The 124,252-nt window shown below is 40.3% G+C and overlaps 7 protein-coding genes across 11 annotated transcripts; 2 read left to right on the forward strand and 5 right to left on the reverse strand.

The window, feature by feature from the left end:
- Window positions 1–4,071: 4,071 nt before the first annotated feature.
- Window positions 4,072–26,132, reverse strand: LOC115789053 (AP2-associated protein kinase 1-like). 2 transcript variants are annotated; one of them, XM_030742228.1, is made up of 21 exons: window positions 25,668–26,132; window positions 25,114–25,323; window positions 23,702–23,820; window positions 22,375–22,483; window positions 22,098–22,240; window positions 20,895–21,016; window positions 20,500–20,581; window positions 18,377–18,509; window positions 18,169–18,272; window positions 17,740–17,822; window positions 17,436–17,596; window positions 16,865–16,986; window positions 16,364–16,720; window positions 15,918–16,063; window positions 15,641–15,816; window positions 15,473–15,562; window positions 14,572–14,667; window positions 12,729–12,836; window positions 11,934–12,104; window positions 10,746–10,853; window positions 4,072–5,636 (listed from the first exon to the last, which is right to left on the reverse strand). In XM_030742228.1, the coding sequence occupies exons 2-21, from the start codon at window positions 25,274–25,276 to the stop codon at window positions 4,957–4,959; spliced, it is 3,273 nt and encodes a 1,090-aa protein (XP_030598088.1). In that variant the 5' UTR covers window positions 25,277–25,323; window positions 25,668–26,132; the 3' UTR covers window positions 4,072–4,956. The 2 variants fall into 2 exon arrangements, with proteins under 2 accessions (XP_030598088.1, XP_030598089.1); XM_030742229.1 differs by lacking the exons at window positions 4,072–5,636; window positions 25,668–26,132 and adding an exon at window positions 7,425–10,417 and having other exon boundaries at window positions 25,114–25,633.
- Window positions 26,133–26,626: 494 nt separating this feature from the next.
- anxa4 (annexin A4) lies at window positions 26,627–36,617 on the forward strand. Its single transcript, XM_030742237.1, has 13 exons — window positions 26,627–26,763; window positions 27,874–27,919; window positions 28,351–28,438; window positions 29,130–29,224; window positions 30,040–30,153; window positions 30,495–30,585; window positions 31,331–31,410; window positions 32,204–32,260; window positions 32,496–32,589; window positions 32,770–32,865; window positions 33,341–33,399; window positions 36,057–36,179; window positions 36,407–36,617. Exons 2-13 carry the CDS (start codon window positions 27,911–27,913, stop codon window positions 36,461–36,463), a joined length of 963 nt encoding a protein of 320 aa, XP_030598097.1. The 5' UTR covers window positions 26,627–26,763; window positions 27,874–27,910; the 3' UTR covers window positions 36,464–36,617.
- A 12,576-nt stretch (window positions 36,618–49,193) lies between these two features.
- LOC115789665 (prolactin-releasing peptide receptor-like) lies at window positions 49,194–54,124 on the forward strand. The gene is made up of 3 exons (XM_030743172.1): window positions 49,194–49,256; window positions 52,227–52,706; window positions 53,446–54,124. The coding sequence occupies exons 2-3, from the start codon at window positions 52,258–52,260 to the stop codon at window positions 54,077–54,079; spliced, it is 1,083 nt and encodes a 360-aa protein (XP_030599032.1). The 5' UTR covers window positions 49,194–49,256; window positions 52,227–52,257; the 3' UTR covers window positions 54,080–54,124.
- A 10,067-nt stretch (window positions 54,125–64,191) lies between these two features.
- brf2 (BRF2 general transcription factor IIIB subunit) lies at window positions 64,192–69,011 on the reverse strand. Its single transcript, XM_030742917.1, has 4 exons — window positions 68,864–69,011; window positions 66,277–66,336; window positions 65,838–66,159; window positions 64,192–65,275 (listed from the first exon to the last, which is right to left on the reverse strand). The coding sequence occupies exons 1-4, from the start codon at window positions 69,009–69,011 to the stop codon at window positions 64,441–64,443; spliced, it is 1,365 nt and encodes a 454-aa protein (XP_030598777.1). The 3' UTR covers window positions 64,192–64,440.
- Window positions 69,012–74,562: 5,551 nt separating this feature from the next.
- Window positions 74,563–89,686, reverse strand: rab11fip1b (RAB11 family interacting protein 1 (class I) b). The gene is made up of 6 exons (XM_030742217.1): window positions 89,180–89,686; window positions 79,832–80,262; window positions 77,704–79,756; window positions 75,962–76,837; window positions 75,498–75,612; window positions 74,563–75,353 (listed from the first exon to the last, which is right to left on the reverse strand). Exons 1-6 carry the CDS (start codon window positions 89,521–89,523, stop codon window positions 75,147–75,149), a joined length of 4,026 nt encoding a protein of 1,341 aa, XP_030598077.1. The 5' UTR covers window positions 89,524–89,686; the 3' UTR covers window positions 74,563–75,146.
- A 2,068-nt stretch (window positions 89,687–91,754) lies between these two features.
- On the reverse strand, window positions 91,755–99,042 carry LOC115789732 (glycerol-3-phosphate acyltransferase 4). Its single transcript, XM_075074410.1, is given in 15 exon segments — window positions 91,755–91,863; window positions 92,129–92,206; window positions 92,329–92,459; window positions 92,543–92,570; window positions 92,620–92,691; window positions 94,043–94,158; window positions 94,264–94,357; window positions 94,563–94,631; window positions 94,769–94,828; window positions 94,907–94,969; window positions 94,971–95,040; window positions 95,043–95,191; window positions 95,315–95,385; window positions 98,029–98,194; window positions 99,005–99,042. Coding segments are annotated over 15 exon segments (1,314 nt in total).
- A 2,596-nt stretch (window positions 99,043–101,638) lies between these two features.
- cabp1b (calcium binding protein 1b) lies at window positions 101,639–119,188 on the reverse strand. 4 transcript variants are annotated; one of them, XM_030742221.1, is made up of 8 exons: window positions 118,215–119,188; window positions 109,377–109,544; window positions 108,468–108,498; window positions 108,220–108,363; window positions 107,172–107,281; window positions 106,969–107,043; window positions 106,750–106,822; window positions 101,639–103,682 (listed from the first exon to the last, which is right to left on the reverse strand). In XM_030742221.1, the coding sequence occupies exons 1-8, from the start codon at window positions 118,908–118,910 to the stop codon at window positions 103,657–103,659; spliced, it is 1,323 nt and encodes a 440-aa protein (XP_030598081.1). In that variant the 5' UTR covers window positions 118,911–119,188; the 3' UTR covers window positions 101,639–103,656. The 4 variants fall into 4 exon arrangements, with proteins under 4 accessions (XP_030598081.1, XP_030598084.1, XP_030598083.1 ...); XM_030742224.1 differs by having other exon boundaries at window positions 109,373–109,544; window positions 118,215–118,266; XM_030742223.1 differs by lacking the exon at window positions 118,215–119,188 and adding an exon at window positions 112,131–112,669 and having other exon boundaries at window positions 109,373–109,544.
- Window positions 119,189–124,252: the final 5,064 nt, after the last annotated feature.

The raw sequence follows: 124,252 nt of genomic DNA on the forward strand, positions 1-124,252 counted from the left end.
CAGCTTTCCAAGTCTGTAATGAATGTAAAGTTTTAACAGTAAAGGCAATATTTCAGTACATTTTGGGAGGATGAGAAATTTTAATTAAAGAATGCATATTGGGATCATATCGGGAAAATGAAGCCATTATGAACAGATCCAGACTGGATGAGCTGCAAAATAACTGGAGCCTGAACTGGATCTGGGCCTTATCGCGTCTGAATTCCTGATCCTGATTCATTTGGATCCTCCTGCTGCACGGGTGGACTCGGACACGGTTTGCGGATCCGTTATAGAGCCTATGATCACCGATTTTGGTGAGTGTCAGTGGAAAATATGTGGATATTCATACTTCAGACACACACACACACACACACACACACACACACACACACACATATATATATATATATATATATAAAATCATGAGCACTTTATCAGTTACACTTTGCTATTACTAGGTTGGACCCCCTTTTGCCTTCAGAACTGCTTTAATTCTTCATGGCACAGATTCACTAATGTGCTGGAAACATTCCTCAGAGATTTTGATAGTATCATAAAGTTGCTGCAGATTTGTCAGCTCCCATTCAACCATATCCCAAAGGTGCTCTATTAGATTGATATCTGGTGGCTATGGAAGCCATCAATGAACTCATTGTCATGTTTAAAAAAACCAGTTTGAGGTGATTGGAGCTTTGTGACATGCTGTGTTATCCTGTTGGAATCAGCCACCAGAAGGTGTGTACACTGTGGTCATAAAGGGATGCACACGTCAGCAACAACACATGTAGCCTCACGATGCCTAGTTTGTACTAAGAAGCCCAAATACCATCATACCACCACCACCAGTCTGAACTGCTGATAAAAGGCAGGATGAATCCATTCGAATATCAAAACTCATCAGACCACACAAAATTTTTCCAGCCTTCTATATTTTGGTGAGCCTGGGTTAACTGTAGCCTCAGTTTCCTGTTCTTAGCTGAAAGTAATGGCACTCAGTGTGTTCTTCTGCTGCTGTAGCTCATCTGTTTCAAGATTCAACATGCTGTGTGTTCAGAGATGTTCTTCTGATTGTAATGAGTGGCTGTTTGTGTTACAGCGGCAGAGAAATGCTGCTCACTGGATGTTTTCTCTTTTTCTGACCCTTCTCTGTAATCCTTTGAGATGGTTGTGTGGGAAAATCCCAGCAGATCAGCAGTTTGTGAAACTCTCAGAGCAGCCCGTCTGGCCCCAACAACCACAGAGTCACTTAAATCACCTTTCTTCCCCATTTTGATGCTCAGTTTGCACTTCGGCAGGTCATCTTTACCACATCTTTACATTAAGTTGCTGCCATGTGATTGGCTGATTTTTGCAGTAATCACCTCATAAAATTGCCTGTGAGTGTATATTGTTTATTAAAGTTTTTGTAATAGATTTATCAATATTACATTTATAGTGATTTTATTTTTTTTTTTGGGGGGGGGGGGGGGACCTTGGCTCTCCCCAACAAAAGAAATACGAAAACGTTATTATGTAACAATCCAGAGCAGCTGAGCCTCATTAAACTCAGAACTCCTAAAATAAACCCTAATGTAACTTTTCCATGTGTTTTTGTTCAGTTTCTTCACCATTAGGAAAAGCTTTTGCAGACACACGCAGGCGGACTTGCAGTCCTGCGAGCAGTGAGCTCATGGAGGCGTATCAAAGAAAACTTCCAGAAGCAGAGGCAGGCAGCAAACTGCAGAAGTGAAAGCAAAAATCCAACAATGATGACATGGAGATGTGAAAGAGCTGTTTATGCAACTTGCTGCTGGCACAGAGCCCATCGGAAAGCAAGGAAAAGACTGAGGTTGACCTTCTTTTAGCAGTTTGCAGCTATGTAGGGCAGAGTGTTTGTCTTTTTAATATATGCTATCAATTCAAAGACAGTGCAAACCTTGTGCCAGGAGCGTTTGTGTAGTTCTTTCTCCCCCAAACCTTCAGAAATAGTCAAAGAAAATGCAAAACTATGCTTTTGCAAAGGTTGGCTAATGGCACTGTTTACTTTGGCTGCACAAACAATAGCAATGACTGACTTCAAGCAGCTAATCACCTCCACAGTTATGCAGATTTATGAGCAGCAGGGCAGCTTGTACACAGCCCTGAGCTAATTTATAATAAAACACTCCTCAGCTATATAAATCTTTAGAGGTTTAAATGATAAAAACAATAAAACCTCTTGACTTAGCTGACTTTCCACATTTTCCATGAGCTCTTCTTCTTCCCAAGGTCAGGAAAATAAATTCAAGTTTAAGCTCATATGACACAAGTGGCTAATTTTTCACACACACACACCCCACGCTCCCTCTCTATCTATATGCACATAAACATTTCAGCAGGAGCTCACATATCGTCACCTCTCTTCAAATAATGGCCAAAGTCATTTTCAGAAAAGCCAAAAAAAACTGAACCAAACATTGAAAATATGATGATCTAGGCAAACATAAAAATGACTTAGGCCATTATTTTACAAGGGTGACGATGTGCTGGTTTATCAGCAACACAACCGGACATCAAAAATGTGCTTTAAACACCAGATTGGATTTCATTTATAGGGATTTTGGATTGGCCTTTTATACATTTTCTCCTTCTACTACACTTTGTTTAATCTTCACAATCTGGATGATACAGTCAGACCAAAAACCTTTTAAGGGAAAACAATACTTTGGGCTCAAATTATTCTCCGAGCTGTATTTTATAAAGACAAGCAGAACGTGGAGAAAGAACATCCTGCTGCAGAAAGGCAAGAAATTTTAACTCAACACAGCAAAAACCTGAGTCCCAAAGGCACAAAACTCCCATGTCAGCTCCTTAAATAAACCGTGGCAATAAACCGTTGAACAATTGTTGCCATCGTGTCTCATCTCGGGTAAGGTCATGGGTGTCTGGATGTTCTTCTGTGAAAAAGAAGCCATTAAGCTCAAAAGCACAAAACTGGTTTACCTTGATATGTGCATAACTGCGCATTCATAACATAATTCTCACCGTTGTTTGAAGAAGAAATAAAGACAGCAGCTGCCAAAGTTTCTGAATCTTAAAGCAGCAGAAAAAAGAAAAAATCTCCATTATGTCCATAAGTCATTTATTTTCACTGGTAACCGTTCCTAATGTCCAGTATTAATAGTCAGATAATACAGATTAAAAAATACTGTGCATGAACAAAATACTATTACAGCAAAGGCAGTACGGTTTACAAAAAGTTTATTTTTGTCAAAGAATAAAGCAAAACTGGAAACAAAATCTTCTAAAACATAAAAGAACCTCACTTGAATCGCAGCTTGGTAGAAATGAAGTTGGTTTTCTAAAAGCGTGCTCAAACCCAGTGAATCCCCTCATAAGACAACAGCGATTTTAACTGATATGTCACTCCTTTAAAGACCACTACAAAGGGGTTGTAACACTATAATGGCAGCAGTCTGTGGGAACCAACTGTGAACAGCAGCCACAACTTGTGAGCAGTCATTAAGGGGTTAAACTGAACTCAAAGTCTTTGCAGTTCTGAATATCATACTGAATAATGTACAGCTGCGGGTTTAGTGAATGCGCAGTGCTTTAACTCTGCTAATGTGAAAGCAGCAACTGTAAAAGATGTTTCATTTCTTTAGTTTGTAGCAAAGGATTTGGTATGTCTTGCAACACTCATTCAATTTGTTGAACCAATTGGGAAAATTAAAGGCACATTTTGTAATCTAAAAAAGAAAAAAAGGACACACACATCCAAAATGGAAATGAAGGCTGGGTGCTGGGCCAAAAAATATATAGAGGCTTTTTGGATCTTTACCCTGAACACATTATCTCCTCATGGCCTTAACGAGGAATTTGATTTGAGACCTTTTTTATAATCTCCATTTTTGCCATTCCTATACTTTGTCTATTGCCTATTTATATATTTTTTGACTGTGGTAGTTTGTACTTTTTTGATTGTATACATTTTAATCTTTTTTTTATATTTACAAATCTTTTCAGAATTGCAGGACATATAGCACTTTTTAATATTTGCAGTATTTTATATATATATATATATATATATATATATATATATATATATATATATATACACACACACTTGCATATGCATATTTTTATATGAATGATTAGTTGGACTGTTTAAATACTTATTGTATATTTGAAATATTTATTGTGTTTTTGTAATATATCTGCATATTTATATATTTTCTTTCCCGTTGATGGTTGATTGTATACACGTTTGTCTTTTACCTTCCTCTTTTCTGATTGGTAGGCAGCATCCATCACATGACGTATTATTGTGTATACATACAATTAGTCCTGCATTATTTTGTTAAGTCTGAAGAAGGGCAATCTGTGGCCCGAAACATCACTTGCTGTCAAGATTTGCTTAGATTAAACATTATTTAGGAGCTTTGCCGGTGTGCGGACCCTTTTCTCTTTACTACATTCTGTAATCTAAACATGAAATAAGGAGTAATCAGGAATAACATTAATGACGTGGTTCATTCCTTACATCCAATCACAGCCAAACTGACAAGTAAAACTGCAATCAACTACTTTACACCTAAGTTATTGGTTATGCTCATGCTTTTCATTCCTTATTTAAAAACTGCTAATTACATGGTCATAAACCTACACACGCGGACTTCAATAAAAACCTTTGAAATGAACTTTTGTCAGAGACAAATCAATGAATGAGGACCATTTTAGCCAAAGTTCGGACTATGTGTAAAGTGCTGATATGACTGCTCTCAGACTGAAAACTGATGTCACGGCTGAGGTAGAACATCAAGATGTAACATGATCAGAACTGGTTAAAGGACTAATTCCATTATTTTAAATATGCACAAATAATGTCAAAAAGTAAAACTCCACCAGAGATTTAAGTAATACTGCCATTGCACTATACTTTGGCTTTGTTACTTCATTAGCTCCAAATTGGCCTTTTTGTTTGTTTGTTTGTTTTTGGAGATGATTATGTAATCGTCAGGGTTTCCCCTGAGAGCATCTAGGCTGAAACGGTGCAGCAGTAAACGGGTCATCCAGAGCTCTTCCCCCGATGGTCCAGGAATGCAGGGGGCCCACAGCTACTGAGCCCACGGCGGCCTGCTGACCGATCCTGGAGACGACCCGGTGCACGGCCACTGGCTGCTGGAGCAAAGGCGTCTCTGGAGCCGTTCGTCTAGTTAGAGGCTGAAAAGTGTGAGAAGATGACACTCTGACCGAATGTTTGCTGACTTGGATCTGCTGTGCACCAGACTTAACTAAGTGAGTGTTGATGGGAACTTCTGTGGTGGTTTCCTGCCTCCTTCCAAACGGTGCCTGGAGGAAAACATCAGATACCTCAGCAGGTTTACGAGACGCCACCTTGGTTTCTTTTACTGGGGATTTAAAAGGGGCCAGCTGGAAGACATCAGAGGCAAACGGGCTGTTTGGAGGCTGGAATTGGGATTCTTGGTCTACTGGTATGAAATGAAGGCTGGTGCGAGGCGTTTGTCTGGTATGGTGTTGACTGCGCCATTCATCTGTCAGCAACATGTGTTTATCATAGCCACATGAAGCAATCCTCTGCTGGATCCTCGGCCTTTGTTTCTCCTCTGCGAGCTGCACAGGAGCTGCTGTCCAAGCGGCTCGCAGCTCATTGTCGCTCAGCTCCCTCTGCAGGTCTGCATGAGGAAGAGATGTGAGAAACATCACCTAGGGAGATCTCTGCTCAAGAGCTTTTCAACAAAGTATTTCTTTTCTTAACCTGTGATATTAAACAGAAAGGGATGCTTAATTTTAATACAATCGAGTGGACTAATCCCTGTGACAAAAATCATAATAAAGTGACAATAGTGTGACATAGATTGCTCAAAAAATTAAGGGAACATTTGATCATCAGCATAATACAAAGTCATTTAAACTTCAGTGCAAACGTCTCACAACTGATTTTTCTTCAGTTTTGCTTTTTGTTAGTGTCCTTGTCACTGCCGGTAGCATGAGATGGTACCATGTAGTCCAGCTCCTCCAGGATGACACATCCACACGTATCATCACAAGAAGGTTTGCTGTGTCTCCCAGCACAGTCTCAAAAGTGTGGAAGAGATATTAGATATTGGCCAGACTCCATGAGCATGAGGGTCCGACATCCTACAGTATGTAAGCATAGCGTAGGTAGTGTGTATAGTGATCACACACTAGATCGGTGCAGCTTCCTTACTGGACAGGTCGAGATCCCCGAAGTTTAACTGACTTCCTGTTACACTGTGATGATTGAATGCTCCCTTAATATTTCTGAGCAGAGTAAGTGCTCTTTAAATGGTACGGCTCACAGTATTTTCATCCACGGGTTCAACAGATTTAAAAAACAAACAAAAACAAAGAAACCCTTCTACATAAACCAACATGCCCAAGATACATTACTACTCCAAAAGCCTGGCATCACCTTTTTTTTTGTTTTTAAACAAAAAGCACATTTTTATCTAAAAATAGAACATGAAACCCATTAGTAATTTTATTTTAAATGAATATACTTTGTGTCAGCCGAATCATGTTAAAAGTCTAAATCTTGTTAGTACAGTGAGAAAAAGGAAAATGTGCTGGAGCTTCAGCCTTTTGTAGTGCTTAAAAAAAAAACAAAAAAAAAAAAAAAGGGTTGTGTTAACCCATTAACTATAGCGCGTGCACTGAGTGGGAAATTTTACAGATGGAAAAACTAAATGCAAGAATGGCATAAATAAATTGCCTTGACACCTGTGTAAAAACAAAAAAAACAAACAAAAAAAAAAACATAAAATATGTAAAAAAAAAAAAAAAACAAAAAAAAAAAACAAACAAAAAAAAAAACAAAGACCAAGAATGAAACTGAGCATGAAGCTGATGTTTAGTCTTACCTGGGGAGAGTTAAGGTGTTTCCCGAGCAGATTCTTATTAGTCCTTAACACATTTAAACCTATTCTCCTACATAATAACAACATTACATTATTTAGAGTCACATACAAAATGCTATTTTAAGCCTTTACTTCATGTAGATACCTTTGTGTGTGTGATGAGAAACAGTAAGTTTAGCAGGAAATGGAAAGATCAGGATATATATACACACACACACACACACACACACACACACACACACACACACACACACACACACACACAAGATTTTTTTAAACCATGTAGACAAGTAACTTAGAATCAATACTCAAGAAGCTGACATTCACATTTGTACTTTATTTGCCATCCCTTTATAATTCTTTAGTTATCTCACAAAAATAGAAGGAGCACACGATATCACAGCTCTGACGAGGGATTGGGCCATAATGACAGGAGGAGTCTCAAAACACTCAGTAATATCAGAATGGAAGGTGGCCATTTTTGGAAAAACAAGAGAAAAAAAGAAAAGAAAAAAATGAGGGGCTTCTGTTTCACATCGAGGACTCGTCTCGCTTGGCTTTCTTTTTTTTTGGGGGGGGGGGGGGGGGGGGGGTCTTCCCACTGATTACAGCGGCACACTGGCGGCTACAGGGAGAAAGCTCGGGAGTTGCATAGGTTCAAACAGTGACTGCAAAAGATTGACTGCTCAGTGGAAGGATCATAAAGAAGATGGCTAAAAACACAAGCTGACCTGCAGTCATCACACCTGCTTTAAAACAGCTTCCTCTGTCATTTTTTTTCCTGCAGATTTATGAGGACCAAAAATTTGACGTCCCCAAAATACTTCCAATTTCGAGGGCGGACAAATACACTGAGATAACACGGAGGCCAATATAGTAAGTATGCTGTTAACAATGTTTGCGTGAATAGGTTACTGAGTGCTTTTGGCACTGTTCTGTCCAGAACTTCAGTCATTCCCAGTGTAATGGGCATTTTATCCCACATTACACACACTGAATCTTTTCACTAGACCTTGCACAAACATATTGGGACATTTAGTGTGTGCTTTCAAAATAACTTAACATGCTCAAGATGTATAGGAAGCAAAACATCTGATTCATCTGATCCTACGGAAACATCAATATTGCTGACTATAGAGCTGATCCTTTCGAATCCATCACAGCAATGCTGTCTGATAATTAAACCACTGCTACAGCAGGAGTGCAGTATGTTCACTGCAAGACTGGCAGAGTAGACCTTTCCACACTTCACAGAGCCCCTCACATGTTACACATCTGTAATTCACTAACTGTAATACGAAGAGCAGACCTCTGGAGGACAGCGAGACAGGGAGCAGTAAGCCAATACTGTACACTTCCAGCTCTCGGAGAGAGAGTGATGTAGCTCTGACTACCTGAGAGAATTTAGAAGGATGGGGGGGCTGTGCTTTCAGAGGAGACTTTAATGGCGACGTGATCGCCGTCGTATTTGCAGCAAACAACAACACAAATAGGCTACTGGAAAACACAGCCAACAATTCGGACTCCACGCACACACACACATACTTATCATAACACTGTATAGCAACACACATGAACATAACATTCAACAACACTGCCATGCTTTTTGATATGAATCCTGTGACCACTAAAACCGGCAAAGCAAAAAAAAAAAAAAGAAAAAAAAGAAAAAATTTCAAAAGCACAACTTCGAATGAAGCGGATCAACTCCCACTCTGCAGAAGACGGTTCGGAATAAAAATATAATCCTTCATTGGTTCATGTAAACAAACAGAACACAGGCTCACTTTCATTTCACGAAGATAGAATAAGACAGAGGATTCAGCCTGACCTTTCAGACTGAACAGACTAGGGTTATCATCTATACATTTTAATGTACTCACAATTATTAAGTAGATAGAACCAAGAGAAAAAAAAAGAAAAAAAAAAGAAGAAAAAAACTTCTTAACACAATTCCACAAAGAGGAATGAAATATTTATATATTCTTCAATATTAATGAATGATTATGGTGTTAAGAATCATAGATATATTTTATTATAGACTAATATTTATTTCTTACATTCATTCTCTAACACTCTATTATATTAACATGTATTAACAGGGAGAGAGATTTCACAAGTAAAGCAATATGTTTTCCACAAGTAAAGCTTTCTGACAATGACTTCATATAATATACGGTCTGGATAGGAGCCTGCAGGGGTTGCAGATATCTATTTACATTAAATTAGAAGTAAACAAATGACAGGAATGCAGAAGGGATTGCACGATGTGGAATGAATATGTTAATGTGAAAATAATTTGTGAAATAATGGATTAGACTGTTTCCGTTAGTGCCGAGATATTATATGAATAGTCATGTATGCTCTGCCTATATATATAATTGCTACTTTATTTCCTATTACTGCTGATTATTCAAATTATTGTCATGCATTACTATTGATATGGCACGCTGCTATTAACACAGTAAATCACCCTGATTTCTCATTTTAATTCCAGCCCCATCTATTGCTTGCCTTGAGGAAGAAAGTTTAAAAAAAAAAGAAAAAAAAAAAAAGAAGCAGCTCAAAACAACAGCACTAGAGAACGGGTGCTGGCTCTCACCGAATGGTTGGACATACTGTATTTTGCAAGAAATTTAGTTTTGCGGTTATGCAATTTTGCTTTCAGAAATCCAGCAGTTTGCTTCCCAGATTATTTTATGGCACTTCACTGAGGTTATGGCTGTTTTGCTTCCAGATTGTTTAATGTTTCTCAGTCTGATCTTATAGCAGCTTCACATTTTTAAAGATATTCCTTCCCATAGCCCTGCCAGAGGTAATGTTTCTGCAACTGTGCAAATCAGGCTACATGACTACGTTTCAAAGAAGTTTGGCTTTTATAGGAATAAACCTCATTTGAATAAATGGTCATTTTATTTTTCTGCATGTTTTTTTTTTCTTTAAAATGTGCAAATAAATCTGGGGAGGAGAATTTAAAAAGGCAAACAACGACAAATTCACTTGTGCACGATAATAACTACAACCACTTAGAACTATGCCTATTATACATTACAACAATGATCTTCTATAGTTTGCTATAAGGAATAATGCAGTATTGTTCAGACAAACTGGACAGCTGTATTATATCCTGATTGACAGAAAGATGGAATGGCTAACCTTTAGAAAGGATGATAACAGTTTTGTGTGTTGGCCACTCTTTCAGAATGGACAATACATGATGCAAGGAGACTATAACAAAGATACAACATGAGTGTGAAGGTGAGAGATGAGAAGTGAAGATACGCCAGATGATGCAATCGATATGGTGGAAAGGGTGGGAATGAAAAAGCACTGAAAAGTGAATTCTACTACAGCAACTACAATGCCAATGACAGCCAGGGGGTGCAAGAAGCTAGCTATGACAACAGTGTTGATTGTTGTTATGCTATGCCAGTCTATAATCCAGTGTTACAGCTTCTATGGGGGGGGCAGCGCCTACAAGTCGATGAGCTGGTCCACCAGCAGCAGGGAGCGGGCCAAGCTGGGCAGGCTGGATTCAGAGCCACCACTGTTACTGCGCGAGTGGCCTCCTGAAACTGGCCGGAGAGACAAAAGGGGGAGGAGGCAAGGGGATGAGACGGATACAGGCAAACACAGGGGAGGAGAAGCACAGGAGCGGGAGTCATAAAGAGCGATCAAAGCAATCAAAGAGGGGGAGAGAGGTCAAGAAAGAGAAAAGAGAGAGAGAGAGGGCAGAATTTACCCATTTCCTTCTACTGGTTTTCAAGCATTACTTAACTATGACTAAGTATGTAGAGTAGTACAGCTAATTTATCTGCTTCTCAGTAAATATGAATGCGATTCGTTTTTTCTGGCACCATTTTTCCCATCCTATGCTTCCTAGAGGAGAGTGTTAAGACATACCTTGGGAATTCTTTCGGCCTGTGACGGGAATAGGATCAAACTCATCCTCTGTACCAGCCTCTGCACTGGGTTGCTGGGACTCAAAGTCTGAGATCAGGAGAGACGAGTCTGCAGAAAACAGAAGCCCAATAATCCCCCAAAAAAACCCTTTGAAGTGAAACTATAGGTAGCTGTAAGGAAGATCATTTTATAAAGGCTTTATAGAGTAAATGCTTTTTCCACAAAAACAGTGATAATACAAGCTATGTTTTATCATTCCTCACAATGATAAAAATGTTCTTAAAAAAAAAAAAAAAAAAAACAGCAATTACTACAAAAACGCATCTGCTGCTCTCCTGTGGCACAAACCCTGTTTGATAAGATATTATGAAGAGAGGCCTGCAGTTTTGTTTTGATGCAGCTGGTGCAAAGTCAGGCTGTGATTTGGAGCTGGCACCGACAACAGCAGTCAAAGGCTTTTGTTCACCAGCTGAGGACCAAAAATCTAAACCACAGCTGTGCAGCTCTTACTTTGGGACACAGGCTACAGTTCCACAGACGAATTACTTTGTAATTTTTTTCCCAAACCTTTATAAAATGACAGTCAAGATGATTCTGGATTAAAATGGATTTGTTAAGTGATGGAAATGCTTCTGATGCCACCCAGTGGTGAAAATTTCTTTCTTCAAAATGATGAATCAGAACACAACAGCCTGCTCGAAAAGCCAACATCCAGACTCTGAATAACATCCACATTAGCTTTCCAGCTAAAGCGTCATTGTTAACCAACTAGCAAAAAGAAGACCAAACAGATACCTTAATGGTAACTGCAAAGCTTGCAGGCTAGATGACATGGCTACAACACTAAACCACACCTGAACGTCTCACTTTCATTGCTTAGATGCTGCTATCTTCAAAACTGCTGCTGAGAGCAGAAGCTGGTTTCCGCTCCAGCAGCGTTCAACGGCAGAGCTCAGTCTGCTGCCCTCTGCCAGTCAAAGTGAGAAAACAGCAAAACTGAGATGAAAAACAACAATGGTGGTGGTATGTCTCTAAGGAAAACACTACCACCCAAAATACAGAAAAGTCTCTGTCAAAGATCACGACAGGTCGGTCATAGATTTCTGTCAATCATAATGCTACTTTAAATTCAGCACTGGCAGAGTGCAGGAGGTCGCTGCCTTCCTTTGCGACATACGTAAAAGCTACCTGCTTTAGGCTGTGTGGAGTCTCCAGACAACAGACTGAAGTCATCCAGAGCAGAGGCAGCAGAGGTGGGGGCAGAAGATACGGAGGAAGTTGCACTGCTCGTTGCCGGAGGGGCAGACGGACCAGAGATCAGAGAGCAGCCGAGGAGAGAGTCGTCTGCTGTGAGAGGGTCTGGAACGATTCAGGACAAGTGGGCAAGGGAAAAGGTAACGTTTTGTTACTGTTTAATTACACCGACAACTATGCAGATATTTACATGGGCTTTATGAGTGAGGTTCCTTCTACAACTTTCAAACTTAAAAGATCCTATTCACTCTGAGGAGCGAAGTGTAAGGTTCAACACAAACACAAATGAGCTTCTCTCTTCTTATTTATAGGGCGTTTAAAATAATGGAGTAAATGGTACAGCTGGTTACAATTTTTATACATTTCTTCAGTTTTGTCTGTCTTTGCTAAAAAAAACAAAAAGAAAAACCTGCTGTGTGACATGTGACTAGTTGTGAAAACATGTTGTGTTAACACAACAGTGAAATATTGGCATTTTCTAAGCTACAACTGCAGGAAAGCAGTAAACTATTCAGCAGCATATGTGACATACCTGGACAGAAAGTGCAAAGTGTTTTTTAGTAATTTTTGCTAACAGGGTGAGCGGCTGATGAACCTCCAACAGTGTTACACCAGAATATCTGAAAAGCCTTCATTGCTTGTTTTTAACCTTTCCTGAAAATCTTCTATGTATTTAATACATTTCTAAAGTAAGAACCTGAACACACACACACACACACACACACACACCTTTTGCAGACTCTTCCACGGACCCACCAAAAGGATCGGATAACGACAGGAGGTCAGGAAGCATAAGGGAAGATGTGTCTGGAGATTTGAGTCCTTCAATCAGCTTCTCTAAAGCCCGATGGAAAGATGAGATGAAGAGAAAGGAGACATGTCTGAGCAAAGGGCAAAAACATTAACAACAACAAATATGGAAAAAATTAAGAGACCACTGCAAAAGTATTGGTTTCTCTGATTTTACTATTTATAGGTACTGTATGTGCTTGACTAAAATGAAAATAATCTACTGAACATTTCTTCCAGATACAAATACTGCCATTTACAGCATTCATTTGCAGAACATAACAAATATGCCGTATCTTCAGACCTCAAATAATGCAAAGAAAACAGGTTCATACTAATGTTATAGCTTAGGAAGAGTTCAGAAATCAACATTTGGTGGAATAATCCTGATTTTCAATCACAGCTTTCATGTGTCTTGGCATGCTCTCCACCAGTCTTTCACATTGCTGTTGGGTGACTTTTTGGCACTCCTGACACAAAAATTCAAGCAGCTCAGCTATGTTTGATAAATTATGTCCATCCATCATCCTTTTGATCACATTCCAGAGGTTTTTAATGGGGTTCAGGTCTGGAGATTGAGCTGGCCAGGACAGGGCCTTGATTTGGTGGTCCTTAATCCACACCTTGATTGGCCTAGCTGTGTGGCACAGAGCATTGTCCTACTGGAAAAACCAATCCTCACAGCTGGGAAACATTGCCAGAGCAGAAGGGAGCAAGTTTTCTTCCAGCATAACCTTGAACGTAGCTTGATTCATGCGTCCTTCGCAAAGACAAATCTGCCCAATTCCAGCCTTGCTGGAACACCCCCACAGCCGAACCTCCACTGTAGTGTCTCCACAGTAAGTGTGAGACACTGCAGCTTGTAGGCCTCTCCAGATCTTTGTCTAATCATTAGATGACCAGGTGTTAGGCAAAGCTGAAAACTGGACTCATCAGAGTAGATGACCTTACTCCAGTCCTTTATGGTCCTTATGGTCTTCTGCTTCTCATTGATGAAAGACTTTTTTCTAGCCATACATGACTTGAGCCCTGCCCCTAGGAGCCTGTTTCATACCATTCTCACCACGCACATCACCCCAGCTGCCATTTGACATTCTTTTTTGTAGGTCACTAGATGTTATCCTACGGTTGTTGAGTGACATTTGAATGAGTCGACGGTCATCCCGGTCAGTGCAGAGTCGTTTTCACTCTCCACTCTGTAGCTTTGTTGTCCCTAATGTCTCCTTCTTGACCTTGTTCTTATAAACCACCGTATTAGGGATTTTAAGGATGGAAGCAATCTGACACTCACTGTGATCTAATAAATTTGTTAAGCACTGCATTTGGATAAAATAACCAAAAGAAAAAAAATGTGTTGTGTGGCATCACAGTGACTTTGACCACTAAATTCTAATCAGTTATCCACAGGCCCCAGTGGGTGTTTGTCCATCTAAACCATTCTCCTGAATCCAGGATCAGGAGAATGGTTAGATTTTACCAGACTACCTGAGAATATAATGCCTCAGGGAAGAACTACTGCTGGCATGAATTTTATGAAGAGTTTATAGAGGCTTAGTTGAAAACGACCAGGTAAGGTCTGAGGCTGGTCTGATTTTCTTTAATACTGCGGAGAATGTGCTCTCATAGAACCTCAGTTTATTCATTGTATTATTCATCTGGATAATTTATTACTTTAAATAAATCAACAAATTTAGACATCTTGTAATGTATTACACGTGATGCAATAATAGAATTGAGTTCACAGTTACGTAAACAGTATACTAATCCAAAGACAGGTATTTACCTGGTGCATCTGACAGCTCGAGGGTATGGAAAGGATCTGGGACAGCCAGCAGTGAGGCCCCTGATTCCACATCAAGAATGGCGGTTGGTCTTTCAACTAGGAAGCAGAGGAGGTGTCATAAAGGAAACATGTATAATCTATAATCTATAAGGTTGGAAATTAGGTTAAAAATACAGACACAATGACCACACTTTAAAATTAAAGCTAATAACTCTACCAAACCTTACTAAGTGCAATACCTGGTTAAGAGACTCACATTTAAAAGCAATCAAATTCTCTCCAGAATTAAAAGTGTATTTTAGACATTTAGAAAATTATCCCATAATGAAGCACATATTAGGTCTCAAAACAAAGGTACTGTGTGGCAGTTCAGGTCTGAAAATAAGGTGTTTGGGTGATTCAGGTTGGAGTTCACTAGTCAATGAGATGCTTTTGTTAGTTTTGTTGTTTAATGAAGGACACACGGAAATCATGTTAGTTGCTGGTTAAATTATTTCACAGCCTATTCTCTTTGATAAACACCAACTGACTAATTATTTATCTAATCTGTGATCTTTTATTTGCATCACAGTTTGCAGTTGCCACAAATAAAGACTAAGCAGAATAACATGTATACATTTCAGTTTGCGTAACTGTAACTGCATGGCTTCATTTGGCAGCTCAGCAGGTTTTTATATAAAACTCTTACCAGTTTACGGCACATTACAGTACTCCCCTGTTGTTTTCCAGTGTTAATTAAAGCTTTCAGATTATTGGATTAGGCGCATTAAGAGGTTTACTTTCACAGTTTCTCCTTCAGATTTTACAGTACAATGAAGAATGAAAACAGGGAGAAGACCTAGTACTGTATATAGAAGAAAAACTCAATCTGTGGAATATCTAAGGGTAAAATGTAACATACCAGTTTCTTGGGGGATACTATCAACAGCTGAGGCCTGAAGGCCTGGTATCAACTCTTCTGAAGTGGTTGTCTCAGTATCTGAGGACAGGTCTGGTAAAAGAAGACTGTCATTTATTGTTTATCATAAAATAAAAATTCTGCACTCAAATATAAGCGCTCAGATGTTACCGTTAGCCTTTTTGCCATCATTTTTGAACTCCTCAGCAGTGAGGTTGGAGAAGTTGTCATCATCAAAGGGGTTCCACGCTGGCTGTGTGGGAGTGTTTGTAGCAGTGCCAGAAGCAGGAACAGTTTTACTTTGTTCCTGTACTGCATCACTAAGACTTGGCTGAGATGCAAGTGATCTAAAAGTAAATATCAACAACAACAGCAAAATATAAATGAAGCAAGCAAGAGAAGAGTTACACCTGTTGTTAAGGATTATTCAAGAAAACCTGCCACTTACTGATTGAGAGCTGCTTCTTCATTAGCTCCCTGTGGCTGCTGTAAGGAGTCACTCACTAGAACTGCAGAAACAGCGCTCACTGTGGCATCACTTGGTGTGCGTTGGTGGCATTGTTCTTCAGTTGTCTTTGGAGTAGTGGGTGGAGTCTGAGCAAAAGAGGCAAAGACTTAAAAGGAAGCCAAAATATTAAAAATCAACAACTATTTAACATAGAAAGACTCACGGCTAATTGTGTTCGCAAGAGAGGAAGAAAAGAATATAAACAGCAGCATATTTATTCACGTTTTTTAAATACTTTCAAATGTCTTTGGTTAATGAGACGGAAAAACACTCTATACTAGGGCATGCCACGTGTAGATTATGGACAAAAGGATAAAGTTGACAGCTCTACAGTGCTGGTATTCAGACATTGTTTGAAGCTGGATGTTTGGCAGGAAGCCACTTACTGTCTCAGCTGGTTTTTGGCTGCTCTCAGTGGAGCTGGGCTGAGCCGGGGCGGCTGACGGTTGAGTTATCTGCTCCTGCTGAGATACCGCCGGCTGACTGGATGCCGGTTTGCTGGGAGAAGGCTGAGCTTCTGCCTGTGGAGCCAGGCTGGCCTGCTTACGACGAGCTGGGCGCTGAGGTGGGGCTGGGCTGGATGGGGTCTGTGCGGCCTGTTGTGAGGTTGTGCTCACAACAGAAGGGGGAGTAGTCTGTTGCTGGACTGTTGGCTGTGCTTGTGGTTGGACGTCAGCTTTGCTCACCGGTGATACCACTGCTGCTGGTGCTGCTGTCTCTGCTGCTGCAGCTGGCTGCACAGCCTAACATGCAAAGAAAAAAAAAATGATATATGCAAAGCTTATAAAAATGTTCCCCCCCTCCTCCTTAAACCAACAGGAAACCCCTCATATATACATTAACTTAGAATCTCATTTGCTAAACAAAAGACACGGCGATCAGTGTACCTGCTTCTGTGGAGGTGCAGCCTGATGTGAATTAGTCTGTGACTGAATGAGTGACAGAGCTGAAGCCTGTGCCTTCTGTGACTGAAGAGCTGCAGCTGGCTGAGAAAGATCTAAACTGACTCCTGCAGAAAAAACAGAAAGGAACACATTACTTTACAATCAGTGGAGACAATTTAATCTTAATACTTGCACAGATGCTCAAAAGTTTTAATATGAAGAAACCCAAATAGGTTTACTTGAATTAAAAAAAATGATATAATGCTCACCAAAATGCATTAAAGTTGATAATACAGTCTGTTAAATACAAAGTGATTCATAACATACACAATAACCTACATCACCTGAAGCTCCGTTTTAAGTGAAACAGGAGTAGAGAAAATTGTTTCATAATCATTTTGGGGCTGTGGTAAGATTAATTTGCATAAGTCTTCACCTGTCTATTTGAGCTGTTCCTGTTGAGAATTGAGGCATTCAATGTGTGCACAAAGGATTAGAGGCTCATCCTTATTCAAAAGATTGGTTTCTTTTTCTTGTGACAGACAGGAGAATAAGGACAGAGTGCCATACATACCCACAGGCTGTGCTGGACCACCAGGGAGATTAGCCCGCTTGCGAGGGGTCAGAGCAGCAGGCTGGATGGGTAGGATGCCAGCAGCAGGCTGGGTGTGCACTGCTTTAGGCCTCTGGCGAGGGGTGATGGAGGTTTCAGTCGTGGGAATTGGATCTGTCAGTCTGGCAACAAAGAAAGGATGTTGGCCTTCTTGTTAATCGTGGCAAACAGTGGTAACATAATTATTTAATGAGTATCAGTCCCTAATTACTTCCACAATGTTTCTACAACTTTAATAGTAACAGTGAAAGCAGATCATGCTTGCCTGGGCTTAGCCTGGCTCTTCTTTGCTGCCGCAGCCTCGCTGGCTTTGACTGGCTCAGGAAGTTTGGAAGGAATCGGAGAATTCTTGTTTATGAAAAAAAAAAAAAAAAAAAAAAAAAGGAAAAGGAAAAGCTTTACAAAGAAATCTGCACAGCGAATATCAATACGTCACAGACAAAACTTGAAAAAGATTTTTTTTTTTTAAACTAAAATATCATCAGGGCAAACAAGTATTTTGTACTGTATGAAAATAATGAATCATTTTGTGCTACATGAAAATAATGAATCTGAGCTTATCTTCCTCCCACAGTGTGACAACTGCCCTGGATCGAGAAGTAGGTCAGGCAGAGAACCCATAGCAGAGACCTGATGAGACCAAGTCAAGCAAATCCAAATATTTTGACTGCTTCTGGTGCAGAGAGGGACTGACCTTCACATTTTGAACAGGGCAGGTCCGCTGAGCTAGTTTAAATGCAAAATAGGACACCTGGTAGATATCCGGTCTTTTGTCTGGATCTGGCTCAAGCATGTACCCTGAAACACACCATGTATACAAAAATGAAAGTCTGAAAAAGACGGACACCAGTCAGTAAGTAGATATGAAATTTATGCTGTTGAAATATATAAGAGGTACTAACGAATGAGGCAGTGAAGATCATAAGAGTAACGGGAATTATCTGGAATAGTGAAACTGCCATCACAGATGGCCACCTGGCTTTCACCAAAGGGCAAAGTGAAGAAGCACAGCTTGTACAGCAAACAGCCCAGTGCCTGGAGAAGACAACCACATGCATACCCGAGAGGAGAGGAGAGGAGAGGAGAGGAGAGGAGAGGAGAGGAGAGGAGAGGAGAGGAGAGGAGAGGAGAGGAGAGGAGAGGAGAGGAGAGGAGAGGAGAGGAGAGGAGAGGAGAGGAGAGGAGAGGAAGAGGGAGAGGAAGAGGGAGAGGAAGATAATTAATCAAAAACAGTGACAGAAAGTATTTCCCATCTAAACACCAGTTGAGATAAGGTTACAAAAGTGAGTATTAACATCACAGCTATTTCACAAGCCTAAAGAGTTTATATTTTTCTCTTAAAGACCTGTTTGATTAATCTTGGGCCACAATGTTAAACTTACGGTACTTTGCAAAAGTCTTGAGCAACTCGTCTCATTTCTTCACATTTTGCTTGGAAAAACTGGGAACTAGGTGTAGCTTTTACTGAACCGTGCAAGCATACATAGAAATACAGTATATAAGGCAAAATCAGAGTTTGTACAATTCTAAGTTTGAACATCAATATTTGTTGTGACCACCTTTATTGTTGAAGATAGCCTGAACTCTCTGAGGCCACTTTCTTCTGATTTCTTTAAGTAGTCTTCAGGAATAGTTCTCCAGGCTTCTTGGAGGACATTCAAAGCTCTTCTTGGGATGTTGGCTGCCTTTTGTTCTGTTCTCTGTCAACATGATCCCACACTGCTTTAATAATGTTGAGGTCCAGGCTCTGGGGAGGCCAATCCATGACTGATAGTGTTCCATTGTGTGTTTTTCTACCCAGGTATGCTTTTACTGCACTGACATTGTGTCTGGGATCACTGTCATTCTTGAAAAGCACTGCAATTAGACACATTCCAGATGGTATTGCATGGTGGATCAAAATCTAATGGTATCGGATTTATTGGCAGTATAGAGACAGGAAATGGGGGAAAGATATGGGGGAAGACACGCGGGCATATCGGTGACAAGCCGGGACTCGAACTTGTGCTGCCTGCACTGCAAAGCGGCATATACACCACCTGCTCCACCCCTGAGCCACCTGGGGACCATGGTATCTTTCTGCATTCATAATTCCATCCATTTTGACAAGATCGCAACACCACTGGCTGAAATGCAGCTCCAAACCATGACAGAGTCTCCACTGCGTTTTACAGATGACTAAATACACTGTTGTCTCCTGACCTCCTCCATATATACTGATGATGTAATTTGGGACACCACAGCCTTTCCTCCCTGTTTCCTTCCTGAATAAGGGTTTATTGAAAGCCACCCTTCCACTGAGACCATTTCTGATGAGGTTTCAGTGAGCTCAAGTGAAGGGACAGATGCATCTCTCAGGTCCTGTGTCAGGTCTCTTTTGGATTTTTTTTCATATTTCTGAATGCCTGCCACTTCTTCATCTGTCCTCCACTTGTCTCATTTCCTCAAATGTTTTAAGGATGCACTGTAAGTCACAGCTCTTTGGGAATCACCTTGTTGTTGCAAAAATGCTATTTTATGCCTTTCAAACTGTGCTATCTTCGGTATATTTAGAACAAATTATGTGTTGCTAGCAATAGGCTGCTAGTAACAAAGACACAATTTTATATTGGTTCTCTGCTAATTTGTCTGTTGTGTGTAAACACAACACTGGGTGCCATTTTTGTGCTTGAATGATTCATAGATCAGTGTTAAGCGGCTTAACAAACAAACAAACAAACAAACATTCCTCTGAAAATGGTCAGGTACAAGGACTGGACTAAAAATTAAGCCAATGTCCAAAGAAAAACTTTAAAAGACCTTCAGAAAGAGTGGAGAACCATTTAAGAAATTACACGAAAGTCTGGCTCCTTGGGCACAAAATATAAAGAAATGAGGGGTGACTTTAGACTTTTGCACAGTATTGTGGTTTAAGCCAAACTTTAAGTCTAAGTTAGGATATTTTTTTCCAGGTACATGCTGCATGTGTTAACTCTTCACGACAACCGCATCATGATTATCAGAGCGGTCTGTCATCTTAACTCACCCAGATGTCTGCCTTTGTAGTGATAATCTTATTGTTGTAGAGGTTCACCATTTCAGGAGCACGATATGATAAAGTGGTGTACCTGAAAGAAGGGAACAGAAACAAATTAGTTAGTGACAGGTTTTAAGTGAGGTGTTGAAAAAAAAAAAAAATGCATAGTACAGTATGCTTATAAATGCACATTAATGAGCTGCTTTTATGTATCACAAATTAAACCTAAAAATAATTTTCCAGTTCCATATAAGGGTGAAAAATTGAGAAAATACAATAATAAAGAAAAAAAACAAAAAACAATCAAGCTACTAAAAAATTGAAAAACTGCAGTCACTTTCTGTGCCACATTACCTAAAAGAAGTGCTAATGAATGAAAGTTGCAGATGAAAAGAGACACAAACTTTTTGATCTCTTCCTCCACGGCGGCCACTCCTTCGGTCTGCGGGCTCTGGAACTTGTCAGTGGCGCTACCAAAGTCACACAGCACATAATGACCCTTGTCGTGCAGGAGGATGTTCTCCACCTGTAGACACACAAGCGATGACTCACACAGTGACATGCAGAGCTGCTTCCTTTGAGGGCAATAGAGGGTTTTATCATGAAAGGAATAATTTTGGCAGTAAGTGATAAGCCGCTCTCCAACACAAATAATGGCCTCTCTTTCTTGCAAGATGTGCGCTTGAAATAATAACAAAGGTGCGCTTCATCTATAATCTATATCTTCCCATTATGACTTGCAGATTTAAGACACGTTCAAAACTTGCATGTTTCTCTCAATATACTCGATATACTATGTTTTTGAGGTTTTATAAAAAAACAAAAAAAAAAAAACTGCACTGCACTAAAGTCATGTTTCCATATAATTACTGAGTGACAGTAACCCAAGATTAATGAGACAACTATGCAGCAGCTGAGTGACTGTAAGTTATTTTAAGTATTTTGACAAGTACCCTTTTTTTCTCTTTGCCTATTAATCTAACATATAATAAGACTCAGCTTCAGCTCACACAAACATATCAATCGACTCTTCAAAAGACACCACAGCATGGTGATTACAAATGGAACAAAATCTTGATAGTTCAATATATTAATGTCATGTCCTCTTGCAATGTAAATTGCACATACGCTGCCAAATATTGATATTTTTATGAAAACAAGTCACTGCTCTGATTTTCTTTTAGAATTAGAAGAATATGATTTAGGCTATTTTGACTTATTAATGCTGGATATTTCCACAGTTTTCCTCTCTGACATCTTGACAGTATAGTCTTATCAGCTCATGAGTCTCACCCTTAATGTTGATGTACAGTAGGTGCTGTCCAGCTTGAGGCAGAGGTTACATCATGACTTCAAAATGTTGAGGCAGAGCCCCTGAGCCCACCTCTAATTTTTAAAGACTCAAAAAAGTACCTTGCTACACAATAAAACTTTATGCAAACATCCTCTAACCCAGCACAAACCAGGGGCAGTACAAAAGCACAATCACAATCATCTCGATTTTATGCTATAATAATGCTCTCCGTATGTGATAGAACATTAAACAAAACACAGAAAAGGATAATTGCTGCAGTTTTAGAGTGAGCAGAAGAGGCAAAATGTGTCACCTTTAGGTCTCTGTGGATGATAGGTGTCTTGCGTTGGTGCAGACGAGAAACGGCATCACAGGTGTCACAAAAGATCTGGAGCACCTCCGATTCAGTGAAACCAGTCTGCAGCCTCTGATTCATCAAATTGACCACCTGACCTCCTGTAAAATACCACCCAATTATACGTCACATTGAACAATAGTGAAAATTAAACTGGAAGTCCAACAGATTTAAATTATTTTATTAATCAAAACATGAGGTTGCAACCACCTTACATTTCCCTTTCAGCACTCACCCTTGCAGTAGTCCATTAGTATGAGCACCTCCCATACATCCCTCGACCCCATAGCTGTGATACTGGAGTCCAGATAACCAACAATATTCTTGTGACCAACAAGGTCTTTCTGCAAGAACACAAACACAAACAAAATCCTTAATAAAGGACTGTGGGCAAATGATAGACCCAAAAGTATGTCTTCCTTGTTAACTGACATTTTTTTTTTGTTTTCCAAAAAGGTGGGTCAGAGACAAAGTATTTCCATTTCCTGCTGTAAAAGGAGGCTCATTCATTCAATCTGGTCAGCATTTTGAGATGCAGTTTGAGGTCTTCACCTACAGGGGGAGCGGCAATGGAGAACTGAAATCTGGAATCTATTATGTAATGAAAAAATGTCAAGTACTACAGCCCAGGTGAAGCACCGTCTGCTTGTGTATGAGTGAGTGTGTGTGTGTCTCAGTGAGTGTGCAAGAGGCAAAGTGACAAAGACTGAAGAGGTGAAGAAAACACTGTATGCTGAGGAACTACCATCTTCACTTCAAATACTAGAGTCAGTTAATTGGTTTCACAAGCAAAACAAGGCCAGCAATGGAGGTAGTTCTTTGAAATGTTTGTTTAATGATACAATTTGTCACTTTTTAAATAATCTGAATGTCTACTGCTGCGGCTTTATCCCTTCCTTCCTTCCTTCTTTTTGGCGTGTTGCCTTGCACAGAAAACTGTACAGATTCAGACATCAAAGAAGGCATCGAAAATGCTGTCAAACTTTCCAAGACCACTGACAGACTATTCATATTTAGTGGTAGGCTACCATGGCATTAATGTCTGTTTATACACTAAATAAACCTCTGTTCCCTAAAGAAGTCAGAAATCTTTACTTTACAGTAATGTGATCTTTCTGTATAATACATTTGTAGCAGGAAAATGCAGATCAGTGTTATTTCATGCCATCAGAGATGTGTCAAAAGTCCACAGGGAAACAACTACAATTTGGATATAAAAGTTTTTTTCTTTCTTTTTTTAAATCACCAACAAAAAATACTTAAAAAAAAAAAAAAAAACTCACTAAGAAATAAACAGCCCCTAAATTTGTGTTCATTTTTACCAAACCATGCAGGGCAAAACAAAAACAGCACACAAAGTACCAGGATGGCAAAAGTGGTTGAAGAATCCAAACAAGCCTGCTGCGGGGAGCACATTGCTCTTAGTTATTCTGGACAGAATGAGGCATTTGTGGATTTCTTCTCAAAGACTTTTGTTTTGTACTTGCCTTATGCGGTTTTACCCAACATAACAAACCATGACAGCTTAGAGTGAGAGCCTGCAGAAAAATGTTTAAACTCACCATTATTTGAATCTCACGCTTGCAGACCTGAAGATCGTGCTCATTGTTGACGTACATCCTCTTCAGAGCACAGCGTACCCCTTGGTTTGTCCTCACGAGGAACACAATTGCAAAACCACCTGCATGATGCAGAGAAATGATAAATTAAAAATGTACATTCAAATTAAAATCACCACAACACTCTTACAAGGCTTCTCAGGACATCATAGTTTTGAAAATTTAGCAGACATGCTAATTTTCATGCCTCATTTCTTCAGCAACTGTTGGGCTTTCTATCCATGTATATTCTTTCATCAGTAACCACAATCAGCACCAAATGGTACCCGCCTTATAGCACAATATCTATTAGTCATGTCATTGCTGCAGGGTTTACATAGAGGCCTACATTGAGGCCTAACCATCTGGTATGGCTCAGACCACAAATTTGCTTTGCAGAGTTTTAGCTGTGGAGTCATCAGTTTCAGGCAGACATCACAGCTTACACTGCATCCTCCGCCTGTCATGTGTAATGGCAGCATGGCACTTGACATCTGCAAGAGATGCCTATGAACGTCAGTGTGAGTTAAGGGTTTACATCCATGTCTGGTGTGTCTATTTGACTACAGTAAATGCTGATGTCCCGATGAGCTGTCCTGCAGTCTATTCTTGTATTATACACAGACTGGACACTCACTGCGTACTGCACCTGGCAGCCTGACAAAACTGATTAAAAGCATAGATGCTGTACAGTATTTGATTCAGAAAGCTCCTGATAGAACAAAAGGGTGTCTAAGTTAGGCAAGAGTCTGTAAGAATACATTACTGGAAGCATTACCAGACACACACTGAATGTGCATGCGATGTTCAGACAAGCTGAATAACTTGCCACTGAACACTAGAAAAGCACACTCAGATTAAATATATTGGTTTAACATGATTAGTAGAACTACTTTTCAGTGGTCAAGTTTCAGGCTTTTACTACAGAACCCATTATGTTATCCTGACGTTCCACAGTCCTATAGTTTGCCTACTGTTGTTACAAAAACCCTGAATACAGAATCTACTGGATACTAAACGTTCTTTCATTTCAAAGACATCACGCATCTGCCGGGCTTCAGGTACATCTCCACCCCCTTGAATCACTCATCTGAATCATAAGAGCTAAAAGCAAATGGTGTGTGTGTGTTAGTCAGTGTACAGTTGGGAGAAAGCAGCCAGCCTCTGTTTTGCATATATGTACACAAGATACATAGATGCAAAGTCGCCATCATCCCTGTGGGAATCATATAAGGTTGCATCTCTGTTCTGTCATGTGACTCATACTCTGGGCTCAAGCATGCAGGTCACATATCACACTCTGACATGCATGGAAGGAGAGAGAGAGCGGGCAAACAAACAAATGGCATCATCTGGTCTGTGCAACCCCTTCTCACCTTCAGCAATTATCTCCTCAACAGTGACTTGGTGTCGCCCGACAGTAAAAGCTCGTCCAATGAAATTACCGCCTGCGTGGCTGGACCCGGAGCTGCTCCCTCCTCCTCCAGAACCAGGCCCGGAGCTGACCAACTCCCGACGGGAATCAAAGAACTTCCTCATGTTGTCAAAATGACGGGTATATGCGGCTTCAGATGAGCTGTCGTTTCCTGTATGCAAAATTATTGCAGTGATTTATAATGCAGCTCTGACTGTAAACCTAACGAGTCTATATGGAGCCTGTAGTGATGCCTTTATGATAATATTGCGATAACTCAGGTTTCTGGGGGCATTTGCTTGCCAAAACAAGCCAGTTAGTGATAGCTAGAGCCGTTGCGACTAAGAGTTATGTAAGTGAATTACACCACCCAGGAGGATAAAGCATCTCCGGAGAAAGTATTTCTTTAGCTATCAATCCAGCTGTTCATGGTCGGCTGCTGCTGACGGTGATAATATTAGGTCCTTCTCCATCTCGTCCAGCCATTACTAGGCTAGCTTAGTGCTAGCTACTTACGCGCTATGACATTTCGTGTACGTTAAGGTTATCCAGGTTATCCTCTGGAGAAGATAATGTCTTCGAGTGCGATGTAGCCGACGTGTAACTTGTCTGACAGCGTTGCCAGCAAAGATATTTCCATCCTCAGCGAAGTGGAGCGACTGTTTGTTGCCACATAGCTAGCTGCCCGTGTCGCTATTTAATTGCTTCCATTTACTATTTAAAAAAAAAAAAAAAAAAAAACTATGATTTTAGTTAAGCTAACGCATTAGCGGGATGAAGCCTTTCATTAACACAGACAAGCGTCGAGTCGACAATAGACTGAAGCCTCCGTCTGTCGCAAGTATAGCTGCGAATATGTAGTCACAGATTCTGACATCTACCAAAACAGGACACAGAGGTTTCAGCCCAGCGGTATAATCTCTGCTACCACAGCAATCTTTGGCTTCCACCGTTATCGCAACATCCTAGCTGTTGCTGTTGACGAGCGGACGGAATTATGGGTGTTGTAGTTCGTAGCGCAGCTGCAGCCACCCCCTCTCGCGTATGTGGTTATATGGCGCGTTCACGCCACGTCGCACAGCCCGAGTATTCACTTTATGTACTATGTGTTCCGTGTCGTGCAATGCAGTTAATTTAAAAATAAGTAAGGAAAAGATAAATATACACTTATAGGTTACATTTTTTTTATGTTGTGTATACTAAATTACATACAACATTCTGGATTATTTTATTTATTATTTTTTTGCCAGGGAGATCTCAGAATTTGGGGTTATTACCTCAAATTTTTGAGTTAAGTATATAAAAATTTCGATTAAGCCACAATTTTTATTTTAAAAACACCTGTGGCGAAACCAAGCATCCATAGAATTTATAAATGTGGAAGAGGAACTCAACAAAAATCATCAGTGTTTTCGGCCCCTATCAATAATAAATGCCTTTTTTTTAATGTTGGGCCGCTGTTCGTGTGCGCGCTCAGGACGGCCTTGTAAAATTTGCGTCAGTGGGAGGCGCAAGAGAACAGTTGGTAGTTATTAAGCTGCAGAGCTCGGTGGGCTGTGACGCTTTACCTTTGAGTCAGACTCCAGGTTGAGTATATTTGTCTCCGGGACAGGTAAGATATATTCTAGTACCAGTTTAATTCGCTGCTTTGCGGTGTGACTTCGGCAGCTTGGCGATTTGGCGGCAGCTCCTCTATCTGTATTCAGTGTGCTGGGTGTGCCCACTAACTTCAAGACAAGTAACTGTTAAGTCTTCTGCTTCCTGACTTTTTATCGATGTGACTTTCCGTAGATCTATACGGCATCGATTAATACGTTTAGGTTTCAACAATATCTTTTGGAACTATAGGGCTGTTTTTTTTGTTTGTTTGGGGGTTTTTTTTTGTTTTGTTTTGTTTTTAGCTTCAGCTTTCAGTTTTATTGATTTTCCCGGTGAAATCGCCAATAATCCAGTTGCTCTCTTTCAAAGAATCAAAACTGCAAGGATAAGCATGAGCCGCCCAAACAGGTTTACTAACAGGAAAACTGTCGGATTTATCCACCCCAGCCTCACAAATGTTTAGTGTGCATATTTGCATAAGTATTTGAATAGTGTTGGTACGGCGTTAGGTGATATGTGAAGAGGTTTTCTTGAAAAATTAGGATCCTTCTAGTAGGTTGCACTATTGTCTTGATCTCCAAGTCCGAACACCGAATAAAGTATATGTTGAAACTACATGCTCCGTGTTTACATTGCACACCGCTGAGGTGTGGTCATAGCCCTAAGTGCAGAGTTTAGGCTCCCATGTTTGAATATCAAATGTCTCCACAGTCAAATTCAGGGAGAGGACTCATGTTGTGTATAATTTATAATAAAAACGTCTAATGTGTTGGATCATAAGTGGATAGAAGTGGACAGGGTAAGTTGATCTCCATAGGAATGAAGCCAGGGAGTGTAATAGCTCTTCCCCTTAGTGGAGTAATTACAGGTGTTTCCAAACACAAGCTTAATCAGATGAGCTTCCAGGGAAGCCAGCACAAATGTGGGACACAAGAGAACCCGTGGCAAAGTGTCATGTGTTGGAAACCCCCTCTGAAATAATGAACTGCATACAATATTGATCAGATGTTAATAAGTGTCGTATTCAAACCTGAAACAGTTTACTGCCCCTGAAGTTTCTTTGTTTTTTTCAGGTTTATAAAGTGTTCCTTGTGTATTTGACACCTAATCTGTTCTTTTGTAGCTTTCAGGACTTCCAGTTTGAAAACCTACGCTCTACAATGGCAGCAGTAAGTCTCTCTCTCGGCTGCTCTCAGTCATGTGCTCACTGTTAATTTGCATCACAGAAATGGCATGTAATTCTAATAAAAGGGTAAATGTTTTAATGTCCTATTACTTTAGCAACCTGTGATTAAAGTTGTTTCATAGAACTTTATTTTAATGTTTCTGTATGCAGTGCGACTAACAGTTGTTTAGCTTGCAACAAGTTGTCGTTTAATCCGTTGATTGAAGCCAGAATGACTGATCCTGCACAAGTGACTAAAGCTTAAGACTCTCCTAACTAATTCAAAAATGAGTCAAACTCTTCACATGTATACACAGCAGGGAAAAATTATTGGAGGAATAGAGCAAAATGACTGAGTTGGACTTTAAGTTTGTGTCTGCTTGTTTGATTTCTGTTTTATAGATAAATAATTGTAATTTTGTCATTCATGATCAGATTGGAAATCGTGGAACTGTGACTGAAGCTGCTAATTTCAATCCCGACGCAGATGCCCAGAACCTTAGAGAAGCCATGAAAGGAGCTGGTGAGTGATCCAGCTTCACTGTCATCCACTAACCATCAGCTAAAGATATATTTGACACTGTCATTATCCTTAGCCCTCAGTGGGGGGAGAAAAAGTTCCTCTCCTGTCTCTCCCTTCCTCTGAAGGAAAGTTTGAAAACTAATTTCAGCTTTGCTCAGTGCTCACGTTGTCATGGCAGCTTTAGTTTTTCCTTTCATAGTCCATTCGTTTGGTAATCTTTTACTGTGGCTCATCTTTACCCCTTGTGTTATGAAACATTGCTGATAATGCAGGCAGTAGTTGTAGACTACCCTTGTCGTGGATCATGCTGTTTTAAGGCCAAGTTGACAGGTAATGCATGTGGGTACTACAGTATGTAGGTACCCTCTAACATTAAGCATTTGAGAGTGTTAACCAATTCAGCAAATTCATGGAGAGGAATGTTGATTGGCTAGTTTAATAATCTTCTCCTGACTCTAGTTTGAGCTCCATTGCAAACAGATGGTTTCTGTGCTGATGGGAACAAACAACCTTGTGTTAGGATAATCTCCAGGGCTGCAGCATTGACTCCTGATTCTATGGCCTAGATTTAATGACCAAATCTTTGCTTTTTAAATGCATTTCTAACATTAGAAATAAAGATGTTCCTTTTTATTTCACGACTGACAGCAGTTAAGGTTATATGACTTGAGTTTTATGACATTTCTTTCAGGCACTAATGAGGCAACAATCACTGACATCCTAGCCTGCCGTACTAATGCCCAGAGGCAGCGCATCAAAGTGGCCTACAAACAAACTGTGGGGAAGGTGAGGTTTGACTGAGGCAGCAAACACAATCCGTTTATGAATGAAAATGTAACTTTTCACTATAAATAAAGTCAATATAACTGATGGCTAGACTACCAGAAGAGTTTGAGCAGCAGTCTTTACGCACACTGTTGGCAATAGCAGTGGACATATTGCCTCTTACTCCACTGTATACTCTCACTCTCTTCATTTTAGGCAGGGTAAGGTGATAAGGTACAAGTTAACCATTAACTGAAAAGCAGAAATGAATAACACCTGTAAATAAAGACTAATACAGAGAGGGGCTTGTGATGCTTTGGAAGAGGAAGGTCTGAGTCAATAAGAAAAACACCAACTGAACCCACAGAGGTGTGTTACCCACTGTCCTTGTGTTTGTTTCCCGATTATGTGGATCCATATATTAACGAAATGGGAAGCCTAGGATCTTGATTGTATTGACATAGCAAGATAATCATTATCTCACTGCACAGTATCTGGTAAGAGATCAATAAAACTAACTGAAAGTTCATTCGGGGAGATACAGGAACAGCAGAGCTTGTGAGTGGAGTTGTTGCAGTTAGAAAAAGTGAGTCATGTTGCACACACGAACGCCCACACACGGGGGAACTGTGTGGAACAGCTCCTCCTTTCACAAAAACCCTTTCCAGGAACCACACCCTCTAGTGGAGACCCAAGTGCTGCTGGAGTGTGTGAAGTCATGGATCCATGTTACATGACTTTAATGTTGTAGAGAATTCACATTTGTAACAGAAGCACTGCCTAACGAGTTTACTGAAGTACTAAGAAAACTTGCATCTGTTCCCGTCCTCTTTCAGGACCTGGCTGACGACCTGTCCTCAGAGCTGAGTGGCAACTTCAGAAGTGTTGTTCTGGGTCTGCTGATGCCGGCACCTGTGTACGATGCCTACGAGCTGAGGACTGCAATGAAGGTGAGTGAAACGGTTCTCAATAATGGCATTGTGTATTTTCTTATTGCCCCCCAAAGTCAATAAATATTTCATAATCTAGTAAAGGACACACCTCTGTTGCTGTTATTTACATACTGTAATTTAGTTTTGAGTTAATCCTGCATACAGTGTCAACCCTCTGCTGTTGCATTGTTTATAACAGTGTGGAGTGGGTTGGGGAAAATTTCAAAGATATTTTTTTTGGGCTGGGAACCTCAGGAAGCAGGACTATCTGACAATAACAAATATAATGAATGCTGCCAGCCTTTTCCTTTTATTCCCTTGAGTCAATATTTGGTTTATGACATAGTGATTCATGACAGGGGGCTGGAACTGAAGAGGCCTGTCTCATTGATATCCTCGCCTCAAGGTCAAACGGTGAAATAAACACCATCAATGAGGTCTACAAGAAAGGTAACAGGGTCACTATTATCTCCATACATTTGGTGTCAATGGTTTGTGTATCATATATGATATCATGTAGCAATGACAAAGCCTGTGTGCTTTGTTAGAAGGTGCATCGACCTCCTTTATTAGAAAACAGTGGATGCTGTAAATTATTCATAAAAGCCACTGCTGCTCTCTGTGTGGCAGTTTATTGTTGCTCAATTGTTCCTCTGTGGCTGAAATGAGAGTAGTTGGAAAGTATTTATAAAGAGGTTTTTCCGTAGCTTTGTCTCAAGTGATTATAAAAAAAAATTGCTAGCACTTTGTTGTGTTGCTCATGTGTTTATTGCGCATTGTGGAGCCTCATAATAGGTAAATCTAGATAAAAACACAGTGAATATCCACTGAACTGTATACAGTTTTTTAACAGTTGGCTTCAGAATCTGGTTATTTGGTTGATTCTCATAGAAATCTGGATTGTAGTTCCTTTTTAAACCTGCAATAAACAATATGTTTGATATTAATATTAAGTAACATGGTGTAGAAATTTGAGAATCTACTTTTTGGAATTTACTGTACGGCTAATATTTAAGTGAGAAGCTCTCATTAGCAAAAGTGCTTAAAGTAAGCAAAGGCATTTAATGAAAGACCTGTGAACTAGTTGAACAAGGAGCATCCTAACCGTGTCTTTCTCATGAATCTGTAACAACCAGTTACAGCCAGTACATATTATAAACATACACCACATTATACGTATTTTGTTTTATTGCAGAATATGGGAAGAAACTGGAAGATGCTGTGATGGGGGACACATCTGGAATGTTTCAAAGGGTTTTGGTCTCTTTACTTACGGTGAGCAAACATCGTCCCATGACCTGTTTTTTTTTTTTTTTTTTTTTTTTGTGTGTGATGCAGAGTGTGAAACACCGGCTAAAAGTGCAGGCTGAGAATACCAGCTGTGTGTAACAGCAGCCAAGCAATGACACAATCGAGAACAACTGAACTTTCTAATATTTCCATTGCTTATCTTAACTTTGTTGTCATCAAATATTTCTCAAAACTCAAAACAACACACTATTTTGCCCTACGTCCTCATGCAGCAAACCTCCCTGTAGGTGCGACCTGGTGACTTTTCCATTTGTAGCCTGTGGCAATAACTCAGTGTGCATTGTGATTGATTGAGCTTGTATCAGAAGTTTAATCCTTTACAAACCTGCTACAAGTGACTTTATTTGACATCTTTAAGTAAAAGATTTGTAGAAAATAAACAAAGATAGATAAATTAAATCATTTTTTTTCCAGTCTAGAATTTTTGAAGTGTTAGGAAACATAAAACACTAAATAAAATGAAAATTTTGAACTTTAGCCTGGTTTATACATGCTGCATCACAAATATTACACTGTCAAGTAGAACACAGCTTTGTAGATTATTAATATTAACTTCCTGGGATTTGCTAGCAGGGTCAGTCTCACTTGTAAAATGCCAGTTGGACCTTTTTTCAATTCTAATTTCTTCAGGGAAGAGGAAGAATGAGTCACTTCTGCCTAATAAAACCAGCAGTTATTTTTTTTTTCCTTTGCTGGTTTGCTTTTGTTTAATCTTGCTCCCATTTTGCCCTGAGCTGACATGTCTTCTGCTTTGCAGGCTGGGCGGGACGAGAGCGACAAAGTGGACGAGGCCCAAGCTGTTAAAGATGCCAAGGTAAAGGTTCACGTCATGAGACAAAATTGTGCATTTAAATGCCCGGTTACACAGGCTCAGAAACTGGTTGGCAACCACTAAAAGACTGGAAGGTGGTTGGCATTCGGGAATACACATTTTCTCCCTGCAGCCAGTGGTTACCAGGGGGTAACTGATCGGTGTCTAGGCCTGTGTGACTGGAGTTTAACTTGTTCCAATGCAACTTACATTTTAAAAAATATATATGTGATTGTAGGAAATCTATGAGGCTGGTGAGGCTCGATGGGGCACAGATGAGGTTAAATTCCTCACAGTGCTTTGTGTGAGGAACCAAAAACATCTGCTGCGAGGTACTGTTATGAAATAAGTCATGTGAATATACATTATGTTGTCTTACTTCCTTAAATTGGTCTCTGAAGGGATTTCAGTGACCTTTTATGGCAAATTTATGAGCACACAATCTTTTAATTAGTGACTCATCAGATCACTATGGTCAACTACCATATGAATCATATTACTTGTCCCTGCAGTGTTTGAGGAGTATCAGAAGATTTCTGGAAGAGACATTGAGGAGAGCATCAAGAGGGAGATGTCTGGCTGCCTGGAAGATGTCTTTCTGGCTATAGGTGCGTCTCTTCAGTTGCATGATCCTGTAGATGAAGTTATATACCTTTTTTTTTTTTTTTTTTTTTTTTTTTTTTTTTTTTAATAAAGATTCATCCTAACACTTGGGTTCAAATTAGCATAGAAACCTGAAATTTTATAGTAAAAACAAAAGCAACTTTGTGATATTTGCTTCTGGTCTGTGTGAAATTTAGTGCAGAAACACACACTCTGCAGTGATACTCTGGCACTAAAGATTTCAAAATCCCCAAAATGAGGAACTGAAGATCGACTGAAGGCCCACAGCAGCCACAGCAGACGTGTAGCAAATGTTGTGACGCTGCTTTTCTGGTTTTATTGACACTTGTTTGTAGATGTTTATGATTTAACTCTTCTTTTGTGAAATGGGGCTGAACGATTAACAAAAGCAATTGTTTTTTTTTCTGCATCATACAAGATTTGCATCTCATGCGCTGGGATTTGTTTTCTGCTTTGCAGTGAAATGCGTGAGGAGCAAGCCGATGTTTTTTGCAGAGCGATTATACAAATCAATGAAGGTAAATATTTCATGCAGCGGAATATGTAGCTACTTTTCTTTCTGACTTCCAGGTCTGCTGTAGAACCACAAAGATAAAAAAAAAAAAAGACTTCTATTACAATACTATGCAAAAGTCCAAAGTCACGTCTCATTTCTTTACATTTTGCTAGGAAAATGGGTGCAGGAGTTTATTGAAACATGTACAAATATACATGGAAACTCAGTATATAAATCAAAACAGAGTTTTTACAATTCTAATGAGCCTGAAAGTCAATATTTACTATGACCACCTTTATTCTTCAACACAGCCTGTACTCTCAGAGGCAGCTGTCTTCTAATTTCTTTAGTCTTCATTTCTCCAGGCTACTTGAAGGACATTCAAAACTCTTCTTTGGATGTTGGCTGCCTGTTTGTTCTGCTTTCTGCTTCATTAATGTTGAGATGTTGAAATTGGACCTCAACATTAATGGCTTCTTGACAGATATTGAGACCGTTTCTGATGAGGGTTCAGCAAACAATAGATCGATCAGCTGGATAGCCAGGTGCATCTCACACTAATATTGCGTTGGACCGCCGTTACCTTTGCATGCATTCGCTGTGGCATTGTTTCGATAAGCTTCTGCAATGTCACAAGATTCATTTCCATCTAGTGTTGCATTAATTTTTCACCAAGATCTTGCAGTGATGGTGGCAGATTCTGACCACTGCGCAAAGCCTTCTCCAACACATCTCAATGGGGTTCAGGTCTGAACTCTGTGGTGGCCAATCCATGTGTGAAAATTATGTCTCATGCTTCCAGAACCACTCTTTCACAGTTCGAGCCCAATGAATCCTGGCATTGTCATCTTGGAATATGCCCGTGCCACCAGGGAAGAAAAAATCCATTGATGGAATAACCTGGTCATTCAGTATATTCAGGTAGTCAGCTGACCTCATTCTTTGAGCACATAATGCTGCTGAACCTAGACCTGACCAACTGCAGCAACCCCAGATCATAGCACTGCCCCCACAGGCTTGTACAGTAGGCACTAGGCATGATGGGTGCATCACTTCACCTGCCTCTCTTCTTACCCCATCACTCAGAAACAGGGTAAATCTGGACTCATCAGACCACATGACCTTCTTCCATTGCTCCAGAGTCCAATCTTTATGCTCCCTAGCAAATTGAAGCCTTTTTTTCCAGTTAGCCTCACTGATTAGTAGTTTTCTTAAGGCTACACAGCTGTTCAGGCCCAATCCCTTGAGTTCCCTTCGGATTGTGTGTGGAAATGCTCTCACTTTCACTATGAAACATAGCCCTGAGTGCTACTGTTTTTCTTTGATTTATTTCACCAAACATTTAAGTGATTGCCGATCACTTAAATGTTTGAAACGATCATTCAGGATTTTTTTCCGGCCACATTTCTTCCTCGAAGACGATGGGTCCGCACTATCCTTCCAGTTTTTAATAATGCGTTGGACAGTTCTTAACCCAATTTTAGTAGTTTCTGCAATCTCCTTAGAAGTTTTCTCTGCTTGATGCATGCCAATGATTTGACCCTTCTCAAACAGATTGTCGTCTTTTCCATGACCACGCGATGTGTCTTTCGGCGTGATTGTTTAATAAATGAGAACCAACTCATTGCACCAGTTGGGGTTAAATAACGTGTTGCCAGCTGAAAGATAATCGCCCATGCAGTAATTATCCAATAGGAAGCTCGTGCCTATTTGCTTAGTTAAATCCAGGTGGCGACTTTTTTTGGCCAGGCAGCGTATAACATTCATTTACTCTGATGAACTCTGACACCGATGAATGCATTGGGGGCAACTTGAGGTTGACATGTATAGCATGAAGCCACCGACTTTTCAGTTGGTAGACGATCCACTCTACCTCCTGTTTTGCAGCCACCTGAAGGACCAGATTCATCTCACAGGTCATGTGTCAGGTTTTTGTTGAATTTTTTCTTGCCTATTTCTGAAGGACATAACTTTCAGATACGGTTTGTCTGCTGTAGATAATTTCCTAGGCCTGCCACTTCTTCTTCTGTCCTCCACTTGTCCAGTTTCCACCAGATTTTTAAAGGTATACTGCACGTTATACTGTGATATGCCATGCTTTCAGCTAATAGCTCCTTGGGGGTCAACTTGTTGGTGCAAAACTGCTATTTTATACCTGTCAAGCTCTGTTATCCTTGGTATTTTTTATTTTTTTTTTATAGATTCAAATAGAGAAATTGGGTTTTGGGAACAGTTTTTGTGCTAGTAACAAAGTGCCAAAAGATACAATTTAAAATAGGTTTTATTTGACAAGTTATGTGTTATCTATTGACTCAAGACAGGTCCCTTTTTATACTTGAATGATTCACAGGTCAGTGTTAAATGGTTTAACAAAGGTAATTCTCTGAAAATGGTCATGTCCACAGGAAAACATTGAAAGACCTTCAGAAAGCCTGGGGAACTATTGCTTAAGACCACTTTAAAGAATTACAATAAAGTCTGGCTCCTTGGAAGCAAAATGTAAAGAAATGAGGGTGGACTTTTCCACAGCATTGTTGGTCTTCATGCCTTTAATTGATTATGAATACACAGTTGTAGCCATGTTGATCATAAGGAAAGCAGTTTGATGCTGTCATGCTCTTTGTTTAGGTGAAGTATGGTGCAGTACAAATTACAAATAAAGTTTTTGTTTCTTTCCAGGGGCTAGGCACTACAGACAGTGTCCTTATCAGGATAATGGTTGCCAGGGCTGAGATTGATATGTTGGACATTAAAGCACAGTTCCAGAAGATGTATGGAAAGAGTCTCTACTCCTTCATCAAGGTGAGGCATTAAAGACCAGGGGCGGGAACGTACTGTCGTCAGCAGAAGCTTTGCAATACATCAGCTGCAATATAATATATGCAGTTCTAAATTTATGTGATGTCCTTGTGGTGCTTTACAGTGTTGCAAGATATTTTTTGGTTTTTCAGAAGTCTTGAATATGAATAAAAGTATATATTTTTTGTCAGTTTGGCTTCAGTCTCACAGAGCTTTTATGCCTCTTGCAGGGAGACACATCTGGTGACTACCGCAAAATCCTGCTCATGCTCTGTGGAGGCGAGTAAACAAAATCTCAGTACCACATTCAGCCATGGTTTTACTCTGCAAACTACATTATTGGCCTTTTTTTTTTTTTTTTTCTTTTTTTTTTGGTAGTACAATTTCTTCTTCAATGCTTTGTACGTTTCATTGTGCCTTGTTTTACACATTGTAATAACAATTAAACCAAAGATCAGTGACCTGTACAGAGCTCTGTGTTTTCTGTTGCTGATCCTTTGTTAGACAGTGAAATTTATATGCTTCTCGCATCTTTAAAACAAAAAAAGATGGATGTCACTGGCATCTAGCTCTTGTTACAGTGCAGAATTTTCGTCATCTTCTAGTCAATGAAGTCCATTTGTTTAATTGGGAGCAGTTCCTCATTTGTTAAGTCAGTCCTTTATCATTTGACTCAATTACTTAATGGGATGCTAGCTTGAATTGGGAGGCAGTAAAGCATGCTCTAATCAATATAAATAGAATGTCATGCAAACTATAAACTTAGAGCTTCATCTCTGAACAATACACCCAGGTAATGCTGTAATGTGCAGTGATCAAGGTGAACACTAGGTGGAACCAACTCTCAAAAAAATGTGTCTGTAGCAGCTATAAAGGCTAGAAGTGAAGCCAATGATGAGGTCCTTTAAAGTGACATTCTCTGCAACAGTCAGCCATGTTTGTGCAAACAGAAGTTTGATTGTACAGACATAGGGGAAAAGCTCCTTTGCTTACTTCATTTATGACATCACGGTCTCTTCACTGCAGCATGATGTTCATTTTTCTTACATTTTGGTCACATTTACAATGATCGGTGTACAGTACAAGCTTTTTTTTTTTTTTTTTAAATGGTGAACAGCAAAATGCAACAGTCCACTAACTAAAGTGCAGCATCGCAGTGGTTACATCCATATTTTCTGTAGTGTTTATATGAACCCCGGACAATCTGGTGTCTACATCTGACTCCTTGTTATTGAATCTGGCCTGTTGTTTAACATAAAACCAATTAAGAAAGGAAAGGAAGAAGAAATAATACTAAACAGTGAACAGCTCAGTTGTTCATCAGTTTCTTTCCTGTGTCAATTTCTGTCTTTCTCTGAGGGTCTGCCATCCTTTGTGAAATCTTCAGTTGGTAATTTCTGAGTTTTCAAAGGCTTTCAAGGCCCCAAAGGGCTGAGGATTTGTTTAGTGATACATTATTATTCAAGGTTTCTGCCATTTTATTGCACCCGCTTTTGTCACAGTTGTATAAATTTTTTAAAACATTTCAAATTTTGAATGTCATTCTCTGTCTCATCACATATATTGTTATGGCACAAAAAGCTTTCAAAGAAATCCTTTTCTTTTATTATGTTCAGTTAAATCCTTTTTACAAGCACCTTCCCTTATTAGAATTGGCAGGTAAGTTCCATTCCCAGGACATAAAGAGGATCTGGGATTTCACCGTGCACTGTAAAATATGAGCTAATCAATATAAACATTATAAAAGAGCATTTAAAAAGAATGATTCAACAAGGCATATGTAACTATTGTTTTAAAAAAATAAGACAAGGTGACAAAGTGGATACAGCAAATACAAGCGACAACACTTAGGTCACACATGGAGGTCATTTATTTATATTGACTTTGACATGTTAATGATTAACCCTTAATAATCTTGAATAGGTGAATGAACACATCACCGCAGATCTACCAGGCAGTGCAAGAGAAATAAGAGCACAAAACATCCAGCAAACAACACGTGCTAATGCTTACTGTACACTCAGCTCTCTGTTAATATAAGTGGGCGGTAAGCTGAGACAGAAGGTCACTATCAAGTAAAAAGGTATGCAGCTTTGGCTTCAGGACTAATGTGGCTTTAATGTTACTGAAATATGGAAATGTGTATTAGGAGAAGGTGTTAAAACCAAATAGCTCACATCAACTGATCCAAGACGTGGTGGCAACTGAAAATGAATGCATGTGCCCGCTTCTTAAAAAGCTGAAATGGCATCATAAACCACATTTATCCAAATTCAGTTCCAGATTTGCTTTATTTGTGATTTAAGTTAAAGACTGCAATGAGGAATAAGACAGCACTGGTGTAAAAATGACACCTCTCAGTTCATTGATTTTAGGCTGCTGCAACACTTAACTAACTTAAAGCTTAACGTACCAACATGCCATTGCGATCAATAGCAGGCTGAATGAAAGAGGTGAATGAGTAAACAAATATGCATCATATTCTGCTTGGACATTTGAGATGATGAGAAATTTGAAAGTCTTGTCGCATCTGTCAGAACATAAGAGGAAAAAGAAATTAAGATAGCATGTCATCAGGTAAGGGGGCGGCATGGTGCAGTGGTTAGCACAGTCACCTCACAGCAAGAAGGCTCTGAGTTTGAATCCAGCCTAGGGGCTTTCTGTGTGTTTTCTCTGTGTCTGTGTGAGCTCTCTTTGGGTACTCTGGCTTCTCCCAAAGTCATGCATGTTAGGTTAATTGGCTATAGGTGTACACCGCCTCTCACCCCATGACAGGTGACCCATGACCCCAAACTGGATAAGTGGAAGAAATATGAAAAGCTGTACAATATCACCCGGGACCTGATAAGTTTACCAAAGAAGCCGATTCTCCCGAATGCCACATTATACAGTTCATTGTGATTTCACCCTGCAGTGGTTACAATATACTGCCAAAAAATATCTGCTCATCTCCCTTCACACACGTATCAACTAGAGTGGCATCTCATTCTTAATCCATAGGGTTTAATACTGTATTTGACCACTGAGGTTGCACAACTTGTTGCCTTTGAAATAGCCAAGCAAAAATCCACTGACCCTCACCAAGTGAATTTGAGTTTAATATGTACTTACATCAGCCTTTGTTGTACAAAGATAAAATAGACGTGGCTGCAAAAACTCTGGTTTCACTTCAAGTGCAGGTCACTAATGTGCTGCAGAGCGTAGTGAGGATCAGACACCTGAGCCGCCTAATGTTGGCAGAGAGAGCACTGCAAATATATTGGAATATATAATTTATTTTTGTTAAACTTTCAAGTAGGTTAGGTACCCCAAGGCCACATTAGACAGCCACTTCTGCCTCTAAGCAGAACAAGCTGTGACATTGTGACCCACGTGTATGCTCAGTGACACATACTCTGTCAGGTTGTTGTCCTTTAAATTTTTTTTTGTGTAAAATTGTAGATGTTTAAGGTTTTATTTATTATTTATTACATGCATTTGCCTTATGAGGGAAATGGAAACAAGCTCTAAAGACAGTACCTGCATACAGTTTATGTTTCACAGTTTATTCACAAAACCAAAAAAAAACAGTTTCAGACATGATTTCATATAAATGAGTCATTTGTCAAATGGGACTTCCCAAAAGCTATCCGGAGCTTATAAATGGGGGCCCAAACATTGGATAATATACACAAAATACACATATAATTCCCAATATACATCATCATGCTAACGAAAGATAATATCCTAACAACATGATGTTAGGATATTCTCAAATATAAATACAGCAACACTGTTGACTGATATGATACAAAGTTTGCATATTTAGCAAACAGCTGCCAGTTTACACTTCTTGCAGAGCAATATTATGCAATATTATGCTGGAAATACTTTATATGTTGTTTGGCGCTGATGTGCAGTTGCAGGATTTTCACACATAGCCATCTGCTGGGACAAATAAATGACACTAAATACTTTTCCATCAGCGCGCAGTGCAAAGACAGTTCTCTGTTTCTGTTCGAGAGCTGCATCTGTGAATTATTCTTGAATCTCTTGTTGTAGCTACTGATGTTAATAAATCCAACTTTGTGCCATGGTGCTGTGCTAGTGCCAGCTTTTTGGTGCGTTGTTGAGTCAAAAGCTGATCAATTGCCAAAAAGTGATTTTTGATGTTTTGATGTTTTTTATTTTTTATGTTTAATGTCTTTGCTTATATTTGTAAGTAGACTGTACTTAACAGGATTTATGAAAGGGTTATATATAAAATATAGAAATGACCTATTCTGCAAGTATCTTTATGACTGTGTCATTGCATCTACATTATAATCAATCCAGTTCTTTTTTAGCCACTTTAAATATCTTTAAAGAACTGTGATGTTGCATTTGTTGCTTAAGAGATATAATTGACATATGTTTGACATAAATACCAGAAATCACTTTTTGGAAGATGATCACTTTTTGGCACAACATCGGCACGGATGTCTTTTTGGTGGAAATGTGTGGAACCAGTTTTATTTTTAGTGTTTAGGTTTAGTGCGTCAGTGGAAAAGAGGTGTTGTATAAGAGCAGTGATGGTGAACTAAAACAGCATGTCAATGGAAAAGTAAACAAGAACTAAACTGAAAGATTTCCGCCTGAGGGGAAATGCTCCATAGGTTCATCATCCTGAGTCATTCTGATTATTCAAGGGTAAAAAAGTATATAATTAATGTATAAAAATGAATTTTTGTGCCATTAAGGACCACGGCTTATTTTTGACTTCAAAGTTAAAGATCACAGCTGAAGTCTGAACCAATTAATTCTGGAATCTTCTTCTTATTAATAAATCTAAACAGATATTCTTCCCTCATTTTAGCCTTTCTCCAAAGGGATGCCTTAATAACCTTATATTAATAATAATAAAGACATTTTAACTTTTACAGTAACATGAGAGCTCGGCATATGGGCCCATTAATGGCTCTCATAGAGTTTCTCTAAAACAAGAATAAATGGTATTATGCGATCCAGAATTTGCTCTGTAACCATGATCATTATTCATTGCTTTCCCGCTCAGTATTGATCCATTAGTTCAGTCTCATCTAGTGGGATTAAAGTAATTTATTATCAGTCCTTAGTGTAAAGTCCTGAGTATATATATATACTTAGTCTGACCATTTTCATGCTCTTTTACTTTGGGATTTTTTTGGTGATTCAGCTTAGCTCAACAGAACATTTGTTTCCACATCAGGGAGAAACACATTACACAAATGTGTTTGCATACACAAACATCTTGTGCAAATGAAAACAAATGCCAGAAGAACAGGCGATGTGCAAATGCCTGTAGCGGCTCATAATTTAGCTCCTAATTCACACAAGCAAACAAACAAAATGCGTATCATGTTTGACCGCTGCCAGATTAGAAAAAAAATTTGCATAATGCAGATCAGTGACAGGAAGTGGCAGGCAGGTGGAGGGGAGTTCTCTGTGCAAAGAACGCTCAGATGACACATGGGATTTTAAAATGCAGTGAAATAATAGATACCGACTCGCTCACTGACAGCCATTACTGTTTAAACTGTCTTGTTGAAAGTTTGCTTTGAAGTTTTCTCTCTTTCTATGTAAATGAGCTCATGTCAGTGAATCAAATCTGGTGCTCATTTGGAAAATAATCACTTCACATTATCTTCAGCTTCATTATAGATTGAAAAGTGTAAATTGCTAAAAATGTTTCAATTCACATTCACATCTCAGAGGCTGGATGGTAATTTAGTGATCATTCGTCCCAGCTGCCAGCAAATTTAGTTTGCAGGTAGGCCAGTTTGAAGGCTACAGTATAGAAACACACACACACACACACACACATACCCATATAGAATAGATTCTGGTAAAATCACCTAAGCTGTTGTGGTTGAATACAATGAAACCCAGTGTCTTATTTGCACATGTAGCTGCAAGTTCAATGAGCTGCAATTCAACAAACATTAGCTTTTTGCAGACAAAAAGAATATAAAAGAGATTTGTTTGAAATCCCACAAATCCAAACAGATTTTTAAAAACAGCACCAAGGATCAGACGCATGAAATCCATCACTGTGACATACACTCCCATGGACATAGATTTACACATACACGCGACGTACTAATCTAAAGTCTGTACATACCTGTAGCTTTATTCAAAATGTATGGGACACGGGGATGTTGTCTCGGAGCAAAACACATTTTCTCATCTCCTTCTTTTAACTTTTTCTTTAACCTTTTCTCGTGGCCTTAAACACACACACACACACACACACACACGCACACACGCACACACGCACACACGCACACACGCACACACACACACACACACACACACACACACACACACACACACACACACATTTATATGTATTTATTTAACTGGAACGTAAGTAAATGGTAAATGTAAAAAGATCCATTCTGCTTGGAAAAAAGTTCCCAGGGTGTGTGGCTTGGAGTTGGATTCTTATTTTTGTGATTTTGAATCTTTGTTCTTGTGAAATTGATTCCTGGTTTCGATTCATTTTGTTATTCTAGCCTCGTCAGCGTCTCCCTGTTAGCGCTCCCTCTATCTCATTCATGTGCTCGTGCCCTCTGAGCTTCAGTATCAGTTATCTTTTGTTTACTTACTGTTTTATTTTGAAAATTAGTTTTATTTTTGTGTTTGTCCTGATTATTGTCACCTTTTGTTAATTACTTTCACCTGTGTTTTTGTTCCCCTTTTATTTGTAATTTCTAATTACTTCCAGAGGTATACATACACCATAGTCCTGTGTTAAATTTGAGTTCTGCTTTGCTTTTTGGTCAGCAACAATACTCAAGTAGGCTGTGGTGTTTAAATGATGAAAAGCCTTAAAACAAAGGGATTTCCAGCTAATAAACATTCGGATCCATGAACCAGGTTTGTCCACAGCAAACTCTCTCTCCAAAGAGGCATCAGGTATTTCTGCACATAAGGGAAAACAGATAAAATCCCAAAGCCAAAAAAAAAAACAAGCAAACATGATTCAAAAAGAGATGATTTCATTAATGGTACTAGTTCAACAATCAAGCAAAGACTGAAGATCAGTCCTCTGTTTCAGAAGCAGCTGCCAAATGGGATGGCACACAGGTGTGCTCATCACTTCCAGGTGTGCAGTTTGGAGAATGGGAAGCCAAAGGAAAGCCGCCCACTGAAACACAAAAGTGGGGTTGACTGCACAAACATACATACACCACAGCCATACTGAGAGAAAGAGTAACCAAGAGAAGAGAGACAGAAAGATGAACTAGCCCAGGAAGACAGGCAGATGCCAGCAAATGCCTGTGCTACAATCTAAGGGTCCAAATGAATAAGCTTGCCATGCCACACATGATAAGAATGGAATGGAGTTTAGACATAGTCTATATAAATGCTGCAACAACTGTAGTGAGCAGTGGCAACAACCTCTGGCAGCTCCAAACAGCTGCATTAGGTTGTGGCATCACCCCAAACAACAGCACCCGCTTCCTCAAATCACTGGCTTCTGAAGGGGGCTTCAAGAGGTGCCACAGCTAGCTGCTGCTGCCATGATTTAAGCCCCTGCTATGATTATTCCACATTCACCAGCTGTCATTTGGTGATAGGCAAAAAATGGGTTTTTAGAGTTTTTTTTTTTTTTTAATTTAATAGAACAGCTGCCTTCTATTGCCAAAAAAAAGGTATAAGGTTGGTGAGAGGGATGAAAAATCACTTTGAGTGAACATTTTCTCATTCAAGAAGGCATGTGCTCCAGTGCTAAAATGAAATTATTGATCATGGCTGCTTTAAGTCACAAGCTGAAGCTGAGGTTCCCTGAAGAGATCATTATGGCTATTTTGTCAAAGCTATGAGAGCTCCTTCAAGAGCCACAGATGCTGTGTAGTACTTGAATGTTTAAGATGAGTGCATTGCCCCTTTGACATTGAACAGATTCTGCAGAAAGTCAGAAAAAAAGAAAACAAAAACAAACTCTTGTTGTTTTTGAAGATGTGGAGATAAGAATCCTTTAAATCAAGAAAGAAAAAGTTAAAGTTTATTACACCAGAATTCCACTAGTTCACACTCGTTTACATCAGGGTGTGTGACAGAATGAGTTTTATCCTCATGGAGTGAAGAAAGAGCCTGTGGGTCTTATGAGTCAGATGACGGTGCTTTGAGACCCCATCAAAGCTCCCTCAGTAGAGGACTTGGTGAAAAGTTTGGGCCCTTTAAGTGTCCATTAGCAGTTCTTTATAGCCACTGTTATGGTTAATTATTAGGATGCTATCAGCTTGAGTGGCACGACAATTATACAGTGCATGGAAAAAGAGGCTGTGGTTGTAGAAACTACCTGAGTGGTCCTCAAAATCAGAGTATCTCAATTTTGTTACTACAGGTAGTTTTAGAGAATTGTAGTGTTACTGCAGCACATCCACGTCACAACAGAACAGGTCAAGAGTACTCTGATAATTCACCTTTTTTTAAGATCAATGATGATGACCTCAACAATCATATGAGTCACTACACAGCCTGTGTGAGTTGGGTGTTAACAAAGCTCTCAGTTTGCCTCCTGAGATTTTTACACTTCTTCTCAATTCTCTGGAAGTACAGTGTGTGCACCCCTCATATTAAGATTCTGGATTCCTTTTAAACACATGTCTGTATTTCACTCGTTACAGTACCACTTAGTAGGCACATACTTTGTAAAAGATGCAGCTATGCTCAGAATATAACAGTCTGGGGACTCATCAGCTGTCTGCTGACTTCTACTCACCAGCCACTTTATTAAATACACCTTGGCAGTACTGGGTTGGGCTCCTGTTTTCCTTCAGACCTGCATCAGTTCTTCATGGTACAGATTCAACAACAGTCACATTCCTGTTTTTAGCTGACAGGTGGGGTCTTCTGCTCCTGTAGTCCATCTGATTCAAGGTTCGATACATTGTGCATTTAGAGATGCTCTTCTGCATACCTTGGTTGTAGCTAGAGTGGTTATTTGAGTTACTGTTGCCTTCTTATCAGCTTAAAGCAGTCTGGCCGTTCTTTTCTCATCTCTGGCATCAACAAGCCATTTTCTCCCAGAGAGGTACCGCTCACTGAATATATTCTCTTTTTCAGGCCATTCTCTGTAAGCCCTAGAGGTGATTGTGTGGGAAAATTCCAGAAGATCAGCAGTTTCTGAAATACTCAGACCAGCAGATCTGCCATGAGCAACGATGCTGCATTCAAAGTCACTTAAATCATCTTTCTTCCCCATTCTGATGCTCAGTTTGAACATCATCAGGCAGTCTTGACAATGCCTACATTGAAAAATGCATTGAGTTGCTGCCATGTGACTAGCTGATTAGATATTTGAATTAATGAGCAGTTGAACAGGTATACCTAATGAAGTGGCTGTTGATGTAAATTGATATTAATAAATGCAGATCCCTGTATCAATAGAGTTCATGAATCCAATAATGGTTCAATCTTTTTACCCATTAAGCAAGAAAACCTACAGCTACAAATTTTGGTAAAACTACAATACTAAATTATCAATGCTTTTAAATTCTTAATAAACATGTAATAATTCATTTTTGGCCACTTTGGTGCAAGAAGACAAGCTGTAACCTCACTATACCCACTTGAATTTGAGATAAATACATTGGCATTTATTTCCTTCTGTGTTTCCGGCTGCCAAAAACATCAAAGTTGTGTCAATGCTACTTTCAGTCTCTAACTCCTGAGAGAAATGTCTTGTTCTCTAGGTGCTTGATCTTCACAGTGTCCGTGTGTTTAGAAGAGCAGAGGCTGTAAATAATGCAGTATCACTGGTGGGAGACCATTACAATAAAGTTGTGTGGCAGACATCTGAACAATGAGCTGACAATGAGGGAGCAGCAGACTCAGATAATTGTGGTCTGTAGATTTGCCACTGCCAGCACTGAGCTGGTGTCTTACTATATAAATATATTGATCATAGCTGCTTCAATAAAAATTTGGATTCAGGGCTCAAGTAAGGGCTCAAATGTTCCATTGGAGTTTTGTTCAGATAAAAAAAAAAACAAAGGTAATTGTGTGGTTGGGCTGACTGCAGCAAAAGAGACTTTTCAAACCTCAGAAACTCCAAAGTGGAGCTTTTAATGGTCTATCACCAATTAATCCAATAGTCAGAACTTATGAAGCCTTAATTAACTGTCACTTATCTATCAGCCATAGCAGCGTTTGAACACAGAGTTCCTGTTGGAACATCTGTCTGCAGACTTGAACTCAAATTTAATGAGCTGCGCATTAGATTAGTTACGCTCTCTAAACATGTAATTTCCTTCCTGCTAAAGAGACAAGAGCTCTTCTACCAAGTTAAGATGATTACATGAAAACACCGAAGGTCATTTAATTACTGTTCATCTCTTATGTGAAAACCCTTTGAGACAAAATTTGAGCATTTTTTAATATTTGAATATTGTTTATAAAGAAGCCTTGTAGGGGCCCCTAACACCAGATGGTTTCATCGATTCACTCGGGATTCGTTTGCATCAACCTCGCAGCAGCACATTTTTGCATCATTAAGTAGGCACTTTCATTTTTTCTTTCAAAAAAATAATACTTCCATTTATACAGATAACATCTGATTTGCATATTTTCTGAACTTTGCAGCCACAGGCTCTTTTAGCTGTCATCATTACACCACCAAATAAACAAATTACTTCCTACACAGCCAGTCCTCTAAATCTACAAAAGTGATGCGACAGGATAGACTTCCTCTGGCATCTCGGGGATGAAACTGAATCGGGTTCTTTTTGGCTTCCTGTTTTCTGGTCTACCAATTAAAAACAATGTTCCCAATTCTGTCATTATGTGTATATTCAGTGTAACGTGCAGCTTGTGAGCTAATTGTGTTTTCAGTCTTTTATGAGAGAAAGCACAATAGATACATTGTATTTTCCACTCCCTGTAGTGAAATTATTGTCTAGCTACCCAGAGAGAAAGCTTTGTTTTTGACTTTTACAATGATTTGTATTTTTTCATCTGTGGCTTCCGCTTAAATTTTGGGCAACTTTCCGGCTCATACCCACAGTTGCAAAACTAAAATAACAGCCTTGTTTTCCCATGAAAATTCAATAACAATTTATGGAAAGAAAATTGAGGAAGTGCAGAGGCATAACTACTGCCGGATGTACAGCATTCAGTTTTCTACATTGAAAAGGTCAGGGTTTTTTTTTATTATTTTTATTTAAAGAAGTTATATATAACCTACGTCTGCCATTTGCAACCACAGCACACTCAACTGTGAATCATAGTGCGCCTTAAAAACCTTTTATCAGGGGAGGCTCTGCAGACTTCGTTCTGTAAGCAAGCCCTTGTTCAGGCGTTTACCAGCACATGCTCATTCTCCAAATGGAAACATTTGAAAATGTATTTTTCTTTAAGAGCAGGAAGCTCTGTTTACTGCGTCATTGTTCGCAATGTCATCTTTAGTTGTGAGCACATTGTTGATCATGTAAACTTATAACAGTGGGGCAAAAATGGATCTAAAAATGGGCAGCAGTTTCAGTCATCATAAATCCCTTAATCGAAGATGAACAACCACTCAGATTTTTTCTTTTAGTTTTTGCCAATTCCGGCCATTATTGCACGATTACACATCCAATTAATTCAGTTGTGTTTCTTTTTTGCCTGCCATCTGCATCCACTCATTCGAGGTTTCTCATTTTCAGTGGAACCGTTCATTACCTCAGAATAATACAGAGCTTTTCTTTTGGTTCTATTAATGTAGTCTATGAGATTTCTTAGAAAGATTTCCTAGAAGATTCAGCAGTACTGGGGAATAGTGGGTGTGTTGGTGGGAGGTGGTTGGGTAACAAGCAGCCATGCATCAGGTGGGATAGGCTCTTTTTGTCTTGCTCAACCAAGGATTCAACACAACCCTCCTAGATACACATACGCAGTAAACGTATCATTGGCTAGATGATCTGCTGTAGCTGAGTAGCTGATAATTTGTTCCTGGATGTTTCCCCCAGAGAGACTAACCAGTTTATGGCTGAACCTGCTTTTAGTGGAATTGTGGGCAGCAGTATTGAAATGTGATTGCTTAGTTAGGGTAAGTGTGCCACACTATGCTACATCCTCTGGCTGCCCTCTCTTTTCCTAACTTGACTTTTAGCAGGTCCAGAGGATATGCTTGTTTTTTTCTATCCAGCCATCCATTTTCTTCTGCTTATCCAGTTCAGGGTAGTGATGGGACTGGAGCTTATCCTAGCTGTCACAGGGCAAGAGGTGAGATACGCCCTGGACAGGTGCTGGTGCCAGCCCTTGTGCGGGAGATCTTCACTGTAGTGTTTACTTGATTTCAGTATAGTGGTAACCCATCTGGTGGGCCACATTATCATGATATAAGCCATCATCATTCCTCTGTTTCACCCTTAACTGTTCAATCCTACAGTTCATGGCTCTTGATTGATTTTTTTTTACCGTAAGATATTTATTGACTTTAGCTTTTTGGAATCATTTGACCTCCATGTTTTGGTTTGATTTGCTTGATACTTGCAAGGAGAAAATCTGAATAGGAAGGAACAGGACGTTTATCTGTAGCAGCTGTCACGTGTGGCCATTCTCTACCTAAGTGGGCTTTGGGAAGCCTCTCTCTCTCTCTCTCTCTCTCCAGCAGGCTTGCAAGAAATCTCTCTTCAGTATCCATTTTCTGATCCTTTTGACTATAACAACACTTTGATAGTGTGTTAAGTCAGAATGCTGTAGACAAACAATTAAGCAAACAAGCAATTAAACTACTGTCAGAGAGAGTCCTGCACATGCCTGTAAACACAGCTCTAATCATCCTAACTGTCACCATTCCCAGATCTCTCCGTCAGACGACTGACTAATATGTTGAAGATCAAACATCTTTGGCAAGTCCAACCTAGACATTATTCTTCTTGGAACTCTTCTATCTTATTGGCACGTCTGGCTCCCACTCTCTCTCCCCCGTCCTCTCCTCCTGTCTCTCTCTCTCTCTCTCTCTCGCTCTTTCTCTCTGTATAAAACTGCATCCAGCCTGAGCTCACTCACTGTGGAGAAGCACACAGGGAAGGTCTGCTCTTCACACCCTGCGCACACAACTCATTTTTGCACTGAGAAACACCAACACAGGTAGGTTACCAGCTGATTGTTTTTAATGTGTTTCCATGTTTATTTATTTTTGCATGCGTCCACTTCCAGTGGTAGTTGTAACATTTTTCTTTTTTCAAGTGCAAAAGAAAATATCTGAATGGAACAGAAAAGAACTGCGTTTCCTGTTTTTCAAGGTTTTCCAGTTATATGTAACACAAGCCTCACAGGTGTGGGCTAAAATTTTGTAGTTTGAGAATTATTATTATTATTTTGGCAACTACATGCTTATCTGTTGCCCTCCCTTGTTTTCAATGAATGCATATTGAGATAAAAATTGGTATGAGCTAACAGCTTTGCATTCCAGACCTTTGTTATATAAGGCTTCTTGGCATTTGATCCAAGGGCCTATAGCTAGATTTCTAACATAAAATCAGATTGCAAATAACTTTTGATCTAGATATTTGTAGCTTTCTGTGTTATATAATATAGCGTGCCAAGAGGAAAAGTTCAGATTTGTGATCATGTATATTGCAAACAGTGAAATTTGTATGTTAAATAAAGTACAAGTAAACAGAAGGAGCTTGTCGGGTGTACAAACCTGTATCTGGGACTGACATAAGAGAAACATGCGGCTGCAGGACAGCTGGCAGGTTTATCTAAAAATCTTACACAATGAAAAGCATGAGCATAGCAACAGGACACAAGGTGGTGGTCAACCTGCATTAGCGAAGCCTCTCATCGGCAGAAATTCAGCAGCAGGCAGATGTTTCTAGATATCCGGACTCTTCTGCAGATGCACAACATAACAGACTTTGGACAGGAAACACAAAGGACACTGAGTGCACCAGATAAAACAGACATCAAGCCTCACTCGGAGAAGAATTTGGAAGAAGTCTAGCAGCACCAGCAGCTGAAAATTGCCAGAAACCAGTGAAACCCGGATGTACCTCTATACAATCTGGAGAATTCTGTCAAAAGGGCTCTTCCTGAAAGACAGAAACTCATTTGCCAGACCTGTAAAGAAAGCCAAGAACCACACCTGAACCCAGCAACTAAGGCAGCCTGCAGCAGGTTCTGGGTTTCTACAAAGTCAAGTTGTTAGTATGGGGTTGAATATAGAGACAAAGACACTAAGCATTCATCCACATGAAAGCTATAGAAAGTTCTCTGAAATGCTTCTAACAACCTCGCCAAATACTTTGACAATACCTTAGGTGATAACAACATTAATCTGTTTTTAATTCTCTTTAGTGTTCTTTGTACAGTGTTCATTGATAAATATCAATGAAATGAAGGAAATCCTCATTTTATACCCTTTTTTACCCTAAAGCACCCAGAATCTTTCACACAGTATTGCATTATTTTTTTCCTCATTTAATTCAGATTATTACTTCATTTGGTTTGAGCCCCATATGTGCAGAAAGTAATTACGGAAGCAAAGTGCATTTCATTTGTACAGATCTGATCTGTTTAACCACATTTAAAGCACTGGGGTCAGTCTTTTAGACGAGTCAACATCCATTTGGTAAATCTGCACCAAAAGAAAATATTCTCTACAAGTGTGAAAGGCCTATCTTACACATGGAATGCATCATTTGTTTATTTGCTGTGTTTAAGAAATTTAAAGGACACACTTGTATTCAAGAGCCAGCAAGCAAAAGAGGAAATCTGATCAGCTTTTATTTTTTTCCATACTCTTCATGAGCGTTACGAGTAGCTGTCAGCATCAACCCTTTGCATGAATGGTAGAATTCATTTCCAATGAGAAAAAGGACCTTAACAATGTTTAATTTAGTCTTCAAGTTATACTGTGTACTACTACACTAAACAGCAGCGTATGTGTCAACTGCAAAAGAACAGAATAAGGAGAGAAAGACCGAGACAGAAAGTCACAGTCTGTGCTGAAGCTGCAAATCATGAAATCTGGCGAGGTGAATAGGACACAAAGATTGCACATGAAATTATGTGCAATAGTAAACCTTTCCAATTCGGACTGAGTGCCTCTTACACTTCATTTAAAAACACTACAAGCGACAGCTTTAGAGAGGGGTTCCTGTTTCACCATCTATTTGCATGGTACTACGAAAATTACACCAGACATTGCGTCAGCAAGCTGACTTCAAAAATAAGGCTGTGAAGTTATTTTGCACTGAAGATTTATTATTTCGAAATTCATAAATGTCCACCCAGGTGGTCTACGTAATGGTTGGCATGTTGTCCTTCATTTCGTTTGCATCCAGTCTGGTGGAGCTGTCAATTTCAAGAACGGGTTTAATAGCATCAGTGCCTTCTAACTCACAGATTTAAAGCTTTTTTTTTTTTTTTTTATATTAATTATTTTGACTAAAAAATTTTTTAATTATTTTCATTCTCTCGTGAGTTTTTTATCCAGAGAGCCCAGAGATTTTGAGTCCCAGAGCTGTTTAAAGCAGTCAAAAACATTGTCCAATAAAATGGTTTAATTCCAAATGAAATTTTATGTGAAAATTTCTCCTTCTTTTAAATTTCTCTGCAATTCTTACTCTGTTAACTGACACACAACGATAATCAGAACGGGAAACAACATTTTAATCTATCAGAAAAATGCATAAAAATGAAGCATCTTAGTCATGTTGAATTATTCTGTTGACGCTGAAAAGTGGTATAAACAGTCAGCTGGTTAATAATCATGCTGACAAGGTGCACTATGTCCTCTAAAATGAGATACAATCACATGATTTGACATTTTCAATCTGCAGACTTAAGTAGAGGATGCATGATGTGTTGTTCATGTTCAAATGCATTTGTAACTATTATAATAATGTCTTCTTCTCTCCATCACCAACACTTTCTGTGTTTTGGTAAAACATTAGCTTTTCCAAATTGCTGTTCCATTTTGCAAATGTCACAAATGGCTTGCATGTGAATGTTGTTAAATTTTGGACATATTCTTGGACTGAGTGTATTTTACCTTTGGTAGAGGTAATAATGTGTTGTTTCACTGTTTTTTGGATCTTTCTTTTTGTACAGAGCAGTTACTGGCAGACTGCTCCCTGCTCCCATGGAGGGTAATCACAGTGGCTTGACTGGAAGCACACAACCATCTTTGCCAGAAAAACAGACTGATGGACACATTTATGAAGTTGCAGTACAAAGCAACTCTACCAACCACAGCTCCCAGTTTGCAGATGTGGCCTTGCTGCAGACTTTCAAGCCCCTCATCATCCCCTTTTACGTTCTCGTGGTGGTGGTGGGTGTTTTCGGGAATTACCTCCTTCTTTATGTCATCTGCCGAACCCGCAAGATGCACAACGTCACCAACTTTTTCATTGGAAATCTGGCCTTCTCTGACATGCTCATGTGTGTGACTTGTGTCCCCTTCACTCTCGCGTACGCATTCAACCCTCACGGTTGGATTTTTGGCCGCACCATGTGTTACCTGGTGTTCCTCATCCAACCTGTCACAGTGTACGTTTCAGTCTTCACACTCACTGCTATTGCTGTTGACAGGTGAGTGGACCTCTTGGCACTGCACATGTTCCTCAGAATTTTCTCTCTTTCACATACACACACGCACGACAAACAAATTATTGAGTGCTTCCTTTAGCCAGTTAATAAATTCATGACCCATTAGAACTGAGTGCATAGATTAATGCAGTGACTCAATTATATGAGTCCCACAACCAGAGAAAATTATTCAGCTTTGTAGGGTGTCCACCCTGAGACAAACCTGAGACGTGGCCCCCAACAGACCATCATTTTAACACGTCTACTTACTGGACCAAAAAAAAAAAAAATTAATCTTCAGTAAAGTTTCCAACTGTACTTTGCAGTCAATCTGCTGAAACGTCTCCTCCTCCTAAGGGGAGGATATTAATATCAATTGAAAATGCACTTTACTTTCAATGAGAATATAATGCTGCTGTCATTTTGTGATGCACACCCGAGTTCGGTCTTAAAGTTTAAAATATAAATAATTCACTCTTTTTCCTCTCGCACTGTGCAGATCACAATGTCTGCTCTGTCTTTTCTAACAAATTCGATTGGCCTTTAGTAAAGCACGCTGAATGCAAAGTGACTGGTTATGAGAAAATTATTCAATTTAACATTTATAGTCTACATTATGTAACACCACGAGCAAGGAACTTCTATTATAATTGTACGAGTTTGTGATTGCTTTAATAGTTACCCATTAATTAAGCATGAGCTCTTATCCTTATTATAAAGTATTGCTTCTTCTTTATTGCAGATATTATGCCACAGTTCACCCCCTGAAGAAGAGGACCTCTGTGGCGACCTGTGCCTCTGTCCTCACTGGCATCTGGCTGCTGTCTTGTGGCTTGGTAGCTCCAGCAGTGACCCACACCTACCATGTTGAATTCAAAGAGGAAGGCTTCACTATCTGTGAGGAGTTCTGGTTGGGTCAGGAGAAAGAAAGACGTGCTTATGCATACAGCACCCTGCTCGTCACTTATATCCTCCCACTGTCGGCTGTTTTTGTCTCTTATCTCTGCATCACTGTCAAACTGAGGAACTGTGTTGCTCCAGGCCACAGGACGCAGGACCAGGCGGGGGCCCAGCAGGCTCGCAAAAGGAAGATTTTTCGCTTGGTCGCACTGCTGGTGTCTGCCTTTGCGGTGTGTTGGCTTCCTATTCACGTGTTCAACGTGCTGAGAGACATTGACATCCACCTCATTAACAAGCGCTACTTTTTGCTCATCCAGCTTCTGTGCCACCTGTGTGCCATGAGCTCCTCCTGCTGTAACCCCTTCCTCTACGCGTGGCTTCACGACCGCTTCCGCACTGAGCTACGGAAGATGTTCAAGCGCCATCATCGCATTGGAGTGCCTGCCAATCACTGTGCTGCTGGTGTGGTATTGTAATTAACTATTGAAGAGCATCCTCTGTCGTTAATTTAGAGTAATTTTCTGACTCATCCTTGTGCAAGTGGAAACATTGGTATCACCAGCAAACTCATCCACCTAAACATTCACGGTAATGCAGCCATTCGTTATGAGTTATATAAAAACCAAACAAAAAAACAGGATGAGGATGAAAGTGTTTATTCACTTTCTTAGTAACCTCCCCAAATCAATTATATTATATTGAATCAAATAAGATTCAGCATCAGTTCCAGTTTGGTTTTTAATCCCATTATTCCACAAAGACTGCCACTTGCTTTTTGATTGAACAGCTAAAATCATCAGTACATAAAGGTGAAGTAGTCCTGACGGTCTTACTGGACATTAAAAAGGCATTTGATACTTTAAATCACGATATTCTTAACCATCGACTTTCAAAGCTTAATTTTTTTGACAAAACCTTACAATGGTTTAAATCTTGTCTAACTGGGAACAGTGTGTCCTTATTAATAGTGAAAAAAAAATCATCATTTTTAACCATGAAGATATAAATGATCATATATAAATGATTTGTGAAGAAACCTGCTACCAGCTTATTCCTCCCAGGTTTCGGCGTGTTCGTTCATCAAACAGGAATGAGACAAAACAACGGAATAAGGAGTCCAATTATTAAATTTAATTAAGCCATTTGTCACACAGTTTACAGATTAATCTGGGTCAGAACTGCACAGCATGCCCAGTGTGGGACTGAACATGACATGAAGAGCTCACACACTCTCTTTCAGCTCACAGTTTCATATAGTCAAAGCTTATCAATCTTGGTTACATCATTAAACAAAACAAAATGTGGAAAACAGAGAACGTCAGCAGCTGCTTCCTGACCTCGGAGTCTTTCCTTTAGTCTTTTCCTTTAGTCTTTACTTGCATCTGTTATGGATAATCTGTTAGAGACATACCCTGAACGAACTGTTCTTGGCTCAAACCAAACATTATGTGCTTCTGTATTTTTAATCAGTTATGTTTATCTTGTGGTTGGTGGTTGGTGCCTGTCGTGGTGGTAACCCCCGAACCAGATGGTGGTCACCGGAGGTGAAGGGAGCCATCAAGCTGAAGAAAGAGTCTTATCGGGCTTGGTTAGCCTGTGGGACTCCGGAGGCAGCTGACAGGTATCGACAGGCCAAGCAGAATGCAGCTCGGGTAGTGGCCAAAGCAAAAACTCGAGTGTGGGAGGAGTTCGGTGAGGCTATGGAAAAAGACTTTCGGACGGCATCGAAGCGATTCTGGCAAACCGTCAGGCGACTCAGGAGGGGAAAGCAGTGCTTCACTCACACTGTTTATAGTGCGGGGGGGGTGCTGCTGACTTCAACTGAGGCTATAGTCGGACGGTGGAAGGAATACTTCGAGGACCTTCTGAATCCCACTGACACGCCTTCTGTAGTGGAAGCAGAGTCTGGGGATGAGGGGGATGACTTGACCATCACTGGGGGTGAGGTCACTGAGGTAGTTAAACAACTCCTTGGTGGCAGAGCCCCTGGGGTGGACGAGATTCGCCCTGAGTTCCTGAAGGCTCTGGATGTTGTAGGACTGTCTTGGTTGACACGCCTCTGCAACATCGCGTGGAGATCTGGGGCAGTGCCATTGGATTGGCAGACCGGGGTGGTGGTCCCCATCTTTAAGAAGGGAGACCGGAGGGTGTGCTCCAACTTTCGGGGTATCACACTACTCAGCCTCCCCGGTAAGGTCTATGCCAGGGTGCTGGAAAGGAGGGTGCGTCCGTTAGTCGAACCTCGGATTCAGGAGGAACAATGCGGTTTTCGTCCTGGTCGTGGAACGCTGGACCAGCTCTTTATCCTCTCAAGGATATTCGAGTGTGCGTGGGAGTTTGCCCAACCAGTCTACATGTGCTTTGTGGACTTGGAGAAGGCATTCGACCGTGTTCCTCGGGGTGTTCTTTGGGAGGTTCTGCGGGAGTATGGGGTGTCTGGCCCATTGTTGCGGGCCATTCAGTCCTTGTACAACCACAGTGAGAGCTTGGTCCGTATAGCCGGTAATAAGTCGGATTTGTTTCCTGTGGGTGTTGGACTCCGTCAGGGCTGCCCTTTGTCACCGATTCTGTTCATAATTTTTATGGACAGAATTTCTAGGCGTAGCCAGGTGGCGGAAGGCTTCTTCCTTGGTGGCATCAGAGTCTCATCTCTGCTTTTTGCAGATGATGCGGTTCTGTTGGCTTCATCAGGGGGGGGCCTCCAGCTCGCAGTGGAACGGTTCGCAGCCGAGTGTGAAGCGGCTGGCATGAGAATCAGCACCTCTAAGTCTGAGGCCATGGTCCTCAGCCGGAAAAGGGTGGAGTGCCCTCTCCGGCTCAGGAACGAGTTCTTGCCTCAAGTGGAGGAGTTTAAGTATCTCGGGGTCTTGTTCACGAGTGATGGGAGAAGGGAGCGGGAGATCGACAGGCGGATCGGGGCTGCTTCTACAGTGATGCGGATGCTGCACCGGTCCGTCGTGGTGAAGAGGGAGCTTAGCGTAAAAGCGAAGCTCTCGATTTACCGGTCGATCTACGTTCCTACCCTCACCTATGGTCACGAGCTTTGGGTAGTGACCGAAAGAATAAGATCGCGAATACAAGCGGCAGAAATGAGTTTCCTTCAAAGGGTGGCTGGCCTTTCCCTTAGAGATAAGGTGAGGAGTGCGGCCATCCGGGAGGGGCTCAGAGTAGAGCCGCTGCTCCTCCACATCGAAAGGAGCCAGTTGAGGTGGCTCGGGCATCTGATTAGGATGCCTCCTGGCCGCCTCCTGGGTGAGGTGTTCCGGGCATGTCCCACCGGGAAGAGGCCCCGTGGTAGACCCAGGACACGCTGGAGAGATTATGTATCTCGGCTGGCCTGGGAACGCCTTGGGGTCCCTCCGGATGAGCTGGAGGAGGTGGCTGGGGAGAGGGAAGCCTGGGCTTCTCTGCTTAGGCTTCTGCCCCCGCGACCCGGCCCCGGATAAGCGGAAGAAAATGGATGGATGGATGGATGTTTATCTTCCAGTCTAATTTCCTCGGGCAAATAAATGTACATATGGTAAACGCAAACATATACCATGAGTGTATTTGAAACTTCATAAAAACTCGTTTCCTTCATTTGCCAAGTTCATGCCCTGCAGCAGGCCTTCAGATGTATGCTGACGATACAGTGATACTGTATATGTATCAAGTTAAAATATTTTGTCTGTTGTCACATCATTTACAGTTGGTGGCAGCTTGGCTTAATGCTAAGAAATCTGTGTTTGTTTTTCCTCCAGGGTTTATTCCTTAAAAGAAGCTCATGTGCTAAATTTAAAGAGGTGAAATCTCTTGTCATTATTTTAGATTCCCATTTCAAATTTGAGACACTCGTGAAAAAGTGACCAAGGCTGTAAAATTAAGTTAATATACATTTAAACTCATTAGAAGCTGCTTACATTTCATGCAGCAAATGTTTTTCATATGCATATTATAATTTTATTCTCATTTATATCTTCATAGTCACAAACAAAGTGCACAGCACTTAGGCCCCTTGGGATTCTATATAATAGAGCAGGGCTCTTCAACTCCAGGCCTCGAGAGCCGCTGTCCTGCAGCTTTTAGATGTGTCCCTGATCCAACACACCTGAATCAAATGGCTGAATTACCTCCTCAGTACTAGCAGAGTCCTGCTAATGACTTCTATACTGTATTTGACTCAGGTGTGTTGAAGCAGAGACACATCTAAAACCTGCAGGACAGCAGCTCTCGAGGCCTGGAGTTGAAGAGCCCTGTAGTAGAGCAATAAAAATATTGGATAAAAAGCCTATCAGGGTGCACCATTTTAAAGGGCTTAAGAAACTAAATATGTTAAGTTTTTATGATTTTATCATATTCACTAACTTGAAGTCAGAGGTGACAAAAGTACAGACATTTTGTACTTAAGTAGAAGTACAGATACTTGTGTTAAAAAAATACTTAAATGCTGAAGTACTGATTAAACTTCTTTACTCAAGCAAAAGTGAAAAAGTATAAACTCTGAAATGTACTCAAAGTACGAAAGTGCAAGTAACTCTTTGGAGGGCATTTCTACCAGCTATTTTTGTGCAAAGTTAACTGAACCTCATGCTATATTAATAAAATAACATTATTACATGAAAGTACAAACTTTATTTCAAACTAAATTCTAATTCTAATGAATGCACTCAGCATGAATGCTGTCATGCTATATTGGCTGTTACCTACATTGTAGAGGGTGACCCTGAGTACAGTCAGGGGTTACAGCAGGATTTGGCAGGTGGGCGGACCCTGTGATCTGTAGTAGTGGCTCCAGTAGTGCAGAGCTCCAGTAGGTTTTCTTTGTGTACAGGCTATGATCTGCTGCTGCTGTTCTGAGGTTTACTGCTCTTTGTGGATTTTTTTCTTTTTGCATTTTTGGCCACAGCGGCTTTTTGTGACAGTGGAGAGAGACAGGAAATGGGGGGAAAGATACAGGGGAAGACACGTGGACAAATTGGCGACGGGCCGGGACGTGGACCCGCGCCACCTGCACCGCAACATGTGTATGTGGTCGCCGGCTTCACCACTAAGCCACCCAGGCGCCCTCGCTCTTTGTGGATTTACACAACTGAATTCAACAAGATGTAACCCAGTATTTCACAAGCTTTCTTGGCTGATTTCCACCCCTACACTGACAGTATTGTGTTTATACTGACGGTATACAGTTGGTATAAATGTTGAATTCAGTGACTAAATCTAAGCATCATTGGCTTAAATTCAAACTCATCTCTGCTACACTTGATGGAACCAAACTCTGACCATGAACAGCACAGCTGCTGTGCCCCAGTCTGACACAGATCTTTACTGTAAAATCACCACACTACAGCAAACTAACCTGTTTATCCTGCTCTAAACTGCAGTATTTTCATGCAACTTTTGAATAACACAAAGTTAGTATACCTCAGTTTGTTTTGCAGGATGTATGACAAAACATAACTTCACATCATATACAGATCCAATATCTGATTTTAAAAATGTAAGCTTAAATTTCCTGCTTATCAGATGCCACTGAGCAGTCCTTACCTTTAAATGTAACCTCTCTTTTTCTTCTCCTCTCCTCTTCTTATATCTTTCTCCATCTCTGAGTGAACTTCCCTCTCATTCTTTGCTCCCCAGGTACTCTGTAACCTTGTGGTTCCTCTGAGAGCTCTGGGTTCATGGAGCATCAGTTGGAAATTGTAAGGCACTACTGCAGATATCCTCATTGGGGTATTAATGTGTGGAATTATTTGCCTTCTGATCCTGATTGGAATCATTTTAATATCCAACTGAAACAGTTTTTAAAAAGTAACCAATCATGAAATGAATCATTTCTATTTTGTTATGATATTGTTATTAACTGTCATTTTATGTTTTGTGGTATTGTTGTATTGTTTTTGTGTTTATGTATGTTGTGGTGTAGTGTGTTGCCTGTTTCATGTAACATACTTTTCCATGTGTGAAAATAAAACTAAACTCAAATGAAAAAGGAGAGCGCGAAAGGAGGATTGGTTAACTGGCACGATTAAACTATAATTCATCCCCTCTGGACCATAAATATACACAAGCTTCACTCCCAACTCCTTTTTAAATATCTTGTGGAAAAGGTTGATCGTTTGAGCTGAGGGTGGCGAAAGCTCAGAGTGCACAAACCAGAAAGGCAAGCTTATTGGAGTGCACCCGGCTACTTTTGTGGCCATTTAGATTCATATATTTCATCTGTATGGGTTGCCATGTGCTACTAGCTGAAAGATAAGGATCCCTGCCAACAGGGGGAAGATGCATATCAGGAGCAGATTTCATAAATATCAGGCAGTTAGAATTCAGACAACTCTGTCGTGGACCACAGTGTTGCTAGAAAGAATTTTTTTAATAGTAAAAAAAATGTTTGTATTCATTTGTTTATTAATAATATTTCTGTTGAATTAGAGGAGATAGGATCTGAAGGATTTCAGCTTTTAATCAGAAATAACAGCAAACATGTCAGACAGGTGCAGATATACCAGACATGACTAGAAAATTAAACCATCAGTTCAAATTGGATTTGGAAACCACAAAGGTGGTTGATTTCACCATGGGGCTGATGTCAGAACTAATCTTTGTGTAGTTTAAAATTAAATTCACCAGCTTGGTCCCCAAGGCCTACATTTCCTGTGTTTGATGAATATGCAGCTTAAGTCATCAAATTATTTTTCGATAATTTAATTGCTGCCGAAAAATTATCATACTCAGGTGGTTGATTTAATGTTGCTTTCCGTGCTCTTGTTTCTCTTGTTTCTTCTGGCTTTTTTGGAAGTCTGTACTAAATGTGAAAGGCTGGTTATCCAGGCAGAAAATTGTAACAAAGCAAAAAAAGTAGTTAATACAGCTTTCTAATAAGAATGCCTACCACATTTACCAATCTGCTACACTAAGCATGTTGTTACGCTGAACCGATAACAGATGAGCTGCCTGGTTGTTTACACTGTAATCCAGTTTTATTCCGTTTGTACAGCAGATGTCACGGTTCTTGCTTTGTGTTCTCTGTGTGCACATCTGTTCCTTTGCAGCAAAGTCAACAAATTTCAAATGCTAAAATGTGCTCCTTGTTTAGCTTTTTTCCCTTCGTGTTCTTATAGGGTAAAAAAAAATAAATAAATAAATGCAAATGTGTTATAATGATCACAGGATGTTTTAAATTATGTACATGATGTGGTGTGACATGTAATAACAGTATACTGTAATGTGTAGCATGAAAAGCTGAGAATAAATGCAGAGATGAAATGACCTCCCTGTTTCAGACCAGTGTGTGTGACGGCAGTAGAGGGAATGAAATTATATCCAACTTGGTCAGAGTGCAGCTGCACAGCTGAATTTGCTAATTAAACGGAAGAGGAGGATGAAAAGTGTTGTCTGCATAACAATTAGGCCTGTTTAGGACATGAAAAAAAAATGTGATAATTTATTGATCTTCCACAATTACATCAGTATGTTTGATACTTGCCAAGAAAGATGTTTGCTTCCTGGAGTTGGTGTTTTCCAGCACTACAGGCCCCAGTTAAGTAGGAGGAAATTTGTGTAACTGAGTTGCTCATGTTTGTTTTTTATCTTTATTTTACTTTTAACCTGAAAGCTGATTGATCTGCTTTTAATATTACATCAGCAACACTGATCCAGTGTCTGATCAAAATCATCTAGAGCTGGGACATTACATAGCTTTAAATTTCCATCTTATCAAATGCCACTGGCTGAGCAGTCCTCAACATTTGAAAATAATCTCATCTTCCTCTCCTGTCCTCTCTTTATCACATCTGTCTCCATCTTATCACACATTAACTTTTTTTCTCATTGGAAAATACGCAGCTAGGAGTTAATACATACTTTTATCTTGCAGACAGATTGTGATCCAAACTGAAATCACCTGCTACTTAAAACAAAGTCATTTCTTTTATCTCGCTCCCGTTCTGCAGCACTAGTTAGATGGCTCCACGCAGAATTTCTGCATCTTCAACTTTGACGTCTGCGTGCATGAATGCATGACAGTGATAAGAAGGAAAAAGGGAGGTGTAGAGGGTTTTGCTTTATATTATTGTGTATTTACCCAGCTATCTAATTTAATCGATCATTAACAGAAGGTGCCAGATTGCTGTTTTGGATTGTTCTTTCCTACTTTAATCCCAGTATGTAATGGTGTAAAATTGGAGAGCTAAACACAGGACCTGTGAGGACTGACTCACTTATACACCAGCTTCAAGTGGCTACAAGAGTTACTGCAGTTTTGGGCACTTCTGTGTCTGCTTCATTTTTCAGCTCTTGAGTCTGGCTCTCCAAAATAGTAAGTAAGTAAGTAAGTAAAATTTTATTTATATAGCACCTCTGAAGACATAGATCACAAGGTGCTTCACAACATTAAAACAAATTACAACTGGAATAAGGAGGACAAAAATATATTATATATATATATATATATATATATATATATATATATATATATATATATATATATATATATATATATATATATATATATATATATATATATATAAAAATAAAATAAAATAAGATAAAATAAAATAGAAAATAAACTAACCAAATGCAAGCCTAAAAAGATGAGTTTTTAGCTGTTTTTTAAAAGACACCACCGAGTCCGCAGTTCATATACATAACAGGATAGAGCAAATAGCTTGCTTCCATTATGATTGTGGTGAATTTTGAATTTTAAGCTGGATTGTATTCGATCACAGTAATATTCAGTGAGATATTTCCAATTTAAACAAACTTTTTTGGGTGAAGTGAAACTAAAATTGCATGTTCACTCAACACAATGAAGGCTTAGCACAATAGGCTTTTTCCACAGCAGACATTATGACTTCTCAGAATAGGAAATGCTCAGGTTAGCTGCAATCTTAAGGGATGGTTGTATTGTAATAAAAAGTATTTCTAGTTCATGCAACAAAGAGCCAGCACATACAATACCACGACCCTGAATGTGCTAGAATATGTCAGCATGACTTTAGCAAAAAAAGGGCTCATTATACTCCACAGGGCTCATATATCCAGAAGAGTTGTACTTACAGTTTGCGGTGTTGTCACAAAAAAGGTCTGTCAGGAAAAAGAAAAATTTTAAAAATTGAACTTTGTGGTTTTGATTTTGGGTCAGATTTCTGTCCATAAATATATGAGAGTATATGAGACACTTCATACATGAAGCACAGAAGAAAACTCTTCCAAATGTTGTCCATTGGTGCGAGAAACTGTGTATTAATAAACTGGATCGTGTTAGGATCTACCAGTCGTACACAAACACATCCTTTGATTACCTGACTTATTTTATACACACTACCTTCTTCACCTAAATTAGGATACCTCTATTTTATTAGGTGTTCAACTGCTTGTTGAAACATATTTCATCAGCCATTCCATGTAGGTATGTGGACACAGTCAAAGACAGCCTGCTGAAGTTCAAACTGCACATCAGAATGGGGGGAAAAAAGGTGATTTAAGTGACTTTGAACATGGCATAGCCAGACAGGCTGGTCTGAGTATTTCAGAAACTGCTGATCTACTAAAATTTTCCCACACAACTGTCTCTAGAGTTTACAGAGAATGCCCTGAAAAAGAGAAAATATCCAGTTCTCTGGCAGAAAATGCTTTTTTTTTTGGTGCCAGAGGAGAATGGCCAGGCTGCTTCAAGTTGATAGGAAGGCAATGGCTATAATCAAGGTATGCAGAAAAGCATCTCTGAATGCACAGCACATTGAACCTTGAAGCAGCAGAAGACCCCGCCTGTCAGCGAAGACCACACTGGGCACCACTCCTGTCAGCTAAGAACAGGAAACTGAGGCTGCAATTTGTGCAGGTTCAGCAAAATTGATTGAGTCTTGATTTCTGCTGCAACATTTAGATAATCTGGTGTAAACATGAAAGTACGACCTGCTTGTATCAACAGTCCAGGCTGGTACTGTAACAGTGCGGAGGATATTTTCTTGGCACACTTTGAGCCACTTAGCAGTAACTGAGCATCACTGAAACGTGACAGGCTACCTGAGTATTGATGCTATCTTCATCCCTTTATGGCCACAGTGTCACACTGATTTCTGGAACACGAGTTCACTGTACTAATCGGCCTCCACAGTCACCAGATCTCGATCCAGTAGAGCTCCTTTAGGGTGTGCAGCTGACAAAAACGCAGCAACTGTGTGACGCTATCATATCAATATGGAAAAAAAAATCTGAGGAATGTTTCCAGCACCTTGTTGAATCCGCACCATCCATGAAAAATTAAGGCAGTTCTGAAGGCAAAAAGGGTCCAACCTGGTACTACCAAGGTGTGCCTAATAAAGTGGCTGATGTGTGTATATTTGACTAACTACCAGTCCCACTCAAACACATTCATTGATTCTTTGTACCTCTACTTCACTGCAGTATGTGTATGTTTAGCATGTTCCTGAGGATTTTTTGTTTGCTGTGGCCCCCTGTGCTGTGCTTCACTTACAGCCGTGTATTATTGTACCTTTAAGTGATGAGAGCTGTACTGTAAAAAGAAAAGAACATAAAATCATGAAATGCCATCGCACACTATGAACATGGTGTATCTTTTCAATCGGGCACTTTATTCCCATTTCTATTAAAAGAAAATATTTGTACAGAATAAATTTCTTATGCTACATTTTCAAGTGCTGAGTGAAGATTTTGAAAGTGAACCAAGTATAAGCAGCAACACAAAAGATACAGTCTGTTACATGGACTGTATAACATTACATAAATCAGTTCTCAGTCATATATAATGAAAATATCTGCATCCTGAGTAAAACAGTCATAAAAAATAAACTGCAGATAAACTTAAATATTCAACCCCATCCCTTAAGCAGTTACTGGGTTATGATTTACCACTGTCAGATAAAGGCAACATCTGCTGCATTAGAGCAAAGTCTCGAGCCTCCCGAGGAGTGCGAATGTATGAGTCAATTTCGCTGTCAGAGATTTCCTCATCACCGGTCACATCCTTGTGTTCACGCTGATCCACTCGCCTTTTCTTAGGATGAATAACACACGGGGGAGCAAACAGAACTCTTTTCCCCCAGTTTCCTGGTGGATCTTGGCTCTCCTGAGTGGCGCTGTGCTCTGGCAGTGCATGTGGATTATTGTCTCCATCTCCTGGTTGCTCTTTCCCATTAGCATTCGATCCATTTTGTTTCACAACAGATGTAACTGGAGTCTGATCGACACACTCTGAGATTTGGGAGGAAGCAGTCTCTTCAAGGGGAGGCTCGGCACAGCTGGCTTGACTCTCCTCCAGCAGAGCATCCTCGTGGGTTCTCATAGCCCTCCTTAGCAGGGCATACCTGTGCTGGAGAATGCATTCAACCTGCTGAATAACATTATTTGGTGTCATTGCTCCTCCGACCCAGGGGATTTCCTTGCCAAGCTTACACAGCACCTCCTTAATCTCAGCTACTCTCTTCATAGCAGGCTTGAGCTTTTTCACTTTGGCGATCTGACAGAACTTGTCCAGGGAGAATTTCAGGCGATGCTTGTTGGGTTTCAAGGATTGCCAGGCCAAATACGTTGCTGCCATCATTATAGGGATGGGCTTACGGCCAGTCACAATCCAGGAATCTGCTGCCAGCTCCACCAGAGCCACGGCTCGTTTGGTCAAGTCCCTCGAGTTCTCAGCCAATTCTTCAGGAACATCGACTGAGCTAATTTTGTATCTGTCAAAGAGAAATGTTCTCAGTGAATTTTAGATAAAGACTGAGCTGGTAAATCATTTAGAGCACTGACAGCTTTATATTTTAACAAGCAGCTTTTCAGATAAACACAGTTAACCTCAAATGACTCCAACGAAACAGGTTTTAAAGTTTGATGCAGACACAAGCACCTCTTTAAGAATCAGGTCAGGCCAAGAGAAAAAAGGATGTTAAAGTCAGAAAAATCTGCTTTTTATTTTATATCTTATCAAAAGCAACCAAAAAACAAACAACCAAAAACAAAATGAAACATTCCTGTATACTAAACATGGTAGTTTTTAAATAAAAGCTAATAACTACATCTAAAATAATCAAGGATAATTATTTAAGGTCTACCAGTAAATTCGCTTTTAAATGCAACATTCATATACTGAGGAAAATAAGAATGCATGGGGAAGTTTAAATAGGCCGCAGTTGGAAGATATTCATCTCCTGCTATTCTACAACTGCAAGAAATGAGTCATTTTGAACTTTCTACTTAGTATTTAAGGACTGAGAACTGCAGAGCTCAAAGATCTTCACTTACTCGTGACAGTGAGCTTCTATTACATCGGTGACGTTGACGATCGGGGCCTCGATGCTGAGGTTCTTGACCATTTCTTGATAAACTGCTCCCACCATCATTGGGTCGGCATCCAGTAGACAGCTGATGGTTCCTATGGTAATGGGCCAGTTGAGCAGCCTGCAGCTTACAAGCACGCAGCAACCAGTGAGAATATCTTTCTTCTGAAGGCTCACTTTGAGGAAGGCTTTATGCTCGTAGGCCATCTTGTAGTACGTCTGTGAGAGAGCCTCAATCTCACTGTTGACCATCAGAATCCGACATATGGCTTTCACGCGCTGCAGACCTGTAGGTGTAAAACAAATGCATTTGAGCAAATGAATGAGCAACGGGGTTGAATTGCTATGCAATAACTTCACCAAAGTAAGCAAGGGAACGCTCCCTTTGGAGGGGAAGACCTCACCTTTGATCTGGTTTGCGCACGGCTTTTTGGCCACAGCTGTGGTTCGACTGAAGCTGACATCTGCAAGAGGGAAACATAATCAAGGTTAAGAGACAAAAAGTGATGAAATGTAAAGAGTTATATCTCCTAGCCCTTCAGACCTGCTAGCATAATTTAAATGCAACCAAAATTTTACTGGTCTGCAGGGCTTTATGCTCCTCATACTTCTTCATTTTAAGACACACCAGATAGGGCTGCACCATATATGGCCCTGGCTTACTTATAAGTCTCTTTCATATGGATATTACTTTACACGTCCTAGTTATTGCCCCATATTGAGGAGTAGACAATTTATTGCTACCTCAAGGCAGACCAGACCTCTGAAATTTCCATGTGACCTGTTAAAAGCTAGATGATGAGGTCCCACATGTTATGTGTCTTAGTGCACTGGCACATCTACCATCCAGCTACTGTGTTTCGTCATCATTTATAACCTACTCTCTTCTCTCTGATTCATCCCCAGTGCTGACTGAGTGCAGAAGGCTCACCTGCACACATATAAAGGAAGAGAAGATGGAGCACTGGGGCTCTGTCTCACTCTGCCTCATCTCCATCAGCACCAGCATTATACCTCAGTTGCATTTGCAGTTTTGTTTAACAATTATTAGTTGGACTGAGTGTTACCAGCAGTCCTGTTTGCTTTTTTAGTTTTATTAGTTTAGTTTAATAAGGAGAAGAGGGAGAAGCCTGCATCTGATGGCCCCTAGTGGGGTTGGTTCGTGTTGGTTCTTCTTCCTCTTTTGTTTGCTTTTGCAGGACTCACATCTTATTATTTGTGTTCAATCTTTGTAAGAAATTAAGTTTGAATTTGTTAAAGTTTCTTGAACTGCAGCAGCATTGTGGCACCTCAAATGTTACAGCTAATGAGACCATACCATGCACATTCAATATGAATGCGGCACATGAAAGCAGAATCCTGTCCAATTATAAGGACCTTAGGGGTGGGTCCCACTTTATTACCTGCCCTTCTAGAGACTGCCTGTCTTGATGCATAATCTAAACAAGTTTGTGTTTAACCAAACTGTCAGTGGCAGAGAATAAAAGAGGAGTTTGTAGCCATTATTCCTAGAAGCTGTTAAAACATTTAAGCACTGAAGAGAATTTTGGTACTATTGTGGTCACCAGTCAGCAGCAAAAAAGAAAAAAAAAATATGTGTTTATTTGACACTATATGACCTTTTCAACCCCTAGCAAAACGAAATCATTACACCAGCCAAGCTAATGCCAGAATATTGTAGATAAACAGATGTGTCTGTGGATCTACACGCAAAGCCACCTTTTTAGGAACAAGTGTTCAACTGCAAAAAACACAAAATCATCTAATCAGTGAATCACATAGAATAGAATAGAATGCCTTTATTGTCATTATACAGGACGTACAATGAGACTGGAGACAAACCTGCTGACACGGCATGGTCAAGATGACCTGGCGAAGTTCAAACTGAGCATCAGAGTGGGGAACAAGGGTGATTAAGGAACTTCAGAAACTTCTGATCTACTGGGATTTTACCACACAACCATCTCTGGGATTTACAGTGAATGGTCAGAAAAAGAGGGAAAAAAACCCAGTGAGCAGCAATTCAGTGGACAAAAATGCTTTGCTGACCTCAGAAGTAAGGGGAGAATGCCCAGACTGCTTTGAACTGTACATTACCTTAACGTCTGCATATAATCACAGTATGCAGAACAGCACTTCTTAACACAATATCGAATCTTGTAGCAACTGGACTACAGCAGCAGGAGACCACACTGGGTGCCATTCCTGTCAGCTAAGAAAAGGAAACTGAGGCTGCAGTTCACACAGGCTCACCAAAACTGGACTGGTGCAACATTTGGATTGTAGGGTCAGAATTTTGATGTAAACAACATGAACACAGATCCATCCTGCCTTGTTCAGGCTGCTGGTGGTGTAATAATGTGGGGGTTATTTTCTTGGCACACTTTGGGCTTCCAGCAGGATAATGTGTCATGTCACAAAGCTCAAATTAACTCAAACTGGTTTCTTGAACATGACAGTGAGTCACTGGAGCCAAAGGGCCTCCACACTGTTCAGATCTCCATCCAATAGAGGGCCGTTGAGATGTGGTGTGATGGGAGACACTTCCTGGATGTTCAGCTGACAAATCTGTGTGACTCATGCAAATATGGCCCAAAATCTCTGAGCATAATTTCCAGCCCTTTGTTGAATCTATGCTATGAAGAATTAAGGCCGTTCTGAAGGCAAAGGGGGGGTCTAACTCGCTACCAGCAAGGTGTACCTAATAAAGTGTCTGGTGAGCGTACATGTAACATGGTACTAAATTATAGAAATGCCAAACTCTGAGGAAAATAAGTATCTTCATTACATAATTTGTCCACCAGAGAGCACAGACAAGTTTTTTTTTCAAATGTAAAGGGTCCCACTCGCTTTCAGTGCTTTGAAGTTTGTCCTGGCGAGCTCACCCCCCAAAAAACATCATAACTAAATCTCTGAAGGGTCCTTAATAAATTTTCACATTTAAGAGGTAATTTCAACCGGACAGACTGGATCTCAGCCTTATTTTCGTACCTGAACCTCCCACTGGATCATTGGCCAGTACTCCCTCCGACACCACCGAGCCGCAGTCCACACACACCAGCTGAGCCTGTGAGTACAGATCATCGTCTACAATGTTTGTGGAGCCGCAGCCCGGACAGCTCATACCCGCAGCAGACATTACCGTCGGAGAACCTGCCGCCGCATAAAGAGCAGCTAAAGATATGAAACAGGTATTAAAGTGTCAGGAACACTTGCAAAAACACACGATGTCCTGCTACTCTCTGAAACTATCAACGACCAATTAACGTAGCCACCACCGGTCTCCAGGAAACAGCCCGATAATGTGTCCGGACAGAAACAACGTTCCGATCCTAGAAGGTTCCGATCGGTGGTGTTAAATCGGTCACGTTTGTAAAGATATTCATGTCTAAAGGTTCAAACCTCTGGGATCAACTAGTCATAACAGAAAGGGTGTTAAGACACAAGCAATGTTTACACAGTTTGAAAAGGCTGGAAAAAATGTAACCAGCAGCCCACCCATAAGCGCTTTATGGCCTCTGTCTACCGATCAAGAAGGCTGAGTAGGGTGACTGTAGGCACTGTAGCAAATCAAAAATAAACTTTCATTTAAGCTTAACTGCAGTGATTTTAGTTTTTATTTCTTTCCTTTTTTAAAATAAATTATTTTATTGTAAAGAAGAACAAACAAACAAAGAGATGAGCTGATGTGGAACATAAATTAAATGATTTGATAACCTTTTGATTTGCTGAATCAGTAAGTAATTAAATGCTCCATAGCCTTTCTGAAGACCACAAAACCAAAGGTTTTCTTACTAAATTTACTTCTATGACTGAAGAATTTTGCCAAAAATAAAATCCAGTTTTTTAAGAAGTAGCATTTACCTTCTTTCTTAGCAGAATTATGGAAACCAAAAACAACATTTTCCCAGCGTAAAACAAAATTAGACAATCAAAGAAAAATCTGCTGAGGTCTCTCCAAAATTGTTTAGTCTGCTAACAACACCAAAACAGATGAACAACTCTTTCTGGGTAGAAGTTACAAACAGAGCAATTTATATTAATGTCCCTTTTATGCTTTTGCATATAGTGGTTACCAGGGCAACATTTTCTTTTCATCACTTCTCTCTTTTCATTATAGTTACTAACATAGATATACTACATGTCAATGCAAACCTATTCTGACCTTTAAATTATTAACTGAGCTACATTTTTTGCATATTTGAAGTCACATTTTACAGAATTTCAGCTCCAGACACATTTAAATATTAAATAAATGACACTATTAGGGACACTAATGTCTGTGAAGCAGGAAATGTGACTTTTACCTGTGTTTGTCGTTCTTAGATATATATTTTATGTGTTCCAGAATTGTGTGTTTTTATGAGTGGCAGTGACGGTTTAATTACAAAATTGTTTACTCAACAATTAATTAATAATTAATGTATCTTCATAAGAGCTTAGTTCCCCTGTCTGTTTTCTCACTGTTAGATGCAGCTTATAGACAATAAGGAGATATAAAGAAGAAGACACATCTCAGATGGATGGCTGATTGGATGGAAGCTTGGGTCAGAAAAACAAAGATTATTAACAGCACAGAGACATGGGTTAATCATCGAATCCAAACTTTCTATATCCCTTTATAGTCAAGGTCATACATAATAATAATAATAAGGGAAAAGGACATCCAGTGATCTTCTGGGAAGTGGTGACAACCCTCTTGAGTGCTTTTCTCTCTGCTGTTGTGCAGTTGGTAAACCACACACAGTATGTCAGTATGCTCTCTACTAAGCAGCGATAGGAGGACACAAGCAGCTTTTGACTGAGGTGGTTCTTCCTGAGGATCCTCGGTGGGGGTTGGCATTCCAGGTGAGCTCCTCCTCTATGTTCAAGCCCAAGAATAAGAAGTCCGAAACCCTCTCCACACACTCCCCACTCATGAAAATGAGCTGAATGTCCATTTTCTTCCTCCTGCAGTCAATAATCAGCTCCTTGTTCTTTGTGATGTTAAGGATCGGGTTGTTATTCCTACAGTACACAAACCAGACAGCTGCTCTGGAGTCGGTGGGGGTGCAGTCGTCGGTAAGTATTAAGACAGTACCATGTCTGTCAGTTTGGTCACCAGTTTGTGAAGGAGGATAGTGTTAAATGCCTGGCTAAAGTCTACAAAGAGCAGCCTATCATCGCTCCCCTGCTGCTCTTGGTGATTCGGGGCAGTGTTGAGTGTTGCGGCTATCGCGACCTCTGTAGACCTATAAACTCCTTTAGCACCATACATCATCAGCTTTGGGTCTTATCTTATAAATGCAAAATGGAGTGAGAGACTTGAGTAGTAAACAACAAGGAAAGTCATTAGACATGAATGAAATTCAGGCCATGGAATAAGAAATTCTGGTGATGTTACTATGGTGCCATCAGCATGCGAGACTAAAAAGACTGAGGAAGAAAGAGCTGTTAGAGGGGGCATGTAGGCTACTCATGACAGCAGGATAAATTACTTACTTTGAGTACGACTCACAGGATTAAATCAGTGTGACATGAGGGCAACGCAGAGAATGAGACAGTAATGAACAAGAGAAAATGTGAGTGCAGAGAGGACTTTCAGTAAAAAGAACAGGTATCAAATAAAAGGAAAGAATGATGCAGAAGAAAAGCAACAACAAAAAAAGGCACAAAAGAGTACAGTTCAAGTAGTGCGAGCAGTCACACATGAAGTCTCACAAAAGAACAAGGCGGCAAAAGACGTCATCACAGACGTCGTCACAATCAAGATGAAGACTCACACAAGAATGAGGCAGCAGGTGAACAACAGCGAATGCTGCTGCAGAGAGCATGAACATGGCAGGACAGGAACAAAAAACAATGGAGGAAATTACCAGTGGTATGAAAGACGTTCAGCAAAACTGAGGCAACTGTGGACTCATGTTATATTAAAAAAAAGAATAAGAATTTAAAAATATCTCTGAAAACTTATGGCTCATATTTAGACAAAAGTTAATTTTGTACAGTCCCTTCATGGAATGCAAAATTTGTATTTAAAATATTTACCTACTGCAGATACTGCGGGTAATGTTGGATCCACAGTTTCTCATAAGAGCGTAAAAGCTCCTTTGACACTCTCTCACCTTTCTTAAAATGCACCTCTCCTCCCAGTTTGTAAAATGCTAACATATTAAATCTGTCAACACACAAAACTACAGTAGGATAACTTAAAATAGGTTAAAACAACTGGTCACCAACCCATAATGCATAACAGAGAGATCACTGTCAGCTACTTCCAGCCTTTGCTACTTGTTCCAAAATGAAGGGATAAAAGGATATCAGAATGTGTTGCATGCAGACAAAAACTCAGAGGCGCGCTGCTGATTGCTGAACTTATTGAATGAGTGAAGCTGTTATCGGAGGCGTGCAGGAGTCTTGAATAATCAAGCACGCTGTAGGGGCTGGGGGCAGATATAATTGAGTCATGCGGGTGTCCAGAGTAGAGAATTGGACTAAGCAGGCTGGTACCCTGAGAATGGAGCCAGAGCCAGCAAGGCTGCAGGGCAACTGGGTAAGCAAATAATTCCCAGAAATAAATTCCCAGGTTGCAAAACTCAGTGAGCACTTACACTCTTCTGCTCACTGGGCACTGTGTTAAATGGGAAACACAACACCAATATAGGACAAAGAGTCCAAGATTCCCAACATGGAAGAGGCAGCAAAAACTAGAAAGCAGGAAGAAAGAAGAAATTAGGATGCAGCTGCTGCAGAGCTCCCCTCACATTATGAATTATAGGTTTTGCATCATATCTGATAAGTTCTCTGACCAGTTGCTTTCTTAACCTAAGCTATCACTCAGTCTCATGAAGGTTGGACAAAGAGAGACAGAGCAAAGTCCCACACTGCCAGCAACAAATTTTACACTTCCAAAAACCCACACGTTCATTTGTGATTAAAATGGATTAAAATCAAGTCTTTTACAGCCTGAAACTATCAAGCACAAAAAAAAAAAAAAAAAAGAATATTGGGCCCTGTTCACAGTTCTGCTTCAGTCTACCTTCCATAAATCATAAAACACAAGAATTTTAATAATATGAGAATTATTCCTGAATACAAAGACTGGTGATGTTAGTCTAGTTCACTGACAGCTTTGTGCAGAAGGAGAAAAGATGTTGCAACCAGAGAATTTGACAATTTAAAATGGAGTGATTTTCTCACATGCCTTACTGTGATTACAGTTTTATTGTTCATAATCTTCTAGGGTAATGTCCTTTGCACATGCAGACCAACTGAATATGTTGTGGCTGCTGTAAGATACTCTGAATAGAAGCTGATTTCCACCCTGCGGTACAGAGAATTTCACAGTTTGAGCCCTCAAGAACTCTTCAAGGCAAGTTTCCCATTTGTGCTCATATTACTGGATTGTTTGTTTCAAATTATCAAAATCTGTTCATGACCAATCCTTGAAAATATATCTAAGAACATCACGTTTTGTGCTGCATAAAATGATATCAAAGCTGATTATCTTTAGACAAACCAAGCTTAGCAAAAATGTGACATAAATATCCAACATGTTGACAATGATGTGATTAAACAACTTTAGCCTCTACATGACTGGATTTTTTTTTTAATGATTAACCATTATATTTTTTTCAAAAGGAGATCAAATGTTACAGCACGGCTATCCTCGATTCTAAAAATACTGCCAGTCGACTGAACCACGTGATGCACGACACAGTGGGTTTAATTTCACACAGCACAAGACAGCAGCTGGCCAGGCAATGGTTAAAAAAACAAAACAAAAAACAGCAATGATTTAATATTTTTTTGTAAGAAATGTGTAACTGATGTTTGTGGCGAGTATGGTTATTCATGCTGTATTACATGCTTTTACATTATTTACATACCGCTAGTGTTTTGTTTAATTAAAGGATAAATTTATGTTGCCTCTAAATAAATTTGTAATGGTGCTTTCCATTTATTAGCACAGCTCTGACTGGTATTAATACTCAAATGCAACTTTATTAGGTAAACCTTGTTAGTTCCAGGCTGGATCCACTTTTGCCTTCAGAACTGCCTTAATTCTTCATGTCACAGACTCCCCAAGGTGCTGAAAATGTTCCTCAGATTTTTGGTCTATATCACATACTGCAGATGTGTCAGCTGCACTTCCATGATGGGAATCTGTTCCACCACATCTCAAAGGTGCTCTATGGAACTGAGACTAGATTCCTGTTCTTAGCTGACAGGAATGGCACAAAGTGTGGTCTTCAGCTGCTGTAGCCCATCTGCTTCAAGATTCAACATGTTGTGCGTTCGTTCTTCTGCATACCTTGTTTGCAACAAGTGGTCGTCTTTTGCTTTCTGATCAGCTTGAAACAGTTTGGCCATTGTCCTCTGACCTCTGACATCAACAAGACATTTTCTCTTTTTATGGCCATTCTCTATGGACCCAGAGATGGCTGTGCAGGAAAGGCCCAGTAGATGAGCAGTTTCTGAAGTACTTAGACCTGCCCATCTGGCACCAACAACAACGCCACATTCAAAGTCACTTAAATCACCAATTCATCATTCTTCCCCTTTCTGATGCTCAGTTTGAAATTCAGGTTGTTTTGACTCCAATCTACATAACTAAATGCACTGAGTTGATATCATGTGATTGGCTGATTCAATATTAAAAAAAAAAAAAAAAAAAAAAAAAGAATATCAGCAGACAGTGTTTGCATTAATTCAAGGTTTTATTTTATTTTGCAAATTTATTAAAGCAGTAAAAACCATATTCAGTGTCATGTCAATAGTGTGAGCTACTTAAAGTGCACATGGAGATCAGCAGCATCATGTCGACCAGGACACGAAGCTCTACAGAGAGAAATCAGCTGCACGTTTTGGCCATGAATTGCAGCAGGTTTGCTTTTCTGGGTCGATTCGACTTTTATCAAAATTATTTCTAGAAGAAACATTCAGTTCAACATGAAAGCCACGACCAAATATATAAAACAGATGTTCTTCAAAGTCTCACGTGAAACAAATGTCTAACTTTATTGATTATATAAAGAACTACAGACTATTTGCGAACTGAATGCTTTAGCTGAAATAGCTCAGATTTTTAAGAATTTTTTCAAATCTTTAATTTTATTAGGTGATATATCTTTGAAATCTGAAGCGTCCCCCACACTGTACAACAAAAATATTCCAGTTGTGTTTATTTGAGATGTCTTTAAAGTGAGATTTCTAATGTGGAACTGATGTGAATAAAGTCTGATAACAGGACAGATTAAGTGCAGCAAGGATACAGTGACACCTGCAAAGGTACCTAAGCAGCTTTCTTCATAGTGCCTATGGACATGAGGATACTTGGCTTCTCTTCTATGACCCGCACAAGTAAATTATCAATGTACTGCTCCAGCTCCGATATCTTATGATCTCTCTCCGAGAGCTGTTTCTCCTGTTTCAAGACCAGAGAGATCAGCTCCTCCCGAGTCAGCTGGGAGTAAGGCCCTTTCATCCCACTGTCACTCACCTGTGGAGAAACAAAGCATCATTTTTAAAAATCAAACCAAAGGTGTCAGGATACAAAAAAAAAAAATCTAAATTCCATCGGTCCATTTCTTGCTGAAAATCTATTATTTATTTATTTTTAAACCAGAGGGGAAGAAAGAAATACCTTTGTTTTGTCCTGAACTCCACTGAGGATCCCTGTGGATTTGTTTTGATTTTCCCCTTGAACAACTGAGGCACCCTGCTGCTCGAGAGGATTAAGGGGTCTTACAGGCTGAAGCCTGAAATGATGAGAAAACAAAGCATAAAAACAGATGTGAGCACTTGTTGAATGGAAGTAAAAGGAAACTGTATCACCATGCGAGAAAAACAAATCTATTCAACAGTCAATTCAACTGAAAATAATACTCAATAATAACAACACTGAGTTAGTTTATCCACATCAAGCTTACTACACTGTAAAGAATACACATTTACTGTTTGTGACTATATCAGTGAAAGCTAATGGGATTGAACCTGGCAAATAATACAACTGAAATGTGCATAATGATGAATCTTTTTGAATATAGTAATGTAAAAGTTAGTTTTTTTTTTTTTTTGCCTTTCTTTCCAGCATCTTAACCATCTCACCTGCGTGAAGGTGTGGGTGCCCCATCCTTCTTCACACCTGCCTCCGCTATACTCTGCAGTTTAAGGGACTGGGACTCTTGGAGCAGACTCTCCTGGACGTGCACGGGACTTGTGGCATCAGAATGGGGGTCGCATGCTTGCGGTGCACTGTTATCAGGTGCAGCTGCACTTCGATCCTCCGCAGCATGGCTTCCTTCGGTGTTGGGGTTCATTAAAGTGCTCGAGGTGATGTCATCCTTTGCAGGAGGTGGGGGAGCATGGGCCATCTTTAAGGATTTGATTTTTGGTTGAGAGGCAGCATCTTTATCACCAGTTTGTGACCCAGCTGCAGGCCAGCGTACTGAACCAGCACCACCAGAGACCGTTGTGTCATCTTGGCCCGTGAGTTCACTTTCATCTTCATCATCCTCATCCTCAAATGGATTTAAGCCATAAACTTTAACTTGTTTGGTCTCTGCACCACCTAGATTAGAGCTTGTTTTTTGTTCAGATGACTGCTTTTCTTCCGCAGGATGAGGTATGGACGGTGCAGGACGTTTACTGTGCTTGGCTGCACTTGTTGTTCCATTAGCGTTATTACTTTGCATCAGGCTCTGGGAGTTCTTTGAATCTGTGGGAGACCTGCTCAGTGGAGCGATCATTTGCACCGAGCGCTGAGGGGGAACACTGACAGTTTTGACATCTTTGTCTTTGCTTTGCTTGGTAATTTGTGCCAGATGTCGTGCCGACACATCCTGCTCCCTGTGAGTCTCTTTCTCAGCTTGACTCCTTCCTGGCGGCTGAGGAGCTGGTCGCTTTTCTCGTTGAGTACTAATCAGGTCCTTTTCATCCAGGGAAACCGTCTTACTTCCCACTGATGACACAGCAGACTGACACCTGGAAATGAGAAAAGACTATGACAGCTAGGCATACTTCAGCATTTAATTACAGGAATGCCAACAGGGGGAGTCAAAATAGACTAAAGATGCAAGAAAAAAAAACAAACTGGTTTTTAATAATGTGAAAAATAATAAAGACAAACTCTATTGCTATGTTACAGAACAACCAAAGAAGAACACAGTTTTCTCAGTTTAAATATGTGTAAAATGAAAAGCTAAAAAAAGAAAAAAATAATAAAAGAAATGTGTGTTTTAATGTGCCGAGAACAACTGAAGTTTCTTTGACTCTACTACTCCTCAAACTGAGTTCTTCCCAAAGTTCCTAGCCATTTTTCACTTCACATTATGAGGTAAAACTATGCAAAGAGCCCAAATCTTTCAGCCCAGCCTGAACACTCGTCCAAACTAACACGCACGGCTGCGTAATGTTCAGGCTCGCGTCACTTTTATGTTCCAGTAAAAAGAGAAGTGCTGAGAAGAACTGCTGCTGACCTGTGGCTGACTGAACAGCAGATAAAGTAACTTCAGATAACACCTTTTCTATATTTTAATTATCATCATTATCATCATATTGTTAACCAAGCATTCAAATTCAGCTTCCCTACCTTCATTTCTGTTCTGTTCCTGATGCTATCCTGCTCTGCTTTTAACCCCGGAACACCGAGCGGTCATAATGATTCCTTTTAGCAAACTATGCTTAACAATATCAGTCTCACGCTTGGAGAAATGTCTCCAGACGTTGAATGTGACGGTTCTTAAGAATTAAGGAGGATGTGTGTGAATTAACACCTACAAATATAATATTATTAAATGATGCATTTATTGCAGTGGTTGTGATCCACGTAGCGTACAGCTTTAACTAACCTTTGCTGAACCGTTGCCACTTTGGCTGCGCTGCCGTGGGGGGAATCGGGAATCTCCTCAAAGGGGTTGCATGAGAAGTTTTCATCAAACGGATTAGTGGAAGTGACTTCTGCAGAACTGCTCACTTTGGATTTCTCCCCCGCAGCTCTACCTTCATCTTTTGTTTTGTTTTCCTTCCTTTCTGGCTCTTCTGCATTTCTCGTGGACTTTTCCAGCTTCTTTGCCTCCACTTCTTTCTTCTCTCTCCTAATCCTCTCCTCTTCCTCCCTTCTAACTTTCTGCTCCTCCTCAATCCTTCTCATTTCTTGTTCCTTTAGTAGTCTCTGTTCTTCCAACCTCTCCATTTCTTCCTTTTCCTTTCTAGCCCTCTCTTTTTCCTCTTTTCTCCTCACTATCTCTTCCTCCATCCTAACCCTTTCCTCCTTTTCCTTTTTAACTTTTTCCTCTTCCTCAATTCTTCTTTGTTCCTCCTGTCGCATTTTTTCCTCCTCCAGTCTCTCATATTCTTCCTTTTCTTTCCTAGCTCGTTCCTGCTCCTCCTCTCGTATTTTCTTCTCTTCCTCTTTTCTAATCCTCTCTTCTTCCTCCCTCTGGCTCCTTTCTTGCTCCAGCTGTATTCTCTTTTTCTCACGCTCTTCTTTTTGTTTTCTCAGAAACTCCTCCTCTTTTTGTCTTCTCTCTTCCTCCTTCCTCCTCTCTTCTTTTTCCTTTCTAACTCTCTCTTCTTCCTCAAGTCTCCTCTTTTCTTCTGCTAGTTTTTGCTCTTCTTCTCGCCTTCTCCTCGCTTCCATTTTAGCCCTCTCCTCTTCTTCTAGTCTCTTCTTCTCTTCCTCAATTCTAATCCTTTCCTCCTCAAGTTTCATTCTCTTTAGTTCCTGTAATCTCTTTTCCTCTGCCATTTTTGCCTCTTCTTCTTGCCTTCTCTTCTCTTCCTGAGCTCTTTTCTCTTCCTCAAGTCTCTTTTCCTCAGCTAGTTTTTGCTCTTCTCGTCTTCTCTTCTCTTCCATCTTAACCCCCTCCTCCTCTTCTAGTCTCTTCTTCTCTTCCTCAATTCTAATCCTTTCCTCCTCAAGTTTCCTTCTCTCTAGTTCTTTTAGTCTCTTTTCTTCTGCTAGTTTTTGCTCTTCTTCTCGCCTTCTCCTCTCTTCCATCTTAGCCCTCTCCTCTTCTTCTAATCTCTTCTTCTCCTCTTCCTCAATTCTAATCCTTTCCTCCTCAAGTTTCCTTCTCTCTAGTTCCTGTAATCTCTTTTCCTCTGCCATTTTTGCCTCTTTTTCTTGCCTTCTCTTCTCTTCCTGAGCTCTTTTCGCTTCCTCAAGTCTCTTTTCTTCTGCTAGTTTTTGCTCTTCTTCTCTCCTTCTCTCTTCCATCTTAGCCCTCTCTTCTTCTTCTAGTCTCCTCTTCTCTTTCTCAATTCTAACCCTTTCCTCCTCAAGTTTCCTTCTCTCTAGTTCTTGTAGTCTCTTTTCCTCTGCCAATCTTTCATGCTCTTCTTTCATCCTAACCCTCTCCTCTTCCTCCCGTCTTTTCTTCTCTTCTTCTCTTCTAATCTTTTCTTCTTGCACCCTTTTAACTTCCTCTTCTTCAGCCTTTCTTGTCTCCTCTTCCTCTTGTCTTTCACTGTCCTCAGCCAAACTCTCAAGCTTCTTTTGTTGCCTCCTAATCTTCTCCTCTTCTTTCCGCTCCTCCTCCATTAAAGTCCTCCTTGATTCATTCACACTCTCTTTTCGGTTTTCTACTTCAGATGTCTCCTCCTCCTCCTCCTCCTCCTCCTCTTCCTCCCAAGGTGAATATTGCCCCATTGCCTTTTGTGACTCAGATGGAGGAGAGTTTTCAGGGACATCTTCCATTGATCCATGGCCTGAACTGGACAGACTGAAGTTTGAGCTGATGCGAGAAGTCCGAGGTGGCGGCTCTTCACAGTATATGTGACTGCCATTGATGCACAAGTTACTCTGTTCCACAGGAGCCTGTTTTTCATGACCGGATGATGAGTCTTTGCTATCTGAGCTGCCTGAGCGTTTATGTATCATGAACTTGAACTTCTTTTTACCTGAAAGGACATGAGCAAGTTAACACAACAGAATGACAGAGGAAAGGAATGATAGTGAAAAAGTAAGTTCCTGACCTTCGGAGGACTCGACATTCAGGCCAGATGATTGGCTGCTGCTCAGCGTGGAGTTCTTTCCAGGCAGAACAGACATGGACTGAGACATGCTCTTCTGCAGGTTGGACTTTGGAGAAAACAAAGACTTAATCTTGTGCTTCTTGCGTTTTCCATCCTTGCCTGCTGCTGCTGCTTCACCATCACCGTTGGCCTCCTCCTCACTGTCCGTCAGGACCTGAGTGAAGGATGGCACCACACTAGTCACAGAATCTGATTCCTTTTTCTTGCCACGAACTTTGTCCTTGAACTTGCCCAGACGAGACCGGGATTTTCCAGCAGCGGAGAGGTCGAACATGCTGGCAGTCATGTTGTTTCTCATGAACTGGATGTCCACAAGCACCTCTCCTCTGTCTTTGTCTGGCTTACCAGTCTTATCCAGCAGTTTAAACCATCTGTTAAAAAGAGGCACATTATTAGACATCTGTCTGAATGATTTTTGACAAAAGTAATTATTTACACATCCAATGATTATGAAGTGGCAATGCTATTCCTTTTTAAATCATTCCTAGAAACGTGGGTGTTTTAGAGCTGTCTGAAAGTCTAAAACTGATCATGCTTGATGTGTCTCTATTTTTGCATTACCTAATACTGCCCATGATCTTCTAAATGATTTAAACAAATGAAAGTCTTAGACTCATTTACAGCATGTGGATGGATCATTCCATTTGCTATGGAATGATCCATCCCATAGCAAATGGAAAGTGGCAGCATGAATGTTTTTGGAAAGTCTGTGATGATCTAAGCACAACCAGCAAACTGACCATGAAGGAAAGTTTTAAAATGTATGAATGCTCATACTGTGTGTACGCCTCAGCATTGTTGCCTGTCTTACATGATTAAATCTTAAGAGCACAGTAGGCGTGTACCGCTGATGTTCATGGTCACAATGTTTTCCTAAACATCTAACTCTGCAGGTAGTTAACAAGCTGGCAGCCCCTTTGAAAGAGAAAGCTTTCATCCAAGATTAGTCTGATTCTTACAAAACTTAGCCTGCCAGATTCATTAGCCTCATCTTCATCCTTTAAATATACAACACATGCATGCCAGAGAGAAACAGAGAAACAAACTGCCCAACAGTGTTCTTAGTTAAACCACCACATTTTTAAACAGCTGGATATAACGGACCAGGATGACAGTCATTTAACCAAACAAATACTGGTTACACCATAAAAGTTGATTTATGAAATTAAAATTTCACATTTGTAGAAAAATCATAAACAGACACGCCGAGACCAGATGGTGCCAACTTTGCACCGTTTCTGCACCTGTGGCATCTAGTTCTGACAGAAGGGTCTCACAATGTGCAGAATAACTTTAACACAACAGGAAAAAAAAAAAAAGAAAAAAAAAAATGTCAGTCAGCAGAAAAAGTGCCCATCAGGCAGAAATCTGAGGTCAGCTCACCACTGAGCAAACAACTCCAACTGAAGTCTGGATTCCTAGGGAAATGAGGAAATAAGGATGGGGGCTGTGTGTTTGTAGCTGCAGGCTTCCGTCTCTTTTTCTGTATTACACATTATTGTCCAAATATGCTTTGTTCATGGGAGTGTTTGTGTGCCATACAGACTTTTTCCCTTCAGTTTAGACAGAACACAGCCCTCTGTAATTCACTTATATAGAATGGAAGAACTAAATACATGTAGAGTCAGCTGTGTTGAGATTTTATCATCATCTTAGGAATGCTTCAGATGTCATGCCAGAACAAATTAAAGGAGGGGAAACGCCTTTTCCTGGAAGTTGTGAAATGGCTGACTGCTGTCACCGTTCCCCTGCCTCCGACTTGCTGATGAGTAATGGGATGTGATTTGCAAATTTCAGGCCTTGACATAACTATGCCATTTGTAGTTTCTTCACACTTGCCCGATAAGTGCCATTCAACAGAACAGTGCTAGATGGAGAATATATTTATTTCTCATATACTGTAAATGTAGACAGTGTTCTGTTGCTGTTATGTTCTCACCCTCATGCATGAGGACACATTTCTAAGTGGTGCATTCAATTCCACGCTGATAACTTAATTCTTTACTGTCATTGCAGCATCATACTTTGTACAATTTGTTAATAATTTTGGTTACTTGTAATTTATAATTTAATTGCCTTTTTCATAAAGATGAACACTCTCCAGCCAATCACATGGCAGCAACTCCAAGAATTTAGTCATGTATACATGGTCAAGACGACCTGGTGAAGTTCAAACAGAGCATCAGAATTTGGAAGAAAGGTGATTTAAGTTACTTTGAACATGGTGTGGTTGTTCGTACCATACTGGCTGGTCTGAATATTTCTGAAACTGCTAATCTACTCGGCGTTTCCCACACAGCCATCTCTAGAGTTTACAGAGAACAGGCCAAAAAAAGAGAAAATATCCAGTAAGCAGCAGTCCTCTGGGAAAAAATGCCTTGTTGGTCAGAGGAGAGGCCAGACTGCATCGAGCTGATAGGAAGGCAACAGTAACTCAAATAACCACTCGTTACAACCAAGCTGTACAGAAGAATGCACAATATGTCAACTCTTGAAGCAGGTTTACAGCGGCAGAAGACCACACCAGGTGCCACTGTTGTCAGCTAAGAACAGAAAACAGATTACAACTTACATGGACTCACAAAATTGGATAATATAAGACTTAGAAAAAAAAATATCTGGACTCATGAGTTGATTTCTGCTGCAACATTATTATGTTCAGATAATTAAAATTTTGCATAAACATGAAAACATGGATCCATCCTGCTTTGTATCAACAGTATGCTGGTGGTGTAATAGTTTAGGTATTTTAGTAGTTTAGTATTTTCTTGGCACATTTTGGGCCCCTCACTACTAACTGGGCAAACACCACGGCCTACCCTCGTATTGTTGCCGTCAGGTCCACCCTGTGCAGTGTTATGAAGTTCAAATCAAATCAATAAAATGTTTGTCATGATAATTCTTATAATTAAGCCAACTATACCAAAAAAAAGGGGGAAAGACACTATAGTGAAATAATACAGATTTTTTTAATATTATATAGGGCACAGTGTCCTTAGTTATACTATTCTTTTTACAGGCAGATATGTAGATTTAGAGTACAGTATAGGATAGCATTGCAAAACAAATGCATCCCGCATGAATAAGGTGAAAAAAAATAAAAAGAAGAAGTAGTAAGTCACGTCAGTTAAATGAGAAGGGAAGTTGCCAAAAATTTTGGGCGTTAGCTCATTGAAGTAGTAAGCACTGTGCAGGAGTTACAGCTGCTTTGAATAGCTTTCATACATCATCATCATCATCATCATCATCATGATGCTATTTGACTAATCTCACACCTCTGTAAGTAACAAAGTGTGCAGCTCTGCTGGACAGCCAGAGCCGGGGGGATAATGCATGACTCAACATTTTGTAAAGCTATTTTACTTTCTGCACACACATCCTTCCTTGTGACCTACTGATAAGACAATGCCTTGTGTGGCTCAAGCCTTTCTTATCACAGAAGACAGCTGTGAGTGGGAGAAGAGCTGAGTGAGTTAAACAGCTCAGCAGTGATAATGTTCAAGGCTTATTGGTATCCACGAGTCAGGGCAACAAAATGAAGGCCAGTGCAAAGAAAAGAAGCTCACTTTCCCATGGTGACTGAAACTGGTGCCATTTTTTAACTAAAAAAAAAATTTTTTAAAATTGTATAATTTATGCTATGTCACACAATGATTAGAAAGAGGCAAAAAAAGCTGTTTTAGATGACAGAAATGATGAACAGAAGTAACAGTTGAGATCTGTCCTCACTAAATCGGGTTTTCTATATTGTTCCAAGTTTGTTTTTCCTTTAACCAAGGTTCATAATATCCCCTGGAGCTCTCCGCTCTCTGACTGCAGGCTTACTTGTGGTTCCTAAAGTTTCTAAAAGTAGAAGGGAGGCAGAGCATTCAGCCATCAGGTCGCTCTCCTGTGAAACCAGCTCCCAGGATGGATTCAGGAAACAGACACCCTCTTTACTTTTAAGATTTCATTTTTGATAAAGCTTATAGTCGGGGTTGTATCAGGTGACCCTGAACCCTCCTTTAGTTATGCTGCTATAGGCTCGGGCTGCTTGGGGACCCACCCAACCAATTACAGCAGATGGTTGTCCCTCAATGAGCCTGGTTCTGCCAGACATCTTTTCTTAAAAAGGAGTTTGTCCTCCGCACTGTCACTGTGCTGCTCATATTCTCTCTAATATTGTAGGGTCTTTACCTTATAATACAAAGTGCCTTGAGGCAACTGTTACTGTGAACTGGTGCTACATAAATAAAATTTAACTGAATCATATAGGTGCTATCAGACCTCACAAGCAGAAGTCACTATCATGGCTGTTGTAATGCCCTTGTGCAACTCTGTGCATAAAGCTTGGGTGTTGTATAAAATGTTAAGTGATTTAGCTTGCAAAGACAACATAGCAAAAATTGAAATTATTATTTTCCTATTCTAAAAAGTTGGGAGAAAGTCAACAAAAGATTAGAAAGATTAGAAAAGTGCATCCCAGAGAGCCCAAGTCTCTCAGAAGGTAACAACAGGATTTATAAACTTAGAACAGAAAGGAAAATTTGGGAATGTAACAACATGAAAGGGGAAAAGCAAAACCAATATTGAACTGCCCTGATCTCCAGGCCCTCAGGTGGCACTGCATTAAAAACAGACTATTCTCTGTAGTGGAAATCAATGAAAGCCATGGAAGAACAGAGTGTCCTCAATTGCAAATAATTCTACAAAAGGACAGAAAAAAAACAGAAGCGCACACAAACACACACAATTGAACAACAGTGCTTTTCTTCTCTCTTAAGACCCATTGAAGCATAGTGTTAAACAGTTCTGTGGTCTGACTAGCAAAAGTTTGAGACTCTTTTCCTTCTTATTTCTTCCTTCAGTCTCCACTGTATTTATGAGGGATTATCAGGCTTGTCATCACCACACAGCTCAAAAGTGAGCATACATGACGGTACAGGGCTAAATTAGTGCACTTGTACATCTGTAAGAACGTACAAGTGCACTAATGGACTACATCTGCTGAATGACATATACACTATATGGACAAAAGTATTGGGCCACACCTCTTAATCTTTGAATTCAGTTATTTTCAGTGCCACAGATGTATTTAAAAGCAAGCAATCAAGTTAGTTAAAGCTCTTTAGAGCTTTAAGTAGTCTGTCATGAAGTCTGTGAAAGAATGTCATTGTTCTAAAGAGCTCACTTTATTTGAGCGTGGTACTGTAACAGGATGCAAAAATTGCAAAAAAAGTCAGCTGGTGAAATTTATTTCCTCCTAGATATTCCACAATCAGCTAGGGATGTTATAGCAAAGTGGAAACATTTAGGAACCACAGCAACTCAGCCACAAAGTGGTAGACCCCATAGAGTTACAGAACAGGTAGCTTTGTGAATATTGCATAAAAGTCACCAACACACTGCTGAATCAATAACTGCAGAGGTGAGAAGCTCCTCTGGCATTTACATCAGCACAAAAACTGTGTGCCAGGAGCTTCATGGCATGGGTGTCCATGGGAGAACCTTTAGGTGTAATGCGTAGATGGCCCAGTACTTTTGTTCATATAGTGCAGGGATCCTCAAATCCAGGCCTCGAGGTCTGGTGTCCTGCAGGTTTTAGTTGTGTCCCTGATCCAGCACACCTGAGTCAAATATAGAACTTATTAGCAGGAATCTGGAGAACTTGACTGCATACTGAGGAGGTAATTCAGCCATTTGACTCAGGTGTGCTGGATCAGGGACACATCTAAAACCTGTAGGACACTGGACCTCGAGGCCTGGATTTGAGGATCACTGATATAGTGTATGTTTTAGAGCAACGTGCTGGTCTATCCAGGTCACCAGGTCAGCCTGGCTCATTCAAAGCTCTTCTTTGGATGTTGCTGCCTTTTGTTCTGTTCTGTCAAGATGATCCCACACTGCTTCAATGACGTTGAAGTCTAGGCTCTGGGGAGGCCAATCCATGACAGAGAGATACTGCATTGGCTACCCGCTGTAATGACCCCTTGTCAGTAGTTTATTGCAGAGTGGATCAAAATCCGAAGGTAATTTTCTGTGCTCATAATTCCATCATTTAGGACAACATATCCAACACCACTGGTGAAATTCAGCCCCAAAGCATGACAGAGCCTTCACCGTGTTTCACTGTTGTAACTCCCTCCTGACCTCCTCTGTATATATGGATGATGATTTGAACCAAAAAATTAACATTTATATTCATCACTCCATCAGAACTGTTGTCACTGATTTTCAGCCCAGTTCTTGTGTAATTTGGCATACCTCAGCCTTTATTTCCCACTTCTCCTGGTCCTGTGTCAGGTCTTTGCTGGATTTTTTTCTCCTATTCCTTAAGAACATGATTAGGCATGTCATCTAGGCATGAAACGGCCTATCTGCCTAGCAACTGGCCCAGCAATGGGCAGACAGCTCGGTTGTGAAGTGGCCTACCTGCCTGTGTGTGTGATCTTTGTACTACTTTCAGTAAAATGCTTTTTGGGAAACAGGGTTTTAGTCTCTGAAGCTGAAATGTGTCTGTTACTGTAACAAAATGCCTACTCAGAAAACAAAAGCCTAAAGCAGTCTGTTTATACCAGTGATTCTCAAATCCAGGCCTCGAGTGCCGGTGTCCTGCAGATTTTAGATGTGTCCCTGATCCAACACACCTGAATCAAATATAGAAGTCATTAGCAGGACTCTGGAGAACTTGAATGCATACTGAGGATCTAATTCAGCCATTTGATTCAGGTGTGTTGGATCAGGGACACACCAAAAACCTGCAGGACACGAGGGTCACGAGGACTGGATTTGAGGATCCCTGGTTTATACTATGATTGGGTTTTCATTTTATTCATATTCTTCTAGAAGCACTTTCTTTTTGGCGTGACAAACATTTTTAATAAGTTAAATTAAAACATGGATTAGTGTTTAAAAATAGGCCACGACAGCTGGGAAACAACACCACAGGAAGACCGCAGGATACAATCAAAACCTCCAGAGTAGCTACCACTCTACCGTGTAGTGGGATTGCACCCCCACCCAAGGTTCATGATTCTGTTTTCTAAAAATGAACAACATCCTGGTTAATTATTAAAACAACTACACAAACTAAATATTATAGTTCCTCATAATATCAGCGTCTATGACAAGCAACTCCTGTTCACAAAGGAAGTAAACATGATGCAGTTTTTGATTTGCAGTATTCACAAAAACATCTTTCAACTTTGACAGTAGTGCTGTTGTGCTAGCAGCTCACAGCACATATAACACTGTTTGTCTGGCAAGGCTCAGTACTACCACTGTGGTCTTGCTCAGACAAACTGACCTTGCGTGGCCATCGCTGCTGCCATCACTGTTTGCTTTTCTTTGATAAAAACGGTCAGGAATGTAAGGCCACAGCTGGAATGAAACCTCAGAGGCAACGTGCATTCACAGAGCTCACATAGAGATCAACAGAGAGCAAGCTCAGCTTCTGACTTCGCACACATAATAAAAATATTTCAGGGCAAAGAAAGGCTCACAGAAAAAAAAAAGCAGTGCATGAATCAGTATGTAAATTGCTGCAGCTTTGCTCAAGGGAAAATGAAATATTAAATCATCCACGATCAAACGTGAAACCTACAGCCAGGTAAAATTCAGATTAGCATACTTGAGCATCTTATTTTCAGGGCATATTGTGTGGCAAACTTATTGTGACGAAATGCCTTTAAATCACAGCTTATTTCCCTTTTACAGTCGGGAAGGGGGGGGGTGTCACAGTATGAACAGCCTTTTTTTTACCGCTTTATGGTGGAGGAAATATGAGGCATAATGAATCACAACATCAAATCTAGCCTTGTTGTGGATGCAATCATTCAAAGACATCCAACAAAGCAGACAGACTTAAAAACACCAACAGGAAAACCTGGCAAAGGTAAGAGAACGGGGAAGTGTGTGCTGTTAACAGGCTGGTATTGTTGTCTGCTTTTGTGTAATACCAGACACACATCAGGGAAACAAATCACTCAGGAACGGCTTACCAAGAAAATTTTTTCCATTCTTACAGAGCTACAAATGGCTCACTGTGACTCAGTTTTGTCTTGCATAATAAATATAACTTAAATTAGCATTAATACATTTAACCTTGACTGAGTAAAGAGTATTTTCTGCTTAAAGGAGCAGATCTAATCGCCATTAGCTGAAGTACCAGCAAGGCCTGTAAAACCCGATCAATTCCATTATTACTACAAACTTAGAGATGGGTGTGGATGTTTTTTTGCATAGTAAAAATGATTGCTTTAGTTAATTATTTATAAATTGACCATTTGAAGGCACAAAAATCCCCCACCCACCCACCCCCATCTGGAAATATGACTGAAGTTAGCGTAATCATCCTCTTGTTGACAAGTTCACTCAATGAAAGTGAATCTTTTAACTCACTTCATTCGCCTGAGTAAATAATGCTGCTTGGCATCCTTGAAGGCGGCTACAGTGGGAACAAATCCCTTAAGCTCCACTGGAGCAAGTAGGCAGCATTCTTAAGTCAAACCCACCAGAGCGGGTCTGGCCACTAATGCATAAGCAGAGTGCACATCCTCCAATAACTCACATCACAACAATAAAAAGGTGCAAATATCTCAGATAGACATTAAGCCTACGTCTGGTGAGGCTTGCAAATGTGTAAAACATATTCATATGCAACCGTTAGACACAGTTTTCACAAATGCTGCATCATTTTTTAAATTCTGCCCATATTGGGGATTTAATAGGGATTATGAAGATCAAGAAGGTGCAGCATGACTGACAGAAGGAGCTAACAGGAGTTTCTCCCCTTGTGGCACAGATGAAAATCAGAGCCACTCATTATTCACTTTGCCTTCCATAATCCCCCCATTTACATGCAAGGAGAAACCAACAACTCCTCATTTAATTTCTTTTGACGTGTCCATCTTTAGAGAGGTCAAGAAGGCCAGCTGCATAGTAAGAGGGCTTGATCAAAGAAACCCAAGATGATGGTTTTGCAGGAAATAGAATATGATCTGGTAAACGCTTTCACAGTTCGCACCCTGTGAAAGGCCCCCACCCCCACCATCATTTTAATAAATGTCACTATTTTCAGAGGCAGCATGCCAGTGGTGTATGAAATCATCGATAATTATAGTTCCGTTTTCCAGCCACTCTGAAATGAACAATTCTGGGTGTTTAGTTTTGTACTTTATCTTTGGTTCATTGTTTTGTATTTTTGTTTGTTTCAAACACAGGCTGCATACATTTCTTTAGGGCTGTACTTGAGCGCAGTACTGCTTCCCACATACACTGAAAGTGCAGCTCCTTGCTCTGTGTACTTACTCGGTCTTGTTGCGGGTTTTGTCCTCACTGAGCTGCAGCAGATTAATGACTGCCTGCCCCAGCAGCTTGTCCGGACCCACCAGAGCCCGGTGAAGGACGTGGACATGCAGCGTGCTGCCTCCTCCGCCACCCTGCTGCAGCTGCGGGAGGTCGAAAGAGGCCTCCTCCTTCCACACCGGAGCCACGCATTTCTCCACCACTGAAGTCTGATACTTGTCCTTGCCCACTTGTATGACCGCGTACGCATCGTTGGTGCCACTTTTCCCCTTTATCCTAAGGCCCCTGGCTTGGAGTACCGTTACCTGGACGCTTGTGGGACACCACTGCTGATCCGCCAAGGACATGCTGACACGACTTGTTGCTGGTGGCTCAGCGACGTTGAAGACTTAATCCCCCAAAACAAAACACAGCGGTGGCTACCATCGGTTCAGAGCCAGACTGCACAGAAGCGAGAAAAAGTTTTCTCCTGAGCCTCGCTGAACTTCAGGAACCAGCTGATTGGGCGTGGTTACACGGAGAAAGGGGCCTTGGTTGGATAAGGCACGCCCCCAGGTTTCTCCAACGAGACTCACAACGCGTTAATTAGACGACAGCCCACACCTGACGCTTGTGTATACCTGTCAGACTGCATCAGCACCACCCCACACTGAACGAACTGAAATAACACCAGGACTGAATGTAAAAGATTTTAATATTCCTTGATTTATTTACAGTTAAAGATGATCTATATTAGCCCCAAATTGTGTCACAGTTTACAGTTCAAAAAGCCGCCTGCTCCTTTCTTAGCAGCTATCCCATTTATGTCTAAAACCTGACACCCTTGCTCTAATGATTCTGTCACTTGGAGAGAGGAGAGAATACCACATGTGATAAGGTTCATTAGGTTGGATTCAGTGTCACCTTCAGCTCTGCTGAACTGTAATTAAGTTGAAGTGCCAGTGTCTGCATGGATTACATCAAACCTGCAGATGAAGGCTTTAAGCCTCTGAAAAACCGTGAATGCGAGATGATATTTTCCAGGTCTGTTTTTCCCCAGTTGCAGAGCTGCTTCCTTGCATGCTTTTTCCTCTGTGCATAACAGAACTTATGAGCCTGAATACACTTAAGTAGGCATGGGAAATGCATTTAGCTTAGTCACCGCTGTCTAAATCACTACCTAGAGCGATTTATATGTTTTTTAATGAGGTAAAGAAATGGTCATGTCACAATTTGCTCCTCAAACAAGTTTATGTTTGAATAGTGACTCCTGCTGTTTGAGGAAGGAAACAAACTTGAAAGAAAAATGGGGCCAAGTTACTCAAGAAAGTCTGCTTTAAGAATCAAGGACTAACAAACTGAACCCCTTCATTATTAAAGCTTAAATGGTGCACCAGTCCTGAATAAGTCCAGTCTCACTTTCCTTCATGCACAAAATCCAGCAAAGATTAAAGATACATTTAGAAGCCTGAGCCAATTAGTACTGTGACGCAAATGAGTGACCACTGCCAAAGTGTCTGGCTGTGATGCAACAGCTTTAGTAGTAAACACTTGTTGTGGTGGAGGAGAAGGTTTTAATCAGGTAGTACAACCACAAGCTCACATGTCAATAAAAAGGATGCAGAATTTTTCAGGTTTTGGCCCAAAGGCAAACAATTAAAGAAGAGAAAATGTGACCAATTATCATTTTAAGTTTATAAAATACAAAACTTTAAATACACTTTGATTTACCATGGACACAAAGCAAAATAAATATGGATACCGAAACATAAAATCCTTTTCATTGGTCCTCAGCCTGGTAGAATTAACAATGAATAAACACCCATCGGCCACTTTTTGAGGTCCATCTGCTCAAACACTCCTTGTTACAGCAAATATCTAATCAGCCAATCATTTGGCAGCAACCCAATGCATTTAGGAATGTAGACAGGTCACAAAGACCTGCTGAAATTCAAACTGAGCATCAGAATAGGGAAGAAAGATGATTCAAGTGACTTTGAACATGACATTGTTGTTGCTAATCTACTGGGATTTTCTGACACAACCATCTCTAGGGTTTACAGAGTATGGTCCAAAAAAAAAAAAAAAATCCGTTGAGCAGCAGTTGTTTGGGTGCCTTGTTGATTGCAGATGTCAGATGAGACGGTGAGGTGATAGGAAGGCAAACAGAAACTTAAATAACCATTTCTGGATGCACAACACATCAATCTTAACCAGATGGGCTACAACAGCAGAAGACCACACTGGGTGCCATTCCTGTCACCTAGAACTGAAGCTACAATGAACACGGGCTCACCAAATTTGGACAATAGAAGACTGGAAAACTTTGCCTGGTCTCGTGGGGCAATCTTGATCTCTGCTGCTGGTCAGGTCAGAATTTGACCTAAACAAGCATGAATCTATCCTGCCATGGTCCAGTAGTTCAGGCTGGTGGTGGTGGTGCAATATAGGTGTACCTAACAAAGTGGCTGGTGATTGTATTTTACATTCACCTTCTGTACGATATTTTTAAGAAGTAAAAGTCTGCAATGATAACATACATTGGTGGTGTCATCATTGTCCTGTGACTGAACCTTTGTTTCTGGATTTCTGTCCTCTGTCACTTTGTTTCTTCGTGGCCACGGTCACCTACAAGAATGTTGCTGTAAAGTTTCTGCAGCTCTTGTTTGAAAGCATCATTGACGTTGACTTGTTTCAGTCCTCCATCCCTGAGAGAACGCAGGTATATCAAGAAAGTTGCACTATACACAGACTCAGCAAGCGTTATGGGTAACAGTACAAAGCATGAAAAAAAATAAGCAAGATTGGGTATGAGTATAACACTGCACAATATCTGTCTAAGCTAAAATCTGATAATAATGTGTTTTGGTAATCAGTATCTCAGTCAAGTCACTGTTAACATTCCCCTTTTACAACAGCAAAAGAATTGTGTAGTATATTAAATCAGGAGATTTAAATCCAAAAGTGACTCACCAGATAAGATCCACTAATCCGCCTTGAGCAGCTATGGCAGCGTTCACTCTGTTGGCAAACTGTACCGCATCCTCTCCTCTCACATAAACATAAAAAAAAATCAGGCTATTAAAAAGATGATTTGGTCAATACATGAGCTAAAAATCACTAACTTTCTCACTTAGGAAATATTTTTCTCTGAAGTTTTAAGGTGGGATTTTGCCTCTCTGTCCATAGGTGGCAGGTACCAAACGCTGCATACGATGGCCCAGCTGCTCATCATACTCAGAAGATAACACACCAGGCCAAACTTACTGCTGTTGCAGAAAGCAGCTCCGAAGCGAGGGTCATACTGTAAGATGACGGTAAAAGGTCCTGTCAGCTGTGGGTAAGAGCAATATGAGGAGAGAGGAAGAAATGGACTGAAGTTTCTACCTTAATGGCAACGGGATAAATGGTGCAGCTCTTAATGCTAATAAGGCTGTTTCAGCTGCTTTTTCTTTAAATTACACCCATTGTGATATGCACCCTCAGGGAAGATGAGGATGCACTGTTTGGTTTTATCAGCAACATGATCACTAAGCCTGAAATAAAAATACCAGAACAAACAGATTAAAATATTTGTATTAAAATCTAACGATTAAAATTTGATATTACCCACTGCAATTATGTGAATTACCAAAATCAGTCAATTGCAGTGACTGTTGAACACTTCACTGTTAATCACATGAACCAAATTTAGTGAAAAACAGAGGGAAATGTGCAGTGGTGAATGTCTGACCTACATTATATTAGGTGACACACACCCTATTGTATACTACTGTGCAATAGTCTTGAGCCATCCACGGAGCCAGACCTTCTTGTAAGTTTTAAAGTGGTCTTGAGAAACTTTCTGAAGGTCTTTCAAAGTTTCTAGCAGCCTGTCACAAAAACACATCATCTGTTCCAATTTCTTTAGCTGACTCTGTAAAAAAAAAAAAAAATGCCAATGATAACACAGTTTAACAAGCATAAAAATGTTTTTTCTTGCACCAACAAGGTGATTCCCAAAGAACTACAGTATTACTTGAAAACTTGCCATATCTGTGCAGTGTGTCCTTAAAAATTTGGAAGAAACTGGACAAGTGGAGGACAACAGAAGAAATGGAAAGCCTAAAAACTATCTGTAACAGATAAACAATATCTGAAAGTCATGCCCTTAAGGAATAGGGGGGAAAAAATCCCAGCAAAGACCTGACACAGGATCTGAGAGATACATCTGGTTCTGTGTCCATCTGCTGTTCACTGAAGCCTCATCAGAAATGGTCTCAAGTGCTGTCAAGAAGCCATTCTTAAGGAAGGGAAACAGGGACGAAAGACTGATGTTAAAAATCGGTGCCTACAGGTTTGATGAAGTGATGAATCCAAATTTGACATTTTTGGTTCATGTTATCAATATGTACAGAGAAGATCAGGAGAGACATACAACAGAGAGTGTCTACAGCCATCTGTGAAACATGGTGGAGGCTCTGTCATGGTTTGAAATGGAACAAAAGGCAGCCAACATCCAAAGAAGAGCTTTGACTATCCTTCAAGAATCCTGGAAAACTATTCTTGATGATTACTTAAAGAAATTACAAGAAAGCTGGCAAAGAGAGTTCAGGCTGTGTTGAAGAATAAATGTGGTCACACCAAATATTGACTTTATAGCTCATTGGAATTGTACTAACTTTGAGTTTGCCTTACGTACTGTATTTTCATGTATGTTTTCAGATGTTTAAATAAATCACAGCAAAATATAAAGAAACAATGGGTAGCTCAAGACTTTTGCACACTAGTGATCTATCCAGCCATGCCTCCTATAAAACTCACTGGTTGCCATCAATAATTTTCTTAAACTAAATGAACATTCATCCCCCCTCCCCCCACCATCAACCCAAGAGAATGCAATATTACCTCTTGGCCACTAGGTGTCTGTCTTTGACTTCTGATCTTTCAAACCAGATGTGCGGGGAGGATTTGACCATGCCTCTTTGGATCACCCCCAGCAACCCGCGATGCATCTGTCCAACCTCAGAAACAAAAACTCTACTTGTCTCAAATACTTTAAAAGCTGATATATGTAATACAATCACTCATTCTAATGAAAAGTCAGCACATTTACAGAAATGTTGTACCAAAGAGTAGCAGCGATCATTGGCCAAGATTATCACATCAATGGGTGTGGTGTGACTGGCCTCACAGATGCCACCATTCTTTGGTTTGTTCTCTCTGCAATTAAGACACAGAGACAGGCCACAAAAATGCTGAAAATCTGACACTATTTGCAGTTAAAAGTCACAAAATTATTGTCACTATGATTATTGAAATCGAGACATTAGGACAAAGCTGTTGTCCTGTCAAACAGCGTGATGCTACCATGCTTGTGAATGTTACTGTGAGGCTGATTTTTTGCTAAATATTTACTGTCTTCTGCCTGTTATGATAGGTGATGACTGCTGTGAGAGCGTAGTCCATCAGGTGAACTTTCTCACTCAGGCAGGATCTTAACTTGAAGGCATACAGCACATCACCACAAACTCAATATCTCTTCAGGCTGATGCACACAAAACATGGGCTCTGTTGCGGCTTTGGTTATGGAGACATCACTAATCACTTTAGGTGTTATAGAAACTTACTCACTTACCCACTAATGTGGTCAGGAGTAGGAAGAGACTAATGCGAGTGACTGCAAGAATAACCCTGCAGAAAACAGAACAAATGGTTTTCTTAGCAGTCATTCAGCCAATCACAGCTCTTATAATATGACACAAATCAAACCTGAGAGGCAGCAGGATGAAATAGCGGATGAGAACTCCCAGCCCCAACAGGACTGTAAGTCTCGGACACATTGTAGTTGCTCCGAGCCAACAGATTCCAGCTCTCAAGTTCCTGTGCTGAAAATCGCTTGGTTCATCATCCACAATGCTCTCCACACCTCTTCGGCAGCGTTAGAAGATGTCAGCCATTTCAAGCTCTGGCTCTGAGCACAGACAGTTGGCAGAACCTCGGAGATCCCAGATCTCCTGCTCCAGATACATTCAGAGAGGGCATATAGCACATATAGTTCATATAACACTTTTCTACTTCAGAGAGGGCAAGGGGGAGAAATGCACGATTTAACGAGCAAACTTGCACAAGTAAAATAAGCATTTATAACTGATAAAGATATGAAATATCATTTGTTTACCATTTGTATATGGTTTGTAGAGTTGTTGATTCTTTTCTTTTGCTCTCATCTCCATTTGTACAGTTGCCCACTAATTCAGGACAAAAATGAAATGATAAGTAGATTTCAAGGGTGGAACAATTTCAATTTGCATTCATTCTTCTGTTGACTGGCAGATTTAAGTGCACTGGTACTCATATAGCACTTTTCTACTTAATTTGAACATTCAAAGCCCTTTTTTTTTGGAGTTAGATGAGCAGTAATAACCCCTCTGGGCTGCAAAATACATTCAAGTTCAGAGATCCAAAGAAAAAATGGGAAGTGCATTCAGGGATATGATCAAAGTAATGAAACTGGGCAAGATGTTCCCTGGAGACTACAGCTCTGCTGCAGAAAAGGATGGGAAACCATGTTTGCCTCTGAAGCCTGCAGCTAAGAAAACAATGCATAAAAATTGCAGAAACAGTTCTGATATTGTGGTCCAATTTCACCTCAAACACTCCACTCTTTCAACCAAAAAAAAAGAGAAGACATTAAAAGAATCACAACAGCATCACATTATCATTACCATGGTATCATCATGGCATGTACTTCAAGTAAAACACCACTGTCCATCTGAGCTGTGATGCAGCCATTTGAGAAGAGCCTACTTATAGTAGTACACTACTAAATACTGTGTGCTCCGGCATAAGTGAGTAAAGAGCTGCTAGATGCAGCGAGGATGCCATAAAACTAAGGGTTTAGCAGCTGTGCAACATTAAGGCTGCTTTGAAGATAAAATGAGTTCACTGAAATCAGACTGTCTTGTCCCTTAATGAACACAACACACCCCAAAGATTTGGACAGGAGGCCAGGTGACCAAGGTGTAACCTGGAAATAGAAAATCCTTCGACACTGGTGAAGGGATATTATACTGAAACGTGCTTGTTTTTTCAGGTAATCTTGTATGATGTGTACTTTGATGCACCTGTAAGACTATGCACCTGTTTGCAGTCACTGATTGAGACAAATCTGACTACAGGAACACCAGTAACCTTCATACAGGAACCTGCACGTTGCAGCTTCTTCAGACTGCTGCCAGTTGATACTTTTTGGACCTCCTCAGCACCGTAAGAGACAAACCTAATACCAAGGGTGGAACAGCTGGCCTGCAACAGATTGTTTAGAACTGTCCTCCAACCCTCGATAAGCTTGAAAAGCAGTTTGCAATCCCCCTGACTTAACAAACATCTCCCTGCATGTTTTTTCAGCTTTAATTACTGTGAATGCTGCAAAGCATTCACAGTATTGTTCTTGTACTCCAAAAACTTTCGGTCGCTAAAAACTCAAGCAGCGTTTGGGCTACAGACACCGTTCTGGTATCAAAACGTTCAGCCTGTTCTGGAGATTTATGCTATTACTTTTCTTTTTTGTAACCTTTATACTTTTTAAGATATTGAACTTTTTATAATCTTCATTTTTGCCATTCAAAATGAATGGGGAAGTTTCAAATCCTTTTCAAATTCTTTCAGGCTTTAAAAGCTAATAACTTCAGCATACTTTCAGCTAAAGCAAAGCAGAAATGAGCACCTTTTTTAAACTGCTTCCACGGCCACACTTTTGAGCCCAGGAAAATAAAAAATTACACCACTGTTTAGAGCAGGTTCTTGTGACGCTCACAGCTCAAAAATGATTTTGATAGGAGCTACGGTTTTTGACTTAGAAGCAGTTATTTGACAGGTGCGCCGAGGCAAATTTGACAGAGTGCCTGCATCTCAGCAGGTAAGCAGTGCACCTGGCAGGTGTTTTCAATTGGCGCATTTACAAGCATTCAGCTTGGCAGAGCTCTCCAGTATGTATGCTTGCAAACCTCACTGCTTGTGTGACACTACTGTTGGCTCAGTGGTAGAAAAGGGGACCATCAATGCACAAGAAGCAGACAGAGCAGCTTCAAGTCCCACTTTACTCCAAACTTTAAAAATTTTCCATTGAGCATTCATTCACCAGCTTAAACTCTTTCAGCCAGATTTAAGCTCTTTGGAGCATTTCCTGGCATTTCAGCCAGAGACACCGTTTAGGCTTTAAAATAAAGCCAAGTCTTTCAGCTATTCAGCTGTCCAGCAGTCCAGCTGTTCAGCTGTGCTTTGAAATGTAAGAAGTTCAACATATATTCAGCTAGAGACACCATTTAAGCTTTAAAATAAAGCCAATCCTTTCAGCTATCCAGCTGTTCAGCAGTTCAGCTATTCAGCAGTTCAGCTGTTGAAGCTCATTCAGCAAATAAAGTTTCAGCTCTTTGAAGCATTTCTTGGCATTTCAGCTGCAATCTTTCAGCTTGCAGCATTCAGGAAATGCTTTTTCTAGTTGACACTACATTTCACCTGAGTAGCTGACTTTGTCTGAGAACCAGTCAGTATTGTAGACACATTGCTAAATGCTTGCTTCTCCCTGGGGTGGAGTCACAAAGCCTTTCTCCCTGAAGAAGCAGCAGCAACATCCCATGTGCTCCTGACAGTCCCTCTGAGCCTGAAGAACAAAGGAGCTCCATTCTCTTTGTCCCCTTTGTTGTTGCAATGCATTTTTCAATTCAGTGTGATGAAATGTACTAATATCTCAGGGGTTACAATGTATAATCACTAAATAATCCGCATTTTATAATTTAGCAAACTCCCGGGTCAAACAAATGTGAAGTTAAACAGTTTTTGTTTTGCACCATTCTAATGATATTTTTCCACCAAACAGACACCAAGCTCACCTCAAATATCTTGAGAAGCATCCTCAGGTAGAAGCTGCAGATACCAAAACAGCCTCTAAGGACATCTGGCACAATGACAAACAGAAGAGTGAATCACACAGAAATGGAGATGCCGAGATACCTGCACAGCAGGTTGTCAAACAGCCATATAAACTGAGCCGTGTTGCTATCACACGGAGAACAACAAAGCTGTGCACCACACACTGAAACACTCAGCTGTAGGGAAAATCTTCTGCCCCGTTTAAAGCCATGCTGTCTGTAGTCAGTGCTGAATGGTACATCAGGAGTAAGTCACTGTCTGCATCTGACAAACACAGCACAAAGTACCAAGGTAAGAGCTACAACCACACACTTAAATCCCAGGGCTTCCCTTTCAGGTTATTTGTTCTTTCAAAAAAAAAGAAAACAAAAAAAACCTTTTGAGCAACAACAGATTTTTTCAAATGAACAAGGATTTTTCTCTGAAAAGCCTGCCTAAGCCAAGAGCTTCTTCTATCCTTTGAACAATGACTTAGTGGCTGCGGCTCACAGCTGCAGACTGACAGCAATTGTCTACAACACATTTGCCTGCTGTCAGAATCAACGTGTGAATGCACAGAAGAATTTATAATGAGGGAGTCATTTATCAACAGGTTCCTGCAATACATTACTATAGCAGTTATCTGGCTGGGATCTTGTATAGCTGCACAGATATGAAAATAAAGCAATGCAAAAGTTTATCTATTCATTGTCATGACTGCAAATATGTTTAAGAATAATTTAACATGAACTAAAGATTCAACCCCAGTGAAAACCCTTTAAAATACTGTACTACCATATTGCTATCTTGGCTTTAAATGTGCAAATATGCTTTGCTAAGGTGGTCTTTTGGACCCTGGTACGGTGCACATCTTGTGCACCGTACCAGATGAATTTTTTTTTAACCTAACTACCCCATGATGTGTATTTGTTTCCTTTTTCTGGGGACTGATTGTACCGGCGGCACCAGTAGTGGCAGCGGCTGCGGACACCCATCTCCCCATGTTAGTCTTGTCTGTTCTTCTCTGGATGGTTGTTCTGAGCGCAATTTTGTTATATTATGATGGAATGATGTTATATAATTCATTGTATAATGATTAATGTCATTGAATGTATAATGAGAATAAAGTTCTATTCTATTCTATTCTAATGTTCGCTGTTAGTCAGCAGAACCTAGTTCTTTATTAAATATGTTAAATAAGTGTCAGTTTTACTTCTTTAACTACCCAGGACTCATATGACTTTTCAGACCCCTACATGTGTAAATTAGTGAGTACTGACAAGTTCGATTTATGTTACCTAATAATAGCAGCTAAAGGTAAATGATGTATTTATTAGCCATTAACAACTAAAAGTTGCTCTTACCGACCATTGGATTTACGACTGTGTCAAGTAAGATTGAGATGACAGGTGGTGCTCCATCTGGGCTGTCCGGTCTGAAGAACAGGAATTTCTGACACTGTGCCGCCTTTGCAGCTTCTTATCAGCATGCTGTAGCTATAGACCATAGACAGACAAAGCTGTACAAAGTCAACATGGCAACAGGTGGCCAATGAGGGCTACTGTCACTGCACTCTGGGTTGAACATGGTTATTCTGATTACAATAGATCTGCCAGAAAACAATGTATATGACACAGAGTCAGTCTGTTACAGCTTTGCATTCATACCTGATCAAATCAAATCAGATAATAATGCTATTAGGAAAGTCTGTCATTTAGTGTCAAGTTAAATCATACAATAGAAATATGATATAGATCACACAGCAAGAATAATAGCCTACCTTATAGAAGGAAAATGCTCAACCCATGCCAGTTCCAAACCAAACGTCTATTCATGCAGAAATCTCAAACAGATCTTAAAATAATACTCTGCTAAAATTAATGAATATTGAGATTTAAACAAACATGGATAAGACTGCATTCTTGCACCTACATCTATTATACATCCCACCAGTTATATATTGTTTTTAGTTGATCATTTCTAGTGAGTATTTGAAATAGCAAAGTGATCTGATTTAGAGTGTATCATAGCACAGAAACAGCAGTAGTGACAGTTATGAATGATCTTCTTATGGCCTCTGACAGTGGACTCATCTCTGTGCTTGTCCTGCTAGATCTCAGTGCAGCGTTCAGTACCAGTGACCATAATATTTTACTACAGAGACTTGAACACACTGCTGGAATTAAAGGAACTGCACTGCAGTGGTTTGAATCATATTTCTCTAATAGACTCCAATTTGTTCATGTAAATGGGGAGTCTTCTTCACAGACAAATGTTAATCACGGAGAGCCACAGGGTTCTGTGCTGAGACCAATACTTTTTATATCATGCATGTTTTCCTTAGTATTAAGATTAAGATTATTAATCTTAATATTATTAGATAACACTGCATATCTTTTCATTGCTATGCAGATCATGCCCAGATTTATCTATGAAGCCAGACGACACAAATCAAGTAGGTTAAATCAAGCAGGAATGTCTTAAAGACATAAAGACCTGGATGACCTCTAATTGACCTTCTTCCAAATTCAGACAAAACTGAAGTTTATGGGGGGCGGGGGGGCTTCTCATGATACACTGAGCCTTTCTTTTTCATCTGTTTTCAGTCTCTGTGTGTGTTTATACACCACTACTATATTTAATCATTAGCAACTATTAAACTCTGCCTCTCTCTCCTATAGTTTCCTATGTCTTCTCTTTATAGGGCAATTTTTCCGTTCCACTGTTGCCAAGTGCTTGTGCATATATTTTCTAGCGATGAATTTTCAAATGATTTTTAAAATATTTTAAAAAGTCCAAATTTGGTTTCAAATAAATAAAACCACCTGCAAAGAGAAGGATGAAGTCAGGTAGATGCAAATACTGCAGCTGGAGGCTTGGGGAAATGTTGAGATCATGTACTGAACATAATTTTAAAATTTTACAAACCTGTAAACAAAGCAAAGAAAAAGTTTGGCTGCAGGACATGAAACTGAAATGCTGTAATTCTCACATATTTAACTAAACATCTAGACTAAAAGTCTATTATTATCTATTTAAATTTGTGTACTTTTATTCATTCATCCATTCAAGGGAACATCCATCCATCCATTTCTTCCAATGAAGTTAAGGAAACATACTAATACAATTTTGTGTGTTTAAGAAGTTTATATTAAATATAAGTAATGGAATGAAAATATGCATTTGTTAATGTTACATGAAGTCAGTTTTGAGCAGATTTTAAATAAACTGGTTTTAAATAAACTGGTTCTTATATAGTGCTTTTCTACTCAACTAGCGCACTCCACATACAGTAAGAGGACAAATGTCCCTCTTGGTATCTCCAGAGTTCGGAAACTGTGGGTGGAAGTGAAAAATAATAAAGGATCCATCAAGTTTTTTGTAATGCAAATATGGGAGCAGATACTAGCACAGAGTGTAATTACTAAGTCTACTGAGAGCTGCAATTAGATATTTTTAACCTGGCTGTCTCTTTAAAAAAAAAAAAAAAAAAAGATCAGAAATGGGGATTCTGTGGCACAACTCAAATTGAAAGAAAGCATCCCAACAACACTGTTTGAGGTTTACAAGAAAGACACTCCCACACATGCCTTAATCTCAAGATGGAATAAAAACCTTTATTTTTTATGGATTCTGCTACAAATTGCAGTAATTTATTAGCATGCATAGTTTCACACAATTAAGACAAGTAAAATCACAACATAAGATTTTCATTTTTTTAAATAGCATGCATATACCCTCACATCCATTCATAAACAGTCTACAAATAATTTAGCTGTCCCGACAACGGAAGGCATTTCACACAGCCATTTTGAAAATGTAATCCAGTGCATCAAATTTCTGAAAAATATTGCAGCTACTTACCAAAGTGGATTAGACTCACGTGATAGTGTTTGTAAACTTTCTTTGGCGTTTTTTTTTTCCATAAAGAAGCTTCCACTGCTCCCTTGGAAATATTGTTAATGAAGGTAATGGAACTGGTACACTACACAGACAAAAGTATTGGGCTACACCTCTTCAAGTGTTTCTTTCAGTGCCATTGCCACAGGTGTATAAAATCAACCGCCTATCCATGCGGTCTTAAACCTAAATCTTCATCTTACCACGACATATTAGACAGTTATGGGCTTCCAACTTTGTGGGAACTGTTTGGCGTTCCAGCATGAATGTCCGCCCAAGCAAGGTCCATAAAGGCATAGTTGGATGAGTTTGGTGTGTTAGAACCCACAGAGCCCTGACCTCAATCTCATTAAACACCCTTGGGATGAACTAGAATGGAAATAGTGAGGTGAGTGGGCAAAAATTCCCACAGAAACACTCCAAAATATTATTGCAAAATATTATTGAAAGCCTTCCCAGAAGAGTAGAGGCTGTTATAGCTGTGGGGGTGGCCCAATACTGTTATCCATACAGCGTATTTAAGATAAGAATGTGCCAGGAGGGAGTTTATGAGTGAGGTTTATTGTTTGACTGATTTTGAGGTATTAAAGGTAAAAGTGTACTTGCACCAAGTGTGATTCTTTTTCTTTCTTTTTTTTTTTTTTTTACTTCAGAAATGTTTTGTTCACTCAGTTTTACTCAGTAAAAGAAACCAACAATTATCAAAGCTCGCTGATAAAAATAAAAGCACTGACTGAATCCCTCTTCCAGCTATAATTTACCTCTTTGTTTGATCGCACACCTACACAGTGAGGCGTAGATGATTTCTCAATGTCAAAACATCTTTTCTGGATTCTGAGTATGCTTGCAGAGTAATTCAGCCATAGCAAAACACGCTGTACATATAAAAATAAGGCCTATCTTCAAGATTAGCAAGTTGCCATTGAAGGAGTCTGTCAGTCGTATGCACAGTGGCAATGACACACATATATATAGTATATATTTATCACAGTAAAATAGGTAAAATGTTATTAAAGTTATGAGAACTGTATCTGTGCTACGTAACACATAATTACCAAACAAATACTGGCTTGCCTTAATCGGGGTTTGACAATAGTCTCCAGTGACATAACACATGTACAGCATAAGGTGGAAAGAAACAACAGTATGCACGAAACACAAACACACTGCTTTGACAAGGTCACATGACATATTTCTATATTGCCATTTGTATTTGTGCTTAAGATACTGTCAGCATTAAAAAAGGAATGTGCTATATTAGTTTGGGTGTTTGTTGGCATACTGCTGCCTCTTCTTAATTGCTACAGTTATTAAAGTATAATAGCATGTATTTTATAGGTGAGCAAAATAGCTTTACCCTTCACCCATTGGGTCGAAAAAGCACATCAACATTAGAAATGTTGTCATTAAAGGAAAATATGTTTTTAAAATATACTTTGCAAAAGTCAGAAATGCAGCCATTGGTTTTGTTTATGCTCTAGGAAACAGCAGCAGCATATAATTCTCAACAGTGTTGCTCCCGACTGTAGTCGTCAGCATTTGTGCTTCAGCGTGGCAGTTTCAGGGCAGGGTTGATATGTTTTTTGCATGTCTTCTTTATTGACAGATTCAGAAGTTCAAGATTCATCAGTATTCTGTGCTACTTGCGCTCCTTTTCCTCCAAACCCAGCAGAGGATCCAGGCTGTGTTTTTAGTTTTCTGCCAGGAACTCACCGAGACATCATCCGCACAAATTCTGAAAATTATACAAAGAAGAGATTGTTCACAGAGTTCAGAGGTCTGCTTTGGTGGCCAGAACTAAACATAATTACAGTATGTAAGATGCTATCATGGTATCTTTGTAAAATACAAAAGTATGTGGGTGTGGGGATACTGGTTGCAGCACCTGCTGACCTTGCTGAGTAGCAGCAGAATATCAGAAATGTAGTTTTTGCCCCAGAGTGCTGAATGCATTTCTATTCGTTCCACAAAAAGGTCTTAATGATATCACAGAGGTTGTGTGCTGCTAAATGAGCATGACTCTAAGCTATACATTATCATTAACTTCAAATCCAATCCAATCCAATCCAACTTTATTTTAAAGCACTTTAGATAACCCACAGAGGCCAAAGTGCTGTACAGTAGAACAATAAAATACATAAACAACTCAATAAATAGATAAAAATACCTAAGAGATACATAATATATATAAAATACATAAAGAATTTAAACACAGCTCACAGACTCAGCAGCTTACTTGGTGTTAAAAGCCAAAGAAAAGAGGTGAGTTTTTAAAAGTGATTTAATATGAGTGAGCGATGAGGCCTGTCTAACATGCAGTGGCAGTTCCACAGATCTGGTGCTGCCACAGCAAAAGCCTGGTCCCCTCTGAAATTAAACCTAGTTTTAGGCCCCGTCAGGAGCAGCTGATCTGCTGACCCGGGAGACTGGGTAGGAGTATATGAGTGTAGCGGCTAAGAGAGGTAAGGTGCGGCAAGTCCATTTAGAGATTTAAAAGCAAATAAAATCATTTTAAAAAGGATCCTAAAATGAATGGAGTGACGCTAAAACAGGTGAAATGTGCTCATGTTTGTGAGCACCAGTTAAAAGATGGGCAGCGGCAGTCTGCACCAGCTGTAGCCAAGCAATGGAGGACCGCTAAGCCCCATATAAAGTGCATTACAGCAATCCAGCCGAGTGGTAACAAAGGTTTGGATTACTGTTTCAAAGTCTCACCTAACTGGCTTTATTTTGGCAAGCTGCCTCAGGTAAAAAAAAAGAGCTCAACTTGAGCTTCAGCCCAGCCTAAGTTTGTGATCACTGGCTTAAGATACTGTGCCAGAGAACCCAGATCTACCGAACCTCAAACAGAACAGCCATGTGGTTGGAAAACCCTACTTCGTGGATCTCCCATGTTAAGAAGAGGCAATCCATGTGTTAAAACAAGATGTGTGTCCACGTTCTTGAGTGGGACCAAACATCAGAAATCAGAAATCAGAATCTTTATTGTCATTGTACACAGAAGTTGCACAACGAAATTTAAAATGCATTCCTTTCTAGGTGCCTCAGACAATAAATAATAAAATAATAAAAATATGAGTGATAAAAATGATTACTAAAATACAGTGCACAATAGTAAATTAAGACGAATCTAGCCCCAATACACACACCAACGCACGCACACAGTCAGCACTACCACATGGACACGATCATAATTATGCATAACTTCAGACAAGTAAAAAGAGAAGTTATTAATGAAGTGGAAATCCAATTGACGAGAACAACATTTGGCGAGACAGGCAGACGACCAGCCAGGCCCACTCTCCAGATGTGGCAGCTGTTTTCAGTGGTAAAGCTCCAAATACTACTTAGCAATGAATTACAGACAGAAACAATTTTACACTGACGAGCTGTAGCACGAACATGCTGGAGCACTAATGGTCCCTGGATTTAATCCCTTATCTCTGATTGGTTCTTACTTTTATTTATGGTTTAGATTTTGATTTTCATGTATTTCTGAGACCTTTAGTTCTTGTTATATTTTAGTTACAGATACTGTTTCAATTTGCGGAGTTATTAGTCAGTTATGCATGTTCTGTGTGTCCCTGTTTTAGTGAGTCTGTTCCCCAACTCGTTCCACTCGCCTGATTAGCCTTCTGTATATAAATAGTCCCGTGTCCCCTTTTCTTTTGTTGAGTTGTCTGTTATCACGTGGTTTTTATTTTCCCTGCTTTTTGACTTGTTTTGGGACTTTGCAATAAGCTAAATAAATGAATTTGTTTATTGCAATTCTGCTTCTGAGTCTTGCATTTGTGTCCTCTCACTACACACCTCATGACAGTATGACCCTTGATATTAGTGTGCATTGCTATATAAAAAAGGTCACAATTCACTACATTAACATTATGCTTGTTACCCAAAGAAGGAAAAAAAAAAAAAAAAAAGAATGAGTGTTAAAGAGCAATATACAAAGCCAGACTGTAGATCAGTCATTAGCTGTTGCAAGAGCTTATAATAGCAATAATAATTGATCTTCCCTGGTTCACTTGGACTTTGCACATGTCAAATAGGCATTGGACACGGTGATACTACCGGTTCCTGAAACATGGAGTTGAACCTGAAGGTTCAGGCAGACCTCAGAAGACCTCTAGATCAGACCCTCCCTACCATACAATAAACTGAAGCATGCACAACTCTATGAGAACAACTTCTCAACCTTATCATTTTTTCACCCCATTATATTTGCTTCCATATCTATTTTTAGCTGTAAAACAATTACTGAGGCACTCATGCACAATCAATTCAGCCTCATTTTGTAACCTTTTCGGCCTCATCTGTTCCAGTATTTTCTTTTTTTTTTTTATCCTGCTACTAGAATGTAGCAAAAATCTGAAATTATGTTGCTCTAAGTATAGTAACACTGCTGAGAACAGCAAAACAACCTTAAAATTTCATCCCTGGCATCCTGCTGTATATATCTTTCTCTCTGCGGGTAATCTATGAGGTGACATAATCCTTTGGCATGAAGATTATCTGAGAGACAGCCCTACTGCCTTCATCCCCTCACCTTACTCTCAGCATGGTATTGGTATATAAGGCAGACACATGGTGGGATTTTGCTTATACTTGAATTATCTGTGTGTGTGTGTGTGTGTGTGTGTGTGTGTGTGTGTGTGTGTGTGTGTGTGTGTGTGTGTGTGTGTGTGTGTGTGTGTGTGTGTGTGTGTGTGTGTGTGTTTGTTTCAGAGATAGACTGAAGGTTGAGAGAGAAGGACACCAACAGAAAAAATAAAGACAGACATATTTCATGGTATTTTTTTTACCTTCAAAGTCTACGCGTCCATCTCCGTTGATGTCGATGTCTCGTAGAATTTCCTCCAGTTCTCTGTGTCCAACCTAGAAAAGTCAGTTTGTGGTAAACGTGTGAGCTTCTGTGGCGCAAGTTCAGAAGATTTGAAAGCAGAGAGGACAGGCAGAACCCAGGCAGACAGTGACTGATGGAAAGCTACTGACAGGAGGGCAAACTCTTAGCAGCTCTGTACCTGCTGTCCCAAAAGTTTTTTCATGGCTTCTCTAAGCTCTGCTGTGCTAATCTCGCCGTCTCCATTAGTATCAAACTGAAAATGAAAAGAAAAAAATAACACATTATTAAAACAGAAAAACGTTCATCAGGATTGAATTAAACACGATTTGTTTTCTTTTTTTCATGTGCCTGCACGGCATCCAAATTAATGTCTTTCCTTACCTCTTTGAAGGCATCCCTCAGCTCCTTCACTCCTATCATGTCTGCTGTTTCAGCCAGAAGTTTGGGCCCCATGAGTTCAACAAAGTCTTCAAAGTCAACATGTCCTCCCACTGATGGGCAGAAAGTTAGTTTTTAGAGACAAACTCAGACAGGACCTTTTTTTCCCTTCATTTTACCACTCTCAGATGAATAGTGATGGTGAAGACTAAAATCCAATTTTAAAGGGACAATTTACCCCAAAATCAAAAGTACATGTTTTCCCTCTGGCTGTTATCCATCCACAATGTCCTGGTTTGGCTATAGAGGTGTTTATCTTATCTTTGATGTAGTGGTGACCAGTGACCAGTGGCCATAGAAAGTCAATGACATTCACCAGCTTCAAGCTACTCCGGGTGAAACACAAAGTGGAAGATCCTGAGGTCAACTTTTTCAACTTCTCCATTGACGTGACTACCAATGAGAGCGAAGAATACTGCGGACTGAAATATGATAGGGTGGGAAATACATTGGATGGTTACCTAGACAACTGGAGTCTGGAATATCCACTAGCACCAGCCATCAGTGACAAGCAAATGACTTCCACTTTGGAGGAACCTAAAACCAGCTGACAGTGGTGCTGTGCAAAAGAAAGATCGGCCTAAGGGGACGCAGCTAATGATCCTCTTTCTTTCTTTTGTACAGTGAAAGAAAAGTAGAAAGAAAATAGTTACTGTAACAAAATTCCAACCTTTTAAACTTTCAAAAGGAAGGTTTTGTGGGTTTTTTTTTTTTTTTTGGAGTAACCTGGTTGTGATCTCTGGAAATCTGTGCAATTCCTGGAGCCATGTTGTGTTTACATTCACCACAAAGTGAGTGCCATTACATAAAAGAGAAGACCGACATGTCTGCAGCCAATATCTCCAAAACTGGTCAGCTGACACCGCATCAATCTAGATGGATAAACGGCATTACAGGACAGAGGACGAGCATGCATATTAGATTTTGGGTGAACTGTCTCTTTCAGTTTGTGTGCATATTTGACAAGCGCACAGGCACACTTCTGTCTTACGGTTCATGTTGATCTGCTGGCTCAGTTCTATTAGCTCCATCTCTGTTGGCATGTATCCCATGGTTCTCATGCAGTTCCCCAGGTCTTTACAGCCAATAAACCCATCTTTGTCTTTGTCAAACTCCTTGAAGGCCTCACGCAGTTCTGAGACCAAGGGAGATTAAGCATGAATGTGACAAGGATTTGATGAAAACTACTTCAGAATATTGTAAAATTGGCTCTTCACTTTTACTAACAAAATGACATACCATCCATTTCTTCTGGCCTCAGTTCTCGATCCTGTGAGGGATCAAATTGCAAAGTTAGCATCCAAACATTGCCGATATCTTAAAAATCAGGCCAATTCCCAGCATTCCTTCACACAAAGTGACACTGTAAGAAAAAAAAATTGGCAGCTACAATGCAGCAGGGTGCCAGCAGTTTTCAGTCCAGCTATAGAAAGAAAGAATTTGTTAATGGAATAGCACAGTTAATAAAACATAGAGTCTTCTATTTATAATTTGGCACTGGGATCAAAGTGTAAGAACCGAAACAAAACATATAGCCTTTGTCGAGACAGAGAGGAATCAGAAGTATTTATTGTATCTGTAGCATCAATGTGTTCATTTCTGCTTTTATCTGCAAATTGTTTGTATTTCTGAAAGCATAGATCCAGAAACTATGGGAAAATATTAGTACAAAATAAATCCTGTATGTGTCAGTCCATCGAATTAGAATAATTCAGTCTCAACCCCCATATCCTTTAAGAAGCCCCATCTGAGAGCTCATCATCAGAACAGCCGTCCACACTGAGGATTTCAGCATTGCTCCTGGCTTTAATAACAAGACCTTGAGTCGTGTTGTCAGCTGCTGGAAATAAATGAAGAGAAATAACCACCATAACCTGTCCTAATAATCCTCCATCCCGCTGCAAAATGCATCCGTCCTCATGCATAACAGATGCTCAAACACCCTTTCACCATTCAACTTGTTAAATTCTCAAAATACCATCTTCTCAACTCGACCACTCTTCAGGGCATGCAGGAAGCGCTGACATCAAAGTAGAAGGTGATTGCTACACACATTCATGATGGGATTTGGTTATTGTGCATGTACTGCACTGTGTGCTATAATCTCTCTTGGCATGCATGCACATGATATTTTCTGGACTTACGTACAGCCTGCCGGCTCTCAGCGAAGCCCTTGCGTAGAAAGATGCATGCAGGCCCCAGTACGTTGTGCATGTTGGCTCCATTCTGGGCCAGGGCTACTAGTGGCTCAAGATAGGCCCCCCCAGATCCCCCCTCCTCACAGGATTGCACTGCTTTGTAGTTCTTCTTCTGGTCCTGAAGAAGCATCCGGTGGATAGCCGGATATGGATGAAGAGGCAAAGACAGGGGTAGAAAGTGTGACTCAGTTTGTTGAGGCATCGTTTCAACAAGGAGCCAACAAGGAGATGGGAAGGAGGGAGGGTTCAGAGGAGGATCATAGATGACAGACACATGTCTGTCAGTCATTGGAAGGTGTGGAGTCAGGTGAGTCATGATAGAGGAAAGGATCTCAGTGACAGACAGGAGGGTGTAAAATATAGTGACAGAGCAACTGATGCCATCGTAGTATAAATTCATCCAGTAGACCATTCTGCAGAGCAGACACTGCAGAGCAAAAATGCAAGCTTCTTTTCATGTCACAAAGCAAAAACAGCCTAATGCAAATAGTGCCTATTTTTTTTATGGTCCTTATCTACACATTTTGTTGTGGATCATTACAAAATATGGTTTTACTTTTCTAGTTTTGGCCATTGTTTCCAGTGGTTATGATAACACTGCACTCACCATAACTGCTGAGATGTGTGGAAACACACACTGTAAACACACTGGTCTCACTTACCTGTTCAAATTTGACTTCTGACATCAGTTTTCCTCTACAGGGAAGCACTGGAATAATAATAGTAGGAGCAAGTAGTTGCGTGATTGCTCCCAAATATCAGCGCTTAAAATGGGGAGTGTAATATTACCTAACAGATATCAGTAATGGCCAGAACTACCAAACTAAGCCCCAAGTTCTGATAAAATTAAATAATTTCTTAGTAGCTTGTCTACATGAGCATTTGTGCTTTTAACTGACACCGTTTTGACCCTTTCTCACAGTAGACTACAAACCTGTAAGCAGCTGTAGTGTTTTCTTTTAGTGAGTTGTGGTCAGATATGGGAATTTAAAGCATTACCCATAACAGGCTAATTTTTTTTTTTTCTGTTTGTGCACATTACAAAACAATTTTCCTGAAGGTGATGCTGAAGTTCAGCCAGCCATTTAATTATAATCACCAATTAGCCAATCAACCAGGGGGCAATTGTTGTTCTCTAACATCAGTCATTGCAATTACCGAGAGGGCTACAAGTTAATTAAAAATGGCTTTAAAAAAAAGGCTTCCTCTAAAGAAAGTCAAATAAGCTCCAGAAATTTCACTGATTAATATTCGATATAGAGAGCAGTGGACTAACCCAGTTCACAGATTGCTATTAGAAAATGGACTCTAATGTATATTTTGATCAAGATTAAATTAACTCATTTTTACACACTAATATCTCTCATTGCTTATAAAACATATTCACCCCTGGTTCAGTTTTCAATTACTACACTTTAACATCCAGTTGAGTGGAGGAATGTCAAGCTAAAAGCGAGTGAAGTCAACATGACATCACAGTGAATTACCAGGGGACCATTTTGCTGCTGCTTTAAATCTTTCTGACATGAACTTGTACAACATTCAGATGCTTTATACTGTAAACACAAGACATCTGCATGCATATCCAATGAAAAATTAATATGCATACTTGTACAATATGCACAAACACGCAATACTATGCACTCTACAAATGACCTTCACACTCCATCTGTTACCACGCCAGTCCTGCTGCCAGTTCATGCATTTCTACAGTTTTCACCACAGGAACGGATGCCCACTGGGCAATCTGACCAAGTGATGCATGGAGCAGGGCTGTCTGTGGCTATATCGTGCCAGAAAAGTACTATGAATACATGCGCTAGTAGTTATATAACTAAAAAAGAAAGCACACATACACGCACACACATAAGAGCAACGAAAAATCTGAAACAGTTTCAGAGAAAGGCTGAATTCAAGCAAGAACTTCTTCAGCACTCCAGCCCCGTTTTTCACAGATGGCATCAACAGTTGCTTGTCAAGGATGTGCAGCTGCCTCAATGAAGGAAATTCTATTTGTGGGTCCTTCGTCCTGCTACACCGAGAGTTTATTCAAGCATATGCTGATGTGTGAGAGATGTAATCGTAAATTAGACATATTAAAAAACCCAAAGGTGCTGGGCCAGTGAGCTAACAGAACTTGATATAGTGAAAACAGCACACCTGTTTGCAACATTTACGCTGACTGATCGCATCCTGCAGGTGCATTTCAACAGGGTAGCATCTTCAGCTGCCTGATAAGGTGGTGTGCAGCCTGACTGACCTTAAGATTCAGTGACATGATCCTAATTCACAAACGCAGTCGACGAGTCAAGCACAAGGACTGACCAACTCCTTGTATCTCTGTGCGAATGCATGTGTCGATAAAAACTGGGAAATTGTTCCCAAATTCCAAAAATGTCTATAATGTAGATGCAGGCTGATTTTTAAAGATTGAGACAATAAGCCCCTGTTTTGGCTTAAATTACACAAAAGACAAGCTTTAATATCCTGCCATTATTCTCCATTGTGCTTAGACTCCAGCAACAACAACAACAAAAAAAACACAGATCACAGCCTGAAAGTAAAATATCTAAGAGTACACTGGCTCAGTCAGTGCACATCCAGTCAAATAGCCATCGGTCAGTTTGGGGACAAACCATTAGACAAACATGCATCATGAGTGAGGGGATTCAAGGAGAATGAAAAACCTCAGAGCGGACCTTACCTTCTTGGTGAAAATTTTAAGCGACTTTACAGAGTTGCCCATTGCAAAAACAAACAAACCAAAAAAAAAAAAAAATCTTCCTGTCTTATGTTTTCTCCCTAACTGTGACTGTGTTGGTGAGCCTGCATGTAAGTGCACATGTATGCATGTGTGTTTGCAAGTGTTTCCAGGCATGCATGGGAATAAGAGTGATTAGAAAGCAAAAGAGGGTTCAGTGGGTCATTGACTAATAAAGGAAGACATTTGGGAAAAGGCAGGGAGAAGAGCAGGGAATATCATAGGAGGTACGAGGGGATAGGAGGGAGAGGAGTGTGCAGGAAGGACCTCGAGGCAAGGACACTGGAACAGGGGGAGGGACACTGAGACAAAGGAGGAAATATGTAAACAAGAATGACGGACAGGTCAGAAAAACATGAAGATGTGCGAGGGAGAGGAAGCATGCATGTGATCAGCGAGAGATGCAAGTGCCAGAAGTAGAAAAAGCAAGATTGCTTATTCATTCTATCCTCTCTCCTACTGTGTCTTCCCTCCCTCCCCTCTACCCTCCCTCTCTCTCTGTCTCTCTCTCCTCTCTCTCTGTCTGTCAGTCTGTCTCATGCTCTTTTTTCCCCTCGCTTGCTCCCCCAAGTCCCGCTCACCCCACAGTTCTAAACCATCTATGTGAATGTGACAGAAGAAGCTCGTTCGGACAAGCATATTACCTTCCCCTAAGCAAGATGCTGGAGACACTAATCCAAACATGCACGCACACACACACGCATGCACACAGACACGTGCATACACAGACACATACTCACTCTCTCTCTTTCTCTTTCATACACACGCTCGATTAAACACTCTTGGATGTGGGGCTGTGGAGCTAAAAATATACCACATGCTCTCTCTTCCCCCCTGCTCCCACTATTCTGCCCTCAACATCCATTTCTGCTCTCTCTCTCTCTCTCTCTCTCTCTCTCTCTCTCTCTCTCTCGACCACACACATACACACAAAGACGCAAAAGCATCACAAAGTCATGTTAAGCTTGAAGGGCTCGGATTCAGATCAAAGCTAAAATGTGCAAGAAATGACACATGGATTCTGAACCACCGCGCTGGAGGATGCAAATCAGCACGTGCAAATGCAAACACACACAGACAGGAAAATAAATGCTCTCTCTCAGCCTGTCTTAACACACACACACACACACACACACACACACACACACACACACACACACACACACACACACACACACACACACACACATGCATACATTTGTTGTTAGGGACATTGACTGAAAATGCAGCTTTTTAAATATGGAGCTCCTGTAAAAACAGTAGTGAAAAGAAAAATGTGCACTTAGTGTAGTATCTTAGGGCGCTGTGTGCTAATTAGCAGTTCAACATTTTTTCATACTGGACTTCACATTTTAGGTAACTGCTGCACCTTTTAATCTACGCTGCAACAAAAATTTAGCAAACCAAAATATGAGCTTAAAATCTGAACACATTTTAGAACCTAAAACTAAACCAGTTACAACTTTAAGTGTGTGTGTGTGTGTGTGTGTGTGTGTGTGTGTGTGTGTGTGTGTGTGTGTGTGTGTGTGTGTGTGTGTGTGTGTGTGTGTGTGTGTGTGTGTGTGTGTGTCTGTGTGTGTGTGTGTGTGTGTGTGTGTTGGACTTTCTCCCTTTCAGCAGATAAATGTTAAAACTTCTAGTGTCAAATTCTCATGCATCAGTCAAGGTCAGGCAACCAAATGCAGTGTTGTGTACCCAACAATAAATTACTAAAATACACAAACAAAAAAACAAAACACTTTTGACTGAAGAAAGGTTTTAATAGCCTTTTACAGTTTTATGTAAAACTTTCTATCAGCAGCACCCACTCATGAGGTACCTTCACAGTTCCTTCCTGCGACACTGATGTACCGTCCACATTTCCCTCTCCTGTTCGACCTTGTCTATTCACCGCTATTACAATAAACACATTCACACCCAACTTGCTTCACATCTAACTCCCATTCAATATCTGAGCGGCTCCTCTGTGTTGTTCTCCGGGTGATTCATCCACCCTCTCACCAGAGGCTCATTGTGAACTTCAGAACACATCAGACGTCAGACACTGGAGCCGTCAGCTCTTATAATGTCACTCCACGGTGTGCACGAGGATGAGATCCATCCCTCTCGCTCTCTTTTTGCTGTATCCTTTCCCTTCTCTGTCACACTCACTCTCAAATACTTTACCCACTCAGAAGCACATCATTTACTTTGGCTAATATTAGCAGCAGATGGTTATTGGGGAACCACTTATCAAGAGCCTGGACACATGCACAGGGCACGAATCTCAATCAAGTTGGAAATATTAATCATTTCCTTTGTGATTTATTAAAGATTTGAGGTCAAGTCTAATCCTTTTTCATCCACAGCCATCAGCTGTGTTAAATGAGCAGAGAGGTGTAGGAGGGTGAAGGAGGGGACTGATGTAATAATAAGCTCTCATGAGTTCATGAGCCGTTCTCCTCTAAAGCAGAGTTAATATTACAAAGACAAGCAGACTGTGGCCACAGAATTTATGTTTTTGAGTTTGTCATCGGGGGTGAGGGGGGGGCATCTGGGCGACGAAAAGACACGCAGTGCGCACTTGCGTCATCTTCTTGTGTTTGGGCTGAGACGTCATAGTTTTTATCCTACAGCTGATTCATTCATTCACATCAGATCACAGTCAGTATTTAAGTATTTTTCATATAAACATCTGCTTTTATGTAAGAGTAGTTAAACAGCCAGTGTGTCAGGAGGGGAAAAATATTCAGTCGCATGTCCTTTTAACCTTTGCTGGTTTTTTTTCTCTCTCTGACTCATTTATCCCGTGCAGTCTCTCACAGAGATTTTCTCTTTCAGCCTCAGGTCTACGTAAATATTTAGCATCATCACACAAGCGCCCACACACATACACTTCATAATGCAGCATGTTGATGTGTGTGTATGGGTTTTTAATCCTTGTCTCGTAAAAAAAGGGGAGGTTTAACCAAGAAGTGATTTTTACCTCCTTCTGTGTCAGCAGAGATATAAATATACCTACCGTATGCCTAAAAATAGCTTATGTTCTAGACATGAGGTAGGCATATGTGAATAAAATGACCCTTTCCTCTTATTTTCACCCAGATCTTTCTCCTTATTTTACTCATTTGCACTTTTTTTTCTAAGCGCACTCTCTTTTTTTATCCCCTCTCTGATGTCACCAAGGTCAGTGTGACCCAGGCAAAAAAAAAAAGAAATGAAAAAAGGGGAAAAAAAGAAAAGGAAACATGAGTGCATGCGAGCACAAGATGGGTCACAGGAAGAGGAGTTAATCTGTGTTTAAAGACCTTTCCTCAGATTGTCTTTAGACCTGTCAGGTGGGAGCGAGGAAGTGAGAGCTGATGAGTGTTTGTCTTATATAACAATCATCAAGTCTGCCAGTAAAGGCGCTCTCTTCCTGTTTCACTCTTTGTTCCCCTCATTTATCCGATTCCCCCGCTTCCTTCACTTTCTTTTCCTGCCCTTTTGCATCTCCTGGCTTCCTGATGTGACACACACACACACACACACAACCCTCTCTCTCTCTCTGTCTCTCTCTCACCCACACACTGTCAGCTCAAAAGCATTGGTACCAATGATACTTGCTCCCTCTGCTGGTCAATTCTTATCCTTCAACTAAATTTATTTTTGAAAAATGACATTTTTCTTGATAGTAATTTCTCATCACACCTCTTTCAACAATAGTTCTCTGCTGCATTTCCACAGTTCACACAAGGGTTTGTTAAACAAGGTCACAAAAACTGAGAGCTGTCGTTAGTGTCTTAAAATAGAAACAAGGTTTCTACTGAGACATAAAAGTACTTATGCTGTGTCCTCAATCAAGGTGTCCTTTTAAGCCGGAATGGTTCAAAGGCCAGAATGCTCTGGAATAGTGGGAGTTAATTACAGTGCACGGATGCTTTAAAGATATCAAATTTGGCATTAAAAACCAAATGAATCACAGTGTCACAACCTCACTATAATACACAATCTCCAAAATGCAAGCAGCAAAACTCACTTGTCCTTATTCTAACCCCCACACTAGCGTCTGCGGTCACCGTGAATCATCATGATTCATATATTAAAATTCGAATTTTCAGCTGATGGCTCGGAGAAACATTTACCATTTTTCTCAATCAGGTGGCACGCTCGCAGAAGTCTGAATATTTTTTGCCAAGACAAAACAAAAGGTAAAAAGAACAAAAAAACACCCTTCCTACCTCCAGTCTCTCATAATCAGGTCTTGTTGGGCTATTTTTATCCTTCTCTACATGCAGCGAATGAGTTGTGTTAGGATTGTGTGCAGATCTTGATGTTACATAAGAAAATATGAAAAATAAGAGTTTGCAGGGAGTTTAATGCCTCACGCTGGACCCGGTGTCAAGCTGCCACGTCCCTCTTTAAGAAGTACTAAGGGCATGTTATCATGGATGTGTTGTCAAATAAATGCAACAGCTTAGGTAAGATGCTGAGCAGGTGCAAACAATAAATAAATAAGAAAACATGCCTGCATAAGCCTTCCCGGCTTTCTTCACTTTTCTGCCATTCTCACACATGCATCATTCACTCGCTGGCTCTTTCACACAAACACTGATGCAGGCAGACGCACAACTAACTCGTGTCCACTCACAAATTCATTTTGACTTTTAACAGCAGTGTCTGGTATGACTGAACTTCACAGTGCCATCAGAAAACAAAGCACTTTGAAAACTTAATGATTCACTTGCAAAATACAAATCAATGAAAGAGGTAAGCTGGTCATGTAATCCTGCATTTTAAATTACATTTTTAGCTGTTTCTAGCTTTCACCGGCACCGTTCTCCCTCACTGCTCCCTGAATCAAGGAATCTGAATTTTGCTCGTGCAGGATCTAGGCAGGAAATATCAGATCTCGTTATTCCACACACATCAGCAGCTCTGGAGACTTTAAATAGCACACCGCTGCATGGATTTTGCCTCACTGGAACCCCTAAGACTGATTGAAGCTCTGGCCTGGATTGAGGAGTTATTTCTAGAACACATTAGCACCCGGGGAGGTAATTGTCTCCTCTTGAGCTTTTTATCATCCACAGATGAAGAAGGATTTTAAATGAAACAAGAAAAAGATGGGGTGGAAGGGGCTGAAAATCTTCCTCATCTGTCTGAGTAATATAAGGAATGTGGCACCCTTTAGAAAACTAGTTTATTTGGAAGTGAACAGGTGGTGCAGTGATGCAGCCTTTTTTATCACTCACCACATTATTGGCAACTGTTACGAATGATATCTTTATAAACGGTTCACTTACCCTTCTGTGTGTGCGTGAGTGGCATATGGGCTCTCATCACTGAAACATTTTCCACATGGGGGGGAAAGATGATCCTCGTGCCGTCACTCAGGTGACAAACACAATGAAAGTGACTGCATTCATATCGGGATGCATGAAAGACTGCAGAGTGCGTGAAAGTAATGGATACCCAAAACAAACAGGAGACAGATTTGGACTGAAAAGGTGCATTCATTTTTAATCTGCCTATCAGGGGTGACTGTCAGTCCAGCCTCACCTTCATTTCACCTGTGAAACATCCACCTGCTTGTGAATGTCAACTGCTCTTATGATAAGCATCCATGCCGCTGTTAATCAACCAAAGCCTTGCAATAACAAAGAGGAACCCAAAATTAAAAAGTTAAATATCTGATCATTATTTTCTTTATGTCTTTTAATAGACTTTTTAGGTTTACAATCCTGTTGGTGGGTCCTAATGTTTTGCAAAACATTTTCTTTGAATTTATGTGAAAGGAGATGGTCTGAATGTGATATACATGATGAGACAGAACATGAAGATACAGTAGTGCAATCCAGTAAGGATGTCAAAGTGAGCAACTTGCATCACTTTGTAAAGGGACTATTTTCATCTTTATGGGGTGGATAAGGAAAAAAACTATTTTTAAATAATTTTAAATGGCATTGTTTAAATTTTTTTTTTTTTTTTTTTTTTTTGCATTTTGAGCTTTTTCAACTTTTAGAACATTTTTCGAAGTTTAAATGTTCTCTCCGCCTCCCTGCTTACCTGGCCAAAAACTGATTTCACTATGGGATGAAGACTGGAGTCATACTCAGATGATGCTGCGTTCAGTCTTTTGGGTTTGCGGCTGGGTGCTGGCCGGACAGGTGCGCTTGTCGCAGGTGCGTCGGAGCTGAGACTGGAGGATGACCCGGTGACGACTCTCTCGCTGGGCTCGAAGAAGAAAGCAGCATCATCCTGGTCTTTTGGATAAGATGGGGTTGGTGAGGCTCTCTTGTCATGCCTGGATCCGCCCTGCAGATGCGCAGCAGGGGGCATCTCACCTCGAGAGGAGTCGTGGTGGTGATGATGAGAGCGTTTGGATCTTGATGACCTGCTGTGCTCTTTCTCGTGCCTGCTAGTCCTGTGCCTCACATCCTCCTGAGTGTAGTCATCATCATCATCATCATCATCATCCAGGGGAGTCTGCTGCCGGTGAGTATTACTTTTCGGCGTCCGACGATGGTCACTTACGTGCCGAGAATCGGCATGTCTTGGTTGACAGAGAGGTCTCCGCGAACTGGTCTCGCAGTCTTCCCTGCTGACTGCATCATCGCTGCCTCCAGCTCCGGAAGGATGATGGTGAGAGCGGTGGCTCCGGTGACCGTGTGGACCATGATCCCCGTGCGCAGACCTGCGGCGGGGCCCCGATGTTCTCAGTAGAGAGGTGGTCGACTCGCTTTTGGGAAGAGAGGAGCTCATCGTTCGCGCTCGTTTGACAGGCGAAGTGAAGCTGAGGGAGGATGAAGGTCAAGTAAAGGAAAAGAAGACAGTCCCCCACCACGTGCAGGTGTTCAGCCTCAGACGGTTGGACACCGCTCTCTAATCCACATCCACACACTCGATCAGCACTTGGCAGTGCGCAGAGATGAAGTTGGCGCAGCGGCCACCTGAGCGAGCAGCGGGAGCAGAAAATGTGAAGAGCAGCTCGATCTGTCAGCCAGCCGGTCAGTCTAGCGCTTCACGGGGGGCTCCGCTAAGTTTGGATGACAGCACTGTGTTGCGCTGCCGCGTGTCACACGCACAAGTTCACTCGGATCCACGTCATTACACACAATTTCACGCGTAATGAGCCGCTCGATCAACTTTGTTCCCTTTATAATCTGATCATTGTAGAAAGTATGACCACTTCTGTTCATATAAGAGTATTAATATTTTTACACACAGTGGAAGGTGTATTAAATTACAAACATCGATTAAAAAAATGTTATTAGACCACACACAGCAGTCAGGACCAACAAATGACTTCAGTGACATTAATGCGAGTGGACAGTGGTCATTTTTCAAGGACAGGTAAAGGAATTCCTCTGTGTCCTGCAGATCTGGGGCTTTTATCAAATACTTCAGGAGCTAGAAGGACTTTTGAGATACGAATAGTATCAGAACATTTCTGCAATGAGGCAACATTTTTCTCATGATGAACCTTGAGATAGACAACAGGGAAATACAAAACAAAGCAACAATATTACAGGATGTCACAAAAGGCAAAATAAAATCACGGCTTTGGAGAAAAAAAATGCATTAAGACGAATATTTTTGCACAAAAATGATAAAGAAAAAAAACATTCTTCCAGTCCTTCAAATCATTACAGCTCAAATAATTAAAGCAATTTAAAGATTTAGCACCAGACAGTTATTAAAGCTTCATCATCCCTAGAATCTCTCTATAAAAATTAAGATACCATAAGGGTATTAACTTAGGGATTTCTCGTTAATTCACTGACATGTTTCTAAGGAGAAAGTTGTTAATTATATACCTTTTATGCATATCTGACAGTGTGAATTATCTATAGGCTATCCATATGTAGGGGAGATACATATGCATACACACGGAATCAGCTTTTAGACTCCTGCTAACAAACAAACAACATGGTTGCATAATCTGAGTCTGATGGTGTCAAGAACATAATGGAAAAGCTGACTGTGGGTTACTCAAAATAATAACAGCAAAGTTCAAATGGAAAAATGCTGAAAACAAAAATAATAATAAATAAAAAGCACAGAACACCTTCAGTCTCACCCCATCTGCACACCCAGGGTCATAATTCTCACAGCAGATGTCCAGGGATGCAGGGCAAAAAGTAGTGATGTTAATACACGCAGCCAATTAGACGCTCAGGCTCTCACAAATTGTGCTCATAGTGCAAAGCTGAGATTTTGCCCTACTCTCTCAGGGGAATTTTTGTTCTCCAACATCTGTGTCCCTGTCTCCACAGCTCTAGGGAGAGGCAAAGTATCTTCACTCTACTGCGCCCATCCCCCACCTTCCACATCGACTCGTTTTAACTCCTCCGCTACCTTTTTCATCATTTCATCATCTGTCTGCGTCTTAGCAAGGGCAGGCCAGTGCCGCCTATGCTGAGCCATTATTTCTTCATTTTGTCAGCATCAGCAGCATCTTCACATGGTAGTGAGATGACATTCTGGTGTATGAGCCTAACTTTTAGGAACATTTCCATCAGAATATTTCTGTAAGAGGTGTGAATCATGTTCACACCTCTTACAGAAACGGCCCCTGTCCTTTCTTGTAGACACTGGGCAGCTGCAGGGGACAGTCAGGCCTCAGGGTGCAACATGCCCCATTTATTGTCCACAGAGGCAGCCTGAAAGTAAAAAAAAAAAAAAAAAGATAAGATGTGCAGGGAAAGTACAAATATACACATCTTTGAAACACAGATAACATCATTAGAAACAAAACTGCAAAGTACTCTAAAAGATGACCCTTGAAGATCATTGCTAAAGTTACATAAAACTGAAATCATGTGTTTTTTAGACTTTTTGAGGTCATGTCAGATTCTATTTTTGCACCCCTCCCCCAAACCCACGGAGTCCAGCATCAACTCTCACAGGGGTCAGATGGCCAAACCTTCGTGGCAAGTGCTGCAGTGCGCACAGCTGCTGCCCTGTGTTCAAAATAAATATTCATAAATAAATAGAAATATTCATGATATTATTCTGGTCAAAGTCAGAATATCCATCTCACTTATTTGCTTACTGTTATTCATACTTAAGATTGACATGTACAGCATGTATTTGCTAAATGATGTTTAAAAGTCAAGAACAGTCAAGCTGAAAATCCAAACGGGATTATAATCATACTGCAAACTTTGCAATCAAACTTAAACCATAATTTTTTCAAAATTATTGAAAGGTCCCTCCATGCTCCCCCGGGTGGTACCTCTTTATTCAATGTGATCACATCAGGCATCCTCATTAGTCTCGCCTTTTGGCACATTTTCATATTACTGAAAGATTAATCAGGAGGGTAAATAATTCACCAAACTGCAGCTTGGGGCCTACAATGCGAACAAAGACTTCCTTCATCGGAATTATCAAAACACTTCATCTAGAGAGCAGCCTCAGGAAATGCAATATCAACACTAAAACAATAGAAGCAGGCACAGCAGGTAGCATTGCAGGACTGAGCAAGTGATACTGTGATAAAACTCAAATTTCAAGTTCAGTCTAAAGCTCTTGCTTATCTGCTAATCAAATATTTAAAGTTGGTTAGTCACTTTAAAGCAGGAATCATGCATGTCCTAACTGTTTGCCTGATAAAACCAGACTCCCGGCTCTACGTATTTGTCTGATCAGAATTGTCTGCATCTGTGAACTACAAATTTTTACGTGACATTTTCTTGTCAGCAAATATTCACTTCATTTCCTGCTCACTTCTACTGAAGCTCATCTTAGGAGACAATTCAAGCATATTTTCTCTGTTTCAGTGTCATATCCAGTTTGCAGCATGTGTTTGGTTGTATGGCAGCTCCTTAAAGCCACAAACTTTCCTTGAAAGTGCATCTGCACTCAGGACACTTTATTAGGTACACCTGGTCAGCTGCTCATTAGCACCAGTATCTAATCAGCCAATCACTTCGCAGTATCCCAATGCATTTAGGCATGTAAACATTATCAAAATGACCTGCTGAAGTTCAAACTTAGCATCAGGATGTGGGAGAAAAGTAATTTAAGTGACTTTGACTGTGGTTACTGGTGCCAGATGAGCTGGTCTGAGTATCTCAGAAACTGCTGATCCCCTGGGATTTTCCCACAGAACTAGGGTTTCCAGAGAATGGTCTGAAAAAGAGAAAATATCCAGTGGGCAGCAGTTCTCTGTCTGAGGAGACTGGCTAAACTGCTTCAAGGAAGGCAACAGCAACTCAAATAATCACTCATTACAGCCACGGTATGCAGAAGAGCATCTCTCAATGCATAACAGGTCAAGCCTTTGGTAAAATGGGAGACTCCCATCATGAGTGTGTGTGGCTTACAAATCTGCAGTGACTGTGCGATGCTATCATGTCAATTTGGACCAAAATCTCCAAACTTTGGTGAGTGGCAAAGCTCAAGGGAAAGAGGACAATAAGTTCTCACCATCCTCTTTATTCAGCGCACCTTGCTAGTGCCAGGTTGGACCCATTTTGCCTTCAAAAGTGCCTTAATTCTTTGTGGCACACATTCAACAAGGTGCTGGAAACATTCATCAGAGTTAGTTAATTATTCTTTATTAATCCCCATAGGAATTTGTTCTCATGCTAAGTATTAGGAACAGTGGGAATCTGTGTGTGCCACAGAGCTGCCCAAACACACAGCTGCTCACACAGCCTGACTTCAACTTTGTGGTTCGGTCAAGGGAACTTTGAAGGCAAATTAACCTTTCATATCTTAATGCACGGAGAGCGCATGCACACTCCTTGCTGTGAGGCAGTAGTGTTAACCACTGAGTCATAGTGCTGCTATCGTTGATGACTTTAGTTCATCTGTATTGTGTGTATTTGCTTTATGCTACACCTTTTCCAAAAGAAAAAAAAAGACGCTTTGTTAAAATGAAATTTAAAATGTAATATCCTGCAACAGTAAATAAGGAATGGGACCATTCACTCTTTCACTGACAGAGGATCATTCTTAAGGCTCTTTCTCAGGATTTCTCCCATGCCTGCTCTCCTTTACTTTCACTTTTATTATGCTTAGTAGGAATGCACTCTGTCTGACTCTGCACCACTGGGCAGAGTCTACATAGGAACCAGATGTTCAGCCACACATTTGACAATATAAGTGTTTCATTCTGGGAAGAGGCTTGTTCCCCACAAAGTATTTCATAAACAGCACACATCTAATACAAGCTGGTTGTTTGTGTCGGTCACTTATGTATTTCTAGCAAACTAATTAACAATCTTCACATTTGTTAGATAACTAGTTTTCCTGCTTCTAGCATCAAAATGAATTCAGAAGGAAGTGACAGCTTTAACTGTAATGCAATTTCTGTTCTATTGCTTTCTACATACATACCTACATGAATAATATTTGACATTTTAGAAAATAATACAGTTATCTGAGCAGTAGAAGTCTGTTCTAATGCTAAACTTTAGGGTTAAGATAAACTTTAGAAAAAATGCCCTTTATAGAGTGTGAATATTTTACTACTGGATGTTTAAATGTGTGATCCTGATTAATAACAATAAAAAAGTCTTTCCAGTTTCAGAAACCTGGCAAAATTCATGCTTGGACTTGTATAAAAAGCCATTCACAATTCCAGCACCATATTTGGATCCCCTTTCATAACCTGAATCTCAGTGCGTGTCGTTACAAATTGACTGAAAGTATGCGACACGAAAAATCAGACCAAGGTTGAGTACAGATGTATTTATTTCATTTTTTTTTTTTTAAAGACCAAGCAATGCTGCTTTAGATGATGTCTTCAGTACAGCTTGAAAACAAATGAATAAAACAGCATTTAGAATAACAAGAAACACCCAAGTGCTAAACATCATTGGTTTTAGCGATGCTCAGAAGGCCTGCCAATGTCTATTAAGCATGCCAAGTTTGCTCAGAGTTCATCATAAGAATTAGCGGATATTCATCTACCACTGTTACATTTTACTTTGCGGAAGGATTTATAGAAGATTGGAATGAATATCAGGCGTTTCTGGAGGCAGGATGAACACCAGGAAAAAAGCACTATCAACATCATTCTTCACGACTTCCCTGGAAAGTTGGAACACCTTCCTCTTTGCATTTTATGAGGCGACTTTGAACTTTGCACA

The sequence above is a fragment of the Archocentrus centrarchus genome, chromosome 12, assembly GCF_007364275.1.
Source record: "Archocentrus centrarchus isolate MPI-CPG fArcCen1 chromosome 12, fArcCen1, whole genome shotgun sequence".
NCBI classification, from domain to species: Eukaryota; Metazoa; Chordata; class Actinopteri; order Cichliformes; family Cichlidae; genus Archocentrus; species Archocentrus centrarchus.

Excerpts from the sequence above, each read along its gene's own strand:
- LOC115789053 (XM_030742228.1), bottom strand. The coding sequence starts at position 25,276 with ATGAGGAAGTTCTTTGATTCCCGTCGGGAGTTGGTCAGCTCCGGGCCT. Across the intron at positions 20,582-20,894 it reads GTGGAGGAAGAGATCAAAAA|GTACACCACTTTATCATATC; the intron begins GTTTGTGTCTCT and ends CCCTTCTTTCAG. Across the intron at positions 18,273-18,376 it reads TGATCTTCACTGCCTCATTC|GGTACATGCTTGAGCCAGAT; the intron begins GTTAGTACCTCT and ends GGTGTGTTTCAG.
- anxa4 (XM_030742237.1), top strand. Across the intron at positions 29,225-30,039 it reads ACAAACAAACTGTGGGGAAG|GACCTGGCTGACGACCTGTC; the intron begins GTGAGGTTTGAC and ends GTCCTCTTTCAG. Across the intron at positions 31,411-32,203 it reads TTTTGGTCTCTTTACTTACG|GCTGGGCGGGACGAGAGCGA; the intron begins GTGAGCAAACAT and ends TCTGCTTTGCAG.
- LOC115789665 (XM_030743172.1), top strand. The coding sequence starts at position 52,258 with ATGGAGGGTAATCACAGTGGCTTGACTGGAAGCACACAACCATCTTTG. Across the intron at positions 52,707-53,445 it reads ACTGCTATTGCTGTTGACAG|ATATTATGCCACAGTTCACC; the intron begins GTGAGTGGACCT and ends TCTTTATTGCAG.
- brf2 (XM_030742917.1), bottom strand. The coding sequence starts at position 69,011 with ATGTCTGCTGCGGGTATGAGCTGTCCGGGCTGCGGCTCCACAAACATT. Across the intron at positions 66,160-66,276 it reads GTGCGCAAACCAGATCAAAG|GTCTGCAGCGCGTGAAAGCC; the intron begins GTGAGGTCTTCC and ends TTACACCTACAG. Across the intron at positions 65,276-65,837 it reads ATAGAAGCTCACTGTCACGA|ATACAAAATTAGCTCAGTCG; the intron begins GTAAGTGAAGAT and ends TCTCTTTGACAG.
- rab11fip1b (XM_030742217.1), bottom strand. The coding sequence starts at position 89,523 with ATGTCCTTGGCGGATCAGCAGTGGTGTCCCACAAGCGTCCAGGTAACG. Across the intron at positions 79,757-79,831 it reads GAATGTCGAGTCCTCCGAAG|GTAAAAAGAAGTTCAAGTTC; the intron begins GTCAGGAACTTA and ends ATGTCCTTTCAG. Across the intron at positions 76,838-77,703 it reads GTGGCAACGGTTCAGCAAAG|GTGTCAGTCTGCTGTGTCAT; the intron begins GTTAGTTAAAGC and ends TCTCATTTCCAG.
- cabp1b (XM_030742221.1), bottom strand. The coding sequence starts at position 118,910 with ATGAGCTCCTCTCTTCCCAAAAGCGAGTCGACCACCTCTCTACTGAGA. Across the intron at positions 109,545-118,214 it reads TGAAATCAGTTTTTGGCCAG|GACCAGAAGAAGAACTACAA; the intron begins GTAAGCAGGGAG and ends ATGCTTCTTCAG. Across the intron at positions 108,364-108,467 it reads GAGGCCAGAAGAAATGGATG|AACTGCGTGAGGCCTTCAAG; the intron begins GTATGTCATTTT and ends CCTTGGTCTCAG.